The sequence below is a fragment of the Solanum dulcamara genome, chromosome 3 (assembly GCF_947179165.1).
Source record: "Solanum dulcamara chromosome 3, daSolDulc1.2, whole genome shotgun sequence".
Lineage (NCBI taxonomy): Eukaryota > Viridiplantae > Streptophyta > Magnoliopsida > Solanales > Solanaceae > Solanum > Solanum dulcamara.
The window spans coordinates 76,855,984-76,970,914 of record NC_077239.1 but is presented as its reverse complement, the minus strand read 5'-3'; the positions used below and the strand labels follow the sequence as shown (position 1 = coordinate 76,970,914).

The 114,931-nt window shown below is 32.1% G+C and overlaps 12 protein-coding genes and 1 non-coding gene across 14 annotated transcripts; 6 read left to right on the top strand and 7 right to left on the bottom strand.

Moving 5' to 3' along the window:
• Positions 1–20,394: 20,394 nt before the first annotated feature.
• On the top strand, positions 20,395–24,504 carry LOC129883049 (perakine reductase-like). Its single transcript, XM_055957595.1, has 7 exons — positions 20,395–20,579; positions 21,779–21,949; positions 22,124–22,327; positions 22,421–22,593; positions 22,798–22,894; positions 23,777–23,930; positions 24,165–24,504. Exons 1-7 carry the CDS (start codon positions 20,520–20,522, stop codon positions 24,341–24,343), a joined length of 1,038 nt encoding a protein of 345 aa, XP_055813570.1. The 5' UTR covers positions 20,395–20,519; the 3' UTR covers positions 24,344–24,504.
• A 7,643-nt stretch (positions 24,505–32,147) lies between these two features.
• LOC129883048 (perakine reductase-like) lies at positions 32,148–36,079 on the top strand. The gene is made up of 7 exons (XM_055957594.1): positions 32,148–32,297; positions 33,862–34,032; positions 34,183–34,386; positions 34,481–34,653; positions 34,866–34,962; positions 35,317–35,470; positions 35,667–36,079. The coding sequence occupies exons 1-7, from the start codon at positions 32,238–32,240 to the stop codon at positions 35,843–35,845; spliced, it is 1,038 nt and encodes a 345-aa protein (XP_055813569.1). The 5' UTR covers positions 32,148–32,237; the 3' UTR covers positions 35,846–36,079.
• Positions 36,080–36,835: 756 nt separating this feature from the next.
• Positions 36,836–37,788, top strand: LOC129883047 (probable histone H2AXb). The gene is made up of 2 exons (XM_055957593.1): positions 36,836–37,133; positions 37,446–37,788. Exons 1-2 carry the CDS (start codon positions 36,927–36,929, stop codon positions 37,665–37,667), a joined length of 429 nt encoding a protein of 142 aa, XP_055813568.1. The 5' UTR covers positions 36,836–36,926; the 3' UTR covers positions 37,668–37,788.
• Positions 37,789–38,342: 554 nt separating this feature from the next.
• LOC129883045 (F-box protein CPR1-like) lies at positions 38,343–41,256 on the bottom strand. 2 transcript variants are annotated; one of them, XR_008765869.1, is made up of 3 exons: positions 39,606–41,256; positions 39,282–39,364; positions 38,343–38,715 (listed from the first exon to the last, which is right to left on the bottom strand). XR_008765869.1 is itself a non-coding variant. In XM_055957592.1 (2 exons), the coding sequence occupies exon 1, from the start codon at positions 40,606–40,608 to the stop codon at positions 39,877–39,879; it is 732 nt and encodes a 243-aa protein (XP_055813567.1). In that variant the 5' UTR covers positions 40,609–41,256; the 3' UTR covers positions 38,343–38,715; positions 39,606–39,876. The 2 variants fall into 2 exon arrangements, 1 of the variants encoding a protein (XP_055813567.1); XM_055957592.1 differs by lacking the exon at positions 39,282–39,364.
• A 1,473-nt stretch (positions 41,257–42,729) lies between these two features.
• LOC129881835 (F-box/kelch-repeat protein At3g23880-like) lies at positions 42,730–46,501 on the bottom strand. The gene is made up of 2 exons (XM_055955942.1): positions 45,117–46,501; positions 42,730–43,187 (listed from the first exon to the last, which is right to left on the bottom strand). The coding sequence occupies exon 1, from the start codon at positions 46,326–46,328 to the stop codon at positions 45,174–45,176; it is 1,155 nt and encodes a 384-aa protein (XP_055811917.1). The 5' UTR covers positions 46,329–46,501; the 3' UTR covers positions 42,730–43,187; positions 45,117–45,173.
• Positions 46,502–51,521: 5,020 nt separating this feature from the next.
• LOC129883700 (F-box/kelch-repeat protein At3g23880-like) lies at positions 51,522–52,055 on the bottom strand. Its single transcript, XM_055958312.1, has one exon. The coding sequence runs from the start codon at positions 52,053–52,055 to the stop codon at positions 51,522–51,524; it is 534 nt and encodes a 177-aa protein (XP_055814287.1).
• Positions 52,056–52,649: 594 nt separating this feature from the next.
• TRNAG-CCC (transfer RNA glycine (anticodon CCC)) lies at positions 52,650–52,720 on the top strand. The gene has a single exon. It is a non-coding gene; the product is annotated as a tRNA-Gly (tRNA).
• Positions 52,721–53,438: 718 nt separating this feature from the next.
• On the top strand, positions 53,439–54,454 carry LOC129883044 (early light-induced protein 1, chloroplastic-like). The gene is made up of 3 exons (XM_055957591.1): positions 53,439–53,697; positions 53,845–53,898; positions 54,041–54,454. Exons 1-3 carry the CDS (start codon positions 53,539–53,541, stop codon positions 54,395–54,397), a joined length of 570 nt encoding a protein of 189 aa, XP_055813566.1. The 5' UTR covers positions 53,439–53,538; the 3' UTR covers positions 54,398–54,454.
• An 11,291-nt stretch (positions 54,455–65,745) lies between these two features.
• Positions 65,746–66,774, top strand: LOC129883043 (early light-induced protein 1, chloroplastic-like). The gene is made up of 3 exons (XM_055957590.1): positions 65,746–66,021; positions 66,166–66,252; positions 66,361–66,774. The coding sequence occupies exons 1-3, from the start codon at positions 65,863–65,865 to the stop codon at positions 66,715–66,717; spliced, it is 603 nt and encodes a 200-aa protein (XP_055813565.1). The 5' UTR covers positions 65,746–65,862; the 3' UTR covers positions 66,718–66,774.
• A 1,898-nt stretch (positions 66,775–68,672) lies between these two features.
• LOC129883042 (uncharacterized) lies at positions 68,673–79,390 on the bottom strand. Its single transcript, XM_055957589.1, has 18 exons — positions 78,963–79,390; positions 75,635–75,874; positions 74,685–74,748; positions 74,473–74,602; positions 74,203–74,347; positions 73,639–73,878; positions 73,465–73,549; positions 72,411–72,513; positions 71,762–71,887; positions 71,578–71,691; positions 71,018–71,136; positions 70,842–70,929; positions 70,643–70,735; positions 70,463–70,552; positions 70,203–70,322; positions 70,031–70,122; positions 69,735–69,792; positions 68,673–69,188 (listed from the first exon to the last, which is right to left on the bottom strand). Exons 1-18 carry the CDS (start codon positions 79,153–79,155, stop codon positions 69,108–69,110), a joined length of 2,181 nt encoding a protein of 726 aa, XP_055813564.1. The 5' UTR covers positions 79,156–79,390; the 3' UTR covers positions 68,673–69,107.
• Positions 79,391–85,368: 5,978 nt separating this feature from the next.
• Positions 85,369–87,791, bottom strand: LOC129883040 (heat stress transcription factor A-6b-like). Its single transcript, XM_055957587.1, has 2 exons — positions 87,185–87,791; positions 85,369–86,395 (listed from the first exon to the last, which is right to left on the bottom strand). Exons 1-2 carry the CDS (start codon positions 87,470–87,472, stop codon positions 85,598–85,600), a joined length of 1,086 nt encoding a protein of 361 aa, XP_055813562.1. The 5' UTR covers positions 87,473–87,791; the 3' UTR covers positions 85,369–85,597.
• A 14,087-nt stretch (positions 87,792–101,878) lies between these two features.
• On the bottom strand, positions 101,879–106,500 carry LOC129883041 (acireductone dioxygenase 2). The gene is made up of 7 exons (XM_055957588.1): positions 106,377–106,500; positions 103,456–103,567; positions 102,905–102,999; positions 102,680–102,794; positions 102,476–102,600; positions 102,273–102,343; positions 101,879–102,167 (listed from the first exon to the last, which is right to left on the bottom strand). The coding sequence occupies exons 1-7, from the start codon at positions 106,392–106,394 to the stop codon at positions 102,101–102,103; spliced, it is 603 nt and encodes a 200-aa protein (XP_055813563.1). The 5' UTR covers positions 106,395–106,500; the 3' UTR covers positions 101,879–102,100.
• Positions 106,501–107,914: 1,414 nt separating this feature from the next.
• LOC129883699 (acireductone dioxygenase 2-like) lies at positions 107,915–109,458 on the bottom strand. The gene is made up of 6 exons (XM_055958311.1): positions 109,282–109,458; positions 109,069–109,163; positions 108,871–108,985; positions 108,634–108,758; positions 108,268–108,341; positions 107,915–108,135 (listed from the first exon to the last, which is right to left on the bottom strand). Exons 1-6 carry the CDS (start codon positions 109,442–109,444, stop codon positions 108,048–108,050), a joined length of 660 nt encoding a protein of 219 aa, XP_055814286.1. The 5' UTR covers positions 109,445–109,458; the 3' UTR covers positions 107,915–108,047.
• Between the last annotated feature and the right edge of the window lie 5,473 nt (positions 109,459–114,931).

Here is a 114,931-nt window from a genome sequence, read left to right as displayed (position 1 = left end):
AATACAAGCATCTATAAGCTTAAACTGAGGTTTAGAAATTCACTTGCCTTAATTAATCAAGAAATCACTCCGAGACTTGGGCCTTCCCTTTTCGTTGAGCCTCCAAATCAATGTAATCTAGTCAAATAAATAATCACAATAAGATTTTGGAACTAAAAACACCCATATTACCATATATCTAGCCTAGACTCAAATCTGTAATCAAGTTCCTAATGTTGAAGTCAAATAACATCTCACTCTCATATTTTTTTCCAATTTCAAGTCTAGAGTTATATCTTAATCCCTCCAAATAGAATAAATCTAATGATATTCATATAATATAATACACCTAATATTCAATAGCTGCTAAAATCTTGACAGAAGCCAAAAGAAAATTTAAACCAAATAGTAAATCTTTCACAATTTTCGGTTTCTTTCCATATTGCATCATAATTTATAATGATGTGCCACTCATTACTGTATGATTGGTTCTCCTAACCAATCACTAACATATAATGCCCTCAAAAGTGCATGTTGCGGCAACCAAGAATTTCTAATAAATAATTTGATTTCTTTATTCTTTTCTAATCCAAAACCTACCCTACAAATCATTACTATTAATGGATTTTTTTTTCTTTTACCCGTGGTTTGGAAAACTTTGGTATTCACTGTGAATAATAAACTATTGTTAACTAATGCTTTCAACATCATGAAATAATAATTAAACTACACCCACTCTACAATCAATATGAAAGGAAATAAGATAATCTTGAAGCCATTACCTGAAGGTGTTGTCGCTTCGACGTGTAGGTAGGGTTTTTTTTTCTTCTTCTTTTTTTTCGCTGTGTTCCTTTTCTCTTTTTCTTCTCTTTTCTAATTAATTAATTACTAAAAGTGATATAAACCTACTAACTCTAATTTAATAAATATGGGATAAGTGGTACAGGATGTTAAATATATCATCACTTCAGTCCATTAATTACATGAGTTATCTGATTTCACCCCTCCATTAAATAACCATGGTTATCGAATAGTCCAAATTTCTAATTTAAATTTTGTAGAGAGAGTATTTTGTGGAACAGAGATACTCATTCTTAAAATGACCAAACGGGTCATTACATTATCCACCACTAAAAATCATGTTCGTCCTCGAACATAAAGAAGGAGAAAGGAGAATAACCAACGGTACCAAAAGCCTGAGTTATAATCTTCAAAAGCCAGTTTTCATTCCTTTAAGTGAGCTCCTCATCAAGTCTATTCCATCAAGATCAACTTCTACGAACTGAACTTTCGAATCAAACTTTGGCAAATCTATAAATTAGGGATAGTTTAGACGTCACAGATTAACCCATTAACCAAACCTTAACCGAAACCCTCTAAACCTCATCATAACCATCAGGACAATCTTTCATCACATCACCACGTGAAAATTCTAGACTAATACCGGCTACAACCAGTAGTCAACCTTAATCAATCACCACACTCATAATGCACAGACTACCACAGATCTTGTTAAGATTCCATTCTCACTACCAAAGCTTCCCACGATCTTAAGCTATACAAATCTGATCTTTAGGCATTAGGTACTTATTATTGGAGAATATGATTTATCTAACCCAAAGAATGAAATGATTGAATACCCTCCTAGCGATCGATACACCCAAGCATACAAAACTTCTAATAACACTATCGAAAATGGTAGATCAGTAGTTGTGATTGTAAACAACCCTTAAGAGCGGTAACACTAGACCCATTGGCCCCCTACATTCTACCATACCTAGCCAGAATGAGACCCCGATGAGAGTTGAATTTTAAGACTGTCAGACAACTGTAAGTATTCATGGTAGCTCTTCTACAAATTCTTATAAAAAGAATTGTGCATGTAAATTCACATTATTATACTTCAACAATACCTAACAACACCAAATTTATCACAACTGAAATAACCAAGTTTGTAAAAGCATCCTACCCTACCAAAAGGATATCGCAGGATCGGTACACCGATCAACCACTAGGGATCCATCCACCGAAGTAGAAACACGTGTGGGCATAGACAGCAAATCATACTTCAACTCATGTCCGAAATAAAATAGATAGTTACATAAGAATGTACGAAATCAAGATCGAATAACACAAGATACTTCTCTCATAGTGCTTATATCAAATATTTTCATTCATCCGACTCCATCACTTTGATTTTATTTTTTTGCTACCCACAATCGATCAATCTGTTCCCCATACCAAAACTTAGAGAAATTCTTGATCACCTGAATAATTTTATATACTATGAGCACATAGCCTCTATTTATCCTCTAGTGCCTATGTAACGCATCACAATAGTTCGTATAACCCATCAACAGAGTAGTATCAATCCAATTCGATATACTTGATAACCATGAAGAACTATATCCCATCTTGTAGTGCATCCATAAGTCACCTACCATAATTTGAGAGTCTAACCATACATAAAATACATAATCTTCGATACCTCACTATTTTTCATTCAAACCAAAACCAAACCTTCAGAAAAGTCATTGCTACATCCCTCATAAGTCTGTGTCGAACCAATCGACATTGTATAGTCATATCTGAAAACAAGAGCGAAAATTCGTATAATCTTCAATTTTGAACTAAGGATCTACACATGGTGTCTTATTTCTTATCATTTCTTAGATGTTTCCCATGAGGCAAATTCCAAATACCTTGAACTATTTAATATACCAGACTCTTATTCCTTTTGCTAACTCATTTACCAACCTTATTCTTTTGAATCAAAACTTTAAGTGAAGCCCTTTTTTAGGCCTTTTAATGATCAAAAGCAATAAACTCTACAATCCAAACCCTGCACAAGTTCTTTCAAATGCTCAATACCCCATGTGATCGATCAATTTTCATCTTGCCGATCTATACTTTGATGAAACCTACTGCTATAATGTAGACTTAAAATGAACAACTTGAATTTCGAATTTCATCCATGTAACTCAATCCCATTATCTATCAATATTAGCTCATACATTTAAGATCTTTATAAATTCACGCATCTTAGCTATCATTGATCACCTATCCATTAATCTTATTGTATCCTTCGTTAAAATTTAATTATATTAGTTACCAAACTCAAAACCACAAAAGAACTTATTACCACACTCGAGTCAAACCCCTATAGAGTTATTTCTCAAATCTTATCCAATAATTGTTAACCCATATGAATAACACATAACACTGCCATCATAAACAGAGCAAAATAAACAGAACCACGTCTCACTAAATTTAATTTTCCACTCTCTCTGAAGATACATTCGGCCCTTACAACCAGAGTAAATATAATTTTTCTCGCCTTGTTTCGAAGGCTAAACTACATTTTACTAATTATTTTCATTTATGATTCTAGATTCTTTCAATTCTATTCGAGCAGTGTCTCAACACATTCTACGACTTTTCATACAACCACGCCACTCATCAAATAGTAGAAAATTGCAATTTAGATACCTGCAAGTCATTATTATTATATTGAATCTATTTAACCCAAAATCCTTAAAGTATGGTTGTGTCCGGATCATAATTCATCATAAATTCTTATTACCGTTATGCTCAATAACCATTGCCATTATCTCGAAGTCAACCTTCTTAATCGACAAGACACCTTAAATCCAGTTATACCAACCAAATCTAATGGAATAACCCAATTTTATGCGCACTCTCACTAAAATTCTTAATTGCATTCACACAAGTATACTCACTACTACTTTCTTTATTCATAAGCTTATCATTCTGATATCGATCCACTCCCTTGGAGTTTACGGTTAAATTACAAGTTCACTTAGAATTCTAGGGGTACACTTCACAACCTAAACGCATTAATCATACCAAAATCCACTACTAAGATCTTTCTTATAAACAATGCTTAGCCCAAGTATCCGTAGTAACCAACTAGTTGGGTTTTTTTTCAAATGTGAATGCAACATCAAATCTCATCATATGGGAAGATGATACAACTGATAACTCCTTAAGTAGTTAGTAATCACACTTGATAATCGATGTATTTATTTTTGTATACCAATAGTACCACACCGTGAAAGTTTGATAGATCCACCACTAGAATACATCATACCCACTGTAAAGATCATACCTAGATAGTCTACACCTTCCTATCCATTGCGTAACTGTCATACATTATCAACGCATTTTAGTCTCCACTCAAAAGTGATATCACTCTTCAGTAGGTAAGGTCAATAGCAGAAGCAACACAACCCATAACCCTAACCAAATAATCACAAGTACCGCGGTAGTAGACTTATAATAACCCTACCTGATATACATCCACCCTATCAAATCACTATAGAGATTCTAATCTCGATTAGCGCAAAATCATCCTCATCCCATACTATGTAACTCATTCTTTCACGACAAACTTCACAGTCTGTAGTCTCCGAGGGCACATTACTCACAAAATAGTCATTTCCCTAACTATACCATTCTCAATTGTAGAACCACTTCAAATATCAGGTAGGCCAAACAAGCATCATTCTCAATTCTTAACCACTATCCAGAAATATAAGACTCATATAATCCTCCATACCATTGTTCCTCTTCCTATACCATATCCTCAAATTACATTATTGAACCATAACCTTACTTACTCTTTTAAAATCACCGTGCATTACAAGTTTCACCATACACCCTTTTCATAAGTTTATTACTTCCACTTCCAAATTAGATCTAGACCACGTGATGGTATTTAAACTACACGCACATAGAATCAAAAAGTGAAGATATTTCCTAAAAGTCTTCATAGCCTCTCAAAGATAAGTACAGACGTCTCCGTACCGATCCTCAAAACTCTACATAGACTCGGCTTGTATACACGTGAGACCTATGAACCCGGGGCTCTGATACCATCTTTGTCACGACCCGAATCTGGGTGTGATGGCACTCATCTCAACCCACCGAGATAAGTCAGCCTAATAACCAACGGAAATTAAATGCAGAAGTAATTGAGATAAAGCAAGGTTTAACTTAGTCAAAAATAAATAAATAATCTCAAAATCCCCCAAGACTGGTTGTTACGTATACAAGCCACTAATAAATTACCGAAGTACGAAAGAAAATACAGTCATAATGTCTTTGTCACTAGAGTAGGACTAAAACATAATAAAAGAGTAAGAGGTGTCCGCTAGATGGATGTAACAGCTACCTCAACACTCGAAATTATAGCCTCAGATGTGGTGGAAACATTAGGAGATCAAACAAGTCCGGCCTCACAACCTACACAAGTGTGGAAGCAAGGGGTGAGTACCAAACAACACGGTACTCAGCAAGTGGATAACTAAAACTAAGCAAAGCTTAATAGATACAAGTACTCCTGTCCTCCCAACCGAACCTCCTTAACTAACAACCTGCATAAAATCAGCCCAACTCTACACTTGTACAATAACAACAGTAATATAGTCCACAAATACTCATCAATAGTCTCGTCAATGAATCATATCAAGTCAAGTTCAGCACACAGAGCAATATGGGGGTAAGCACAAAGTCACAAATATCAGAAAGGTGCAATGCAGTGCAATAAAATAATGCATGTCTGTCCTATCGGTACACATCCGCTGAATCACAGTCCGGAACCCATGGGGGACATTTCTGTCCATGTAACCTGCCACGGAGCGTGTGGCCCGACCCCTCAATACATATATCCTGCCACGGAGCGTGTGGCCCGACCCCTTTATTTCATAATACCTGCCACGGAGCGTGTGGCCCGACCCCTTTGTTTCATAATACCTGCCACGGAGCGTGTGGCCCGACCCCTTTATTTCATAATACCTGCCACGGAGCGTGTGGCCCGACCCCTTTGTTTCATAATACCTGCCACGGAGCGTGTGGCCCGACCCCTTTGTTTCATATCATTTTCAATCTCAACACAATATGTCAGAACCAATGCAATCAATTCATGTTCATATAATTCACGATAATAATATGACAACAACCATAATTTTTCACAATCTCACATCAACATAGTCATTTCACATGTCCAAAATAAATCCACAATCATAACATATCAATTCCACCAATACATGTCATTAGATCACCATTTTTCTACCCCTCATCTCCATTTTTTTTTAGGTCAATCATATAGTCAATAATCCAGTCCAATTTTTATTACTCCCTAGTATATATGACACGGAAATACAAGCATCTATAAGCTTAAACTGAGGTTTAGAAATTCACTTGCCTTAATTAATCAAGAAATCACTCCGAGACTTGGGCCTTCCCTTTTCGTTGAGCCTCCAAATCAATGTAATCTAGTCAAATAAATAATCACAATAAGATTTTGGAACTAAAAACACCCATATTACCATATATCTAGCCTAGACTCAAATCTGTAATCAAGTTCCTAATGTTGAAGTCAAATAACATCTCACTCTCATATTTTTTTCCAATTTCAAGTCTAGAGTTATATCTTAATCCCTCCAAATAGAATAAATCTAATGATATTCATATAATATAATACACCTAATATTCAATAGCTGCTAAAATCTTGACAGAAGCCAAAAGAAAATTTAAACCAAATAGTAAATCTTTCACAATTTTCGGTTTCTTTCCATATTGCATCATAATTTATAATGATGTGCCACTCATTACTGTATGATTGGTTCTCCTAACCAATCACTAACATATAATGCCCTCAAAAGTGCATGTTGCGGCAACCAAGAATTTCTAATAAATAATTTGATTTCTTTATTCTTTTCTAATCCAAAACCTACCCTACAAATCATTACTATTAATGGATTTTTTTTTCTTTTACCCGTGGTTTGGAAAACTTTGGTATTCACTGTGAATAATAAACTATTGTTAACTAATGCTTTCAACATCATGAAATAATAATTAAACTACACCCACTCTACAATCAATATGAAAGGAAATAAGATAATCTTGAAGCCATTACCTGAAGGTGTTGCCGCTTCGACGTGTAGGTAGGGTTTTTTTTTTCTTCTTCTTTTTTTTCGCTGTGTTCCTTTTCTCTTTTTCTTCTCTTTTCTAATTAATTAATTACTAAAAGTGATATAAATCTACTAACTCTAATTTAATAAATATGGGATAAGTGGTACAGGATGTTAAATATATCATCACTTCAGTCCATTAATTACATGAGTTATCTGATTTCACCCCTCCATTAAATAACCATGGTTATCGAATAGTCCAAATTTCTAATTTAAATTTTGTAGAGAGAGTATTTTGTGGAACAGAGATACTCATTCTTAAAATGACCAAACGGGTCATTACAGAAACCTTGACAAATAGTTTACTGTCAACGCCTCTTGGCTCTTTTTTTAAAAAAAACGTGAGTGCTAATTTTTTGAAATATATTGGCCAACTTCATGGCCCAATATTATAGATTTGATGTGTTTTTTCTTCTAGCGTTGTATATAATTTGTTCATCTACAACTTCAAGTACCAACTTATGTAAATAAAATTGGTTCTTTCATATACTTCAAGTACCAACAAGCCACTGCTCACTCTTGATAGATAGGTCTACGTGTGTTCAAAGAATTACTTTTTTGTAGGATGCTTATCAGTTATGATAAACGCTTTGTATGTTCAAAAAAGAAATCTTTTTCCTTTTAAAGATGTAGTTCTGTCACATGAACGTTATCTCTCAATTATAAATACATTCCAAGTATAGCTCCAGTTCCACAGTGATCAAGAAAGGCGAGGCATTCACATTATTCTCATCATAACATATGTCTCTTTATATCTTCATTCTTATTTCTTCCAGGTTTTTAAATTGTGTATGTGCATAAACTTCATTTGAATTTTTTACCTATTTTTTTCGATCATATTTGCTTTTCTAACTTTGGCTTTTTGAAAATAAGTGCAGAATAATAGGGTAATTTAAGATAAAAAAAAAATTCACCAGGGAGATTGCAACTTACATTACATTTCTCTCCAAATTTATAATTGTTGTTGTGGATCTTTGGTTATGCTATTGGATAGTGAGATTGATTATTTTTGCCACAAGGGTGAGTGCTCATCTCTTTTTCTCTCGCCACATCTATTAGAATTTGTTCATCAAAATTGAAGAGAAATTGTCTTATCTGTTGTTATTTTGCTTTTTGTTCCATACTTTTTTCAGATTTTACTGGTCCAATTTGGAAAAAAAACCTATTCTGCTATGTAATGTGATGATTCCACAATTGGTATTATGTGATATATTTTTCCTTGCTGTCTACGTGAATCTTGTTACTCTCAAGACATACTTCAGGAGAAGCAAGGGCAACAAACAAAGAAGAATAACTTAGCTTTCTTGAAGAAAGTTTCTGTTCATCTTATGCTTTGCTAAAAAAATTAGTTACATTCTTTGTTACCTTAACCTACATTATGAAAGTTATTTCTTTATAGCATTCTTCGGTCTAAGTGAAGTAAACTATCTCCTTTATACTTCAAAGTTGCAAGATTTAAAGTAGAATACGTATGATCGATGATCTAAAATTCAAAATTTAAAGGACCTCTTGAATTCATAAGCTATGCAAAACAACTACTTTATTAGGTACCTGCTTGCTATTATGCTACGTTGTGTTTTGAGGATAGTAAGAGACCTTTTGATAATCCTCTTTATCCTTAAAAGCGAAACTGATTTAAAATGGGAACTTCATGAATCTACTTATGATGTTAGCTATTCTGCAACTATTAGCATATAAACCTTCTGTGAAGCTCTTGAAGAATTGATCGCTCCTCTGTTTATTCGTTCATCTTTCTTTTTAATAAGTAATCAACCAGAAGATATGTTTGCTTATAACCTATGTCGTTTGGACTCTCCAATATTGTTGCTGTACCGGTGTCAGATTCTTCAAAATACACTACTTTTGGAGTATCCGACACGCACCCATCGATATTTTTGAATAATTCAAGCAACATAGGTTCGTACACTCATTTCTTCCTTTTTTTTAGTTGTTCATGTGTATATGCTTCATTTGAATTTTCTACTTGTTCTCAAACTTTTTATTGAAAATTGTTACTTTATTGTACTATTTAAAATTTAACATTGTTTATTATTTTTTGTGCAGAACAATAGTACTTAGGTAGTGTACAGGTATTACAGGCAAACCAAAGAGTCAAAAGTTTTCTATATGTTCTCCGGTAAGATTGAACATATTCAGATTCGGCAATGTCAATAGTTTAAATTTTCTTCACCACTTCATGAGAGTTATATTTGAGTTTAATTTTATAAATGAGCTTTGGTGTAAAGCAAGGGAGATCTTGATCCTTTTTTGAATGTTCTAAAGAAAAGCTTAAAGAAGCAGAATGAAAAATGTGAAAGAAAAGCTTAAAGAAGATCTAGATCCTTCCTCGAACGTTCTTTAAAAAAATTTCGTCAGGGATATTCCTACCTAGAGTTTTGCACAGAAAAAAGAAGGTGCAACAAATTTGCTTCAACAAATCCATGAGAAATTTCTAAACAACTGGCTAGAAATACTGCTCCAACCCAAGTAAGTTAGGTACCTTTCTAATACTTGAAAAAAATTATTTGACGTATCTTTTTTTACTGATTGTGTGGAGTCATGAGAGAAGTTTTGAGGTGATTAGAATTATGAGTTAAAATATGTGTTATGTTGATAAGAATACCATATCGCTCTTTCATTCATGATTACAAAGTCAAAGAGAAGCTAATGGCCTATAGTTGGCAGTGTTCGTTGCTTCTTTTACAGTTTTTATGGCCTACCCTGCATTGTCTGATAGACCTACTAGCATTTTGACTATTAAATATCAAATGAATTAAAATAATGAAGTCAAATTTTTAAATATCTAAGGTTTTGTCTATCTTTAATTGAACTTTGGATAATGGTTTTTTCGCCCTCCACGAGGTAGTGGTAAGGCCTGTGTACATTCTACCCTTCTCACAACTCACTTGTGGGATTTCACTGGGTACGTTATTGTTGTTGTTGCTGCTGCTTCAGTTACAGCAAGGAAAGAATAATTGATACTAACAAGTTATGACACAACTAGAACTATTGTTGTATTGGCTATTAAGTAAAACTGCTCAGCGAAAATGACAATTTGTCGACTACTTGGAGATCAACAGAAGGTAAAATGGAAAAGCCTCGTGTTTTTGAACCACGCTAGACCAAAAGCAATGTTTACTATTTGGCTGCAACTGAAAGGAAGTTATTAACTGCTGATAGGTTAGTGAAATGGGGGATGATGATAGATACTAAATGTACTCTATGTCAAGTGCATGATGAAACTAGAGAATTGAGAACATTTATTTGTATAATGTTCTTTTTCTAAAGTCTTGTGGGATAGAATATTACAGTGGATGCGAAGGTCACAATATGGCCTGCTCAGTTGAGACCAACACTTGCAATGGGCATTCAAAAGGCTAAGGGCAAGACAATTCAAGCTCATGTTTACCATGGTATATTCTGAAGTTACACATGCTATATGGACTGAAAGGAAAGAATATTTGAGAAGAAGAGTCGCACAGAAAAAGCAATAGCAAAGGAGATTGTGTGTGTCTTATGTGTTAGAGCACCTCCCAAAATGCAGAATGAAGTACATAGTTATGTTTTTTAGATTATTTTTTTTGCATTTAGATAGCTCTTTGGTTCATATTTTGAGATATTGTTGTGATGTAACAAGCTACTGATATGTAAATCAGTACTTTGGTGATTAATATAAGAAAGTTAGTTACCAAAAATATGACAATTTGATACAGACCTTTTTATTACTGTGATACAGTCTACCGTATAATTGGTGAACATATTAACATGAATGTTTGATTTCCAGTCAATAGGATGTTATTTCACAACCGAACATGTGGAATTCGTTGTCTGGCACATTGGATTTGATGTTTTTTCATGAACACTAAGTTTTGTGAAGAATTTTTTATATTATAATATTATTTCAGTGTGTTATCAACAAAATTGCTATATAGGTTGCTCCTAGATAAATATTTCACTGAAAACTTTATAATATGTGATATTGAATAAAAATAGGATCGATTCTAAGATATTTTTTAGCAAGAAAGCGTTGATTTTAACCTGTTAAGAGTGAGATAAATTATTTTTCAATCAGGTTGGAGGTAGGGAGATGAATAGCCATGAAAATAAATCTTGAAGTCAAATTTTCCACCTGAAGTTCCATGCTTCCACTGTGCAACAAATGTTTCTTTGGAGGTAATTTGGTGGTTAACTACAACCATATATTTTTTGCATAGCGGGTTCACTTGACTGTTTGTCTTTCGTCTTGTATTTGGTTTGTGTAAGCTATCAAATTCAATCAAATACCAAGCAACTTTAATTATGTTGGTGGGACAGGTGGTGAACAGCAGAGGCAAACTAATCTGGAAGACTATTACCACGTGCATCATTTGAAATACACGACTTGAAAGCAACATGAGGTCAAGAGAAAGTTGAATTCTCTAAGTTAATAGTTATAAATTTTGCGGCTTTGTATTGTATGTCTCTTGATACTGACAATAATAGTTTAATTACTTTATCGAAAAAGGAAGTATAAAGCCTTTCAATCCCTAATGTTGGTTAGAAATGCTTTGAATCTCTTTGTTTACTCATATATCTTATGCCTCTGAGTCTCCGCACTTCAATTACTTAGAATTTTGATTGAAAGAAACAAAATTAAGATTTGGCATTACCCTTAAAAAAGAAACAGGTACTTTATATTTGAATATTGAAAAAGATCACTCATAAATTAAGAAATACATCTATCACCGTGTGAAGCACGGACAATTTACCTAGTAATTAATAAAATAGAGTGCAAACTATAAAAGAGTGAAAATAATTAATCATGTTTTTCATCTATGCAGTGATTCTCGTTTATTATGAGTGCATACTACATACCTTACAATTGAAAGCAGAAATGACAAATTAAAAAAGGAAATAAATTTAATTAAATGCATTTACTGACTAGATTTGTATTAACAAAATCTAATATGTATTTGATAAAAAAATATTCACTATAAATAGAATTATATCCATTTATTTGTTAACAAATAAAATAAAAACTGTAAATCTTTTCTTGTGTAGCCTGCAGTATCATCGTGTAAGTTTTTTCTTCCTTTTTTTCCAACAAAACATTCAATTATATAACTGATTAGAAATTTGAGTTCATCAATTAAAAGAGGGGATTTTGTTGGTAAAACTTGATTCTTTTTGTTGATTTTTTTCCTTTTGGAATTCTTCATTGATGAATGTATAATTAGGGTTGGTAATTTGCGTGATATGAAATTGGTTTCAATGTATAATTTTCTTTATTAACCATGTTCAATTTAATTTTGAAATTGAATATAAAGTTTTTGGGGAAACTCTTTTTTGCTCTTTTTTTTTTATATAAATTTAATTAAGAAACATGTCATGTCCATGAATTCAATATATCAATCAATTTTGTGGTCAATCTTTCCCAGTGATTTTTTTTATAGATAATCTTGACCTAGGTTTTAATATTAGGGTTGAACGAACTTGTAATTTTGAGACAATCATCTTTTTATATACCTAGATTATACAAATAGAAAAACAAGATACAAAATAGCTTAATTATTCATGTATGCTCCATAAAGTAGAATAGTCATGAATTTTGAACATGAATTTAGATACAATCAGAAATTTCTATAATGATATTCACTATAATATTTATGTTTTTTATTGAATTGATATTTTATATCACGATATATTATAACTATGTTCTAAATAACAATATTTCGCTATAGCAACCAAAAGATATCGAGACAGATGATATTGTTATAAAAAAATTTGACTTTATAAATATCATACCCATAGATAGATGCCCATTAGTCATTAATTTTCTAATTGTGTGCTATCTGACCCTTGACAATTTGTCGTTGTCGATTATTAAAAAGAAATGCAACTCATTCCTCTTTAAAAATGATGGTAATTGTTTTTGGGTTAGCTAGGAATACTACCAAAAGAACATAAATTGGGACAGATAGTTTTCATCCCTAAACAATGAATATTTGTTGTCAATCCTATTTAATGATGGATTAGCAATGAATTATTAAAACAATATGTTAGTCACGATCTATCTAACGACAAAATTCATAATCACTTCATTTTTTTTAAGAAAAAAAGGACGCATTGCCATTAAATTGTTATTTATATTTTAGTGATATGTCTGCTTAGAATAGATTGTCAGCATCACATTCCTTAGAATGTGCTTCTTTCTAAGATCCTGAATAAACACGAGATGCTTTGTAAACACGAGATGCTTTGTGCCCTTTTTGTGATATGTTTGCTTAATACTGTCAGCATCACACTCCTTAGAATGTGCTTCTTTCTAAGATCCTGAATAAACACGATATGCTTTGTAAACACGAGATGCTTTGTGCCCTTTTTGTGATATGTTTGCTTAATCTTCCACACTCCTTTCATAACTTTTGCAGAGAGATAATGGATGCCATTGTGGACTCATTGGAGAAGGCATATGAAGAATTTTTAACAGCACTAACCATTCTGCTAGAGACAAGAGAGGCTAATGGTGGAGAAAAACCAGAAGGTGTGGATCCATATCTTGAAAGTCTCGAAAAACATTTGGAATCCTTCAAAGCTACTTGTGATGAAGCAGAAGGGTTTGTTGAGTATTTGAAGCATAGTTTAGGATGTGAAAAGTCTCCAGAATATGTGTCTGATAGTGATCCTATTCCTGTGAAGACCGTTGATGAGAAAATGTCGAAGACAGATATGAGTACATCAAAATCTTAGAAGATCGTTGGAATATTCAGACAAATCGTTGCGAAGCGCCATTAGCCTAGCTAGATCATAATGGACCTTTTGAAGGGTCATTATGTTAGAGCAAAATGGTTTTTAGTTTATTGAACAATTCGCAATTTCACATGACTGGTTTGTTTTTGAGATTTTAGAAGTCAATAATGTCATATGATGTTTTTGAACATTTGACTAAAGATCGTTTATCATCTATGGTGTTATTTTAGCAGCATTTGTCTGCTAACATAAGGCTCTCCTTTTCTTTTCAAATGGAAAAAATATTACCTGTTGGATTATATTTTTTAGTTGTAACTTAGAGAAAATAGCCAAATATCCCTCAATGTATAGTTGGATTTTTAACTACATACTTTATCTTCACGGGAGTCCTATGACCCCCTGAACCTTTTATTTTCTTTATTTAGTGACTCTTATACGCTGATGTGTCCACATATATCAGATAAATAAAAATGTTTGTTTACATGCACTGGCCACGTATAACTAGGACCCCACGACTTTTGAAATCCCTTTTCTCCTAATTAATTCCTTTTTTCCTCTTCCATTCTCTCAAATCCTTTTCTTCTTCATTCAATTCCATTCTCTCAAACCCGTTTTTTTATCTGAGAAAGAATCTATACTTCTCCCTCTCCTCTATTTTGAAAGATTTGTGAGCATTTTTTTTTTAACTATGAAAATAATGTTAATAAAATTTTAAAATGAATTGTGTACATTCAATTTGCAATAGAGATAAATTAGTTAGCTGCATCACCAATCTAATAAAAAGAGGATGTTGTCTATCTTCTTAAGACTCCTTTTTCCTTGAATTTTTCATATACATTATATGATCAATGAAGTCTCAGATCAAGAGGTCGACTTTGATAGAAATTTTCTCAACTTATCATACCATGCATAATTTGAATCGTGGTAGGAGCTAGGAACAACAAGTATCAAGTGTTTCATGAAAGCGTTTGCTAATTTAAGTTGTGAAATTTGCTCATCCCCTATATACTCAAGTGTTAGTAAATTTGGAACATCAATCTCCTTAATGCTGCCTCACAATACCGAATAATGAAAAACTTTAAGGACTTACTCCCGCAAATGTTATACCTTCCCAACACGCTCTCTAGCATCAAACTCTCAAGGAATTGAGATATAGAAAGAAGGTACTCGAGAAATCCATGCTAAACATACTAGAGTTAAAGATTTCAAATTCTGACATTTAAAATTGTCCAACATATGAGATATTCGTATAATTCCGATATAAGTTAAAACATTCTAGAGTTGGTGCTATTTGGATGACAACACGCTCGGTTGACAGTATGCTAATGTAAACTGATTCGATATTTTGAAGATTCCGCAGCTCAATCTTTGTAAACCCAATACAATACTCCATCATGAAATTGACAATCAAGAGACAACTAGAAAGTAGAGTGTGAAGTATCTTGTCATCTAAAGTAACAAGAGTAACATGAAGTAGAGTAAGTTTTCTTAAAGAATGGCACTTGATGATATCATCATGACTATAACTAGTAGGTAAGGTCGGAAGATAACAATTACTGAGAACCAATATTCTTAAAGATTTTACTGGCATGACTATGAAAATAGAGAAAATGTATGGTGAACATTTAGAAAGTTACTCATGTTGGTCATACTCTACCTCTTTTACGTCATTATGAAGTGCAATGCCGAGCCATTTTTTATAATGTTCATTAAAATCAGAATAGGATAGAAACACTTTTATAAATTTAAATTTGTGTTTGTGGATTTTTGAGTGCCTATATCTTTTCATAATTTGATCCACTAATTTCACGTGATCTTTATCAATTGCGATTGTCACGTTGGGATAAGTGAACCAGGCCCGTTGCTATATGTTGGAGAGAATACTCATTTGGGGCGGCTTCTCTAAAACTAAGATTAGAGAGTATTTTGTGAATCACACATATTTTGTGAGCGTTTAATTTGTGGAAAGAAATCATATTTTCATTTTGTTGCAAAAGATGCTAAAATCATATTGCTTTAAAAAATAATTTAAATTGAATTGTAAAAACGCATTGGAAAGGAAATTTAGGGTGATTTGGTGTAATTTTTGAGGTGTTTTGGATGGATTTGGTCCTTTGATTCAAGGAAGAAGAAGAATTTATTTTTTTATATAATAGTATATAATATCGTATAGTATATGATAAACATTTCTTATAATTTAGTATAATATTGAATATCAAATTTTAGTCATTGTTAAACTTTTCTGAAAGTTTTGCATATTGTTGTATACCGATTATAGATATATTATTGTATACAGAATGTATAACGTTGTATATTAAAATTTTAAATATAGTTTAGAAAAATGGTGGCTATGTGACATAAATTAAAAAAAATCTGGCTACCTAAATAGCTGCCAAAACATTTTTCTTATCGAGAATAAGGTATTATGCTTTGGGCTAAAGATTACGATGTAAATTTTAAACTATATTTTTGTAATAGAAATTAAAAAATTATATTTTTCTGAAATTTTCCTAATGTTTTTCAACCAAAATGATCATGCAATGAAAAAATATTAATTATGCTAATTTTAATATATTAATAATTAGTGAAACTATCCGCGCTTCGAGCGGTTATAAGAAAAAATAATAAATTATTACATTTCACTATTTATATATATATATATATATATATATATCATGGCAGAGAATACAATATAGATCTTTGTCTTCATTCTGGTTATGATAGTTCATTCATTTTTCTTTAATATGTAAAATAGAATTTTTTTGATTTTTTTTAAGTACAAACCTTTCATATGTACATAATAAAATAAAAAATTAGAATATATGAGTAGTGAAGTAAATGAAATAATTAGAGGTCATATTTTGAAATAATAATCTACTTTATTAAGTTGAAAATATTATTTTTTGTTTTAATTTTTTTTTATCTTTTGTAGGAGTGCGATCCTTTATGCAAACACTGATTTCTGTAAAAAAAAATTGAACTTTTATATTGTGACTTTATTATTACATATGTTTACTATAGTCTTTTGCACATTAAATAAATATTTTTAAAATTTATGAAAATGCAACAAATAGGAGTTATGAATAATATTTAAGAGTAGAAGTTATAAAGAAGTTAAAGAGATATTAATTACTAACAATTTGAATGAATAATATTATTAAACATTAAACACATTAATTATTATGCATCAATTTTTTTTGTAAAAATAAATATGAACAACAAAAATAAGGGAGGAAATTAAATAAATAAATAAAAAGATAAACGATTTGGCTGCATAAGAGATGTGTTACATGGCTACAAAAATCACAATTAAATAATATATAGACAGAGATTTTATAGTTATGTAGTTAAGACATAAAAAAAACAATCTATACTATTACATTCATAATGTAATAAAAAGAAAACAAATAAAATTATAAATACATTTCAACCAAGAAGAGAATGGCTGCAAAATAAATTGTTACATACATAAAAGAATACACAATGATATTAGAATAAATTATTTCATCTTTAATTTTATTTGTTAGAAAAATAAATATAAAACTGATCATCATAATTCTTTTAGTTGAGATAAGATAATTATATAAATTATGATTCATAATAAAAATAGGATCGTTGAGAACTAAAAAAAATAGTGTTGTTCATATGTATAGCTATATTACTATTACAAGCCAAAGCAAAAAAATCTCTAGCAAGAATAATTTTTAATTATGCTTTAAAAAGCTTCCTTCTAGGCCTTCCTTTGCAACTTGCAAGTAGATACATCACCATGTTCCGCTCCCTAAATTTATACCAAAGTCCTTAAAGAATTTTTTAAAACATAATTATGAATAAATAAAATAAAATATTTAATTATAATAACATAAAACACAATAGAATATATACAATTATTAATATGATATTGCACTATGTATGATATTTATAATATTTATATTTCAATCATACCAATTCAAAAATAATTAAATCAAAAAGAGGAAAGAAATTTAAACTATCCAACACATATGCAAAATAAAAATAAAAATCGATTGTACGAACAATTCAAAATCATAATCTCTTGAAATCTAACAAATATTATAATCGTTACACTTTATAATTATTAAATTAGTGTTAGACGAAAATTGAATTTTCGACTAACCACACAAAAATGATGCATTAAAAATATCACCGCTATCAAAATTACCTTAGTATGATTATCGTGAAGATTTTTTTGATCATATATATATACTTGCTTGGAGGAGAATAACAAATATGTAAATAAATATATTCTAAAATTAAGAAAGCACAACTAAATACATAAAAATGAAAAGAAAGACTTGAGAATGAAATATTTTACTCCTTTGCTTTATTACAAATTAAAGTATATACTTGCTTGGAGGAGGATAACAAATATGTAAATAAATCTATTCTAAAATTAAGAAAGCACAACCAAATACATTAAAATGAAAAGAAAGACTTGAGAATGAATATTTTTTTGTTTTCATATACTCATTTCTCGCTACATGTTATAATTCAGAAGCAAATTGATGGAGAAGAGAAAGAGTAACTTTGAATGGGAGTCTTCATGAAACAAAATATGAGTTTATATAGGCATAATAAAGAAATACCATAAGATATTACAAATTAAATTTTAGGGGTTATGACTATGAAAGTTATGGGAGTTATGAATATAATTAAGAGTAGAAATTGAAAGCTATGAGTTATGAGTGGTTACTCCTTATAAAAAAAGGGCAGTTCGGTGCACTAAAGTTCTCGCTATGTGCAGGGTCCGGAGAAGGGCTCGACCACAATGGTCTATTGTACGCAGCCTTAATTACTCCTTATAAATACATTTAAATAAAAAATAATAATTAAAATATAAAAAATTGTCAATTTATAATTAGAAGAAGCCCAATAAAATAAAATAAATTTCTTGATCTAAAAAAATATCACATCACTTTTATTTTTTTTAATTTTAGTATATAGATCACAAAAATTAAAATAGAAAGTGGAAAATTAAAAAAGAGTTGAAAGAAATTAGGAAAGGACAAGACATGGAGTGGCCTTTTCAATTATTCAATAATTTATATAATAACTTATACACAATTAACTAATATGATTGTTAAAAAATTTAATGAAACTTCATAAATAGGATAGAATATGATTAATTCTTTAATTAAAAAATAATTAAAAATAGAGAAAAATATCGAAAAACAAAGAAGAAAAATAAATAAATATAAACAATGGTCTTAAAAAGGTGTCACATCACCTTATCTACATTTAGCTTTATATTATATATAGATTCACTTTCTAACTCCAACCAAATTAATTAATTGTGAATAGTAAGAGCAATAGTCCAACTGGAATCAATCACCACTTCACTGCCAAGAAAATGACTCCTCAACTCTAAATGGAATTCATGTCCTCACTTATCATCTCTTTACATAATCATGTCCAAGTATGACAAATTTTAAAAAATTCATATTTTTACCTTCCTATTTCCAAACCAGCCCCAGCACCAGCCCCCCTCACCCACATACAAAAATAATTTAAAATTTATTTTTTTAAAAAAATAATTCAAATCCCAATTTGAAAAATAAGTTTCAAGTCGGGTGTAATCAGATCCTAGTTCAAATCTTAGATTGAAAGTCAAGTTGAGTCGAGTCCCAATTTGAAAGTTGAATCCCACATCAATTGTTGATTGTTAGGCTATTTTGGTTGTTGGTCAACCATGTCCAAATTCAGATTTCGAGGTTAGGTCTTGGATCGAATATTCTATCCCGAATCTGGGTCGAGGTCCTAGTTTGAATGTCGATTTTCGAATCTAGGTGAATGTCAGGGTTGGATCTATAGTCAGAAGTCGGATCTCGTGTCAGGAGTTGGGTCGGATCTTGGTTTGGGAGTTGGGGTCAAATTCCGAGATCGGGTCTTGGTTCGAAAGTCGGATCTTAGTTCGAGTGTAGGATCTCAGATTCCGAGTTGGGTGTTCGGATCAAATCTTGATCGGATGTCAGTGTTGAGGTCAGAGTCGAGAGTCGGGGGTCAGGTCACTAGTGGAATGTCAAGATCGAATCTTGGATCGATCATCGGAGTTGTGTCCAGGTTTGAATGTTGAGGTCAGGTTCCAATTTGAATGTCCAGTCTTGGGTTGGAAGTCAGATCAGGTCCTCGGTCAAATCTCAGGGTCGGATTATAAATCGGTCTTGGGGTCGTGTCCTAGTTTGGGTATCAGGGTCGGGTCTTGAATCGATTATTAGGGTTGGTTTTTCAGAAAGAAATTATTTTTCTAAAAAGTATTATCTGCTCTCTAGCCAAAAATAAAATATATTTTCTGGAAAATGTTTTTCATTCACCAACCACACACTAAAAAATATTTTTTCAGAACATACTTTCTACTCACCAAAATATGAAAAAATAAGTTAGAAATCCACTTATTTTCATGGAAAATATTTTCCTTAGCACCAAACACACCCTAAATGCAATTTTTGTCCCCACTTATATCTTCTTAACATAATCATGTCCAAGTATAACAAATTATACTTTAATATGTAATGGATGACATATTCTTTAATGGGGCCCACTTAAAGTGGGCAACTTGCCCACTTGATTTTCTTCTTCATTGATGGCTATAAAATGCCATCATTTTGGCACAGATAGAATATACTGAAACTCACGGACAATACTCTTCATTTCTCTCTTTTCTCTTACTATATTTTCTTTCTTTAAGTTAATCTTATTTTCATAACATACTTAGCTTTTTCAACATTTTCCCCCCTCTTCTTTTCCTAAGTAGCTCTTTTTTAAGCATTTGGTACTGGAATTTAGTAGTCTGCACAAAAAATGGAGCACAACACACAAATCCAAATTCCAAGAGTCAAATTGGGTACCCAGGGCCTTGAGGTAATTACAAATATTTTAACTCTGATTTCAATTTCCATTTAGGTTTAGAATTTTTTTATACTAGTATTTTGGTAATTTATCTCCAATTACTGAATATTGAAGTGAGGGGACAAAGAAAAAAGTACTACTATTTTGTGACAATCAATTAATTTGTGTTGAATTTCTTTGCAGCAGTATCAGTTTTAGCTTTGTTGGCTACAATTTAAAGCTCAACCAACTTAATTGTAGATATATTTTTCATCTAACCTCAACAGGAGCCTTGTAGTCACGGTAAAGTTGTATATGTGAGACTGTGACATATAAGTCACGGGCCGGGCTGCCCTGCCCTGCCCTGTTTCCTGTTTTGAATTTAAAGCTGGAGTCTTGAAATTTGAGTGTAATCTTTCTGTGTAGCAATAGATGTTTAGGAGTTGAAAGAAGATTATGCTACTAAGATTTTAGCTAAAATTGATTGTACTGTCACACTTGAGTTTTATCTTTAGTCTTATCCTTCTGTAAATGCGTAGTATCTTTTACTTTGTTGTTACATGTTGCTTCATTCGTTGTGTTTATATCGCCACTTTGTTGCTGTTATTTTTTAAATTCTAGCCTATTTCTGTAATGCATCATTGTTCCGAGGTTCTTTCGGAAATAGTCTTTCTATCCAAAGGTAGGGATAAGGTGTGTGGACATCCTATCATCCCAGACTTCACTTGTAAGATTACATTGAGTATGTTGTTGTTGTTGTTGTTTTATCCTTATGTAAAAATGATGAATTCACTGTTTTCAGTAATTTCCTTGTATGAGTTAAGGGATTTGAACATGTATTTCTCATGTGTTAAGGGATTCAAAATTTTATATATGCTCAAAATTTTTTGAGCATATATAAAATTCTAACAAGGGGAATCCCCTTCTTTGCATATGGCTCCGCCTTTGCGCCTACGGTTATAGACTTAATAGTTATTTTGTGCAAGTCCAATTATCTCACTGTTATTTTCCTTGGTTATCCCTTATCACTCTCCAACAATTCACTTAATTGAGAGACTACAACCCATTGATCAGATGATGAACACTTTTGGACACCCTTAGTTCTGCTCTTGAAAATAAGGGCTTTAGGTTCGAGAGATATGGGACCTTTGAAAAACATTTATGCTAAAAGAAAAGGCAAAGTTTTATTTCTATGCTAGAAGCTTTTAAATCATTAGTTAATCTTTTGCCAGGTCTCGAAACTCGGCTTTGGTTGTGGAGGACTTTCTGGCTATTATAATGCTCCTCTGTCACATGAAGCTGGGTGTGCAATCTTAAAGGAGGCATTCAGCAAAGGCATCACCTTCTTTGACACAGCAAACGTATACGGGCATGAGGGTTACAATGAGATAATGGTGGGAAAGGTATGCTTAATTGATCAGTATTCAATATTTTTGTGTCGATCAATTCATCGCCTTTTGTTGAAGATTTAGAACCATATAATCACTCAGTGTTACTGAGCCATCCTGTACCTTTTTTAAAACTGTCATATAACTAATGATTTTGTTTTCTTTAAATGGTCATTTTGGGATAACCAGGTATTGAAGCAGCTCCCTCGTGAGCAAGTCCAACTGGCGACCAAATTTGGGTGTACATTTCCCGAGAACTTCCAGTGTCAAGTCAAAGGCACTCCACAATATGTGCGGCAATGCTGTGAAGAAAGTCTCAAGCGGCTTGATGTGGACTATATTGATTTATATTATCAGCACAGGACAGACACATCTGTGCCTATAGAGGAAACTGTAAGTATCAAATTTCATCCATGTTGTTGCCTATGATGATAAATATGTTGTACAGAAACTTGATTTTCTTGAATCAATTTCATGAGACAAAAGATGGGGGAACTCAAGAAGCTAGTGGAGGAGGGAAAGATTAGGTACATCGGCTTATCTGAAGCCAGTGTTGACACAATTAAGAGGGCGCATACTGTTCATCCCATCACTTGTGTGCAAATGGAGTATTCTCTTTGGACTCGTGAGATAGAAGAGGATGTAATTCCTCTTTGTAGGTATGCTCATATCTGATGAATGTTGTCACTCAAAGATTAAGTTCACTTTAATGACCTACATAGTTGCATTTGAAACCACAATTTTTTTTACTAAAGGACACTATTATTATATAGTATTTGAACAGGTTAGTCATTAAGCTATCTGTAGATAGCAGAAAGAACTTCAAGAATTGTCTAATGTTTTTTTCTGCCTCCTTAATACAGAGAATTGGGCATCGGGATTGTTGCATACAGCCCCCTTGGCCAGGGGTTCTTTGGTGGGAAGGCAATCACAGAAAGCTTGCCTGCGGAAAGTCTTGTGGTAAGTAATTGAAGTAGTTCCTAGTATATGTCAGGTATCACACAGTTCCTCTCAGAATTATTTCCTATGGATGAAATAATCATCACTCTTTCCCTTGTTTGATATAACTATAGAACGTAGTGTATAACACATCTGCAAGGGTTTGAAGAGATGACTCTAAGAGATTGCATGCCTAATGCTGTTGTGTCGCATTGTCTTCATTCTAGCTAACTTAGTCCAGGATGACTTAGTTCTCTGTACAGTTCTAGGAAATGAAGAAGCAATTACTCCTCAATCACAAACTAGCTAGTCGGGTCAGCTATATAAATCTTCTGTGCTCATTCTTCTTTATTCAGACTTATTTCATTTTCAATACTAACTAATTTGTTTCTTGAGAGAAAGTATGGGTCCTCTTTATACCATACATATGGAGGTATCTCGATAGACTTTCCTCAGTTTGACGTGATTATTTCTAATTTTAGTTAATTTTGTACGATCTCACATAACATTATCTTAACATCTGCATTTCAACGATATATGTTGCCATGTTGGACCTTAAAAGCCTAAGCATTTACTATCATATAACAATGTTGGTCTCATAACTATTTTATATGACTTGTTTTTCGCTATGTTAGGCATCTTCATATCGCATAGTACTTCCCTAGAACTCCTTCATTCTACCATCTATTGTAGTTTTGTGTGTTAAATATTCGTCTGTAATGTCATTCTTTGGGAAGATTATGTCTAGGTATCTGAATTGATTGCGTGTAGACACTGAAATCTCGCTAATCTCACTTCACTTTCTCTGTATGTAGAATTTATGTTATGTGTGTAAACATGAATCGAAATACTGGGAACTCAGTTTTTAAAAAAAAAATTCTCAAAATGTATGTTTTTTGTTAGGGTTATCATCCAAGATTTTCTGGAGAAAATTTTGAGAAGAACAAAGTTCTTTACACAGGATTTGCTAACTTAGCAGCAAAGCATGGTTGTACACCTCCTCAACTAGCTTTAGCGTGGCTTCTGCATCAGGGAGATGACGTGGTTCCGATACCTGGTAGGATATATATACCTTTTCCATTCACAAAAGTTTATGCAAATCAAATTACAATTATATTTCTTGTTAATTGAATTCCTCTCCTCGAGATGTTGTTATACTACTAGTTAGATTCTTGGTCATCGGACCAATTTTCTGCTTATGGTGTTCATTTATTGACTGCAATATGTCATTTAACCTTGGAGCTGTTCTAAAAAGGCGAGGTATTTCTAATCATATTTCCAATGTGTGTAGGAACAACAAAGATTAAGAACCTAAATGCCAATATTCAATCCCTAGCAGTGAAACTTACACCAGAAGAAGTGAAAGAAGTCGCGGATGTCATCCCCGTTAGTGAAGTCTGTGGAGAAAGAGAGCACGAAACGATGTTTAAGTACGAGTATCGGGTAGCTAATACACCATTAAAGCAGTAACATCACGTTGGTGAGAAATCATAATGGAACTAATCACCATTTCTTAGCTTCTTTATTAACTTAATCGCCTATTCTGTTTTTTGAATAAGTGGAGCTCATCTATTATTGCCCATGTATTGTTATCCCTTCTCCATGTATATATTATTGTCTATGTATTGTTATACCTTGTTGATGTATATATTGTCTTTTTTTTTGTTTACCCATGCATCCAGCGTTCGGTAGTCCGACTAATCTGGATTCGCGCTGCTTAGAGCCCCACTCGGGGAACCACTCCCTACTAAAAAAAAATCATACTCGAGACCTCTGGTTAAGGGAGGAGTAATCTTATCCACTACACCATATTCTTTGGTAGTGTGTGTGTATATATATATATTTATTTTATTTTTATTTTGATATGACACGAAGTTTACAAAAGTAAAAGAAGACATTTAAATCTTATGGTCTTAAATTAAAGATATGCCAAATTTATCAAAATATCCTTTAATTTTGTGTTCTTAAACATGTCCCGTGAAGAGTTGAAATTAAAAAATTGTTAAAAAGTGAAACATACATTTTTTTTTAAACAGACGACAGCAAAAACATATCCAGTATAGTTCCACAAAATGAGGTCTGAGAAGTAAGAAGGGTGGAGTGTACAATTGGCTATTACAACTCTTTTCTTTTTATCCCTTTTTAAAAGTACCTTTTTTATTCTCTGACTCAAATTTACATTTTTAAAATTAGAGATGGAGGGTACTTAACAAATGAACAATCCTCTCTCGTCAAAGAATGGAAACTAGAATTTTTCTGAAGATATATTAATTTTTATTATTTCTCACCTCACTCCATTAGGAAGATCAATAGTGTGCTCATTTAAATTTAAACGGAAAGATCAATAGCCACTTAAATTGCTGTGATAGTATAAATAAGTTACTCTTTATATCTATTTTTATTTATCCAGTATTGACTTAACATATTTATTAATGAATAATATATAGAATGACAATATTATCATATTATTATTTGAATATAATAAATTCAATATTTTAGAAAATGCATAGAGAAATGACTATAGTTAATAATAAAAATTATCTCTTATTTTTTAAATTGAAAAATATTAAATAATATCTCTATTTTTAATAGAGGACTAATAAAATAAATTAATAAATTATTTTTTAATTTTTAGACAATTAGGATAGTATAACGTGCTTTAATTAATGTGAAGAAGATTAACGAGTATGAAATAAAGTGCAATCAATCGGTAAAGGAATGGTCTCCATAAGGACTTTCAATAACTGGACGAGAATTGCAAATCTTTCGTTGATGGTTGAGTTTCATCCTCATCGTGTTCGGAGACGTTGGTTGATTCTCGAAATTGAAAAAAAAAATAGGGTCCAGACCCACAAATGAATAGGAAGCGAGTCTAGTGTCTGATTTGTTATTTTTGGAGTTAGATGGCTTTGCTGACATGATACCAATCTTGATTGTCTTGACTTCGAAACTTCTATGAATAAAATTATTCTTACCAATGTCACGTTCTTGAGATAGCATTCAATGTTATGAGCCTCAAGTATATCGTTTGACTTGTAAGTTGTTTTCTTGTCTTTTTATCAACAAACCATTTGTGTATATATAGGATTTGTAATTTGTGTGATATGAAATTGATTTTCGTGTATAAATCATGTTCAATTTAATTTTGAATTAGATTATGTAAAAAGTTTTGGGGCAAATCTTTTTTTCTTTTTCTTATTAATTTAAGAAACATGTCATGTCCATCGATTCAATATATCAATCAATTTTCTAGCTAGTCAATCATTCCCAGTAAAGAAAAATAGTGTTATAGATAATCTTGATCTAGGTTTTAATATTAGGGTTGAACCAACTTGTAATTTTTGAGCCAATCTTCTTTTTATATACCTGGATCATACAAATAGGAAAACAAGATTCAAAATAGCTTTGATTATTCTTGTATATGCTTGATAATCTAGAATAGTCATGAATTTTTAACATGAATTGAGATATACAATTAAAACTTTCTATAATAATATTTCACTATAAAAATCATGTTTTCTGTTGAACTAATCTTTCATGATACGTTATACTTATAGATATGCTCTATATAATAATATTTCGCAATCGGATTCAAAAGATATCGAGACAAATGATATTGTTATAAAAAAATTCGACTTTATAAATATCATATCCATAGAGAGATGGCCCATTAGTCATTAATTTTCTAATTGTGTGCTATCCGTCTCTTGATGATTTTTCGATTATTAAAAAAGGAATGCCGCTCATAATTACTCTTTAAAGATGATGGTAATTGTTTTGGTGTTAGCTAGAGGTCTCCTCGCCGAACTATTCGGCGAGTCGCCAAAAAAGTACTTTAGATCACCTAAAATAAAGTTTGTGGAGGTTTTCATGTCAATTCAACGAGCTAAGTCGGGATCTCGCCGAATTATTCGGCGAGTCGCCAAATTGGCTAGTGAGCTCGCCTAATTGTCCTGTCTGGACATGATTAAGTAAAACATCATAACTTTCCACTCCAAACTCGAAATGAGGTAAACTTGGTGGCGTTGGAAAGAGGACATGAACTTTAATTTGATAGGTCATGGGCCACATAATTCTTAATATTTTGAGAGATATGATTATTTGAAATTGATCCTTATATGAACTCATACTAAAATTTAACTGATTGAAAAGTTATAAACTCAACTTAGTGTTAGGGGTCTCTTATGACCCTAGACCACATCCGATATACTTCATACACTTGGTAAAGGACCTTAACACACATGATCAAGTAGGACATCACCCGGTCCAAGCTTGTATACTTACGACAAATGGTTCGGACTCTTAGAGTAGAACTTGTGGGTGTTACAAGTAAACTGAAAAGTTATTGACCTTGAGTCTACCCTCGTTCTTCAAATAAAGTCAGGCGCAACAAAGAGAAGATTCGAAAGATTTTTATAGGCAATATTCAAATGTAAGAGTGTAGTGCTTCTCGTGAGTGTGAAAACTTTTGGGTGATTTTCTTAGCCAGCCAAAACCCTTTTTTTTTTGTAGATATATGAAAGTATTTATAGCCGAGCCTTTGGGTAGAATTAAAGAACAAAAGAACTGTTTGAAATTTGAAATGCATCTTTAAGGTCAGTCCCAAAATGTGATGGAGGAGAGATCAACAAAATCGTTCTTTTAATTTATGTCAACAAAATATAATGTTTTTTGACTCTTTATAAAGGAACTTGAATCTGAAGAAGAGAGAGGAAAGACTTTGTTGAATAGGATAAAAGCAAATAGAAAGAACTAGTTCTTTTGTTTCATATTTGCACTAATTTTTGTCAACAAAACACAAAAGTTGTTTTTCATTTTTCATAAAGAAATTTGAATTTGAAGGAGAGAGAGAAGACTTTGTTGAAAATGGTGATATCATTTTAACTTAGAATGAAAACAAACTAAAAATTTGTCTAAGAGAGGAAAAGAGTAAAGTGCAATTGTTGAATAAAGAGTTTTGAACCCTAATATTTTCTCCAAGACAAATTGAAGTAGTTAGGCAAAAATTGGACCAAGTTATTTTGGGCTCATCTGGTAGGCTGATTTGGCCGAATTAATTAGTCTTCTCCCTTTTCTTAAATTAATGCTTTTGAGCTTCTAATTTAATAATTAGTGTAATATATATTATATAATAACAACCAAAAATTATGAAAAGAGTTAAAGTATGTATGAGTAATTTAACAAGTACGAAACATGAAATAAAGTAACGACAATTGATTTTAAGAAAGATGGTAGTAAAGTAATAATAGTATTGTTGATAATACATTATTAATTTTGAAGAATAGTGAAAATGATAATAATAATAATAATAACTAAATTGTTTTAGAGTAATAGTAACAATAATAGATAATAAATAGTCATATAGTGATAATGAAAAATAATAGTAAAATGTAAAGTATTCGACTTATTGGTTATTTTGAAGCTCAAGGAGATAAATTAGAAAAAATGAGAGACAAAATTGAGTATCAATATCTCACATCAGACTCTTATGGGATGATCAGTCTCTTTATATGAAAAATTCTAATCTATGACTTTTTTTTACCATTATACTATGGGTGGCAATTGGGTGGATTGTGTCAAGTTTGAACGGGTCATAATGGGTTAAGACAACAATTGAGTCAAGACCCAATCCAATCCAAATTAGTTTGGATCAAAATGGTTTAGGTAATGAGTTATATAACGGGTCAAGACCCAACCCAACCCAATTTTTACTAAGCTTAATTATTTTATTTGTTCTTTTAAATTATTTTAGTACCTAATAAAATTATTTTTCCCCCTTATTATGGCTATATATCAAATTGAAAAAAAAGTTTTTAAAAAATATTTTAACAAGATTGCTCATGAGTCAATTCAGGTTATATATCAACCCAATTTTTTATGGGTTGAAATGAGTTGGGTTGAAATGGATTGAACTAATAAATGAGCGGGTCAATAACCAACTCAAACGTAAACGAATTGGATTGAGTTGGACGGGTTGAGTTTGATTTTGCCACCCCTAATTATAGCTTCAAATTAAGTGTTTATAAGCACTTTTCAAATTAGTCAAACACTCCATAAATGCTTAAAATTATTTCGGCTTATAAAAGCACTTAAAATAAGCCAATTCACACTGCTCTAGATGAGAAAAAAAAGCTGCTCTAGATAATTTTTAATTCTTAAGCTAACTTTTAATATCTTAACATTAGACTTAAAATTCATTTCTTTATTATTTTTGCCTAAAATAACTTGAAAATTTTGACCTTTTTTGCAGGTCAAATATCTAAACAAAATTCCTTTTTCACAATGAAACAAACATTTTTACAAATGGATATTCTCTAATTCTTAAGTTTTCATTTTATATTTAATAATATAGCATGTTCTTAATGTTATAAAAATGTATACCAATTTTATTGTTTGACCCTTATACATTGCTAAAAATCCTCCTTTTATATTTTCAAAATTCACGTGGACACACAAAATAATAAAATGAACATGGTCCTTCAAGATAGCTCAGTTGATTTGAAGGGTGGTCATTCACTCAGATGATTCGGAATCGATTCCCTTCTGAGACTAGCATATTGCATATGGCTTGTCTAATACGATTTATATCTCTTATATAATTTACATACTATTATACAGGTGGAGGATTTATAAAAATTTTAGCGACTGCGAGTTATCTTCGATTTTAAAAAAAAAAAGAAAAAAAGAACACGTAACTCAAAAATTAAAGTCTCAGTGCATCGATAATCGGGTATATCTATAGAAGTCTTTTTTTCCCTCTCTCTTTAATACTACCCATTAAGAAACGTAAGAAAACAACTTTTCGATGAGAACATATAGAAATAAGAAAACAACTTTCGATGAGAACATATAGTAATAAATTTTTTATACCATTAATATAAGTTACGAGTTACGACAACTGTTTAGTTTAAATCTGTGATTCAGACTAATAATTGAATTTATTTATGTGATTTGCAGGTCATGCAGATTATAATAATAAAAATTATTAATATTAAATTACTTGTTAAATGTGATTAAAGTAACAAGTGAAAGCAATGAACAATAAAATAATTAACGAGTAAATATTCTTTCCACTTTAAAATAAGTGTTGTCTTAGTTTTTTTTAGAAATAAATAATTTTATTAAGAGGTGTGCCCAAATTAAAGTTGCATTTTAAAAAAAACGAAAGGAGTAAAGCTAGAAATAGGTGAAAAAATTATCAAAGAGAAGAATAATTTTGAAAAAAAAAAAACTAACTAGTATTATGTGTACATTTTTATTTGTCGACTTTGCACGCAATTGCACGCAAGTAATTTTAAAAATTCATTAAAAAACTAGAAATTTATTTATCTTTGAACCAGAAGGAGCAGATGTTTAGCACTATTGAGAAAATGGTTATTTCTTAATATAAGAATATAATTAAAAATAATTATTAAATATTATCTTGACTTTCTAAAGCAATAATGGTATAATATGTATATTTTACTATACTTTAAGAGGGAGTATATGAGTGCTCAAGCAGGCAGCACGTCAACATGCTTACTTAAGCAGCTTGTGGGTATTTATGTAGTTTTTTGATAGTTCTTTCGTTTTAATTTATTTGTTTTACTTTTCAGTTTTTTTATATAGTTAAAAATTGCGTAAAAATATTGTAAATTGTGATAACTGATAACTTAAAATATTTTTAAAACATTTAAAAAATTCGATTGATTCTTGAAATTAATCTATCGATGTTACATAAAATAAGACAAAAGAAGTAACATATATTATTTAATCTGAAAACTATGTAAAAAGTATTGTAATTCTCAATAATTAACAACATTTGATTGACTTTTGAAATTATGTCTGTGCTACATGCATTGGGACAAAGAAAGTAATATATATATATATTATTATTTGCATAAATAATACTATAAATCACAATAATTAACAATTAAGAATATTTAAAAGATATATAAAAAGTTTGATTGATTTCGAAATCAGTGCCACATAAATAGGAATAGATGAGTATAGTTTAAAATGACGTAAAAGTAATATAGATTACAATAATTAAAAAAAATAAAAATTTAAAAACATATAAAAAAATTAGGTTGATTCTCAAAAATTTATTCAGTGCCTCATAAATTAGAATAAGGAGAGTAATACATAAAAAGTAGTATAAATCAGAATGATTAAAAACTTAAATTATCTAAAAATCATGTTAAAACTTAATGAATGTTATAAAATAAACTAACCTAGCAAATTAAGAAAAAGAGAGTATGAGAAATTGAGTGAGGGGAGATTGAATATTATTTTGTATCTATTTTGTATTGTATCGAATGACTTTTATAGCAAAAAAAAATAAGTACAACTTGCCTACAAGTTGTCTACAAATTGTCAAGTGGATTCATTCAATGTCTACCAATTGCCAAGTGAATCCTACTTAAATGAACATCCACTTGCTTTTTAACAATAAACTCTTTAAATTCTGTCTATATTATATAAATTGAGAAAAACAATAGATATTGGGCATGGGCCCACCTGTGTCTAGTATTAGTTAGTACTATATAGAAGTGTGAAAGAAGCAGATCTTCCCATTCTAAATAATAATGAGAGTATTTCAACTAGACGTGCTCCTTTGACTGAATTTGAGAGAAAGCGCGTGAGATAGTTGGTCTACACATGTGTTTGTTGGTATAACATTGAAATTCAAGGACAATTTTGTCATACAAATGAAGCATTTATAAAAACGTGTCCCATTCTAAAGGCTTAACAGCCCACCATGACCACAATTATAGTTCATCTATTCTCATGTGTATAACCATAAAGCTCCATTTCTAATAAATAATAAAATATAAAATTATTTTCAGTGCTACGCGTTGTGTTAGCTTCCTACTTATTAATTTATTTATCTGATTTTAGTATATTATATATTTAAAATTTATTAGTGTCATATAAATTGACATAGAGAAACTAAAATATTTTATTTTAAAAACAACATAAAAATATTATAAATTATAATAATTAATAACTTAAAATATTTAAAAGACATATAAAATTTGATTGACTTTCGAAATTTTATCAATGCCAAATATATTAAGACAAAATGAGTAACATATATTATCTAAAATTACGTAAAAAGTAATGTAAATCACAATAATTTAACAAAAAATATTTACAAATCATAAAAGAAAATTTAATAAACTCTCAAAATTTAATTTACGTAAACTGAAATAAAATGAGCAATATATATTTGCACGGCCTCCAATGTCTATGTTAGAATCTCTTTACTTTAGTGGTGTATTTATTTTTTTTATATTTCAGTTATCATAAAAGCCACTGCTATAGTAGTTAATATGTCCATCCCCCGTGTAGCTTCTTCTCATCAAGCATTTGGTGTTTGAAAATGGAGCAAAACTCCCAAATCCAAATTCCAAAAGTAAAATTGGGTACACAAGGGCTTGAGGTAATACAATTTTTTTAGCTATGATTTCAATTTCAGTTTTTTTTTCTTTTTTCTTTTTTTAACTTTTTAAGTTTTGCATTCTGGTAAATTATTCACAATTACAGACCACACCACTGGAACTGTAAAAAATAATATTTAATTTCTGGTGGATCTTTTTGTTTGTTTGGTTCAGAATCCATTTTAGCTTTCTGGGTTATCATCTAAACAGCTTCGTTGTATACATATTATCTTGAAACTTTTGTATTAACCACTTTTTTTCTAAAAAAAGAAAAGTAAAGAGAAATTTTAATGTTAACTATTTGTTTTTGATTGTAAATGGTATTAGAGTTTGACAATTTTTATTTGAAAAAAGAGAGAAAGGATTATGCTACCAAGATTGTAGCTAAACTTCGAATGGACATCAATATCAATGAAAGTATAAGTCTTAGTAGCTCAGTTGATTGCCTTATTTCCCCTACCCCCAATTTTTTTAATTTTTTTTTGAAAAGGGACATCAATATGAATTTATCTTTACTTTTATATCTTTGTGCCCCACAATACACCATATTTTTCTGTAAACCACACTTGTGGGACTATATTGGGTATGTTGTTGTTTTGGATGGCTGTGTTGGCCTGAATCTCGGCCTCTCATACGATGAACTCGGAGTTATCAACGGTTGGACTTGCTGAGATTAGTGTTGGCCTTTGGATGAGATGTGATGGTTTTACTGAATCAGTGTCCAATGTTGCTGATCCTTGCCTATTATTTTTTTGCTTTAAATATGACGAATCACGACTCGCTTGAGTGTTTCATGGTTCAGTCATAATACTGTTTATCAAAAGCTAACTTGAGGTGAGGTTAAGCCCTGGCTAAGTGCAGCCAGTGGCAGATCTATGTATGGTGAAGGGGATTCAATTGAATTCTCTTTGACTGAAAATTGTGTGCAATAAGTAAAAGAAATTATACATCTATAACTTGTGTGAATGAGTGAATCCCCTTTATATATGTCAAAAAAAATAAAAAATAGTATGATGTTCTTTAATCTCCTTATTAGACTTTTTGGCTTCACCAGAGGGACTGCAGGTAGAGCTTTAGGACAGGCACTACATACTTGATTTTTGATATGTTTTACTTGAGCGGATATTCTATCGGAAACAGCCTCTCTATCTTCTCAAGGTAGAGGTACAACTGCATACACACCAGGCTTCCCAGACCCCACTTGTGGAATAACACTTGCTATGTTGTTCTTGTGTAATGTTGCTTGTGTTTATACCTATCCAGAAACTTGGCTTTTCTTTTTAGCTTTTTGCATTTAACAAAACTGAGTCACAAAGCTTATAGTTACTCTTGGTACATGCAATTATCCCACTTTTCATTCTCCTTGAGTATCTTATCATTCCAGTAATTCATTGAACTGAGAGATTAATGCATTTTGACTATTGGAAGAAAAAGGTTATTCAATCCAGATAATTCTGAAATTGTTGCGAGCGGTGATAGAATTTTTGCTAAAAGAAAAGACAACAGATTACTTCTATGCTATAACAGAAGCTTTAAATAATTAGATCAATCTTTTCTTGTTGCCAGGTCTCGAAACTAGGCTTTGGTTGTTTAGGACTTTCTGGAATATTAAATACTCCTCTGTCACATGAAGCCGGTTGCTCAATCTTAAAGCAAGCATTCAATAAAGGTATCACCTTCTTTGACACATCCGATTTATATGGGCATGAAGGCGACAATGAGATAATGGTTGGAAAGGTATGTTCCATTGATGAAGAAAAGAAGGATAAAATGTTCTGTTTGAAGATTTTTGATCAATAAAATTACTCAAAGTGTTGCTGAGACATGTTTTTCATTCTTTAAACTTATCCCATTTTCTCTTTGTTAACGATCATTTGCAATAACCAGGCACTGAAGCAGCTTCCTCGTGAGCAAGTCCAACTGGCAACCAAATTTGGGTTGATAATTTCTGAGGACTTCCAATTTCATGTGAAAGGCTCTCCAGAATATGTACGGAAATGCTGCATAGAAAGTCTGAAGCGGCTTGATGTAGACTACATCGATCTATATTATCCTCACAGAATAGACACAACTGTGCCTATAGAGGAAACTGTAAGTATCCGATCTTTATTCATTGTTCTTACCTATTGTGATGTATGTGGTTTAAGTGAAACTTGATTTTCTTGAATCAATTTAATGATTGAAGATGGCGGAACTCAAGAAATTAGTCGAGGAGGGAAAGATTAGGTACATTGGCTTATCGGAAGCCAGTGTGGACACAATTAAGAGGGCACATGCTGTTCATCCCATCACTGCTGTACAATTGGAGTATTCTCTTTGGACCCGTGAGATTGAAGAGGATGTAATTCCGCTTTGTAGGTTTGTTCGAAATTAATAACTTCTCTTCCTCTCTAATATTAAGACACATCTATGATTAACATTTTTGCATAATATGAAACCATAACTTTTTTCTTCTTAATTTCTCTATTTTTCCTCTGTAGTTTTGATTTCGTTAATGATTTAAGATTCGATAGGTAACAGAACAGAACTCCTTAATCTTTCTTAATATTTTCCTTGCCTTCTTTATACAGGGAACTGGGCATTGGGATTGTTGCATATAGCCCCCTTGGCCACGGGTTCTTTGGTGGGAAGGCAGTCACAGAAAGCTTGCCTACGGGAAGTATGATGGTAAGTAATTGCTAGAAAAAGCATTTGAAGATCATAGTCAGTACTGGTATCAGCTATGTTGCTTGGACTCTCCAAAAATGCAGCTGCACCCGTGTCGGATCCTCGAAAAATGCACTACCTTTAGACATGCACAGAGACATTTTTGAAGTGTCCAAGTAACATAGGGTATCAGTGAGGTAGTTAGTACATGTCATATATCATGGTTACTACCATCTAGTTATAAAGTATTCATCATTCATGGTGCTTGAAAACGAGACCTTGATAAAAAAATTGATTACGTGTTGGGGAGTTCGATAGAGATGAATGAAAAGACGTGGAGTTAGGTTTGTTAGTTCAATCTCTTTTTTACTTCAGGGCACGCACCCAAGGTTTAATGAACAGAATTTGGAGAAGAACAAAGTTCTATACTCACGATTTGCTAACTTAGCGGCAAAGCATGGTTGCACACCTCCTCAACTAGCTTTATCATGGCTTATGCATCAGGGAGACGATGTAATTCCAATACCTGGTACGTTACGATGCCTTCTTCATTACAAATGCTTATACATATCAAGTTACATTTTCTACTGCAATACTTTCATGTGTTCTAAGAGTACGCGTATTCAAGACTAGTTGTCCTCCCCTTCCATCCATGTGGCGAATAATCTAGTGGTGTCTTCTTTAACCTTTTATATGAATTGGAATACTCTGCTGCTGTATTGCAGGGACAACAAAGATCAAGAACCTCAATGACAATGTCCAATCTTTCGGAGTGAAACTTACACCGGACGATTTGAAGGAAATTACTGACTCAATTCCTATTAGTGAAGTCTGTGGAGAAAGAGACCATGAAGTTGTATCCAAGTACGATTATCGCTTCGCTAATACACCATTAAAGAACTAAATCACCAATTCTGTGTTTCAATTACTGAGCTGATCATCCTTTGATTGTGTACCCCTTGTCAATTTAACTTGGTTTTCAAGCCATCCTTTGCCAGGATATGGATTTTCCTAAGTTAAGCTTCCACAAGCAAATTAATGCTATAATGTCATGGAACTTCTCCTTTGTATCATTTAATCAATAGTTTTGTTGTTGTTTCCCACTAGTATTATTAAATATTATTCTACCATTATCTTATTTCTTACTTTCGTTTTTTTACATTCGTTATCTTTATTATTTTCGTTGTTAATAACTTTCTTCGTTTTTCGTTAATATCATGTACCTAGTAAATTTTAAGTACGAATATCTAAAAGAAAAAGAGATATTTAAATAATGTCAATCAATTATAATCATAATTTCACAAATAAAGGCTATTGATGTTTGCCTTTTTTGCATGCATACTCTTCTAATTTAGCATACTTTTGTTCATAACACTTAAATGAGATCTAAACGTCAAATGCTAGTATATATATATATATATAAACACCCACTATAGCGGTCATGAAACTTTTAGACAAATATTATTACTATAGAGATATTTGACTGTACTAGCTAAAATTTCTTGAAAAACAGAGAAAAAAGATTTTTCTTTCATTTCATTTTGTTTTTTTTGTTTTATATTTTTATTATTTTTTTGATAATTTTTTAATTTTAATTTTTTACATGAGATATTTATAATTATAAGATTACAAGACATTTTGATATATTTTACTTGCGTTCATTAAGACCACAGGATTCAAATTTTAATTTACTTGCCTAAGTCAAAATGAGACGAAAGGAAAGCAACTATTTGAAGTTTTGTGAACATTTAAACGAGTAGAGACGGAGGGAATTATTGGAGCGTATTCCAAAAATTAAAAGTACCGCCTGCCACGCTGGCGATCCTTGTACCTTTATTTCAACCAATCAGGATACACCATACGTTACTATATATATCCAACTCCACCTCCTCCATTTCCCCGTGTCACATTTTGCATCCACTTTTCTTTTCTCTGTCTGTGCAGCTTCGAATCTAGGGTTAGGGTTTTAGGCAAGAGAAAAGAAAATGAGTTCAGGTGCTGGAGCAGGCAAAGGCGGCGCCGGAAGAGGCAAACCGAAGGCATCGAAATCGGTTTCCCGATCTTCAAAAGCTGGTCTTCAGTTTCCCGTCGGAAGGATCGCCCGTTTCCTTAAGGCAGGAAAGTACGCGGAACGTGTCGGTGCTGGTGCTCCTGTGTATCTCTCTGCTGTCCTTGAGTATCTCGCTGCTGAGGTATTTTTTGAGTTTTTTTGCCGATTTGTTTTGCTAATTTCTGTCGATGATGTTCAAATCTTTCTGCATGTTAGGGAAATCGTGTTTATCCTAGTTTATTAGTGAAATTTGAACAATTAATTGATAGATTTCATATTTAAACTGTTCATTTCTCCCAAAAGAGCTGAATTAATGAAATTGTTTCAGTTTATTCAATGTTTCTATATAAAATTAAGTGGTTCTACACGAATTGTTGCACATGTTTTTGAAATGTTTTTCAAATATCGTTAATGTCAATGGAATTCTAAGTTTGTAATATTTGTGTCGATATAGGTGTTGGAGTTGGCTGGGAATGCTGCAAGGGACAACAAGAAGAATCGAATTGTGCCTAGGCACATTCAGTTGGCTGTGAGGAATGATGAGGAGCTGAGCAAGCTGTTGGGTCATGTTACCATTGCTAATGGAGGTGTTCTGCCCAACATTCATCAGAATCTGTTGCCTAAGAAGGCTGGCTCAGGAAAGGGTGACATTGGATCTGCATCTCAGGAGTTTTAGATGTAAATGGGGGTTTGTGTTTTGGGGAAGGATTAGGACAAAAGTTATGTAATATAAAAATACCCTTTTGTATTCTGTTATTCAATGGTATGAAATGAAAAAAGTTCTATGGCCACCTGCAGTTTTGGTTATAAATGTTAAGGTTCTTTCTTATTGCAATTCATTGATTTTCTTCTTTATGGATACCAACTCTTTTGTTTAGATTAATTGATCTTTTGCTGTGTGGTCTTTAGTTGACTGTTAATGATCATGTTGCAATAGTATTTTCATGGCAAATGGTATTAGATTGTGCTGTGTCCTCTTCTGCTAAAGAAGCGTAACACAATTCATTGTTGTACTCTGCAATCTTACCTGTATTTCTTGAATAGGTTTGTTTAAGCAGAAAACTTTGATCACCAATTGAATGATGTCTCTGGTATTCCTTTCATCCTTTCAAGGACACTGATATGGAGAAGACTTCAATCTACAAGAATATGCATCAAACGAAACTAATATTACTATCTTACATACATGGTTTTGGTCATCTGTGACCAAGTAAGAAAGTTACAAACAAACAAACTACTGGATAAACATTTCTGTAGTTTCCTTTCTTTCACCATGTATCACTGGAGACCTCTTTGTTTTCCCTTTCCTTTTGACAAATATAATTGCAATTGGAATAAATCATTTAATAAGTAGCTGAGGGAAGATTAAACTTGTATTTCCATTCAATCTCAAGATACTACATACAAAAAGAAAATATTAAAGCATAGGAGACGCTTTTCAATCTTTTGTCACGACAATCTCAAGATACTATATTCAACTGAAATACAACAGAATGAGGAGCTTGTTCCACCTTTTTCATGACATGTTCAAGCTACAACGATGACAATATGGGATAGGCAATTAGCAAAAGTAGGTAACATAGGTAAGTCTTCCTCTATGCACATGGCAATAACAGTACATTCAATGAACGTTGGGAGCAGGGGGAAAACCCCAGGCTTCACTATTTTGATTTCAAGCAGTCGACAGGTGGATGGATTGGTTGTTTACCAACAGCTTTCACTTCCTGAAATCTCAATAATACATAGCAGTTAATAAAGCACTTCACTGGTAAGTCACATGACAAATAAAAGTAGCATAGATGTAGCAAGCAGAGCGTGCAGTACCATCCCTGTGCACAGTCTACATGTAACATACAACAAAAATCACTTTCTTCTGAAACGGGCTGCCTCGTTAAGCAAAAAGATGAGTTTCATTCTCCTACCAACTATATCTGAATGTCAAAGAACGTCTAGATAACTAATCTGATGTCTATACCAAAGATTAGTTATCTATACCAAAAGGGTGAAACTTCAAGTGGTATATTTAGTCCACCATACATACCAAAAGAAAAAGAAAGATTTATACGAAGTCAAAGGTAGTATGGTACTCATATGATCCACATTCAACATATTATGTTGCCAAAGTTGGCATAGCAAGTTGATTTAGAGGTAGAAAATGGCAGTACAGTACTCTCAGTTGCTTTCTCCTTATTCAATCAATTCTTGCTAATGTCATTTACTGCTAAAGTGAAAGATGGTGAAGCCTTGATTAGCCAAAACAAGATATGAAGATAGTATATCAGGACTTAACTCTTAGCGATGATTCCTCCTTTTCCCTATTAAGTTTCACTTTGAAAGGGATTAGCAATGAAAGCTCCAGATCAAACAATGACCCTGGCAAAGACATTGTATCAAGGTTTTCATTACAGTGAAAAATATGAAACAAGAAAAGAAATGTCAATCGATAGAAACCAAAGCCTTGCAAGGCTAGTTACTTTAATTTCATGTAGTTTCTCATATCTACAAAATCTCCTAGCTATATGATTTAAAGATGTCCTCCACATATGCATGACATTGTTCTATTGAAATAGCAAACAGAATTTAATAGCACTTGAGGAAAGAACAGCACTCTTACAAGATTTTTGTAACTCGATTATCTTGATCTGAGGTTTTCAGCTTTTTGTTTTCCATTGCATCCTCACACTCTTCTGTTAAAAAAAGGAGAAACCAGGCTTTCAACGTATATTTCCGCCTCATAATCACGATCAAAGTTAATAACCTCTGAATATCTTATCGATTCATCCTTCGGATTGTATATCATGCTAATACATCCAAGCACAACCAAAATTTCACCCTTTTTTGACATAAAAAAGAGCGGATGAGATAGACTATCAATCTTCACTTCATTACCAGGACATTTGATGGCAAAACATTATTGTCCAAGATTCTTTAACCCCGTACTTCTCCATCACCCAAACATCTATATGAGTTCCCTCATAATCGCAAAAGATAGAAAGATCACTTGCCAACACTGTCAACCACGAAACGAAACCTCCTCCTTGATAGGAACGCTGCTCCACTGTCTTTCTCCATTTCTCGTCAGCCAAATCAAAAGAATAGACGTTACCGCCATTATACACATTTAGACCAGGAGCAGCAGTATCCCAACGCAATTTCCCAGTCAAAAAAATGCCAGAACCATTTAATAGTATCTCACTCGGACAATCATCAACACTTCTCCAAGAATCATCTTTTAGACATATATGTGTCTCATCTTGATCAGAAATGTAACAATTAGTAAAAACACCCACTACTTTATAATCGTCATGAAATTCATCATATCCAAAACTATATCTTGGCCAGCGAACAGACTTCATTAAAATAGATCTAGGATAAGGCAATTTCCTGTACTTTCTAATTGATGGGTTCCCTATAAACAAGTCATTCTCCCCAGCAGCAAAACAAATCAACCCATTGACGGAACCTGAAATCCAGTCAGGCCAAGGAAATTTCTCGTACAAATAATTGTATTTCATGGGACAATCCAAATCGAATGACTCAGTAACATTCTGATAAAACAAAGACCTAAGAGTACAAGATTTAAGAGGTAACGCAGGATGAGGCATATACAAAAGCATATGGTGGGTGTATTCCTTGTTATTAAAGGATAAACTGAGATAGGTCTTGATAAATTGAGGGCTAGATATTACACCAAGCCAGTATTTTGAAACACACCTGAATTGCAAGAGGATTTCACAGGAAGCCTGGACAAGATTTCAGTGATGAGTTCTGGTGGAAGAGTAGGAATTGACAAGGTTGAATCTTGCATTAAAGTTGATGGAAATGGTGAACGTTTACTGGGTTCTTGAAAAAATTGGATCTTGCTCCTTTTTGGATCATCTCTTTCAGATTCCATTTTTGGGTTCTTGAGAAATTTTAGTTCTTGAAAGTTTGGTATTAGCAAGTTTGAAGTGTAATTCTGAGAACAGTACTCGTTAGTCGTTACCTTTCTTTTTATCGACAACTAATAGGCCAAATTAGTCCCTCAAGTCTAACCATTGGATTAAAGTGGCCCTTTAAATATCATGTAGAGCGATAATAGTCCCTCAAGTATTTAAAAGCGTTGCACTTTTAGGGAATAGAGCTCATGTTTTGCACTGAATTTTGTGAATGGTCGAAAAATATAACAACTGAAGCTTCACCGGACAATCCTGAGGTATGTAAAAGGAGTAATTCCACTGAATTTTCAAAACTATGGAGATTCAAAGATTTTCTTTACCGGAATAACAGTGACGGAAAAGACATGTTTGTGTTCTTAAACCCAATAACTCCGGCAGCTAAAGTAAGAAAAATTCATTCGGAGTCGAAAAAGATAATCTCCGGCGAAGTTAAAGTCATCGGAAAAGTAACAAAGAAAAAAGGTGTAAAAAATAATGAAAGTGTGGTCTTTTAATAGGTGGAGTGGGTGTGCTTAGGTGGAGATCTATATAACATAATAATATATATATGAGATGCCATATTTCATTTGGAGAGGTAGAAGTGAATCAGTAGTAAGACGGAATAGAAGTGAATTAATAGTAAGACGGGAAGAAAATTTTTGAGCCAGAATATAATTTAAGGATATCTTTAGTCTATTTCAAATAGTTGAAGCGTAGTCTTGACCCTTTTCCGTTCTTTATTTAGTGGTGTATGAATATTTATTTGTATTTTATGTAATTGTGTTTTTAATTTAGGGGGAAAAGCAATATTAGTTCTTAAGTTATTGCTTAATTCCGCTTTTGGTCCTTATATTATTCGACTTAGCGTGATTGACCTTCAATTAAATCAACTATGCAATTTTAGTCCTTGAAGGTTACTAAAGCTAACAAAAAAAAAAAAAAACATAACAATCTTTGTTAAAAAAAATACTGGAAAACCTTCAATCTCACAAATATTATTAACCTGCAAACCATCGAGGATGGCGGCGGTACCGCTTTATTGGCACAAAAATGGCATGTATAGCTCGATCCCCTATTGTCAAGATATTCCCAAGCTCTTTTTGTTGAGGGATCCATGCTAAAGAGCATAGTTAATTAACTCTTGAACTCTATAGTAAAAAACCAGCAAAAATAGATGCTGAAAGTTTCAATGGCAAGGGACAGGGATATTGATATAACCTTATGAGAACTACACAGTAAAAGCTAATTATTAAGATAGGAGAGTTTAAGGATATATAAGCCCCGCATCAGTTTTCCATTTGACTGATGTAGGATTCATGTCTCATTCCTTACAATACTGGATACCTCTTTCTTTCCTCTTTCCTTTTGACAAATATAATAACAATTAGAATAAATCATATAGATATAAGTAGCTCAGGGAAGATTCAACTTGTATTTCCATTCAATCTCAATATACTACATACAAAAAGAAAATATTAAAGCATCGAGGACGCTTTTCAATCTTTTGTCACGACAATCTCAAAATACTACATTCAACAGAAATACAACGGACTGAGGAGCTTATTCAACCTTTTTCATGACATGTTCAAGCTAATGATGACAAAATGCGATATGCAATGAGCAAAAGTAGGTAACGTAGGTAAGTCTTCCTTTATGCATATGACAATAACAGTACATTCAATTCAATGAACGTTAGGAACAGAGTATCATAGGTAAGTCTTCCTCTTTGTCCACAAGGTTGCTTAATTCCAAGCGTGGGGTCTGAAAATGGTAGGATGTACGCAAATCTTACCCATTAATTTTCTAACTATGTTGCTGCTGTAATAGAGGATTAGTTAAAGCAGTGGCTCGAGCCTGGTGTAAGGCACTATCATAAATGTAAGTAGCAAATCAATCTCAATCTAATATCATCTACATACATTCAAGGGGAGCTGGAGAAGCTTGTTAAATGTTTTATCACAACCTTCAAGCCCCAAATTAGTCATACAATAAGCAATTAGCAAACGGAAATAAGATCATCATAAACATATGTCATGCTCTCTGGACATGGAAATAACATTAGCACATCATAATGAGCATTGTGAACAGTCTTTTATCTTTTACAAAAAGAGAGAGTCTACTATTTTTCCTTTTAGAAAATCTAAAATTCAATAAATAAAATAAATAAATAAATAAATAAACACGAAATTGGAAATGGAAGAAACACCATGCTTCATCATTTCAATCTGTGGTATCAGTATTCGGATGTATTAGTTGTTCAGAACATCAGCTTTCACCTCCTGAAAGATCAATGAGACACAGAAGTTAACAAAAACCACCTCGCTGATACTAATGACAGGTGAAAACAGTGCACGTTTACTTGTTCCAAAAAAGAAGAGAAGATTTAGAAAGCAGCATAAGCAGATTATCCCACACACATGATACGACTAACATGTAGCGAAAATTACTTCATTAGTGCTCCTTTCACAGGCGGACCACATGGAAGGGAGAGTGTCACTGACCCCGTTGACTTTTATATAAACCTTGAGAAACGACTATATATTTCATTAGGCACCTTGAAAACAAAAGCTGGGCGTTCAGCTAAAACCGGGAAAAATTGATATAAAAAAGCCAAGGCTCCTGCTAGGATTTTGGTGACCACAAAATATTACAAATCTAAGCAGCATTGGTAAGACCAATATGTAGTAAAGACCAGCATAGATAACCTTTGCTTTATACACATAAAAATAAAATTAATATATTGACATGAGCATAAATAAGGGGAATGCCATGCTCCATTATCAAGAAGCATGCAGTAAGCAGTAGATGGATTAATCGTTCTTAATAACAGTGTTTACTTCCTGAAAGTTCAACATAGAAATGAAAAACACCCTACTTATCTATCATGATTCGTGACTAGTAAAAGTGGGGTATATGGTAAGGTTCAACACATATGACTATCTTCAAGCACGGGTCATACACAAACACCAATTAAAACGAGAGTTACTTCCTTGTTATCGCAAAAAAAGGTACAGACACTTTTCCCAGCTCTGTTTTAAGATAAAATATAAAAGAACTTGGTAAGTGAATTGGATTCAGACCTCCTCTTAAATCAGAATTTATTTCTCTCCTTGATTCCCTTAATATCTCTAGTCCCACTTCACTCTTATAATCAATGCAGGTAGATTTTGTCATCTCAATCTGACATTTTCTATCACTTGTTCTTTGTTTTATTATTATTCTTCCAACAATTTTCTCTTTTTTTTGGGAACAAACTAAAAAGAAAGAGTGCCACATAAACTGAAACAATGGAATTACAATTTGCCGCTCCATTTAAAAGCAAGATAATGAATTGTATAGTATGACTAATTATTTTTCAAAAAAACAAAGATGACAAGAGTTTGCACCCCCTATTACAATTACCATTTAAAAAAAAAGAGGAGTTTGCACCTCTATCTACCTTAAATAAATACGGCCCTCTTTTTCCCCCGATAAAGTAAATTGTTTTATTGAAAAGTTTGGTATAACAAAGCCTGTATACAAGAAGTATACAAAAAAGTTGAAAACCTACAAAAAAGATATGAAACTCTATGAAAGATGCCCAATCTTCTATACATAAGGGGACCTCATTGGTGCACCTATAAGGGATAAGACACTACTCAATTGTCCAAAATTCACTTCTACCCTTCAGAAGCTCTCCTATTTCTTTTTCTCCAACGATCCACATTACAAGCCACCTGTCTTCTCTTCCATCTACGCAATTCCAACTGAATCTTAGTTCATCCAAATATCTCTTTCTTGTATATTCCACTCTCCTTTAAGTGACAAGAAAAACCACCAAAAGTAGATTCTAAATCAGACATTAACTCTTATTACATGGTACGTAGTTCGTTATTAAGTTTCACTTTAAAGAGGAATAGCAATGAAGGCCCTAGATTCCCGGCAAAGGCTATGCCTAGTGTTATTGACGCATTCACGTTGCATTATTTTCATGTCCCCGGCGCTCCTTATCTTACTCTATCTAAAGGGACATTACATTCCCTTAAAACACCAAAAACTACAATCAAATAACTGTCACAAAAAAGAAGTTATTTCATGAAAATATGCAAAAAGGGAAAGAACAAATAAGATCTCCAAGCAGATGTTCTGTGAGGATGTTCCTAAAATATGCAACGTCTTTCTCCATATTTGACAAAGAAACAGAAAAATGTATAGCGTGGAACTCTTACAAGTCATTAGCTACAGCATTGTCATTCATCTGAGCTTCTGCATCCTTCATTCTTGTTCTAAGCTTTGTTCATTCCGAAAAGGGGGGCACAAACTAGGCTTTCAATGTAGATGTTCACCGCAGTACAGAAACCAAACTTGGTAACCTTTGGATATCGGATAGGTTCATCCTCTGGATTGTGTACCATTAAAGTCGATCCAGGCACAAGCAATATATCACCTTTATTTGACATGCAAAGTCTTTGAGAAATAAAAGGAGACCAGTGATAAGTAGGATATTTGATGGTATACGTTTTTGTCCAAGACTCTTTAACCCCATACTCTCTCATAACCCACACATCAGCGTGACTTTCTATATAGTTACAAAATACAGAAAGATCACTTCCCAACACTTCAAGCTTCACAAAAAAATTTCCTTCTACATAGAGGGGCTGCTCCAACTTTCCCCATTTCTCATCAGTCAAATCAATAGAAACGATGTTTCTGTCCTTATGAAAACCAACATTAAGCTCCCCAGCCAAATGAAGCTTCCCGTTTAAAAACATACATGGTCTAATCAATTGCACCCCATCCGGAATACCATCTTTACTTCTCCAAGAATTGCTCTTTAGACTATATATTTTAACCTCAAGATGATGGAAAGTGCAACGTCTTTCCATACAAAGCACACCTACAACCTTATAATCATCACTAGACTCATCATATCCAAAACCATATATGACACTAGTAGCTCTATCGATATGGGAACCACCACTTACTTTAAGTCTAGAATCAGGCAATTTCTTATACAATCTAAGTGATGGATTCCATAAAACCAAGTCATTCTCCTCAATGTCAAGACAAATCAATCCATTAACCGAACCCACAACGCAAACATTTAGTTGCGGGTTTTTCATGGGATAATTCAAGTCTAATGGCTCAATCACAGAATCATTACGTAATGAGCTAAGAGAACAGTCCTTAAGAATGTATTGGACGTCATGAGAAGTGAAAAAATTTCTAACCTCTGTCAACACAAGCCTGTGGTGTGTGTAATCTTTGTTTTTAGCAGATACACTAACATGGGTTTTGACAAATTGAGGACTACGTATTAAAGCAAGCCATGATTTCGAAACACACCTGAACTTCAAGAGGGATTTAACAGAAACCCTTGAGAGGATTTCAATGATGAGTTCTGTTGGCAGGGTAGGCATTGTAAAGATTGAATCTTGCATTGAATTTGATGATAATTTAGCAAAATAATTTGTGGGTTTGCTCTGTTTTGTGAGTTGAAGCTGAAGGGAGGCAAAAAAAATTGAGAGTTTTAATGTTGCAAGGAGAGACGCCTGCGCATTGCAAAACCCACAAAGTTGTCTTATAATTGATCTTGAGAATCCTTCTACTGGAGTGTTTCTAATATTGTTCGAAGGAGTAATTTCTCAAAAGGCTATATTTACCCAAGGGTAATCCCATAAGGCCTATAATTTGGACAAATAAAGTTATCTGATCTTAGTACAATTTTGTATATGTTTGGTTTAGTTTATTGGTTTTTAACTTATAACCACACTAAAATAGTCAAAATCAATAAGATATTCATTATCGATTAATCAATTTTGATTTTGATTTTCAATTTTACCTATAAAAAAATGTTCTTCTATATTTTTCTTGTTTTTCTTGTTTTCATTTATCTATATTATTATAAAAACACGAATATAAATATTGATTGACATAAATATTCATTGAAAATTGATTTACTTATTTGCTTTTTCAAGTTAAAATTTTCCCCATCTAAAAAATTATTAATGGGTATAAATATAATTTTGTATTAGGACTAAACAAAACATATTTCTATTAGAACTAAGTTTATTTTATGATACATATTGTCCTATTAATACTAGGACCTTACCATAAATCTATTTCAAGTAATTATGAGTAGGAAATTTCTACACATTAAATAATATTGATCGATCAAAATATTCATTAAATATTGAACGACTTTTATATCCTTAAGGAGTAAATATTTGATAATAGATACAACCACCCATCAGATTTAATCAGCCAGCGTAATAACTTCAATCGATTCTTAAAATTCAAGATGATTCGAGATCCAGGGTCAGATCTCAATTTGAGTGTCGGATCTCGAGTCAAAAATCTAGGTAAGATTCTGGGGTGTCAAGGTTGGGATTTTTTTTTGAAATATTGGATATTTTGATAGCAAAGGAGTTCTTTCGTCTCAAAATCTGAACCGAGTTAGGTGCCAGGATGGAATTTCGTGTTGGGTGTCAGTATCAGGTTTCAGATCAAGAGTCGAGGTCGGATCCCAGGTCAAATATCAGAGTGGGTTCTTAATTGATTGTCAGGATCGAGTATCGGGATCAAATCCCGATTCAAAAATCGAATCTTGTAGTCGGGTCCTGAATCAAAAGTTGTAGTCGGGTCCTATGTAGGAAGTCGAGATTAAGTCCTGGTTCAAATTCGAGGTCAGATCCCGATTCACAAGTTAGATCTAGGGTCTGATGTCGGAGTCTGATCTTGAGTAAGAAGTTGGGTCGGGTCAGGAGTCCGAAGTCGGGGTAAGTCTCTGTCGGATGTTAGGGTTGGGTGGGGTCAGATCTCGATTCAAAAGTCGGGTGCAGGGTCAATCTCAAGTCGACAGTAGGAAGTCTGGTCTCGATTCGAGATTCGATTTGGGTCCTAGATCGAAAGTGCAGTTCCGAATCAGTGTTCGATGTCAGGTGTCGAGGTCGGATGTCGGAGTTAAGTTTTGAGTCATGTCTAGAATCGAATATCGAGATCGAATCTCAATTCAGAAGTCAGGTCTCAGGTCGAGTCTTGGAACAAGTGTTGGATCAGGAAATGAATCGAGAGTCAAGGTCAACTCTTGATTCGAAAGTAGAGTCCTAATTCAGATGTTGGATGTCAAGATCGAATGTCGGAATTGAGTTTTGAATCGAATGTGGGGATGAGACTCCCAATTAGTCATCAATTTTTTTTATATGATAATTAATAGATAGTAACGTGCAAAGCACATTAATAGACACTAGTTCATATATAAATATGATCTTCATGCATAAAATTCTACAAATAAGTTATTGCTAAAACAAAATTTGGATGAGTTAAAACCCCACCAAGCCAACAACTTCAGAAAGAAAACACCATCATCATGACAATAATTCAATAACTATAAATTACAAAAGAAAATAGAATTTAAATTTAAAATCTAAAGTCAGCCGAAATATATTATTAGTAATAAAAAAGTAATTTTAATATAATCTAATAGGATTATCTGTTTAATCCATTAACTAAAATCTCAAAACAAAAAATAAACCGATAGTTCAATAAAACAATTTACAAAATCATTTATAAACCATTAAAACACAATATTACAATAACCCAATACCGATAAATCAATAACATTTTGTTCGATTCGATTTATTAGCTAATCCGGTTTTTGCACACCACTAGATGAAGTAGCTTGGATGTTAGTTCATAAGAATGGCAAAAGTACCCAAGCTCAAGTATTTTGAATTGTTGTTGGAAGTGTGTTATTGGAAGCAAGAGAGGAACAACAGGATCTTTCAAGCAAAAGTAGAAGCCCTAATCTCCTTAATAAACTCACCAGTCATCATCATACAGTAAGTTGTGACTAGAGGAAGCATGAAGCCTACATTAGCTAAATGTGTAGAAGCTCTTAATTTCTATCCCTAGTATACTAGCTTGTCTAGTTTAGTTTGGCTTAAGCACACTGGTAACTTGAGGCTATGTCCAAATACTAGAAACAGTTTTGTTGAGCACTATACAGAACTTTCAATTTTGGTTAATATAATATTTATTACAACAACAACAACCCAGTGAAATCCCACAACGTGGGATTAATATAATATTTATTACCACAAAAAAGAAGAAGTTTCAATATGGTTCTTCAAGGCAAAATCAAAGAAGAAAAAAGTGGTGCACATGATATAATTCTTCAAGACAATGGTTCAAGCCTTTAAAAGATGTATAATAATGAGGAATCGCAACATGTGCATAATTTAGAACTTCATAGTCCATAATCAACAAATTGGTTTAGCTAAATGAGTTTCCATCTTAGCAAAGCTGAAATAGGATTATGTTGCTCTCTGGAAATGGAAATAGCATTAGCACATCACAATGAATATTGAGAACATGCTTCATCATTTTGATCCATGGCATCAGTAGGGGTGGATAAGTGGTTCATAACATCAGCTTTCACCTCCTGAAAGGTCAATAATAGGATAAATTAAGACAACAATGACGGGATTCAACATTGATGACAAATAAATACAGTATATGTTTAGAAAACAGCACAAGCAGATTATTCCCACACAAAACATAAATAAGGGGAGTGCCATGCTTCATCATCAAAATGCATGTCGTAAGCAGTAGATGGACTAATTCTTCTTAATTACAGCTTTTACTTCCTGAAAGTTCAACTATAGAAATGAAAACACCCTACTGATCTGTCACAATTCCTGACGAGTAAAAGTGAGGTATATGGTAAGATGCAACATACACGACTGTCCTTGAGCACAGTCATACACAAACACCAATTAAAATGAGAGTTACTTTCCTTGTTATCGCAAAAGAACAACTTTCATTGCATGAAAATGTGCATTGAGCTCCTGTCATCTAGTATGCCTATAACATGGACACAAATATGGTAGTTACATTATCTAAAAGATAAGACTACATGAAGCATTAACTTCATGTTTCTTCTAGCTCCACTAACACTAACAGTTTTTTCAGACAAAAGCTTTCTTCCTTCCACTAATAACTCTAGCACTTATAATTTAGTTACATCAATATCCATCTTTACGAGTTCTTGTTCTATTGTCTTGATAAGTCTCATGAAAGACATACCTAATATCATAATGCAAACAAAACAAACAGAACCATGCCATCAAGTGCATCCAGAGACCAAGATTTTATTTTTACAGGGATTAGCCATTATCCTCCCCAGTATCTTTTTCCGTTGCTTGATCTAGAAAACATTTCAGATTGTCAAATAAACAGTTGCGTGAATGACCAAATATTACTTGAGATGAATTAAAGTCACACATTAGTTTCTCAACTTTGACACAAACCATGAAATTTGAAAACTCAGAATGTTAATATTTTGGTACATAGTTTATGAGACAAAAGATTACAACATCATCAGTTATGAGTGACGACAATAGCAATTCTGTTAAAAAAAGGTATAAACACTGTTTCCAGCTCAATTTAGGATAAAATATAAAAGAAACTGGAAAGTCAAAACTTGCACCTTTAACTAACCATAAAATAGGGCTCTCATTTTTTTCCTGATAAAGTAATATTTTTCTTTTTGGAATGTTGGGCATAAAACAAAGCCTGTATACCAGAGTTGTGTACCAAAAAAGTAGAAAACCTACAAAAAGATATGATTCTCCATGAAAGACACCCAATCTTTTGTACATAAGGGGACCTCGTGCAACTATATATAGGGATAAGAGACTACTTCTAAATTGTCCAACATTCATCTCTACCCCTTCAAAAGCTCTCCTATTTCTCTCTTCAAATGTTCACATAAGAGCTAATGGAGCCACATACCAACCCACGTGCCTTCTCTTCCATATACCACAATTCCAACTAAAATTAAGTTCATAAAAAATCTGACTTAAATTCCCTTGTCGTTTGGTGACAAGTAAAGACAGATTACATGTAAGTGACGAGGAAAACCATCAAAAGTAGATACTAAAACTCTTATTACATGGTTCGTAGTTCCTTATTAAGTTTCACTTTAAAGAGGATTAACGGTGAAGGCCCTAGAATCCTCGAAAAGGCTATGCCTAGTGTTATTGGCGCATTCACGTTGCATTATTTTCATGTCCCTGATGCTCCTTATCTTACTCTATCTAGAGGGACATCACATTCCCTTAAAACACCAAAAACTACAACCAAATAACTGTCACAAAAGGAAGTTATTTCATGAATATATGCAAAAAGGAAAGAACAAATAAGATCTGCAAGCAGATGTGCTGTGAGGATGTCCGTAAAATATGCAACGTATTTCTCTATATTTGACAAAGAAACAGAAAAATTTATAGCGTGGAACTCTTACAAGTCATTAGCCACAATATTGTCATTCATCTGAGCTGTTGTGGCCTTCATTCTTGTTCTGTGCTTTGTTCGTTCTGTAAAGGGGGACAAACTAGGCTTTTAATGTAGAAGTTCACCGCAACAAAGTCACCAAAGTTGGTAACATTTGGATATTTGATAGGTTTATCCTCTGGATTGTGCGCCATTACAGTCGATCCACGCACAAGCAACATTTCACCTTTATTTGACATGCAAAGTGTTCGAGAAATAAAAGGAGAATACACATTTTTAGGATATTTGACGGTATACGATTTTATCCAAGATTCTTTAACCCCATATTCTCTCATAATCTACACATCCACGTGACTTTTCATATAGTTACAAAATATAGAAAGATCACTTCCCACCACGTCAAGCTTCACAAAAACGTTTCCTCCTGTATAGAGGGGCTGCTCCAATGTTCCACATTTCTCATCAGCCAAATCCATAGACATGATGTTCCTGTTCTCAGAAAAACCACCATTAAGCTCTACAGCGCAATGAAGCTTCCCGTTTAAAAACATACATTGTCTCATTAATTGCACCCCATCCGGAATATATTTCATACTTCTCCAAGAATCACTCTTTAGACTATATATTTTGACCTCAAGATGATGGAAAGTGTAACGTCTTTCCCTACAAAGTACACCTACAACCTTATAATCATCATTGGACTCATCATATCCAAAACCGTATTTGGCACCAGCAGGGCAATCGTAACCATCGGTTAGTTTAAGTTTAAGTCTAGAATCAGGCAAATTCTTGAACTTTCTAATTGATGGATTCCATATAAATAAGCCATCATCCTTAATAGCAAGACAAATCAATCCATTAACCGAACCCATAATGTAAACAGATTGTCGCGGGTTATTCAAGGGATAATACGAGAATGAATTTTTTCCTTTATTTTCTTAAAATTCATACGATGTCAAATTAGGTCCATTTCTTAAAAGTTATTACAAATATCTTAGGAAAACTTGTCCTATCGAAGTATTGAAAATACCCCTTAATATAGTGTGAATTATTAATTTCTCCCTCAAATTATTAAATGCCTTAAAAACATTTTCAATTTGGCTAGTAGAACTTAAATACATTTTCCTCATGAAATAGTAAATAGTCTCAAACTCTTATAGGAGCGTGGGATTCTTAATAAAAAGTTGAAAACACTCCTAAACTTACCGATAATTTAAGGGTGTATTTAATCCATGTGGCAAGATCAGGAATGTATTTAAGTTCGGTTAGTCAAATAGAGATATATTTTTAAGACTATCAATAATTCAAAAACAAAATCCATAAGTCACGTCAAATTTAAAGGCGTTTTCAATACTTCTTTCATCGGTTAATTATAGAAGGTTTCTTTCATCTACAAGGCTCTTTTGAGGTGTGAAGCAATGTATCACCTTTGTCTTTATCAAACACATGGGGAATTTGTTGACAAGGCGCATCTGGTGTAGTGGTATCATAGTACCCTCCCACGGTACTGACCGGGGTTCGATTCCCCGGATGCGCATCTGACTTTTTATTTGATTGTAATCTTGCAATGTTTGTTTTTTGATTCATTTACTTGCCTTTTACTTGTACTTGTATAGTATTTTAAAAACAAATTTTTATTTTTAACTATCATCTTAACATATCAAGAAAATATATTTTTTAAAATATTGTTCTTAATATTAATTACCTACTTTCAAATTATTTTATAATGACCTTAGATTATAAATAATCAATTAATACGAGTATGGTATTAAAATTTGGCCACCCCCTTCATTTAATTATCCAAATCATGTAATACACAAGTTGTAATTCTAGGACCAACAAGGTTGTGGTGTAATTGTGAGACTGTTTCATCCTTAATTAAGAATATTGAATTTTCCTTGAATATAAAAAAATTCTATTGGAAGCCCAACTTCTGAATAGACTTTATAATGCGCGATTCAAATTTAATCTAATCTCTACCAAACTCTGAACGTCGACAAAAAAACAAAAAGAAAGTTATAATTCTAGGAAGTTCTTGACATATGTAGGGTGAATTGGCAGGCCACATCACCTTGTTACTTTTTGCGAAAAGCTCAATGAGTCCACGTGACTTGTATCTTTAGAGGCCCAAAATTGAATTACGTGGCTCCAAAAATATCCACCCTTTTTTTGTCTTCTCCCTTTCTTACCCTTCCATCATGCACACTATAAATCCCCACCAACTCTTGCAATGAAATTACATCAAAGTGAGTTAATTAATTTGGTAACCAAATTGTAGTCTTCCTGCACTTTTTTCTCAACTCTTGAAGATTAAAGCACTTTCTCTGTACTTTTGAGTGTTAAATAGTGAAAAATATGACAACTACTTCATTTGCCATGCAATCCATGATTTTGGGAAGTCCAGTTAGGTCAAGTTTCTCACAAAGTAAAAATGTCTTGAATCAGTTTGTTCCTAGTTGTTACTTGCCACGCCTTCACAGGAATTTGCCTCTTCGCGTTAAGTGTATGTCTAAGGTCGGAGCATAAAATTTAAACTCTTTTTATATTAATTTGTTCAAATTAGCTTTATCTTAAATAAAAAAAATTAATTCTCGCAATTTACGTGATATTTTTATTTTTCGAGATTCAAACTAAACTATATGTGAATTTTGATAATTGCAGGATGGTGATAAACTAGAGCAATCTTCAACCCCATCACCTGCTCCTCCCGCAAAGGTGGTGGTTATCTTTTTTCTTTACAAGTTCACATTTCTTATAACTTTTAACGATATTTTTGTTCAATTTTACATATCTTATGGTGGTCATCTCAAATACATAAATTTAATGTTATTTTCTACCTGTGTTATTTATGTAACAGCCAAAGGTAAGCACCAATTTCATGGACGTATTCTCATTCAGTGGTCCAGCACCTGAGAGGATCAACGGTAGGCTAGCGATGATTGGATTTGTAGCAGCTATGGGTGTGGAGTTAGCCAACGGTGCAGATTTATCTGCACAATTATCAAGCGGTGGATTTTCATGGTTCCTGGGATCAAGTGCTTTGCTAACTTTGGCTTCACTAATCCCATTGTTCCAAGGAGTTACTGCTGAGTCTAAATCTGGTGGGATAATGAGTGCTGATGCTGAGATTTGGAATGGAAGATTTGCTATGTTGGGATTAGTTGCTTTAGCTTTTACTGAATATGTTAAAGGAGCTGCCCTCTTCCAAGTCTGAATGTATATAAATTCACTAATATCAAGTTAATTTTATTTCCTTAAAAGCTTATTTCAATTCAGGAGATGTCAGTATATCTCTTTGTTACCTAATTATCATGAATATAAATATACAATGAGCTTTAACAAAATATCAATGATAACTTGGATCTTGACATATTAGTAGTACTCTCTCCAAAGAAGATTTTATTTTGTGGTTTTAAATTAAAATTATGTCAAATTATAAAAATATATTTTAATTTTATAATCTAAAATATATCATGCGAAAAGTTAAAATTAAAATTTTATTAAAAAAAGATTATTTTTTTGAAACATATTAAAAAGAAAATGAAGCTACTCTTTTTTGAAACGGAGGAAGTAATATTTTAAAGAGATAATCACAGTAGTTGCCATTCGTCGACAGTAATTATAAAAAATGACTATCTACTGTATATGCATGTTTAGTTATTGTATATTTTGTAAAGTCAATTCTATATTTTATATCTGAGTGTATTATAATATGTACATTAAAAGTAGTATAACTAATTTATATTGTATAGTCAGTGTATTTTTTATGATTTTTAGCAAGTTGTATTAAATAGTCATTGCATATTTTCTATGATTTTTGATAAACTTTTTTATGTAAATAAAATATATATAATTATATTTATTGTAAACTAATTAGTTTATTATATATTTAAAATTATCCCTATTCTAAATGCTAAATCAAAATAATCATTTTAAGCGTAAATACAGTCCAAAATACCAGAGTAATCCAAGTGTAGGCAACATATGAAGTGACAAAGTTGCTGTGCAAACATGAATTAAAAGTTAGGTATTTTGATATATTTGACATAATTTTAATTTGTCAAAAAATTAATTTTTTAAATTATTTTCTTGATCGATGGACTAAGCGTTATTAAAATATCTAAAAGAATCTCGCAATTTCTTTCATATTTTCCCCTCTCTTCTCCTCTCTAAAATATAGGGGTGTGTATCAGTCGGTTCGGTTCGATTTAAGTATTATCGATTTGATTTATCAGTTTTTGATTTTTAAATATGCTAAATTAATAACCAAATCGATAAGATATTTGTTATCGATTTTCGATTTATCGATTTTTTATCTTTAACGATTCGGTTTTCGGTTTAACCAATAAGAAAATCCTTTCATAACAAATATACAACTTCTCCAATAATTTTCAAAAATCTTGAATATTATTGAAAAAGGAAAAAGAATTTTTTAATTAAGGAAAATATTCAAATGCTCATCATATATAACCCTAATTAGGATAAAATAATCTCCGATTTTTTTACTAGCGAAGTCGAATTTTTTGAGAAAGTAGGTATGGAGAAGAGGAGAAATCTGAAAAGGGAGAAGAAGAGAAGTAAAAAAAGAGAGAAATCGAACTTACAATGCACAACTCTAGCCGTCGCCTAATCCTTGTTGTCGTCGTTGCAACTTGCAAACCGTAGCCACTGCCATTCTTAGTTATTTAGGTTTTGAGTTTTGACATTGTGAACCTAAAGGGCAAAGCCTAAAGGGTAAATACAGTGTGAATTGTGAAATAGTGTGCAGTATGAATTGTATAAAGCAATGATAGTATGATATAATGATAATATATTTATTTTAATATTTTTGTTTGATATTTGTATATGAGTAAATATTAAAGTAGTAAATTATTATTATAATCTTAATGGGTTATTGGTTTACCCAACAACCCAATAATAAAAAATCAATACCGAATCAATAATTCAATAATTTTTTTAATAAAATCATTAAATAATCGTTAACCCAATAACCCAATAGCAATAAATCAATAACACTTTTTTCGATTCGGTTTATCGATCATTATGATTTCTGCACACCCCTACTAAAAACCCTCCAACCACCATTGCCTCCCCCGATGCTAGCTCCGCTTCCACCATCGCCGCTGTTAGTTAATTTACTCTATTTAGTTTATTGAATTTATATTATTAACATGTTAGTTTGTATATTTGATTGTGAATTAGTGAATGAAGTTATAATTTTGATTTTAGGGTTTTAGTTTGAATTGGATTTTTTTTTGAATTACATGTGAATTAGGTATTTTTATGGTGGAATTGAAGTGATTTTGAAGTTAGAAGTAAGAACTTATAAGAAGTAATTTGAAGTTAGAGCTAGTTAAACTTTTGAACTTAGATACTTGAATATAGGACGTTTGAAAGTTGAACTTAGAAAAATATTGCATTGTATGATTTTTGAAGTTTAGAGCTTATTAGAAATTAAATATTCAATGTCAACTTAAATCTTAGAATTTTAAAGTTGAAACTTTAATTATACTTGAAATTTGAATTTTGTACTTTAACTTAGAAAAATTCAACTTGAATGGGATAAATTGACATTCCTTATTTCTATTCAACAACGTATGAATAGTTCCTTGAGGTTGGTTAAGAGATTGTTGAATTTTTGCCTTGGAATAAAAATAAATGACAGAAAAAGGGTTGATATTGGTACAATCGATCCATTATCAGAGAGCAATTCTGACCCCGACGAATCATTCCTTTATCCAATATACGAAATAGGGAATTTCACTAAGTTGATTCTTAGGAAATGTCGAATCAAACCATTTGTCCTTATTTCAACAAAAGAAGCTTGAATTAGAACTTGTAATTATAACTTAGAACTTAATCATAATTTGAATTTATAAGAACTTGGACTTACAAATTTAAACTTGAAATGCTGTTGACTTTAGAAATCTTGACGAATTGCATTATTTATGAACTAATTAAGCTAATTAGATTTTAAAAATCTTGAATTGTAGGATTTATTTGAACTTTAGATGGTAAATTTTAGAATTGTTCATGAATTTATGAACTTAGATTTGAACTTTAGAAATCTTGATGTATTGTAGTTTTTATGAACTAATTAAAATTAAACTTTAGAAATCTTGAGTTATTTTAGAATTTATGAACTTTAGGTTGTAAACTTTAGACATGTTGAATCGTAGAATTTATGAAGTTAGATTGTGAACTTTAGGAATCTTGATGAATTTTAGTTTTTATGAACTAATTAAACTTAAACTTTAGAAATCTTGAATTATTGTAGGATTTATGAACTTTAGGTTGTGAACTTTAGAAATTTTGAATTTTGAATTTATGAACTTAGGTTGTGAACTTTAGAAATCTTGATGAATTATAAACATTATGAACTAATTAACCTTGAATATCTATAATTTTGTAGATGTGACATTTTTTGTGGATGTATAACATGCATTATGAAATTGATGGTGGTTTGAAACCTGAGTTTATTGATGATGTAAGAGATTTTATTGATCATGCATTGACACTTGATATTTTGAAAAAAAAATGAATTGGTTAGATAATGTCCTTGTCCTAAATGTAGGTGCTTAAAATTTTTTAATGCAGACACAGTTATAATTCATTTGTATGGTAATGATTTAAGTTGAGATATTTTGTATTAGTTGATAATGAAGAAATAAATGAATTGAATGGTATATTTTATAATTTTCTGTCCATGGATGATATAGTATGCTTGAACCATATAATAATATGATATGGTGCCACATGATAGGGTTCAACATAATACATTTCAACATGATAGATTTCATGAAATCATTAGTGATGTTTTTGGGGTTCAAGATGGGATGAAACTTGAACAATATTTGTTACACCCCAGAAATTTTTCGTCTTACTATGGCTATAGATGGCTTAATCGTGAGCTGAGATGGAGCCCACTTAATGGATTTTTATAAAAAGGACATATGATAATTTATATGGATAATGTATGTGAAGTTAAACACAACTCAAGGAGGACCCTTGAGCCAAATCCAAGTGTGAGCTCTCCAAAAAGATGTTTTTAAGTTATGTTTTTGGGCAATCTGACTTGGGGAGACCATAACACCATCATGGCTCAGGAATTTGGGAAAACTTATAAAATAAAAGTTGTAGATAATTGGATTATCTTTCCAACCATAGTTTGTGGAAATTTATTCGATATCGAAATCAAAAGATATGACTATTTTATTGAACATCGGCGTTGGCCGCAAGTAGAGAGCTACCACGTGGTGGATACGTGGCGGGACCAATCCACCGCCTTTTATCATTATACGTAGGCTCAAAAATATGTCATAAAAAATATGAAAATTGTTATATTCCGTATTTTCATACGTTGAGTCATACGCAAGAGAATTGACTCAAGTTAAAGACGCGATCATTTTCGGACACGAAGTGGAAATCCTTAATTTCCAATTTTAATTAGAACATAAATTGTTCATCAACTTTAATTAGTGTAACTAACTTATATCATTGGAGATTAGGAATAAATTCATTAATTGAAATTAGATGATTAAGTAGGAACTAGTGGTTCATTAAATTAATTAATCTAATCACTTGTATGGTCCCCACCTACACTAGTTAATCAATAAGATAGATAGATGATACATAGAGGGGCACGTGGGAAGCATCATATAGAGCATATAAAGTCTATGTATTAATGCCTAATGCTGAAAATACATTTCATTATCTTCTTGACCAAAACAAATTAGAGAGAGAAGTGAGAGGGGTAGAGAGAAGGGCTCTTAGCCAAGGCATCAATTGAGGAAGAAATTAAAGGGTGAAGTGTGGTTATTTCTCATGTAGATGGCAGCAAGATTTAATCCTAAGGTAAGATTTAATCTCCTTTTTCGTTTTTCCCTCATCTTGAAGGTAATTGAAGCTTGTGTGAGTTGATAAATGAGTGATGAATGTATGAAGTTATGGGTGTTGATGTTGAGGCATGGTAGGAGACGTTTGGGGCTGTTTTGGTGTGGAAAATAATGAATTAATTTTGCTTAGTATTTGATTGTTATTGTTATAGATTTTGGGATGAGAATGAAGGGATTAAATGGTTAAAGTTGAGGTTGAAATTCGTTTGTGGGATATGGTAGGACTTGTGGTGATATTAACATGCCTTTTTTGTATATGAATGAATGATGTTGTGGTTGTGTGTGGCTGCTGCAATAGGTCACGAAAATTGTTGAAAAATAGTATGAAATAAGGTATAAAAATTATAGGTGGTTTACTTGGCTTGTGGTATGTGTTCATGAGATTTTTGAGCATCTTTATGTTGTTAGTTAAGGGCTATTTTGATAGGTTGTTATTGTTCTTGTTGAGATTGGAATATTAATGATAATTAAGGTTATAATGAAGATATTAACTTGTATTAAATGGACTTGGAAGCAAGAAAATCCCATGAATAGTATTGGTATTAAAATGGACAGATTTGGAGTATTTTTGAATATCGTCTTGGCTTGTCTTGACATGGCATTTGAAGGTGTGATTATTGATGTTGCTTGGGGATTTTATGACTGATTTGAAAGGGGGGAAAAAGTGAGCAATATAAGGGAGTTGCTGCCCAGAATTTTGTGTTTTGCAAACCCGTTTTTGGATGGGACTGCTGTTAGTAAATTTAGCATAACTCCTTGTGTAAAGCTCCGTTTTGGTTGATTAAAGATGTTTTGGAAAGATATTTGATAGAGATAAAACTTTCATTTAGACTCTAAAATCCAGTTTTACTTTTATATACTCGAAAAAGGGTGATGAAGTTAAGGGGAGGTGCTGTCCAGTTTTTTTGTTTTTGTTCGAAATAATCTACTAACGATAAAAACGTTTTATGCCTTTCTATATCTTAACCATAACGCTTAACGTATTAATATAGGTATGAGGCAGCATATACATGTTGTGTGTGGATAAACACTAAAGGTATGTAAAGCTAACCTTCTTTCTTTTGACATGATTTATATGAAACAAACGGACGAAGGTATCAATTCCAAAGAACCTCTTATTTTTAGAGACACTAGGATGGCTAATCTTCGTAAATTCCTAGAAATTATATCATTATATTTTGATACATGAGTTTGATTCCAGCCATCCTATTCTGATATAATTCATGCTTTAGTATAATTCATAATGGCAATCGAAGGTTACTTGAAATAACTATTATCTTGATTTTTAAATGATAGTTATTTCAATTATTTAATTGATCCTCATATTATGTTTCGAAATATGGAAAATGATTTCTGAAAGACTGTTTTGACCTAGACCATTGTGACATCGGAAAGAAGTACACTATGATTATAGCTCAGTTTCTTTTATATGACTTGTCATCAGGATTAAGCTATTGAGTCTCTATAAATGTTTTTATATTTTAAATTGCATTTAGTTTCTCACTACTCTACTCGTGCATACTGTAACCATTCTTTCACTGAGCCTGGTCCAGGATATGTTATCAAGCGTACTTCTCTGCATTTTTCGCCATGCCCCGACGTGAGGGGGCAGGTATGACATGTACATGGGTTGTGGTGTATATTATGCCACGGAGTTATGCTGTGCCATGTACACATATGCTTATGATATGGTATGATATGATTTGATATGATTTGATATGGCCATCTGATATGATATGATCTGTTACGGAGATATTCCCTACTCTGATGTTATGATGTGCTGTGGCGCCAATGACGGGAGGGCGACCATGTTTTGTTCACCGAGTCCCATGACATGGGGCCGGATATGGCATATGTCTTTGCATATATGATTTGTGATTATGATAAGCATTTTGAAATTTTGAACATTTATTTTGTTTTCTGCACCTACTATTCAGATTATGATTTTAATTTATTACAATTCATGCTTTACATATTCGGTACATTTTTCGTACTGACCCCCTTTCTTCGGGGGATGCGTTACATGCCCGCAGGTACCGAAGTTCGATTTGCTGATCCACCTGTTTAGGATATTTGCTGCGTCGTTGACAGTGCTTCCTTGTTCGGAGCTTGTATTTTGGTACTAATTTTATCTCTGTATATTTAGATATTTTGGTCAGGGGTACGACGGGGCCCTGTCTCGTCATATGACTATGCTATCATCTGTAGAGGTCTGTAGACAGAGTTATGTTGTGGGTTTTGTATATATGGTTTGGGTTTTGTGTGTTTTGTGACGCCCTATCAGCCCTCGTGCCTACATCTATTTTTGCGATCTATTTAGCAATCTTTTCTAATCACTATCTTTGTTTTTTTTTCCGATTAAAAGGCTAATTTAGGATAAGGGTACGTTTGGGTGCTCAATTCGGGCACCAATCACGGCCTACGGGGTTGGATCGTGACAATGATGAAGCTCCTAATGAAGAAGCAAAACACTTCTATCAACAATTAGAAGAGACTAGCCGTCCACTATGTGAAGGGAGTTCGCACTCTGTTTTGTCAATTGCAATTAAATTAATGAATATTAATCTAACTATAGTTAAATCAAATTGGAGTATTTCTCATATGGCTATAGATTCAGTGGTTGATCTTTTGGGTGAACTGGTTAATCTAGAGTTTAACATACCTAAAAACTTCTATCAGGTAAATAGATCGATTTCCAAGTTAGGTTTGTTGTATGATAAAATTCATTCTTGTGTTAATGGTTGCATGTTGTTTTACAAGAATGATAGTGAATTAGAAAATTGTAAGTTTTGTGGATACGCTTATTATAAAAGGACTCATGCTGGAAAGATAATCTCAATTAAGAATTAAGATGATGCGTTATTTATCTCTTATTTTTAGATTAAAGAGGTTATATTCATCGATGAGGTCTGCCCCGCATATGAGATGATATTATGAATATAGAAGGCGGCCATGTGCCTTATCTCATCCATCTGATGAAGAAGCATGAAAGCATTTTAATAACATATATCCTGATTTTGCTAGTGAACCAACAAATGTTAGATTGTGGTTGTATTCAGATAACTTCACCCATTCTCTAATTTTGTGTTCAGAAAAATTATTAGAGAGTAGTTTAGATAATTCATGTTATTACTACTAAGTTGGAGAAGATATTTCCATGTGATTTTTTTGATGTGATGTAGTATCTTTCAATTCATCGTGTACAAAAGGCCCGCATTAGATGTCCTGTTCAAACAAAATAGATGTATCTATCTGACAGGTAACGTTTTTCTTTATATTCATTAAGTTATTTTTTATTATACACTCTAATTAGTAGCTAACATGTATAGATATATACATACAGAAAAATTGACAATTGCTAACAAACAATTAATCAAAGGGGAAAGATCGAAGGATTAGTTGTTCAAGATCATATTGCGAGAGAAACTGATGACTCTTATTCTTATTACTTTGAGAATGAAGTACCATGTATGAGAAATATGCTCACTCGCAATGATAAAGGTGATAGTGATCCTATATTTTCAGCTATATCAAATTTCAATCAAAGTGATCGAGGATATAAAAGCGTGGAAGGCAAGACTTCACTAGTATGAAAAAATAATCAGTTGTGACAGATATTTTACTTAATTTTTCAGAGATTCAACCATGTCTTAAGTAAGTGTTAAATTATATTATCAAATTAAATATTAATAAGTGTTTATTAACTAACAACAAATCTCAATGTACGATTATTAGCTTGTTCGTAAACACACGAGATAATGAAGCTATATATATGAGATTTTTCAAATGGTTGAAAGAATATGAAAGTGTAAGCTTATATATTGAATCAATACGTATAATGTATTCATTATACTAAATTGTATAATTTTTGAGTAACAATATATAGGTTACGATGAATACTCTAATGTGGAACACTTACCACTAGTGAGAGATGTTGCACTTGAACTTGAATTTCAAATTCAAATAATTAGTAAGTGTTGTGTGAATGATTTTAAGCTTCATACTAAAGAAGTTTCTAGATATAAGAAAATCAATAATAGTAGTGTACGCGTTCAAGGTGATGTCGACGATAGTGGCTAAACTATTGAATATTATTATGTGATTTAGAAGATTATTGAAGTAAGATATTCAGGGTGATCTAAACAAATAGTATTATTCGTTGTAAGTGGTTTGATCCATCACATAGAGACACAAAGATGGACCAACAACATAATATAATTGAAGTTAAGAACACCAAACAATACGGAAGTTACAATTCTTTTATCATTGACTAAATTCTAAAAAAATGTATTATGCTCTATATTCGTTGCGTAGACATAAGGCTGACTGGCGGGTTGTTATAAAGACTAAGTTTGTGAGAAGGATTGAAATTGAGAATTTCTTAAATGTGGCGTATCAAAATAATGTCGGAGTTGTTCAACAACAAATTGATGTTGAATTGGAAATCACACCAAAACATTCTCAACACATATTAAAAGAAGTTTTTGATGATAAGCTAATGTCAAATATTGAAGAAGAAATAAATGAGAAAAATGAATCATTCGAGGAGGATGAATGGGAGGACAATGAATATGAACAATTAGGGAGAAGAAATAGAAAGATGATGAAAATGAAACAAACGAGGAGGGAGAGTAGGAGAATGATATACTACAGCTAGTATGTAAGTTAATTTATTTTGCTAATACTAAATTTCTTTAAATTAAATTTATATATATATATATATATATATATATATATATATATATATATATATATATATTATAACGTAAATTTGCATACAAATGTCATTAAGTGGTGATAGTGATAAATCTCGTGAGCATATTGAGATTAGTCATGCTGGACGTAAGACTAAAAAGAAGAAAGCTAGTAGGCCTATCGATCTTGAGAATATGTTAGGACATATTTCTTCTGCGCCGGATTGACAACTTTCTAATCCTAAACATATTCATGTTGCTCCATTTGAAATTGTGGATCCCTTAGTGTATCATAATCAACTCAGCTCCATCTCCCACGTGGTGCTTCTTCTACTTCCCAGTCCAGACTTTCGCCACACTTACCTACCTACAGCGGTTTATCTTTGACCACAACCCTTATTATCTTGTACTCTATTTTTCATAGTTCTATCACTCACAACTGCATCTGCTCACCTATGACTTAGAGATATCAGCATTGAGTCAAATGTTATGGTTGGTACTCTTCAATTGACACAACGCTATGTACTGGAGTATCACATTTACCTTCTCATGCTGCAACATTCGATGGGGAGCAAAATACGTTTAAGTTAGCACCTGGGTAGAAGGACAGAATTGGTAGAGTCATGATTGAGCCCGATGGATCATCTAAGTTTATTTTGTTAACTATTAATTTCTTTATTTTATTTATTTCTTCTACATTAATATTAAATTTATAAAATAACATGTTTATTATATGTCTTGCAGGTGGCATCCTTCGAAGGATGCTGTTAGGGCTTTCCGAAAAGCGTTAAGGAAAAACATGATGGGCATAATTGTGTCATATTTCCGTCGATTTTGACAAAAAAGTGACGCAGTCCGTCGTTTTTAGCTTTCGTTTTTCGACAGTTTTTTTAATAGTGATATCTTAATAATTCTACAACGATTTAGCATATGTACAAATCGATAATCGATAAGTTAAATCGATAAACTTCAAAATTAAACTAATTGATACACAGTCCTAGTGTGAAGCAATGTCTAACCAAAATAGCAATCACATGAGTTCTCTTTCTTTTCATTTGACAGATACATAAATGGAACATGGGGCATGGTAAACACATAGCGCATCTGGTGTAGCGGTATCATAGTACCCTCCCACGGTACTGAGCGGGGTTCAATTTCCCGGATGAGCATCATTAGTTTTATATTTATATTAATCATTATTTTTAGGGGTGCGAAAAGTTTAAAACGGACAAATAAAAGTGAATGGAGGAAGTATTCGATAATGCGGTCAATATAAAGAATTTTATATCATCAAGTAACTTTTACTTGGGACATTTGAAGTTTTGTTTGTACAATTTAAATTTTTTAAGTTGTATTTTTTCATAAATCTTACGAAGTTATGAAAATGTCAGAATTTTTTCCAATTCTTACATAATCCACCAAATAAACAAATTATAGTTCACAAAATATTAGAATATCCTATAGCACTACATTGATAAATAACATATCTCCTTATTTCTTATATAAATAAATATTTGTAACTATAAATTTTTAAATACACATAAATTTATAAAGATTCACTAATCAACAATATTAATAACAAATTATAATTTTTTCATATGGTACAAACAATCACTTCACATTGAATATATATTTTTAAAAAATTTTAAAATAATAAATACAATTTATGGTCAGATTTACACTTAAAAAATAAAAATCGTGATTTGGAATCCCCTTCATTTCATTAACCTAAATCATGCAATACAAGTTGTAGTTACTTCTAGGAGGTTCTTAACATATATGGGGTGAATTGGCTGGCCACATCCCTTGTTACTTTTTGCAAAAAACTCAATGAGTCCACGTGACTTATGTATCTTTAGCGGCCCAAAATTGAATTACGTGGCTCCAAAAATATCCACCCTTTTTTGTCTCCTCCCTTTTTTACCCTTCCATCATGCACACTATAAATCCCCACCAACTCTTACAACGCAATTATATCAAAGTGAGTTAATTAGTTTGATAACTTAGGAATAATCTTTCTCAACTTTCTTTTAACTCTTGAAGATTAAAGCATTTTCTCTATTCTTTTGAGTCTTATTAGAGGTAAAAATATGACAACTACTTCATTTGCCATGCAATCCATGATTTTGGGAAGCCCAGTTATGTCAAGTTTTTCACAAAGTAAAAATGTCTTGAATCAGTTTGTTCCTAGTTGTTACTTGCCACGCCTTCACAGGAGCTCGCCTCTTCGTGTTAAGTGTATGTCTGAGGTAGGTGCATAAAATTTAAACTCTTGTTATATTTAATTTGTTCATATGTACTAGTAACTTTTTCTTAAATCAAAAAATAGTACTTTCAGTTTATTAGATTTTTTATTTTTCTACATTCAAATTATGTAAATTTGATTAATGCAGAAGGGTGAGAAATTAGAGCAATCTTCAACCCCTTTGACTGATTCTGATGCTACAGTACCCAAGTCAATACCTGCTCCTCCTGCAAAGGTTGGTATCTTTTTTCTTGAAAAGTTCACATATCTTATATTAAGTAGGTGTTTGAATTAGCTTATTTAATTTAACATTTCTTTTCTACCTGTGTTATTTATGTAACAGCCAAAGGTAAGCACCAATTTCATGGACGTATTCTCATTCAGTGGTCCAGCACCTGAGAGGATCAACGGTAGGCTAGCGATGATTGGATTTGTAGCAGCTATGGGTGTGGAGTTAGCCAACGGTGCAGATTTATCTGCACAATTATCAAGCGGTGGATTTTCATGGTTCCTGGGATCAAGTGCTTTGCTAACTTTGGCTTCACTAATCCCATTGTTCCAAGGAGTTACTGCTGAGTCTAAATCTGGTGGGATAATGAGTGCTGATGCTGAGATTTGGAATGGAAGATTTGCTATGTTGGGATTAGTTGCTTTAGCTTTTACTGAATATGTTAAAGGAGCTGCCCTCTTCCAAGTCTGAATGTATATAAATTCACTAATATCAAGTTAATTTTATTTCCTTAAAAGCTTATTTCAATTCAGGAGATGTCAGTATATCTCTTTGTTACCTAATTATCATGAATATAAATATACAATGAGCTTTAACAAAATATCAATGATAACTTGGATCTTGACATATTAGTAGTATTCTCTCCGTGGCGTAGTTAGATTTGGCATGGATTTAAGAAAATAAAAGAAGATTTTTTATTTTGTGGTTTTAAATTAAAATTATGTCAAATTATAAAAATATTCTTTAATTTTATGTTTTAAAATATATTATATGAAAAGTTGAAATTAAAATATTATCAAAAAAAAAGATTGTTTTTTTAAAACATATTAAAAAAAAATGAAGCTATGAAACGGAGGGAGTAATATTTTAAAGAGATAATTACAATAGTTGCCATTCGTCGACAGTAATTATAAAAAAATGACTGTATATGCCAGTATAGTTATTGTATATTTTGTAAAGTCAATTCTATATTTTATATCTGAGTGTATTATAATATGTACATTTAAAGTAGTATAATTAATTTATATTATATAGTCAGTGTATTTTTTATGATTTTTAGCAAGTTGTATTAAATAGTCATTACATATTTTTTATGATTTTTGATAAAAAAATTTATATAAATAAAATATATATAACTATATTTATTGTAAACTAATTAGTTTATTATATATTTAAAATTATCCCTATTCTAAATGCTAAATCAAAATAATCATTTTAAGCGTAAATACAGTCCAAAATACCAGAGTAATCCAAGTGTAGGCAACATATGAAGTGACAAAGTTGATGTGCAAACATGAATTAAAAGTTATGAATTAAAAGTTAGGTATTTTGATGCATTTGACATAATTTTATTTTGTCATAAAATTAATTTTTAAATTATTTTCTTGATTGATGGACTAAGCGTTACTAAAATATCTAAAAGAATCTCGCAATTTCTTCCATATTTTCCCCCCTCTTTTCCTCTCTAAAATATAGGGGTTAAAATTAATTTTTTAAATTATTTCCTTGATTGATGGACTAAGCGTTATTAAAATATCTAAAAGAATCTCACAATTTCTTCCATATTTTTCCCTCTCTCCTCTCTAAAATATAGGGGTTAAAATTAATTTTTTAAATTATTTTCTTGATTGATGGACTAAGCGTTATTAAAATATTTAAAAGAATCTAATGATTATACAGTGTGAACTGCGAAGTAGTGTACAGTGTGAATTATATATGGCACTGATAGTATGATATAATGATTATATATTTATATTAATATTTTTGTTTGATATTTGTATATGAGTAAATATTTAAATAGTAAATTATTATTATTATAATCTTAATGGGTTATCAGTTTACCCAACAACCCAATATTAAAAAATCAATACCGAACCATAATTATTTAGTGAATATGTTTAAGGAGCTGCCCTCTTCCAAGTCTGAATGTATATAAATTCACTAATATCAAGTTAATTTTATTTCCTTATACTGATATCTCCTGAATTCAAATATGCTTTTATCTCTTTGTTACCTATTTATCATGAATATAAATATACAATGAGCTTTAACAAAGTATCAATGATAACTTGGATCTTGACAAGATTATAGTAATATTCTTTAAATGATAAACAACGCAAATATACTCCAGAATACATGAGTAATTCAATTATAAGTAACATATGTAGTGACAATGAATTAAAAGTTCTGGTATATTTGACAAAACGGAGGAATGCAAGACCCTTTTTTTGTCCCGGTCGAGCTGAAAGAGAACCATTTTAAGGAAACACTACAATACATATGATTTTATGAGAACATCATCTCCTCAGTACCAGCTGCTGCATCGTGATGAAACATAACTTAGAGTAGCGAACCACACAAGTCATACCTTCGTGATGGAATGATCTTTTCACCATCGTGTAAAATGTTCCGACTAACGACAAATGGAAAAGGTAAAATGCATGCTTCATTTTTAACACGCTCATCTTCATCGTATTACATGCTTACATTTTTCACACTGCCATCTCTCATACATTGTTGAAGGGAAAAATATACTGGCTACAATGTACTATTGACAACCACCAATTTGTGCAGTCTGGAAACACTGTTTACTTCAACAGACTTCATATTCTATACTTGACCAAAAGAGTAGTTGCTTCTTCAAAATTGATATAATGGGAGTTGTTTACCATGTAGAACTATATTATAAGCCTAACCTTGACCAATACCTTTATTTATTATACTAGTGATATTTCAATTCACTCAGCTGTAAGTAAAATCCTCTACTCTTTTAAGTTATGAACAGAAAAGAATGACAAGAATACATATCTATAGATACATGTATGTATATACACAGCGTAGTCTTCTGGGATCACAATCCGTCAAACTGGTACCTCTATCTTTAGCTCATTTCCTTTCATGTCACCTTTCTGAGGCTTTTCAGCCTCCTCGCCTACATTATCCTGTTTTCAGACATGGAAAGATTCAGAGAATGATTACTCAAAAATACGATAATCAGAAAACTTGGTATTTTACCAGTAAAAACACTTCAACCCTTCCAGAACACACACATCATACTCGACATTATGAATGAAACTGAAGAGAGACAACAACTAATTTCAAAATGCAATGTTGAACAAACTCCCAAGATGACATAGAAGGATCCTGAAGAAACATAAAAAAATAATTTTGTGGACATGGAATTCTAATCATGCTGTTTGACAGTTTCTAAGAGCATGAAAGCATACAAGAGTTGGCTTTGGACAGGTAGATAACAACCACAAACAGAAAGAGTGAGAGCGACACACTTGGAAATACAAAAGAGAAGGCAAAAAACAGAGAAAGCCAGTGCACATAAATCCAGGCTCAACAAACCATATTAATTCAGTCAAAAAACAACCTTCTAACATGGTCAAGAAAATATCCTGGCATCCATCTAAATCCCCCAACCCAACCATACACCATACATAAGATGGGTCGGATCAAGTACAGAAAGTAAGAATACTTACTTGGAGAGGAAGGTCAGCCGGGAAAAGATTTATGCTGCTAGGAGAAAAGTTGAGACCACTGCGGAAAACAAAGAAAACAAATGAGTTACAGATTGGGAAAATCTACATCCACCACCACATATGAAATAGGTATAAGAGGATAAATCCACTTGTACGGTATATGATTCAATCAATAAATGGTAGATTACATGTTTCAAAACAAAACATTGAGAAACACAAAGATATAAAACTTGGAAAAGCACATGGAATTAAAGGATACTCTAACAAAGAGCATGTGTTTTACTATAAAAACCAACCTCCGAGACAACACCAGCTGCCACACATATGGAATGAAGAACTCTTCAGGATGACTCTCTTGTTCATATGTGAAACGCAATTGGGTAAACATCTGGTGCCAACAAATATGATAATCAGATACAATCAACTCATCATAAGTTGGCATAACTACTAAATGAATTAGCATTCTACCTTTAGTCCGTCAACCCTCCAAGATCGGCAATTAACAATAATCACTTGCAGTACTTTCTCTACAGACCATTCCCCGTCCATCTTTTGGGCATCCATGCGACTGTTGAAGAAGTCCAAAACCTTGCAATAACATCACAAAATCATAATGCCTTCCAGACTACACTATCGAACTGTTACAGTGAGTACAAAGTAAGTTCCACTTTCAAGGAACCCCTTTTCAAAAACATAGGAACTGCAAACGCACAAATGAATAAGCACACCATAAATATGTTGTCAAGAAGCTCATTGAATCGTGGATGACTTTTGAATGGCTGAAAGACTTCCTGCCTGTGCATAATTGCATAAACAACCTGCCAGTTTTGGAATGCAATTAATAAAAGCTGCAACAAGCAAATAATCCTCATGAACAAACAACTATAGAAGATCAAAAGTACTAATACCTCAGGATTCCGCGGCAAGGAATAGGTCAGAATTGCATTTAATATCTCAAGAACAATTCTTAAGAAGTCCGTATAAATATGCAGCTCCGCTGCCTGCAAAAATATTTGAAGAACTTTAATGCTATCAACTACCAATTATGCTAGATGAGAGCAATTAATAAAGAAAAGGTCAATGAGCTAAAGGCCAAGTGTGAAGTACCATGTCTTCTTGGAGATTATTTCCTTCCTTTGATTCACCATTGGGCACATGCATCTTATCATTTTTCATCTCTGCCAATTTGTTGTACCTAAATTGTAGATCAAGCTCAAAATACCAATCAAACAACCAAAACACTTTATAAAGTCACTAGTAGACACAAGGAACAAGAAACTTACTTGCGTGCAAGCATGTCAAATAGGCTTACTAAACGTTGTGATGCATAACCACTTAGGCGATGGACATGAGGTGCCATATTAGCTAAAGTTGCAAGGCAATTTGTATGAAGGTAAACATCCTGTTAAATAAATCAGAAAACATACGCTTGAAGTCGGCTTTCATGGTTTGATCAATTTCATCATGTAACACATCAACAAATTACCAATGACAAGAGAAAATTTTTTTGTAAAGAGGAACTTTAATTATGCACCCCATGCTCAACAGAAGTCAAGGATCCATTCCATGTAGTTGTATTGCTCTACCCAAATTGCTCATTACAACAATTCAAGTAGATGTATCAGTAGATCACTAAAAATACTGCCTCATGACAGTACATTCTGATGAGGACATACGTAACAGCTCAGAGTGTAAAATAAATATCTATTGGAACTGCCAGAAATATTAAGAAACTGTTTACCTTCCCGTCCAAGGAAAGAAAAAAGAGATACAGAACAGCAGAGAGAGAGAACATGAAATAAAGAGAGTCCAATTATGAACTCCCAGAAATTTCAAATCATACCCGCAACTTAGATAGGTTGTATTTCACCGTCCTTGTCAAAATTATGACCATAAGAGAACCAAGAGAGGTCTGATGAAGAACACGCTCTTGGTACCATGGAACACTGGGAAGGACCTGCAGAAAGATGTGGAATCAAGATAGTCCACGTTTATGTATCAAAAAGACAGAGAGATTCTTTACTTACCAGTTTGTGAATGCTGGCATTGAATGAGGAATCTTGGCTAAGTATAAGAAGGATAATCAGCACCATATATATTTGATTGGATGTCCTCCTAGGTGCATTATACAGTGTTTCGAGCAAAGGCATCAACTGTTGATTTATTCAAACAGACAGTAAGATTCTCAGATCTAACTGAAGGGGCAAGAAATTATATTTAGCCATGCGAGAACAGTCGAAAAGTGAGATTCTCAAAAATAACATTTGGAAAGTGAGATTACCAAAAATAACAGTCGGAAACTGGATAAGAAAGATAAGTGGAAAAAGTTCAGTATCTGCTGCTAATGGATAACCAACTATCTGTTCTTCATCAAAACAAAAAAAATAACCAAATATCTGCTAATGGATAACCAAGGGTCATAGTCCCAATTATTATTGTTAAGACCTCAAATCCAAAAATACAGCAACTTGTTGCGCAAGCAGTTGCAAGAAATCAAACTACGCCTAGCTACACCCTTTTATTGCTTGTTAATACTCTCCTTATCCATTCTCCTTATCCATCATGTATTCTCTAGAATATTGATTTCCTTACACAGTGATTGGTGGGAGTGATATCCACAAGCAACAGCCATTATTCAGTCAGAAATAAAATACAACATAAGCCATCAAATTTTACCAGTGTATCCAGATCAGTCCGCACCAACACATACTCAAGAAAATCTGAATTCCCATGAACTAGTGAATAAAGCAGAAGTGCAGAAGTCTCATCAGCCAAGCACCTGAAAACATAGTTACAAGCCCACCCACTCATTACCAAAGGCAAATAATGTATGTGAACAATTGTATCATCAGACATACAAATAAACTATATCATCAGACATACAAATAAACTATGTTGTGCTATCAGATCATAATGAGGAAGTAGGCAACACATATTTAACAGAGACAAATTTGCAATGAAGAGGGCTGATCATTTGTAGTAGACGCCCCCTTCTGTGAAGAGAAGCCAGAAGACACAAATCTTCTTTTTGCATTGCAAAATTATTGCACAGCTTCGGAACATGCTTTTTGACATTTTGGGTTTAAAGAGGACCACGACAAGAGCCACATTGGAGCTTCTACAAGGTTGGCAAAGAGAGGTATACATTCAAGAGTTCAGAATGCAATACCAGCGACAATTTGGTGGATAATATGAGAAGAGAGCAACTCAAGAATTTTTTAGGATAAGGACAATGTATCTAGTCTTATGTTCAATTGTATTTCTTAACTTCACCTTTTGGACCAGCATGGAAGATGTATATGATTGTCACAATGTAGAGGCATGCTCAACTTTATTAGTTCTCTACATATTTTTTTTTGATAAAGTACTGTTCAGCCTATTTCACAGAACAAGTAATTAGTTCTCTAAATAGTCCGTGAGAACTATTTTTGTGCTACTCAATTGTCCATACCAGCATACCCTTTATGCTGATGAATTTATAAAATTTCCCCTTACTTATCAGGGGGAAAAAAGATCATAACGTGGAAGTAGTTTTAAGGGTATTTCACTATGAACAGACCAAAAGGATTGACTAAAAGCCAAATGATAAAACATCTCCGCCACGGGGATGTAAAAGGTCACAAATAAACTCCTCGAGCATAGCCAGTTTTCATAACAAAATAGGAGCTACTATTGTACACAACTTTTAGTTGTCACCTTAGATCAACAAGTGAGATAGATTCACACTTACATTCCAAGGGTATCGAAAAGAGAAGCAAAGGGTAATCTCACAACTGGACCACCAGGTGCATTCCCCTCGACATCAACACGATCATCTGCTTGAGATAACACAAAGAAGCTTAGAATCAACAAAATTCATGAAGTAGCAAAAGCGACAGCAGAACGAAAAAAGAATCGTTCTAACATTCAATATCCCGAGCATTCTCAAGGGCCTTGCAGTAAGGATTCTCAAAGAAGGATTCTTCCTTTGGCAGCGAATCTGGACCGCTGTAGTCAATTTTATCTTTGAAATTGTCCACACCAAGACTCTTGCGGTAATGAACAAGGATGAGTAAAATATTAAGACTGTTGTCTGCCAATGGGCTTCTGGAAGCTTCATTACTTGAACTTGCGAAGAAATTCAACGGCAGTAGCACGAGATTTGCTGCAAGTCAATGGATAAGGCAGAAGTTCAACGAGAATGATAGGACAGCACAACGACTAAACAAGAGGCATAATAAGTGAATGAATTGGGGATGGAGGGATTCAACAATTCTAGGATAATCTTTTGACTACGTAATGCTGCAAATATGAGCAAAGGAACAAGAATGATTTTATAGAATGGAGATTTTGGAGATGTGGCAATAGCCGAATTGGAGCCAAACTTGTGCTAAGCAAGTAAATATACAGATCATATAAATGCAGATTTCAACACTTCCATAATATCCCAAATGCTATAAGAGGAACACAATAAATCACTTCATCCTACCCGCAACAGAGCCAACTCTCTGTAAAACTCCAGGCTGATATCCTTCAGAAAATATGTAATATGATGAAGCCTTCAGAGGGAAACGTGGCCATGTGATGTAGTTAAGAAGCAGCTTACGAATAGCCAGATTGACCAAAGAAGTTGGCTGAAGACAAAAATACATTCAGAAGCGGCTCATAACTTGCCAAGAAACTTACAGCAAATACAAAAGCAAATTGATAAGATTTCAATAGTTTTTAGAAATATCTACTGAGAGAAACCAATGATGACCTGAGACATCGCTGCATCAAAGAAAGGATGAATATCATCGACTCCAAGTGATGGCCCAGAAAGAAGCTGAGTTGATAACGCAACAAGCATGAAATTAAGCAACTCATAGTGTAGAAGATATGTATCAGAGCTGTCAGAAAAACCACAGAGTATTAGGAAAACAACTGGCAAGCCAAGTGAGAAGATATTTATTGCACAAAAGCTCTACATACCTTACATCTACTTTGCCAAGAAAATTAAGCACACTATTCACAACAAGATGCTCAATACTCTGTTCTGTAAAAGAAAATGAAGAGGAATGGTGGTAAGAGTAAGGAAGTAAAGAACTTGGATTCCCAGACATCTGAGCATAAAGATAAAAAATAAGTGAGAAGGTCAAACAACATAGATTCCCAAATGTTGTGGACTCGACCAGATCAAAATCAGCAAAGAACAGCTTATGAAAGCTACCCCTAGTGAAATAAGCTCTATAAGAGATACGAGTTAGAATCTGGAAGAATTTGTCGGTCACTACAAAGGTATGGCTCAACTTCAACAACTTGTGAAAGCTAACTCACTCAAATCAGCACTACAAGAGATATGAGTTAGAATCTCAAAGAATCATTTGGTCATTACAAACGTATTGCTCAATTTCATCCATAAATAAGTAAAAAGAAATTTCTTAATTTACCCTAATGTGAGTCCAAAAAAAAATGTAGTATACTTGGAGACGATCATTCAACACAACATACCCAGTGAAATCCCACAAGTGGGGTCTGTGGAGGGTTAGATGTATGCAGACTTTATCACTACCTCGTGGAGATAGAGACGATCATTCAAGTTCTTCATAAATTAGAATACACAGTACACATTGTTTTGAACAGCGAAAATGATGTTGAGAAGAAAAGACACAATTAGATCTACCTTATAAAATAAAAAGGGAATCCACGATTAGATATTTGAACAAATAGCATCCACATTCACTTTGTTTAAGTCATAATGGTTGAAAAATAGTGTAGTGATCACTTAAGTTGCTACATACTCCGATTGCCCTCCCCCACACAAAAGGAAAAAGAAGATACATTCGGAAGAGAGAACAAAATTGTAAAATGAAATAGGAATATAGATAAGAAAATCAGAGAAGTCCCACTAACCAAAAATGACCAGGTTGTGAATGCATTACCTTTAGGGACTTTACTTGGAATTTCCTCACTTTCATTCAGAAACATGTATAGATCTTCAAAGTTGTCAGTTTTGGCATTCTCAATGAGGTGCTTCAGAAAAACAGATGAGACGTACACTGCATTGAGGGCTTTCACATAAGCTGATGAAGAAGCATCGGACGTAGAAACACACTCTTGCAAGCACCAGGACAGGTGAATTAAAATTTTGGCAAGATGCCTTGTGTAACAGTTGTTCTGAGCTGCAAGAAACAACAGATGGTCTTAGAAGATCATACCAGTGAGGTCATCATCCGCACCCCAACCCCAAGACATAAGGCAAATGAGATGGAAAAAACATCAAAATAAATTATTCCCACTCATGAGCAAGAATTGGTTCTAGAAAAATTAAACAGGGAAGTTATAGAAAGAATACACAATAAGAGGGTCAGATAAAGAGTTTATATGGTTAGTGCCAATAGACTGCTAATAAGTCATAAAAGATGTAAGAGGGACATCTTACAACCACTGCAGCTATGTCATTATAATAATAACTATATATCAGCAAGAAAATAGTAGTACAACCCAATATACATAGCATGAGGCTCAAAACATGAAAAGTAGAACGACTACCATGTTTCACCCTCTGCTTTACCAAATTATTTCATGCTTACATCACTTTATCAAAAAATAAATAAAAATCTAAGCTTTAAATAATGTTATATGGAAATTAGTACCAACTACTAAGTTCATTTTCCTTAAAGCAGCCCTCCGCATAATAAGGAACCACAAGAATGCAGAAAAGAGAGTACAATTTTTACTTGCACAACATTGGCAGGAAGTCAACACTCTCCATAACTTGAGGCCCAAGTAGAATTACCTGATTTTTGCACTACTCTTCAATAAGAAAAAGATTTATCAACTTAATAGTTGAGCAATTGCATGAATCTGCTCAAAATTTCCGGAATAGAAGTTCTTCTTGTTTCAAAATAACTCCAGGGGGAAATTTATGTGTTCCATAGTAACTTCACCTAGGCGCTTGAACTATAGCTGATCTTCAATTTTGTGTCTACTCTCGATAGGAGAACTTCTCCTAATTTGTACTCCTATCCAATAACAATTCTCATTTTTTTTACCTCCCTTGTTCTATAAATTATTACACAAGAATTCCAGATATACTTTTTGACAAAGAGAATTCCAGGTATACTATCAGTTTAAATGTAACAGAAATCAAGTGTATTTCTAGGCAGTACATGCTCTAGCTACATCTTCACATAAATGGTCTTAGCATGTAGCTGAGGCACCGCACAAGCTTGATACAAGACCTTTTTGTGCTTTTTTTCCTAATAAAGGTAAATTTTTATTAAAAAGATGGATTATCTAAAAAATATTATTATAAACACGGGGTAAACTCCACAAAAAGATGCAGACTAAATAGAGAACCTTTCAAAAAGACATGGTTTTCTACAAAAAGCACCCAATCATCTGTACTAACTAGATATAGAGCCCGTTTGGATTGGCTTTAAGTTGGTCAAAACCAACTTAAAGCCCCTTTTTAGCTTTTGGATGTGTTTGCCTAATGCTGACTTTAAGCCATAAAGTTCTTAAACTCAGTCAAAAATGAAAAGTTAGGATTCCTAACTTTTTTTTCCAAAGTGCTTAAAGTCATTTTCTTTGACCATGGAAATTACTTTTATATCCCTTATATTTTAACTAAATTCTCAAACTACCTTTTTTTATTTTTTTAACCCTAAAATTCACATCATAAGCACTTTTATCCAAACACTCAACTGCTTATTTATAAAAATAACTTCAGCACTTCAAAGTTCTAAAAGCACTTCATACATAAAAGCTACTTTTTTTAAGCCCATCCAAACGGGCTCATAGTAGTGCTCCAAAAACATGATAAAAGAACAAAGTTCCTTTAATATGTTCAAAAGAGCTCTCCATTCCATCAAGTGCCCTCTGGTTCCTCTCTTCATATTGTCCACATGACCGCCTCGGGATGCTACTTCCCATATCTCCTTCTATTTCTCTTTCATATTTCCTCCGTAGCTCCACGTCTGTTACTCCGTGCTATTAGTTATTGTATTCCAAACAGATCCACAACACACACCAAAGTTTGTGTGACACCAGCGAGTAAGTCATCTTTACTTTGAAAATAGTTCGAGTAAATGTCGAAAGAAGGTACGGTTCTAGGAACCAGTGAGTACATCCAATAACATATTTGTCCCCTTAAAAATTTAATGTTGATCTACTTGTAGCTTATAGAAAACATTTATCGTTTTAAGATCTATAAGTATATGTAAGATGGATGTCTAAGACGCCATATTATACTCCACATTCAAATTAAACTGCACAGTGCTCCTCCAAATTCGAACAATAATTAACCAAACTTAAAATTATTCTATCTCTCCTAAACTTTCAGTCCATTAAAATATTACAAGAGTCAATTTGGAAAATTTTGCTCTTTAATTGGAGATAATGATCCACTTTTTGAAGGAAATTTAGACTTGGAAATTACTATTGCAATTTATTCCATTTCAAATTGACACCATAATCCAATTTGTAAATCTTCGTCAGAGAATTCTTTCTGTGGCTCTTGGGAAGCGCAAATGGACCAAAATTTCGGAACCGAAAGACAATTGCATTTAAAAAGTTCTACAAGATCACTTGAGGGGATCAATGGTATAGAACATTTTTCTGTTATGTCTAACATTGTGACCAGTTCTAGTTTTAAGATTGGGAGACAACTAGGCTAGTTTCCACATTAAATAGAGAATGTAGGAGCACAAGAATACTCTGTGTAGAGCTCCACAAGTGGCAAATTTGATGGGTGGCTTCAGACTAACTACTTAAACAACTAGTGTAGACACTAAGCCTTTGACAAATCCTTAAAAGGGGCCAACTACAGAGTTGTGCAAACTTAAAAAAACAGTGGTAAAAATCACATGTACATTATGATTTTTTTTTCCTTTTCCATTTCTATTAGTTTAGGCACTTCCAACCTATGTTAGTCGGACTCTACAACTATGTTTCCGCGGAGTATCCTACACACACCCATCCATCCATATTTATCGAGTCCGAGTATCATAGCTTCCAACCTGATACAGTACCTCAACAACTGTGACAGTCACAATTCACTCACTCAACGCCCCAATTTACATACAATGAACCTTATTTGACTATATCAGACCACCACGGAAAGCTGCATCGGCAACTAAACCTAACATGTGAATATTCTAGTATCTTCCAATCGTCAACTAAAATAACTACATAACTTTTTCTTTTCTTCAACAAAACTCAATAAATAATCAAGGAAATAACTTAAAATTACAGATAGTTAGGTACCAAAGAGTAGGCAGGCTTGCTGAACACGATCCGGCGACCAATGGAGATTAAGAGGAAGCTCTAGAAGCTTCTGCCAGTAATCAGAAGCAAGAGGAAACGATTTCTCACAGATAAATGCTCCAATTAGATACTCCGCCGCTTCATGAGGCCTCGAACCACCTCCGAATCTCGGCGTTGACGGTACTCCCCCCATTCACACTACTCCGTCCGGCCGGCCGACACAGGAAATTAAACGGTGTGTATATATATATACCGACTCTTCTAGAATGCTCTAGTATCTTTGATAGTGCGAATTCACGAGATCGTAAAGAGGTTTCAATGGCATTTTGCGATGAAAAATTTGTTGGAGCTGTGGATCTGAGGAAAGAGAGTGGCTTAGGAACGAAGAGAGAGAGAGAGAGGACTTTTCATAGAAATCTCTTTGGTGTTGGATTGTAAGTGAGATAAAGAAAAAACTTGAAATTTTAAGTCATTTACAAAATTGCCCTTGACGTTTCTTTAATTTGGATATTTTTCATTCAATGAATTTGTGTTTGAAGAGACTTTTCTTTCATAATGGTTTTAGAATATTTAATTTTGGTCTATATTAATTGAACTAGTTAAATGATAAAATGTTTCATGTGAATTTAAATTCTTTTTCTTATTTACCGAGTTAATTTTTTAAAAAAAAACATGATAATACGAGGAGGATTAATGGATTAAAAATTAGTTGTAAAGCTTGTAATTTTAAAATTTAATTGTAATCCATTGTATTTAAGTCTTAAGTCATGACATGTGTATTCTCAAAATTAACATGGTAACATAATGATAATTTTATTTAATTTCCATTATGAAAGTAAATTGATTGGTATTTAATAACTAGTTGCAATAAGTCATGTAGCATGAGATTTTAATTTTTACTATTAGTAATAAATATATTCATGTTGATTTGAATATATTTTTATTTGGATTTATAAAAATAAAAAAAATTATAATTAAATTTTCAAATAATCTAAAATAAATATGAAATTACTTTCAGATTATAACTTTTTTTTCCAGATAATCTCATTATTTTTGTGCATTCATAGAGGAAAAAATCTAGTAATTATATATTTATAAGTTAATTTCAAACTCAAATTGAAGTCATTCATATAAATCTTCATTACTTATATTACTTCTATTCATATGTTGTTCAGAGCATTTCTAATGTATTCTCCTATTCAAACATTCAAACTAGCAAATTTGTTTAATCTACCTTTGTTTCTCACTTAATTGTTTTTACCGTTCTCTTATTATCTTAAAAATAATTGATATTTATTTTCTAAATAACAAACACCATTTTATGCCTTTTCCTTTCAAAAATGAAACATGTTAAGCAATTTGATAATTGCTTGATTATGACTTTTATGTGAAGACTCATTTTTAGTTTTAAAGTCAATAGAAGAAAGCATTTTTTTTCTAACCTAATTATGTTATTACATTTTAGCACTACCTAATTAAAACCAATAGTACTATAATACATTTTCCCCCTATATATGGTTCTATGAAGTGAGTTTGATTTTGATGGTTTTTGACTAATTAAAAAGGCTTCATATAGAAGAAAAAAATTAAAGGACAAATTGGTCAATGCACTTAAGTTGGTGGAGTTTCACTATGAGTTCTTATTTGTAGGTTTGTAGCTGGTTTTGAATTTCGTCGGCGAAGCAATCCACGTGGCAATATATAAGCTGATTCATCATATTCATACAAAGACTTTGATGAAATCAATTGGTGATTATTAAAATAATAAAAATTTAAAAGAGTATTTTAGAAATTTATTAATCTTGAAACGTGTCAGTACACTTTACCATTTCATTAGGGTTTTCAATATCCTCATATGAAAATAAATAAAAATGCACTGTGGACTTTGTCATATTTTAGTTAGCTAAAAAATTGTACATATTTAGATTAATTAATCATATATATCAACTAATTATGATTAAATAATTTTTAAAAATATGTAGAATACAGTTATTATGTTTTATTGATTAGTGTAAAGTTCAAGTGAGAATAACTAATATTAATCTAAAGATCACATCAATTAAATTTATATATTAAATTCACTTTCACGTAAAAGTGTGTTCATTCTTTTGAAATCTTGGATACATTTCTGCTGTCATCTTCAAACTCCACTGTTCATTCTTATAGTGTTTTGTTAGATTATATATAAATATTTTTTCAATAATAATATTTTTCTTACTTACCAAATAAAAAAGAAACACCCTTAACTGATACTCAAGCTTTATCCTTTCACCAATCGGTCAAATTGAATCACTTCCTATTTGTCTCTGCACCGTTGGGGAAGGATAAGACATTTTATTTTTAAAGTTGATTTTCTTTCTATTTTGATACATTAGTAATGTAGATCAATAACTCGTAATAGTGATTGAGTTGATGTAATTGGTATGGTATTTCTTATTCGTGTTCGTTGCATCAGATTTGTCTATTGTAGATTGTATATTCTAGTGGTTCACAACTTATTGTATAAGAGCAAATTTACTCAATGTGCACTTGAAGAATAGCGACTGCGAATTTATTAGAATTTGAAAAGAAAAAATTGTATACCCATGCCAGCTGATTCGTTATATTAATATTATATATATTTAAAGTTAATTTTGTGATATTATTTCATAATGCAATAGGTGAAATTTAATATGCTTCTCGATTGAAATTTATAAAACAATAAGTGAGGTAACAAAAATCAAATGACGAATGAATAATTCATAAATTTCATGTCAAATTTCAAAGTATCGATCATTCATATAAGATAATTTACTTTATTTTTCCACAAAGGTTAGCTTGTCATCCTAATTAAGTTTACCGAAAGCTACACTATAAAAACAAATATTGACGCATCTAATTAATCGTAATGCACTTGGTCGTTGCTACCAATAAAGTTAATTATTTGATATCAAATTAACCCAAGTGAAACATGAAATATATTCGATGACATTTTTTGAAATTTAACAAGTCTCTATCAGAAATTCAGAATAGACCATCATATAATTTAAAAGTCCTTGTGGAACGGAAAAGAAAATGAAATTGCTCAATATTTGTTAAGTATATAATTAAAAAAGTTAATTATATTAAAATAAAGAGAGAGGGTTGTCAGTGATAAAACGATATCCAAACTCCAAAGGCAAATTATTCAGTATTACTAAAAAACTTTAGAAAACTTTTTTTTCCCTTTTTGAGTTTGACCGTTACACAGTATCTGACCTCTTTTTATGCTTTTAATGAGCAGAGGGTCCCTCGGAAACAACCGTCTTACCTTGATAGGAGTAAGGTCTGCGTACACTTTACCCTCTCCAGACCCCACGTTGTGGAATTTCACTGGATTGTTGTTGTTGTTGAGTTTGACCGTTATCAATTTAAACTCTATGAATAATTATTAGGGTTTAAATTTTATGAATATTCGTTCATGGCGTTTGAAATTTTAACAATTTTTTCATTAAATTGTGAGAAATTTGAACTTCATAAATCGTTTTTGAAATTTAAATTAATAGAGTATTAAACTTCACGAATCGATCAAAAAGTTTTACTTGTCAAGTTTTGAACTTTAACATCGCCTGCTAGAATTATTCCTGATTTAAGTAGAGATTATTTGTTCAAATTTAATTTTCTCATTAAATATAATAGCTACTTTTTAAGTACATTTAAAACGATGGCTAAACTTTGAATAACATGTCAACTCTCATATTTCCAAAATTTAAACCTAGGGTTAGGTTCTAATGTCCCCAATATCATAAATTTAATGGAATTCATAAAATATAATATACCTAATATTTAATTATCTATCTCAATATATCAAAATTCGGAAACTAACTCATTCTATGTCATTGAAGTCAAATCTTAAATTTTCTTTCCGATTATGTTCACTCATGATAAAATAAACTCACATGTCAAATTTCAGCTAAAACGGATCGTTATTCGACCCCCAAATCAAGATTTTATATGAAGAACCCTAGGGTCATATTCTCTTATTTCAGCGTTATTTCTCCACCGATATACCCTAAAAATATATTCATAATCACATGAAAATTTAATGGAAAAGATGAGAATAATTACCTTGACGCTTTGGAATGAAAATTCCTATTTTTCTCTTCTCCTTTATTTTTCTTTTCCCCTTTCTTTTCTTTCTTCCTCCGTAATTTTTTCAGTTTCTGCGTTGTTTTTTTTTGTTTTACGCCGCCGCTCATATGATGGCTTAATGCCATATATATATATATATATATATATATATATATATATATTTATTTACTCTTTTATTATTATTTATTTTCTTCTTTTTCTTTTCTAAATTAATCATGTACTAACAGTGACAAACCCTACTAACCTATTTTATTAAATATAAGAAAAGTGGTATAGGGTATTAAATAAATTCACACTTTAGCCCATCAATTAAATTAATTCTCTAAAATTATCCCTCAACTAATTAACCAAAGTTATCGAATAATCCATATAACCCATTAAAATTTTACGGAAAGAGTCTCGTATGAAAGGAGGATGACTCGTTCTCAAAATTACCTAACGGGTCATTATATTAATATCCTTTTTGATTTATTACTCCTCTACTTGTATAAAAGGATTTGTATATGATTCAAATAACTTATTCATGTCCATTGTTTTTTATCATTAATTTATATAATTTCAATAACTTATTTATCTTTGTAGCTTTTTGTCGTCAATTGACATCTTCTTCTCAATTTTGTCACATCGTTCAGCATTCTATTGACGTTTTGTTCTCAATTTTATCGCAATTTTGATTCAATTTTTAGGTTTTCTTTATCTTAAAATCTCTCTTTTTCCTTTTTGTTTCATATATATTATCGTAATTTTGTAAAGTAATCTTCTCATCTCATAAAATTACTTTTGTTATAAAATTATATATTAATATTACTAAAAAAGTTGTGAACGATTTATTTTAGATAATCTTACAATGGATTCTGAAAAGAATTTGATTAGTGAAATTGTGCCAATTAACATCTTAAGAAGATCCTATTCTTATTCAATAATAAAATCTTAGTCATTGAAAGTAGAGCAATAAAAGAGGAACAAATGAACGTACATTAGTTGATCAAGAGGTAACAATTATTTTTTATTCGAATTATATTTTAAATTTTTACCTATTGTTGTAAAGTGGGAAAAATCTTTACAACAAGCCAAGATTTGTTACATCATAAACAGACGAATTAATGGTTCTAATCCTAATTTTCTATTGATAAATAAGGAGATTGAAGTTGGATTTCATTTAAATAGATATAGCATTTATTTTAACGTCAATTGTTATGTTTTAATAATTTTATTCTTCATATGTGTAATTTAATTGATTGACGTGATACATACGCGCAAAACACGTACACTAAATTAGTACCTTGATAAAGATGTAGCTCTTTAATAGTTATGTAAAACTCCCTTAATTTAATTAAGGATGAAATTAGAAAAATGTCATTATTGTCTTCTGGATTACGTGTAATATCACCTTCTTTTTTTTACACAGAATTAAAAAAAATACACTTATTTCAAAACGAAAAAAAGTACTAAGTAGCGGACATTTGATTTTGTGCATAAAAAGAATTAAGAGTTAGGAATTAGGTCATATTTACTGATGGGTCGTGTGAAAAAGTTAGGAAGAAATAAGAAAGGTCGGTCCGTCTCTGACGAGACACCAAAATAAATAGTAAAAATATACTAATCTGTCGAGGGAAATTGAGACATGCTTGCCAACAATCAAACAAAATCTAAGCTTTTACTCTAATTTTATAATTCCTCAATATTTAAAAGTATCAAAGATTTTTGAGATTCATTAGGTACAAAACAGATATTTAGTGATATATATTTTTTTAGCGATAGTAATTATTATTGTAAAAAAATTTAGCATTAATTGAGTTAATATCATTGCATTCAAAGTCACTAAAGTCTTTAACGACATTTGTATAGAGTGTTAGTTATAAATACTCATATTTATTATTGCAACTAAATACAATATAACGGTAATTATATTATTGCAACTAAATAATTATCGCAAAATCCTTTTGTTGTTATAATAATGTATATGACCATTTAAGATATTTCATAACCACAAAAACTAATGAGCTATCAAATTAGTCCCTTTTTAAAAAAAAGTATGGTGTTTGGACTAGCTTATCATCTCGATTAATTTTATACGTAGCTACTACCTTCCACCGGCACATATATATATATATATATATATATATATATATACCGGCCAACTATGTCCTTACAAGTGTTTAAACAGGAAAATAAGGTAGCAAATAACAATGGACGAAGTACATTCAACAATGAAGAAAGGAAGTTGACCTTCCAAGATGTGAAAGGTGTACCAAACAAATCCATGAGTTAAAAAGAACATAAAACACTTGAGCATCTTAAAATTAAACTAAACTTGTAGAGTATGTTGCTTTCTTTTGCAAAAGAATTGGCATCCTCCCAATTAATTAGCATCTAATAACTTGTACGTAGTTCAATATTAGGTAAATTCTAGATCCTGCATGAACGCGCGATGATTTGTGAGTGAACTTTCCTCCTCGTAGAGCTAAAATAATCCAAATCATAAAAAAGACAAGAATGGAAAACTAATAGTAAAGTCATCTTTTTTACTTTGGTGTAGAACCCAAAAATCCAAGCTGATGAGCCAAAACATCCACATGATCTTCTTCATTGTCTTCAAGTAAATTGATCTCATCTTCAACATTTTCATCCAACAAACCCTCCCAAAATCCTTCATGATCAATATTTTTATTCTCACTTACTAATTTTTGCATATATTCATTCTCAATATTATAGTCTTCTTCAAGATAGATTGTGTTCCCACATGGTGCTCCTTGTATGCTCATACCAAGTCCTTTCATTTCACCATAATAATATTCATGAGATTCCATCTTTACATTAAAATTTCCATCACAATTATTAACACTATGGCCTAATTCTCCAATAATATTACTTGGACCTTGATGATCAATTTGCCGCCGTCTCTTATTCCTAATTTCTTCCTCAAGTTCCTTCCTTCTTTCCTTTTGTTGCATCATTTGCTCCAAAAATCTTGGATTTTGTATTGCTTTAGCCAAGAAATTCATCATTTGTTGTTGCTTTGTTTCTGTCCTCTTAAGCTTTTCTTCCATTAATTTGATGTGTGATCTTGTAGTCTGTTGATGTTGTTTAAGCTCCAACAATTCCATCATCAAATCCTGCTTCTCACGCCTTAATCGATCAATTTCTCCATCTATCTCAAGCTTTCCCAATTCAATATAAGAGTCTATACCTTGATTTGAAGCTTGTCCAGGATGGAAATTACTTGTTTTTCTCCTCCTAATTGTTTTCAAGAGATGCCTTTGTCCCCTCAAGAAACCTTCATGAGCAAACTCCCATTGGTCTGGATTAACCTTCCTAAATCCCTACATAATAATTCTCATTGCTAGTAATATTCATCCATTTGGGAGAGAAAAAAAGGATCATGAAAAAACAATTATAATATGATTGAACTTATATATACTATAGTATAATATGCTATTTGCCTTATTTTTTAGTTTACTAATTCCACTTTCTATGAATAGTTTATCTGTCGTTATCTTTTAAGTAACCTGATAGTACAGAAAAGTCTTTTACATAAATTATTGGGGTATAATAGTTAAACTCATAATAAAATTGTCTTGTGCATTCATACAAGAATTATTGATAGGAGAAACTACTTACACTAATGAAATGTTGTTGATGGACAGAAGATAATTGGAATTGGCTCATGAGTTGTGGTAATGTTATATTACACATAGGAAACTGTACATTTTTTTTGTTTTATAAGTGAATATTTCACTTCCCTTTATTAGTAATTTAACACTATAGATGCATATGTATAGTTCTCTAAACTACTATTTCTCTCCATTTCAAAGTCAATTTGATTTAAACAAAAGAAACAAATCTAGTACAACTTGCCAATAAAGGGGAGGGGGGGGGGGGGGGGGGGAATCTAGTGCAAGTTGCAAATTCAAATTCAAAATATTCACTAGAAACTTCACAAACATGAGAAAATTCTAGAGCACTATATATATCAACAATAATATATATCATTATGTAGAACAACAAGTCTTTCTCTTTCTTGTTCCCTCTATATGTATATAAGTATTTTGTGTGCTAGCTTAGCTCATATATACTATTTTGAGTTGGTTAGAGAATAAAATAATGCTTACATAAGTATTGAGCTGCCTGACAAAGCTTGAGAAATTGCTATGCTTGAAGTACCTCGGAAGAAGATTCATGGCAAAAGTTTGAGGATCCCAAACAATGAAACTATTATTACCTATACTCCAAGAAACAACATTATTGGTGTTTTGATCATCCACAAATTCATAAGTCTTTGTTAGAAATGGTGGAGGTCCATTCTCATGGATCCCCTCCATTGGTTGAGGAATCCACATCCTAGGTTCATTAGATCTAGGAAAGTCTTCTTTTATTGGGGCACTAAAATTAGGATCCATATAAATCTTGATCTAACAAGGGGTACTAGAAAGTTAATTAAATCTTGAAAGGAGAATATGTGTTTTGAAGTTCAAAGGTAGTGATGCTATCTAACTACAACATCTTTGGGAAATTTTCTTCAAAGGGTATACTGATTTAGAGTAGTTTAAGGAGTTAGGGTTTGAGAGTGAGGAGAATCAAGATTTAGATGAAAAAATGAAGAAAAAAGAATTAATTTTCAAGAAAATGGAGGATATAGAGAGGTAAAAAGAGTTTGTAAAATTAATAAGATTTGGATTTGGATTTAGATTTAGATTTGGAGAAGGAGATGGAAAATTAATATGTTTTATTAATGGAGGTCAAGAGTGAGAGAGGAGAGAGAGATATGGAAAAAGGAGTTGTTAGGTCATAGTTTAATTTGATGAATATAGGTTTTGAAAATAATAATAATAATAGTTTATGGTATGGTCCTTGGATATTTTCAGTCCCTTTTTGTTTTTTTAATATGGAGTAACCCTTTTGGGAAGGTCTAGGCAGGAGGACAGTTTTATTTGTTCATTGAACCTAATGGTAGATAAAACTTTGTACTAATCCAAATTCTTTATAATTAGTTTGCATCCTTCTCTTTCTGGTCAAAAGTAGTAAAAAAAATTCTAACATTTTGAAATGCCTCAAATTCTTTCTAATAGTTGCTTGCTTGGATTCAAAATAAGACCTAGAATGAAGAGGGAGACTCTAATCTTGTACATTTTCTTTGCTAACTTATTGAATCGAGGAGAGAGAAAAATAGGCGTGGAGGTTTTTGGGAAGGGCGGAGTAATGAACTAAGTATTTCATTCCATTCCATTAATTAGGTCGAGATTAAATGAGCAGACAGATATAGGTCTAAGTGGTCTGGTGTTAAGTTTAATTAGTCAAACAACAATTGCTTTACTTATTATTTGAGTATTACTTAGTCACTAAATTTAAATAGTTAAGTGATTCTAATTCAAATTTTTTATTTTTGTAAAAAAGTTTTACATGAAACAAGTTGGAGGGAAATGATCCAGTTAGAGAAGTCATGTCACTTTTAATTCTATTATACTCAACATCCTGTTAACAAACAAAAAAAACATCCAAAAACTGCTTAAAAGTCTAGCATTTGACAAGAGGAAATTTTAACTTAATATGATTTCTTCTTTGTGAAGCACTTTGCATACAAAAATTATTTTTCCAAAGCCCATGTCTTCCTAACCTTGCTTCATACAAAATTGATTATTAATAGTATATGGCAAATTCCTTGTGTGAAAATTAGTTTCCCCCTCACCAATTCTTCCTTATTTTGCTTCTTCTCCACCCCTAGGCTACATATCAATGAAAATATTTTCTTTAAAATAATTAAGTGCTTTTTTAATTTCATTTATGGTGCTTAATAGATAAACAAAAATTATTGTCCCAAAAACATCTATGTTATAATCTCAGAAAATATTATGGGAGTGGGGGATCAGGGGTGGTCAAGAGGCGGCAGGGGGAGAGGATTGACTAGGACGTGGAGAGGAGATGATGAGGAATTGAAATTTCATTTATAGAACTTGTTTTTGTATTTATATAAAAAAAATTATTTTTCTAATTTTTAAAAATTATATTTTTCTAAAAACAATTATTTTTTGAGCAATCATACAGAGATAATCGACATTAACTTATTTTAAAATTGAGGTGTAATTGTTGTTGGTACATGATCCAAGCGTGTTTTGAGTTTAGGTAACTTACTTCATTTTAACCCCAAAATAAATTAATGAGGAAAAAAAACTCTCACCTTTATTTTCCATAAAAAAGCAATATTGGAGGACAAAAACCTTTATAAATGCAGCTAATTAAAACATTTATTTATTCCTTTATCGTATTTCTTTTTAGCCAAAGAGTGAATAACATTCCAGAGATTTCTAAAGCTAGTGATTCATCTGGACCCAAAAAAAAAAAAAACATTAACTGGAAATTTTGTTCTCTTCTGATATTATTACATATATCTTTTCACAACATGGACCACTGGCAGATTTTAAGGTAGTGGATATGGGCAATTTGATCTTGGAAATCAAAATTTCAGATCCTGTAATTTTGAAAAAATTGATGTTTATAGTAACTCAAGGCATATATATTATTTCAATTAACCATTTAATCATTGTAAATTATATAATTTGGTGTAAATGGAGTGCAACTTAAGTGTGTTTACATAGGATATTATATACGTGTAAGATACTATCCATATTGAAATTTTTGGAGATAACGCACCTAAACTATTTACTTTTTTGAGTTTCATTTATGAACTATTCAGAGTGAGTTTCATATCTAAACTATCATTTATTAGTTTGATAAATATATTTTTCTTTTTTATTATGCTATTATCATGGTGTGTACGCTACACTCTCTCTTTCATTTAAAAAAATTGTCACATTACACTTCACATGGACAAAACATTTCACCTTAACAAAAATTAAGTAAATTATTAGAAATTAAAATTAAATATTAAATACTATCCCTCCCCCCCCCCCAAAAAAAAAAATTATAAAATAAAATATAAAATATTTTTCTTATCCTACTCCATCACTTTCTCTCACCATACCCCCCTCCCCTAATTTTTTAGTTTTATTTTTAATTTTTTGATTTCTTTTTATAAAAGTTTTTAAAAATTCTTCATCCCACGGCCCCTTCAAATAATAATTTATATATTATTTTGAATTTTTTTAGAAAAAAATTCTACCCCGCCCCACCTAATCCTCCGATTCCAATTTTTTTTTTCATTTTGTGTTAGACATATACATATGATTTTAGAAAAATATTTTTTACTTACCGCAAGACTTTTCTTAAAATATAATTTTTATTTCTGTTATATTTGGTACGTAAGTAGAAAAAAATATGTGTACATATCTAACTCAAAATTGGAAAAATATAAAATAAAAAAAATTAAGAGTGCAGGGTTAGATGGGGTGGGTATAATTTTTTTTAAAAAAATAAAAATAATAACATTTTTTTAGGAAAGAGTGGGGGGAGGGGGTGAAGTATGAATTTTTTTAAAAAAAGATTTTATATAAGAAAGTTTAAAAAATTAAAGGACGGGGATTTGGGGGGGGGGGGAGATGGTGGAGTGGGTGAGAAAAATATTTTAAATTTATTCTTTTTTGGAAAATAAAAATACTTTAGTCTTTAACTTTTAATTAATATTAATAGTTTATTTAATTTTTGTCAAGGTGAAATATTTTATCCATGTGGAATGTCACGTGGAAAGATTTTTGCAAAAAATAGTGAGAGTAGAGAGAGTGCATTTCACACACCATATATGTGTGTTTCTCAAACTAATAAGTAATAGTTTAGGTATTAAACTTAAAAAAAAAAGGATAGTTTAGATGTGTTTTTGACACTTATCTCAAAATTTTGACTACTTACTCAAAATTATCAAGTCGAATAAAAATGCAGATTGGGTGTTAACGGTTTGGATGAAAATTGATTCAAATCGAAAAACTAAATCAAATTGATTAAATAAATTGATTTTATTTGGATTTGATTTGGTTTTGTATTTTGAAAAATCAATAATATTTTGATTTGATTTTAATTTTTATTATTAATAATAAAAAATAACTGAATCGAACTGACAAATTATATACAAATGCCCAAGACGAGATCATTTATCTTATTGATTTCGTGTATATGACTGTGTATGACATTCTTGGTAGGATTAGGAATGTCACTGTCTTTTCCTTGTCTAAGCTAAAGTGGTGAATTTTGAAGCTTTATTTACAAGAAATTCAATGATCGAAACATCTATAATGTAAGTCATTCTAACTATTTTTCTTTTTGAATGGACTGTTGTTTATTTTTTCTTTTGAATGAATCATTTCTTTTATTTTTACGCATGGTTACTAACTGAATAACCGAATCGAAATTGATGACTGAATATTATATTTAATTTGATTTTAATAATTTAAAATAAAAATTAATTTTATTTTAATTTTGATCAATAATCAATTCAAATCGACACGTGATCACCCGCAACGAGAATGTATGGAAAGAGACGACGAAAATATGAAGTTTTTATTCTCCATAGATTTAATAATATACCTTATGAAAATATTGTAGTAAAATGTTGGTTAAAAAATCTTGCCTATGTCCCAAAAGTAAGGGAAATATATATCTTGGCCACTGTACATTACTTTACTATATTATATATGTCTTAAATTAAATTAAAGTTTGTGTTGACAGGTGGTACTTTACGTTATTTTATAATTAAAAGGGTCCACTATATTGATTGCAATAAAGCCTCTAGAACATGCATTTAGCAAATGATTATTTTTGCCTACTTTATTATAATATAATGTAATATAAAATATAGTATATAATATACACTATTGGAAGAAGCAGATTACTCAATCGAGTATTGTTTAGGTTACAACAAAATTTTCATAAATTTATAACTAAACTTAATTAATGATGACGTGGTTCTTTTCTTCCCATTAATAACTCTTGAACAATTGACATTACAATTTATAGTAGTACTCGTTTTACTAAAAAATGGAAATTAAATAATAAGAGGGTTTAGGTAATATCGCGGCAAATAATTTTAAGAATGTTTAGATGGATTGTTCGGTGCATTTACATTTTTCTTCTTTCCTCTTATTCACTCAAATTTGAATCTTGGTTGGGCCACATTTGTTTATACCGTTAAAGTTATAAAATTTAATTATTCAGATCTCAATCATTAAGTTTATTTATTTTTTTGATTTATATTTAAATTATCCAAATTTTAAATAGTAGGTATATAAGTTTTTTTATATTACCACCATTTGATGTTTTGTATAGATCCAAAGGCTTATGATCTTAAACAAAATTTTGGTATTATTAAACTATCTTTTTAAAGCTTTCAATAAAGATCATCAATTCCATATATTCATTGCTATCTCGTCACACCATTATTATTAACTACTATCATATTATATCCACCACGCATAATCATTATCGTTGTTGATTACTACAATTAATTGTCATTATTACTGACCACAATTTACAATCATCATAATCAACCGCCATTATAACAAGGATCACCAATCACTAGCGATAATCAAGGCAAGATCTAGGGGCGGGAGGATGTTCACCCCCTTGACAAAAGATTATATTATTTATATAAGGTAGATTTTCTATGTTTATATATATTTATACATTTCGAATCCCTTGAACAACATGCAAAATGTTAGTTTAATGGGCAAGAGCATTCAAAATGCACCCTAACATCTGAGGCTCACCTTCATCTGCCACAGTAGACAATCAGCATTATCATTCATCATCCATCAGTCATTACCACTATAAATCGGTATATACCTTTTTAAAAATATTTTTGATATATAATTAGATTAAAATAGTATTTTATATTTATTAACTATAAAGACAAATTTTATACGTTTTATATATTAAAAAAATATGCAATATTTTTTTATCTTAAAATATTATTTTAATAGCTAAATTTTAATACATATTTTAATATTCAAATTTGAGCAGTTGTAGTTTGAAATTATAAGCTGATGTGCTTATGTCCTTTTATACACAAACTTCCACATGGTTGTGCTTTGAAGGCAAATGATTTATTAGTGAATTGAATGTTAGCTAAAGGAAATTTTTTTACGCTAAAGTAAATTTTACAAGAAATTAACAATGTCTTACATAATAAAGATTACGCGAGTGATTTTATTTTTTTGTGAGTTTCAATTCTTATTTATTAATCATTTTATTTTTTTATCTAGCTATCACCATCTATATATAAAAGACATATAAAGCTAATTAATTAGGCTAACTATTAGTTATTTCTTTTTCCTACGTCAATTGTCACCACCTATGAATTAAACATACCTCGAATCTAATTACTTAAGTCAACTATCAATTATTTTCTTTTAATACATAAACTGTCACTATATACTCAGCTAAATATATTATAATAATAAATAATTATAATTCAGACTTAAAAAAGCATTCCAAATACAGGAAATTCTAAGGAGTGCGTAACCCATGCCGCATCACGAATATGAATAGCAACAATTATGAACCTATCCACAATTTCTTGCTTTCTACAAACATTATGTTTGGTAACAAAAAGAAACCAAATAAATTAAGAGGTCTACTTACAATCCAGAAAGAACAAAAGGTGAGGACAGCAAAAGCAAAGACAAATAATGATCAAAAGTGTAACAATAATCATTAGTTGTTAGAAAGCAGGAATAGCAAGTGGTTGTCCATTGCTTTTTTTTATACATGAGTGGATAAGTTGCTCATTAATTTTAATTTTATTTTGGCTATAAATTATCAAAGTTTGGCAATTGAAATATGAACATAGATACTATAATATCTCTCAATTCTCTCTTTATCTCACTCTTTTTTTCTTATTTTGCTAAGTTTAGTTTATTTTATAACACGTTATCAGCATGAGGCTCTAATTTTTTTCCAAAAAATTAACTTCTATATATGGTATATCTACTAAAGAAATTTAATTTTAGTTGTCTCTGTTATTTCTAAATTAATTTCTATCCCAATTTTTCATCATGTCAAACTTGTCAAAATTGGAGTTTGTGGCACTTGATATTTCTGGCAAAAATTATTTGTCATGGGTACTTGATGCTGAAATCCACCTTACCACTAAGAGTTTTGGTGATGCTATAATCGAAGGAAATAAAGCATCAAGTCAGGATAAAGCGAAGACTATGATTTTTCTTCGTCATCATCTAGATGAAAGCTTGAAGGTTGAAACTTGGCAGTGAAAGATCAACTTGAATTGTGGAAAGATTTAAAAGGGAGGTATGACCACCACAGGGCAAAGGTATTGCCAAGGGATCGTTATGAGTGGATGCACTTACGGTTTCAAGATTTTAAAACTGTAATTGAGTATAATTTTATTGTATTTAGAATAACTTCCCAATTAAAATTATGTGGGGAAACTATAAATGATGAAGACATGTTCGAAAAGACACTAACTACTTTTTATGCCTCTAATGTGATGTTACAGTAACAATACCGTGGAAAACATTTTCAGAAATACTCTAAATTGATCTCATGCCTTCTAGTGGCTGAGCAAAATAATGCTCTTTTAATAAAAAATCATGAAGTCCGTCCCACTGGAACTACTCCTCTACCGGAAATAAATGTGGTAGAAGCACATGGCCAGTCTGAAAGAAGACAAAATAAAAATCAAGGCCACAATAATGTGCGTGGACATGACAATGACAGAAGACGATAAAATAATCGTCGTGATGGTGGTCAACAAAAAAGGGAAAACAATATGAGTTCTCAAAGTGGCTCTTCAAGAAGTAACTGTCATCGTTGTGGCATGAAAGGCCACTGAAAAAATGAATATCGGACGCCTGAGCATTTTGTAAGGCTTTATCAAAATTCCTTCAAAAGAAAGGCAAATAGAGGTGGTGCTTCTTCTTCTTCTAATGCTCGGATACAGTCACACTTGGCGTTTGAAAATAATGTTGAGGCAAGACCTTCGCATAATGATAATATTGAAGCAAATCTGGCTTTGAAGGATAACGATTTTAATGACCTTAATGATATTGCTCGTTTGGAGGTTGAAGACTTCTTTAAGGATTATAATTGATGTTTAATTTCATTATATGATTTACAATATGTTGTCGTTTTTATGTACTTTTGATTATCATGTTTTTACGTTTATCTATTTAAAAGAAAAGAAGAAAAAAGGATGTTTTTTTAGCAATATTGTTATTTATTTTATCTCTTATAATGTATTTTTATTTTATGAAGATAAGTAAATTTCCCAGTCTTCAATTGGATCCAAGATGAGTAATGGAGATATGTGCATTTTGAATAGTGCCACAACTCATACGATATTAAAAGAAAAGAAATATTTCTGTCATTTGATTATGAAAAAGGCCTATGTCAATACAATATCCGATAGTACAAAATTAATTGAAGGCTCTGAAAAAGCGGCCTTATTACTACCTGGAAGAACGATATTGGTAATTAATAATGCATTGTATTGTAGTAAGTCTCAAAGAAACTTGTTAAGTTTCAAGGTTATTCGCCAAAATGACTATCATATTGAGACTGCGAATGAAGAAAATGTTAAATACATTTATATTACTATAATAAATACAGAGAAGAAAATTGTGTACAAAAAATTACCTGCACTTTCTTCTGGATTGTATCATACAAATATTGGTACTGTTAAATCACATGTCATAGTAAATAAAAGGTTTACTGATTCTAATGATTTTATCATTTGACATGACCGGTTGGGCCATCCCGGTTATAATATGATGCACAGAATTATTGAGAATTCACATGGACACACTTTTAAGAATCAGAAAATTCTTCAATCTAAGGAATTCTTTTGTGTTGCTTGTTCTCAAGAAAAACTGATTATTAAACCATCAACAACTAAGGTTGGGATTGAATCCCGAACGTTTCTGAAACATATAAAGGGTGATATATGTGGGCCAATTCACTCTTCATGTAGACCATTTAAATATTATATGGTCTTGATAGATACATCTACAAGATGATCACATGTGTGCTTATTATCAGCTCGCAACATTATTTTTGCGAGATTGTTAGCTCAAATTATAAGGTTAAGAGCACAATTTTCAGATTATGCAATAAAGATAATTCGTCTTGATAATGCTGGTGAATTTATATCTCAATCCTTTAATGATTATTGTATGTCTGTTGGAATTAAAGTTGAGCATCCGATCGCTCATTTCATACTCAAAGTGGTCTAGCAGAATCATTGATTAAATGCCTCCAATTGATAGCTAGACCATTACTAATGTGGACAAAACTTCCTCTTTCGGTATGGGGGCATGCTATTTTGCATGCAGCAGCACTTTTGTGCATAAAGCCAATAAATTTTCATGAATTTTCCCCATTACATTTGATTTTTGGAAAGGAGCCAAATATATCCTATCTTAGAATATTTGGGTGTGCGGTATATGTCCCAATTGCTCTACTGCACCGTATAAAAATGGATCTCCAAAGATGGTTGGGAATATATGTTGGGTATGAATCTTCTTCTATTATAAAACATTTGGAACCTATGACTAGAGATTTATTTACGGCAAAATTCGCTGATTGTCATTTTGATGAATCAGTATACCCAATATTATGGGAAGAACATAAGCAATTGAAAAATGAGATAGATTGGAATTCATTATCACTATCTTATTTAAATCCTTAAACAAATTAATGTGAGCAAGAAGTTCAAAAGATGATTTATTTGCAGAATATTGCAAATCAACTGTCGGATGCATTTACTAACCTTCCACGAGTTACTAAATCGCATATCTCAGCTGCTAAGGCTCAATTTTGAGTTGATATCCCGGTAGGACAACTTGTTCAGGCAAATGAGTCTAGGCCACGCTTAAAACGTAAAAGACCAATTGGTTCCAAAGATAAAAATCCTCGAAAAAGAAAATAAATAAATGATCAAGATGATCATAATTTGGAGGCAATTGCTCCAGAACAGCCCAGAAATACAAAAAATGATGATACCACCGAGGAGGTTCAAGTATCTGAAAATAATGAGAATGAAGAAATCTCAATAAGTTATGTCTCGATAGGAAAACAGTGGAATCGAAATGATATTGTGGTCGATAATATTTTTGCCTATAATATTGCCGTTGAAATAATGCAATAAGATAAGGATCTTGAACCAAAATCTGTCGATGAATGTAGACAGAGAAATTATTGGCCAAAATGGAAGGATGAAATTCAAGTAGAGTTAACTTCACTTGAAAAAAGTGAAGTTTTCGGATCAATAATCCGAACATCTGAAGGTGTCAAGCTAGTAGGGTACAAATGGGTTTTTGTGCGTAAACTAAATGAAAAAGGTGAAGTCGTAAAATATAAAACACGACTTGTAGCCCAAGGTTTTTCGCAAAGGACTAGCATTGACTATATGAAAACATATTCTCCTGTGGTGGATGCAATTACTTTCACTTATCCAATGAATTTGGCAGCTCATGAAAAGCTTGAAATGCACCTAAGGGACGTGGTCACTGCCTATTTATATGGCTCATTGGACCATGACATTTTTATGAAAATTCCTGAAGGGATCAAATTGCCTGAAGCATATAAGGATTCTCGAGAAACTTGCTCAATAAAGCTTCAGAAATCCTTATACGGGTTGAAACAATCAGGGCGCATGTGGTACAATCGTTTTAGCGAATATTTGCTAAAATAAGGATATAAAAATGATCTAATTTGCCCTTGTGTCTTTATGAAAAGGTCTGGATCTGAATTTGTCATAATAGAAGTATATGTTGATGATTTGAATATTATTGGAACTCCGGAAAAACTTCCAAAGGCAGCAAAATATCTGAAAAAGGAGTTTGAAATAAAAGACCTTGGAAAGACAAAATTTTGTCTTGATCTACAAATTGAACATTTTACAAATGGGATATTTGTACATCTGTCAACATATACTGAAAATTTTTTATAGAGGTTTTATATGGATAAAGCACATCCATTGAGTACCCCAATGGTTGTGAGATCTCTTGATATTAATAAAGATCTGTTTCGACCTCATGAAAATGATGAAGTGCTTATTGGTGTTGAAATACCATATCTTAGTGGAATTGGTGCATTAATGTATCTTGCTAAGAATTCTAGACTAGATATAGCTTTCTCGATAATCTTGTTATCAAGATTTAGTTCTTCTTCAACACGAAGACACTGGAATAAAATTAAGCATATATTCAGATACCTCCGAAGGACCACTGATATAGGATTGTTTTACTCAAATGAATCCACGTCACAATTGATTGGTTATGCAGATGCGAAATATTTGTCTGATCCCCATAAAGATCGATCGCAGACAGGCTATTTATTTACATGTGGTGGTACAGCTATATCATGGCGTTCAACAAAGAAAACTATGGTTGACATTTCCTTAAATCATAAAGAGATAATAGTCATTCATGAAGCAAGTCGGGAATGGATTTGGTTAAGATCAATAATTCAACACATTCAAGAAACATGTGGTCTTTCTTTAAAAAGAGACATTCCAACAATATTGTATGAAGACAATGTTGCATGTATACCTCAACTGAAGGGAGAATACATCAAAGGAGACAGAACAAAACGTATTTCACCAAAATTCTTCTTTACCCATGATCTTTAAAAGAAGGGTGAAATAGATGTCCAACAATCGTTCAAGTGACAATTCAGAAGATATGTTTATCAAGGCATTGTCGACTTCAACCTTTGAGAAAATGAGATACAAAATTGGAATGCGACATCTTCGAGATATCAAATGAAGTTTTCATCAGGGGGAGTAAAATACGCGTTGCACTCTTTTTCCCTTAACCATGGTTTTGTCCCACTGGATTTTCCTGGTAAGGTTTTTAATGAAGCAGCACTTAAGACGTATTACCAGATGTGTGTACTCTTTTTTCTTCACTAGGCTTTTTTCCACTGGGTTGTTCCTAATAAGATTTTAACGAGGCACAACATCAATCGATGTTCAGAATAACTATGTATATTGTTTCTTGTAAAAATTTTATTGAGGCACATTACACGTGGACATCCAAGGGAGGGTGTTAGAAAGCAAGTAGGAAGAATAAGTGACTGTCCACTTGTTGCTCCTTTTTCTTGACATGAGTGGGCAAGTTGTCCACTAATTTTAATCTTGTTTTGGCTATAAATTACCAAAGTTTGGCAATTGAAATATGAACATAGATACTATAATATCACTCAATTCTCTCTTTATCTCGCTCTCTTCTCCTTATTTTGTTAAGTTTAGTTTATTTTATAACATTAGTCAAATTAATGTAGAAAGTGCTAGTACTACTAGTTTTTTATGGGCACGACCCAAGTTGGTCTTAGGTCATATGAATTTATCTTTCTAGCTATGTTATATCGAATTTTAAAATATGTCTATTATATAAATTTAAATTATAAATTAAATTTTTTTACTTTTTTAATTTAAATTTGAAAGTTTGTCAGACCTTCGCCCATTATTTTTCGTGATAACTAAGCCAAGAAAACCTTGACAGGTGTTACAACATTACAACATCCAAAGATTTGCTGCAAAGTGGCACACACCTAATTGACTGCAAAATATAAATTTATATGAAACTTTATCCAGGTGTAATATTTTAATCGAGTTGCCTTTGAACTTGAATTTCACTTTTCAAGACATTACAATAGAAATCGAAATACAAACGCATAATATAGCTCATCTACTAGACAAAACCATGCCCATTTTTTTTGGCTGATGGACGAAACAATAATAACAACTTCTCGTCTACTAGACAAAATCATGCCTCATTTTTAGCTAATGGATGAAATAATAACAATGACAACAACAAAATAATTATGCCTCGTCTCAAATTAGTAGAGACTGTCGGTCAAGGGTAAGTCCATCACTAATTGAAAGATGAGCTAATTCAATTCGAGGTTTATTAGCTAAAAAGGTGTTAATGTCCCTAACAACTTCCCTCAATGCCTTTTAGCCTGGTTGTCACGATTCAAATTCACAAGTCGTAATGGCATCTATGTTTCTGACCAATAGATAAGCCAACTAAATATTTTTATCAATTCAATAAAATAAATAAAGTAAGAAGACAAGCGACAAGTGGAATATCCAACACACTAAATGTGTCATAAGTATGAAATGCGGAAAGCTAAAATACCATTCAAGATTTGGTGTCATAAGTACAAGAGCTTCTAAAATAGGATTCAAATATGGAACTAAAATGACTAGTTTAAACGTAATAAATAGCCTGCCTGAGTATTTAAATAACAGAATAAATAAAAGATAGAGGGAGGTGTGGGCCGCGGAACAACCAAGCAGCTCACCACAACTCCAAGATAACTCAAGCTCCGACTAACAAAGCTCCACAAGATGCGCTCGTATTCGGAATCGAATCTACACCACAAAAGAGTGCAACAAGTGTAGAATGAGTACGAAACCATGTGTACCTAGTATGTCTTATTGATCGACAACAAAGAAGTAGTGATAGGAGTATATAAAATTCATTCTCAAATTTTATAATTCTACATTATACTTATGAATCAAGTCTAATCAAAATAGGGATAATCAAATGTCACAAAATATTTAACACATAATCAAATAAAAATGAAGAAGATAATGAGATGCAATGCAACACCATGAGATGATATGCCTCAAATACCAAGTAACCTCACAACTATATATACACAATACTTCTCGGAATATACTTCGAGAATTTGTGACCCTTGGGGGACTCGCGAGGTCCATATACTGACACGGACGATCTCCACGTGTCTGTGTGGACGATCTCAACGCACTATCATAAAATCAAACCATCTCCAGCATGGACGACCTCCACGTGCCCAATAAAATGATCTTTCACGAACGATCTCCACGTGTCAGATCTTTATTCATACTCAATCTTATGTCAATGCATGTGCACAATATAATATCAACAATATAGGGGATGATGATGCACCTCAATAAATCAAATATAAGTATGACATATAATCACCTCAACTATCACAATTATACGGGTTCAAATAAGAAGCACACTCACACAAAAGAAACTAAATCAACAATACGTCAGCTAATGCCCATATGCTAAAGCATAGGATCAAGTGCCACAGTCCCAAAACCCATAAGGTATTTTCGCGAGTTTCACACTCCAATTATTAGTTGTTCTTTTTTCCTACCGAAATTATCACCTTCTATATAAAAAATATATTTCAGCTATCAATTGTTTTCTTTTAGTACTTTTTGAACGTTAGTGATAGTTCATGAAGTTCAAAAAGGGAACAACTAGTAGTTGAGATGTGTTTTAATATATAAATGGTGATAGTTTAGATAAGAAAAAGGAAAAACTAATAATTAGAGTATGAAACTCGTGAAAAAACGATAAATCAAATGTGTTTTTATCATTCACTCTTAATTTGGAGATGATATGATTATGATAATTAATTATTATACTCACTTGGCAAAGCAAGAGCAGTAGCTAGAAGGGCAGATCCAATGAGAAATCAAAAAGAAGTTACATTAGATTTTGAAAGTTGATGCTGCCTAACATATAAAAATGTCTGGCAATTCACATCTTTTGCTATTTTAATGTCTAAAATGCAGTTTTCCCATTGTGAGTGGACAAATATATTCTTATATTATAAAGAGTTAGTGATCAAAGATTCAGATTCTGTATCTAAAAAGATTACAGATTATAAATAACTTGTTTAATCACACTTAAAGAATTGGAGATTGGGTTAAAAACATACTTGCATGGTTAAAACATCTGACCAACCAAATGTGAAAAAATCATTTTCCTTCGTACCGAACACACCCCTAATTATTGTACCTGCACCTTCTTGCATATAGCCCATTGAGAGAGGATTCTGCAAAAGGAACAAATACAACCAACAAAAAGGAAATTGCAACTAAACAACAAACAGAATTAGGAAATATTGGACCACTTGACAAGAACAAAGTACATAAAGTCACATGATAGATTCCACTTGCATATAAGCAATCAATCTCCCATAGAGGGGGATTTATTTAGTGCCAGGATACAACATTCAACAACCTGATGAAGGCACACATCAAGAACAGCAAAACCACCATATGGCAATACTTATTACAGCATAGTAATATTTCAAGTTCATCGACTCTAGTAGATTTAAGCAGCAGCATTAACAGCACAACCAGAGCCATCCGCGTGGACAAACGTCTCAACATATTCTTTCCTGCATGTAAAAACACGTTCATTAGCTTCCACGCCCAAAGATAGTTTCTGGTTATCCAACTAAAACAAATGACCAGATAGCATAGCGAGGGTCTAGAGATAAGACCTTGCAGGCAGATGATCATGTGGACGATTGTATGGAGTCCATACTGGGTCACCAACAAAGAGCCTCATTGCCTACACAAACCATTCCTCTAATCAAATATACCGTGCAAGAAGTGCAATCAAGCACAAGTGCCAAAAATGAGTAAAATGGCAATGCCATTACAGCATTAAATATGTATGTTCATGTATGCTCTTACAAAGTACCTTAATGTAATTGCTTGAATCAAGCGTGAAGCGGTGATAGATTCCAGCAGGCAGAACAATCATTCCACCTTTCTTTACCCAGACGCGAATCCAGCTCTCATTCACATCCCGGACATCAAAATAACCTACACCCATAAGTATATATTTAGCAACAGTAGTTGGAAGGAGGAATAGCAAAATCCAATCAATAAACTGCAATCGTACCACTTCCTGCAACACAGTAACGGATCTCCTCATCGGTGTGCAAGTGTTCTTCAAAAAAGTTCTTGATTTTCTCCTCGTAATTCGGTAGTTTCTCAGGGCAAACCTCACAGAAATCCTGAAGCAAATTATGAACCCATAAAGCTTCAGTACTCATAAAAAATAAAAAAGGGACCAACCTGTAATATAAACTGATGAAAGGTCTTAGTTTTTGTAACTTTAACATACAATGTATGAATATCCACGATCTTCTCGAATTTTCTTCAACTCCTCATCAGTTTCATAATTGTCAGCATCAAGTCTCCAGCTGAGCACTCCAAGTTCTGAAATTTTCACATGGTAATTAAGAAGGGAATACGAAGGCAGGACAAAGCCAGAAATCAACTAGTAACCACACTTAGGGTTGGTTCATTATTATATTCCTTGTTCATCATATGATTAAGGACACAATTAGAATTTGGAGAATTGATAATACATCCTGTCAATGTGGGATTCTCATCTACCAATGGCAACATAAAAAAGATTTTTCATCTATTCAATTTCTAACCCCAAAATACCAAGAGAGTTAACAACAAATTAGATTAGAAATTTATCCACTTAACCAGAAATTACAAATGTGAGATCCTTGTTCAAAGAACCCAAAAACTTATCATAAGTATTGGAGGGAAGACATAAACTGCCCTGAAACCTAGCGATTTCTTTTTGAGTGGGAGGTGAAGGGGGATTTTCTATTCCTCAGAGATAATTTATATAGATATAATTCTTAGCCTGATCTTTACCAGCAAGCTTGTCAAGAGACACAAATTCCTTTGGCTCACGATGATGAGGAAGCCTCTGGTCCTCATCACTGTCATCCATGTACCATGCTTGTATGACATCCTCTCTTGGATCCTGCAGGAATTGAAAAAACAAAAAGAGCCAGTGAATAATTCTCTATTTCCTTCTCCAACTTACCAATTTTATGGTAATCTATATTTCTATGCTTTATTTTTATGTGTAAGGATTCCTTCAAAAACAGCATTATGATCATTCTTCTCTTTGAAATGTCGGGGGCCAAGTAACTCCAACAAAGTAACCAAATCATATACAGCTAACATGTTAAACAAAAAGCCCAAAAGGTAGAACCATATGTATTGATAGTAACATCGTAATATAAAAGTATACAATTCAGCTCCCCGACCCTGAACCCTAACCCTGAACCAAAAAAGGAGGTAACAAAAACAAAATTTGCTGAGCATATAGCCAACTAGCCTTTGTTCTCCATTTTAAAATAAGATTGCCTAAGAATGCTTTGATGCATTTTGTTTTCCTGTTTTGGTGTCTATTGTAAAAAACAATAACAAGTTCTTCATCTAGGAGAAACTCGAGAGGAGCCAACTCTATTAGGATATATGCAGAACCATAACTAGTTACTTCTACTCAGCAAAGTAATTATCATGTCCTTTAGACTGTGCGTCGGTGATCTATTCAAGCTCACAGTCAGTTTTCATATGAGACAGATTTCAGGTTCTTCGAGGTTTCTCATCTAAAAAGACGCCTCAAAATTACACTCCTTGTATGCTTCTTTGACAAATCCAAAGAACATCTAGCGGAGAAAAAATAGCATCAAATAAAAGCCGAAGTAATTAACAATCAGAAAGTTCATTAGAAGTTATTAATCATAATAGTGTTGCCAGGGCTTGTACTCTGAAAGGCCATCTGATTGTAGACTGAGTCTCTAGTTGGTATGAGACCTCATATTCATGCCTCAAAGAGAGGGCAGGGTAGTGGCGTTATGGGGCCAACCCTTAGGACCAACTGCAGCCTTCGAAAGCCGGGGATAATGGGCATGTCCCTCTACTCTTCTCCACTTACATACCAGGCTTAGTTTGCATGGCATAAGGCTCGAACTTGTGACATAAGCCACAAGTCCCTCATCAACCTTTGCCACATGAACTAAGCCCTGGGGACTTATTTAGTACTTTCTCCCCGGTTAGAGTCCAATAAGTTCACATTCCACTCTATTTTATGGACAGGGAAGCTCATCATTTAAAAAACCATAGCTTCACCAAAGGCAACGATCAAATGATCAAGTAATAGGACAATACAAACATCAATAGGACCATGACAAGCCAATATTGGTCCGCCAACCCTCCTACAACCATAAAATTCCGAACCCCTTTTGTCCAGAACTTATCATTTTATTTGTGTCTATTGCGACAGTTTACTTGGATGATTCACCTTTAAGCAAGGCAGTTTTCACTGCAAAAGTTGTCTATATTCTGTAAAGAGGTTTGCAATAAACACAATAAAAGTCAATCCAAAAATAGATAATGTTTTAAAATTTAATAGTCAATATCCCCATGATGCACTAATGTGATTTCATGGACATTACAGATATTTGCTAAAAACCACTACATTTTGAAAAAGAACAAATTAGTTTGGGATTAATTTTCCAATTACTCACATCTTATCACAAGATCCAGCTTGTTCATAAGTTGATCTAATTCCATTTACTTCTGTATGGAAGTACATCTAATTTTGCTTTGTTCATCCATCTCCTTTTACCAGAATTCCATTGTTGATCCATAATGACTTCCATCTAGTACAATAAGACAGAAAATAGAATAGTTTTCAACTTCCTATGGTCAAAGTTTTTAGTTTTTGCAGTAAAATAGCTGATAGAATAGTTTTCAACTTTCCTATAGTCAATATTGTTTATCTTTATAATAAAATAGATAATAGAGTAGTTTTCAACTTTCCTATAGCCACACTGTTTATTTATAGCAATTAAACACAACTCCTTGAGTCGTGTCAACTCCAGATTTGATCCATGGAAGGCACGACACCCCCTTCCCCAACAGCAACATTGTCTACGTCTGTCCATAAGCAAAATATATGTCCTAGCAAACTATAAGCTTTTTTCCACAGAATAAACAATTGCAAGTCATACAGCTTGAGTACCATAAAGATTTCATAAAATGGAAAAATGAAGCTTTTCCTTGAGTCAAAAGTCTATCCGAACCTCTACCTCTGAGGTAGGGGTAAAGTTGCGTACACTCTATCCTCCCCAAACCCCACTTTGTGGTACTACAATGGGTGTGTTGTTGTAAAATGGAAAAAGGGAAAACATTCAACATTTGTCCCAAAAAAAAAAACCAGAGCAAAATCCCTATCTTAATATGTACGCACAGACAAAAACAATTAGTCACTAAGGGTAATTTGGGTGTTGCAAACAAGCTAGAAAATCCAAATATAAAGCAGAACTGATCAAACCCTTTGCAGAATCAAAAATCAAAATTAAGCAAAGAAAAGACAACCCCACTTGCAAAATCCTTATCTTTATTGTGTATGCACAAACAAAAACGAATATGGGTGATGTATGCGTATCAAATAAGCTAAAAATTCAAAACAGTACACAATCAAACCCTTTACACAATCCAAAAATCAACCTACCAATCAATCATATAATTCCATAAGAAATTTCCCAGAAAAGATCGGAACTTTAATACACATCATTAAAAAAAAAAACACCCAAAATCTTAAAATTGCCATGGAATACGAAAATTCAATTCAGAAGCAGTTCAAACTACTTCCCAGGAAAAAACAAATAGCATCAAAAACCCAATTAAATTCAAGAAAATTAATACCCACAAAAAAAAAATGAATAAAAATTCCCTAAATTCATAAAACAAGATTGTAAGCTAGTAAAATTACATACCTTTGCAATGGAACCCATTTTTTTGTTTTTGCTTTTTCTTCTGAATTTCAGAGCGCTAAGAGATATTAAAATGTGATTTGTAAGGCAACAGAAAATAATAGAACCCTCCTTAAATCTGCGTCTCACGTTTTTCTCACGTAAAGTTTGTTAAAAGACTAAATTAACCTTTCAGTTAATACATTGAAAATCTGTGATGTGTCCAGGTTAAATGAATTCACCCTTTTGTGGTTGAAAGTAAGGGTGTTTCCGTCATTTGGGATGTGAAATGGTAGGTAGGAAAAAAATAAACTGATAATCTTATTGTTGAGTAATTTATTTGGACAACATCACCATATACACGTTCAATGCCAAATATCTAATTTTATATTAGTACTAAGATCTTCATTGAATATTTTTATAAATAAAAAAAAATGAAATAAAGCTTATCACAAAAAAATAATTAAAATTTGAATCGATAATGTCTAATAGAAACATGTGTTCAGATGCTTAATTAAAATAAGTCGTAGTTTGAGGATTGTAGTGTATTATTATGTCAAGAACATTAATGAAATGTATTCAAGATCTATACTAATTTTAATTAAAAATCTTACATATTCAATTAGTTTTTTCTTCCCTTTTTGGTCCAAGTTCCATGAAATTTTACAAATATCACACAAGTTTATTTTTGAAAAATTGTATTGCAATTGATCCAACTTAGCCGAATGTTTTTTTCACAATGTCATTACTACTATATTACATATGAGATTATGTTGTCCTAATATTTATTAAACAATGAGTTTATTACTTTTCATGCTTGTAACTTACTCATTTTGACTTTTGACTTCAAATCTCCAACCTAATAATAAGCTCATTCGTTACGCAACACATACAATAACAATCAAGAAACATGCCTCTAAGTCAAACAACACATGGAATTTTTATTATCAAACATAAATTTAATTGGTGCTACTACTATGTGGTAGATGGGCCAAATTTAATTTTAGTTGAATGTAATGATAGCTAGTGTTCTTGTCAATATGCGAAAATAAAAATTTAAACGACCTTTTTAAATTTCTTTTAATGGAAAGTCCCAACAATTTCAACTATTAATTAAATTCAACTCGAACCTTCAAAAATCAATAAATCCACTTAATTTCTCATACAAACAAACTCAATAAAACCCAAACATGATATTATTCAAGTTTTTCCAACCCAAAAAAGGCTTCAAGCCATGAACTCTTAGAGGCCATAAACCCAAGAACTAGCTAGCCTTGGCCCATTATATTATCGTGTTATATGGCCCATTCAAAATTAATTCTCCACTTGCACAAGATTCGAAAAAAGGTCATACCTGCTCAGGGGTGTTATGCATAGATTCGGTGACGGAATCAAAATTTTCAATTAAGGGGTCAAAATTTAAAGAAGTAGACACACGAACAAGTCGAAAAATGTTCGAAATCTATTATTTATATATAAAAAAAATTAATCATGTATATATAATATAATTTTTCGCCTAAAGAGGTTGATGAACCCCCTAGCCACAATGTGGCTGTGCCCCGGCATACAACCTATCATGAATACACTCAACATGTAAACAACTTTAATATACTGTTACTCAAAATTTTAAGCTATTATTTACATGTTAAATTCAAATATTCAGTGCAAGCTGAGGTAAATACGGCCCAATAAAGTTTAAAATTCGTCAACTCTATAAATAACATCATCATTAATTGCATTAACAGTGCTTTCCCTCAACCCAAAAGTTTCAAGATATTGTTTCCTGAAAACAAAAAAATATATTTTTTTAGTGTCCATGTGCAAGACCATTTTTTAATTATTAACCAAAAAAACTACCAGCAGAAAAAAGGTTTAAAAAAAAAAGGTGGGGGTGTAGGGTGTTTTAAAAATTGACCTTGCAGGCAGATAATCTGCATGTGGACGATAGTACGCTGTCCAAACAGGATCACCAGCAAATAGACGTATTGCCTACAAATCAGCAGCGGAATCAGAAATTTATATAACAGAATTAAAAAAAAAAAAAGATAATACTAGAATACAGCACGTAAATCTTTGTGGTCTATCTTCGTTTACCAAACTATTTTTTTTAGGTAAAGTTATTACGGATAGAATTTGATCAAATATAACTTAAGACAAATTTTTGAACCCTCTTTACGACTACACTAGAATCTTCTGTAAGGAATATGGAAATCAAGTATAAGGTTGAATTTCATCATTTTACCTTATGTAATTATGAATAGCTGTGTTCTCTAATAAGTACCTTAATGTAATTGCTTGAATCAAGTGTAAATCGATGGTAAATTCCAGCAGGCACAACAATCAATCCCCCTTTTTTCACCCAAATGCGAATCCAAACATCGTTATAATCTCGAACATCAAAATAACCTATGACAAAAAAAATTACATATTTTAATTTCTTTAGCAAGAGTATATTATATTATATATTTCACATTTAATTTGCAAATAATGTCCAATATTCAATGAAATCTAACAGTACCACTTCCTTCAAGACAATAACGGACTTCCTCGTCAATGTATAAGTGTTCTTCAAAGAATTTCTTTATCATATCCTCGTAATTCGATAATTTTTGGGGGCAAACCTCAATAACGTCCTAAAAAAAATTACATAAGTGTACTTGAAAATATTTGAGTTGAAAGTTAATTATATGTAAAAATTCTCTCTCTATATATATACCATGAAAAGATAACTACTTGATTTTTGAATTTTATTCAACTCCTCGTCAGTCTCATATTTATCAGCATCAAGTCTCCAGCTAAGCACTCCGAGTTCTGAAATATCATGTACGTAGTAAATTTTTAAAAGCTGTCATTTTTTTATTACTATAATAGACTAAAAAATAATAATATTATCATATAAATCAAAACAGAGGAAATAATATATATTTACCAGCGAGCTTGTCAAGAGACACAAATTTCTTAGGTTCTCCATGATGAGGAAGCCTTTGATTGTTATCACTATCATCCATGTACCATGCTTCTATGACTTCTTCTCTAGGACTCTTATTATCATATTCTTCTTCTTCTTCACATAGATGACCAATGACACCCATTCCCAAAAAGAAGGCAATGGAAATAAGAATCTGTTTAAAGAGCATTTATCATTAGCGAGTTCATTTTAAAAATAAAAATGTGAAGAAGTCCCACAACAATAATTAATGGGATGGATGGTCTCATTATATAGCTTGGACAAGTAATTGAATTAGGTTCAATATCTAACAAACAGACAAATTGGAAAGAATAAAGAAAAGAAAATAAATGAGCAAAAAAAAGGGAGGAAGGTGGGAACTTAGGAGAAAAAATAGAATTATTATACTTATTTCAAATTTTAGCTTATAACAAAAAATATGCATTTTATTTTAAAAATTAAGGATAAAGAAGAGTAATTAAAAAATCTTTCATTAAAAAATTGATATAATAATTGAATTTAAATTTAAATGAAATTTGAGTTAGAATAGAGTTCTAGCTTCTTAACCTTTTTTATACATACTTCTACAATTATATATAATATTAAGTTTCCTTCTCTGTTATTGATCATTAACTTTATTGATTAATATATTTACTACATTCTTCAGTTTTTAGAAACTTTGTATGTTTTAATATTTTAATTTTTGTATGCAAATGAGCGATATTCGTATTACAGGTTAATGTTTTTGCTATTATTTACAGGTTTGAATTGAAGTAATTTGTTTTGTTCTTATTTTGTTTGTTTTTTGTTTTTTGATAACCTTTTATCAAAAATTTTAGTCAAGCAATTTAGCTTTTTAAATGCTAACTTTCGTTATTATTTTTATATTTTTATATTATTATTTTATTAAAATAAGTGTTCATATATTTTTTGTATGTGTGTGATAATCTATTTATTTAATCAGATGTTGCGGGAGATTTTGAATGAAAACAAGAAGATTGAAAAATTGGTAATTCAATAACTTTCGTTCACGTGAAAAGTTTTCTTTTTTATTACCTTTTGACCTATTTAAGGTCTTTTTTTATAATATTTACATAACCGATTTTCTATCTATTTTATTGATTAACACTGAATTTTTTTATAGCCTATTCCACCCACACATTGCATATGTAAGTAGTTTTTTTAAGCTGAATTAATATGAGTGATGTGTTTTAAAAAAATAGATTTAATAGTACATAATTTGAAACTATATAATAAGTCTCTATTTAATTCAGAATCTTTGAATTTTGATAATCTTATCACATATAAGGATCATTTTGAAACTTACCACTAATTTCAATTTATATTTGAGTTATATATTTGTAATAGATATTTAAGTTGGTTAGAATTCTCCTAAATTATAAAGAAAAAAAAGTAAGATCCTCAATTTATCATAAAAATAGCATAGTTATCTCCAAAATAATGAATTCAATGAGCATTTAAATATAAAAATTTAAGTAACTTAAATTTAAACTCAACATTTTATATACTGAAATAAAAAAATAAGAAAACTCAACTATTTATTACGTATAACACACACAAAAAAAAATAATCAAAGTCAAACTAGCAAAAAGTAATTAAAATATAATAGAAAAATATACTTAAAGATGGGGGAGGGGGGGGAGAGATAATACTTTAAAAATATAATGAAGTAATTAGATAATAGACATACTATTGTCCATAAATTTTTAAATTGAAAAATATGAATAACAAATAAAAATTCAAACAATTTAGAAAGTCAAGAGTAAGCAAAATAACTAGATTTGATTTATATTAATAAGAAAAGCACTTGATAATTATATATTAACAATTTAAAACATGATTCATTTCTATTCATATAAATTTATTATGGGGCATAGGGGTGGGGAAGGAGGTGGGACATGGAGAGAGAGGGAGTATTTAACATGTCTGAACAAGTCATCACAATCAAAAAAAATTAGAAATAATATTTTTATATTATCTGTGCATCACACGGGTACTAATATATATATATATATAAATGAGAATAGTTTGCAATAAAAAGTTAATAAAAAATAAATGTGGCTAAGCTAAGTGACAAGTTTTAGAACAAAGTTAATATACTTTGTAATAAAAAGTTTTAATTGTTAATTTTGAATTAAAATATTTAAACAATAAATATTAGAGATAGAAATTATCACACTTAAGTGTTCTAATTAGACTTTTGTTCTTATTATAGAGATGCTACACTTCAGACTCTTAATTTGTCGAAGGAGTTGTTATAATTGAACATTTTTTCGAATTATTTATCATGTATATATTTAACCAATAAACTTTGACTTTTATTAGAAATATTCTAAAATTAGAAAATAATTTCAAATAATAAATGAGTATAGAAAAGAGGGAAAGGAAATATAATAAATGAGAAAAAGAGCTAAAAAGCATAGGAAAAAAATATTATATTTTATTAATTTTAAATATTTCTCTCAATTTCAATATATAGCTTATAAGAAAAATATGCATTGTATTTAAAATATTAAGGATAAAGATGAGTAATAAAAAGATCTTCCTTTAAAAGATTGATATGATATTTGAATTCGAATTTAAATGAAATTTGAATTAGAATATGATTCTTGCTTCTTAACCTCTCTTATATATATGGCTTATCTATGTCATTGCCATTTGATAAAAAACCTTATTCATGCCATTATTTTTTAACTCCAATTTTTGTAAAACTGTCATGACTCAATTCTTTAGGTCATGATGACACCTACTATAACCCTCTAGTAGGTAAGCCAACCCGTTAATTCGGAACTTCAAGTAATGGGTTTAAGGGCAGAAACTAAACAAGAGTGGCGAATTATAAAGATAGACAGAAAGAATAAGCGGAAGTAAACCAAAACATGATGTAAACAACTAAAGATCCCTCCCAAAACCTGGAAGTCACAAGTACAGAGTTTCTACAAAATAAAAATGAGTACAAGTTCCGAAAGTGAACCAAAAATATATATAATAACTGACTAGTCTTAAAAGGCAAAAGACGGCCATCCATACTGAAAAAGACAGGAATGATCCAAAAATGTCAAGTACTCACCCTAGTCTCCGAAGCTGACTACAACAGGCTCGATCTATCCACGACGGTAGTTGGTGCTCGGTCCTGCATCACGAAAGTAGATGCAGAGTGTAGTATGAGTACCAAGACAACAGGTACCCAGTAAGCATCATAGGCCGACTGAGCAGAAAAGGTAAAAACAATATGAAAAAGAGGAATAGCCTAAATAGGAGTCAACATAAGCATCAAAAGGGGGAAAGAGTACTACCTATGAGAACTACAGCTAACTATACTCAACTGGCCCCCCATAAGCCCAGCCGGGACACTCGTGCGCAAGTTAAGTAAAAACCCGGATGAACCCCCATAAGTCCGCCGAGTACACAGAATAGCTAAAACTACCAAGGCTAGGAACCAAGAATCAGCGATGTTAGGGACCGAAGTACTATATCATTTCCAAAATCAGAATCTCCAAGAGTCAATCGATCTAGGGGTGACTTAGGGATCGAGGCCGGGACTGGGACCCATATGCTCACCCGAATGTTTAAAGTGGCTAAGGCCGGGAGTGGGTACCCGTATGCTTGCCATAATACATAAGTGTGGTCGAGGTCGGGACTGGGTACCCGGATGCTCGCCGTTATACATCGGTATGATCGAGGCCGAGACTGGGTACCCGGATGCTCGTCATACTAGCAAGTCGGTAGAGGCCGGGACTTAGTACCCGAATGCTCCCCGATAATTCAGAACGGAGGCCGGTACTTGATACCCTGATGCTCACAGATAATTTATTCCATGATGCCAAACATTCTACTCCCCAACTAGAATACAACAGTACCAAAAAAATCTTTTTCCCAAATGAGTCAATCGATATGCCGTTAAAACTGGAACCGGAGCCAAAGTCAACGATCACGAAATTTAATATTACCGACGCATCACAAAAGTCACGATTATATCGATTTATGGATGAAGATATTTTTAAGGGTAACGCCTAACTAAGGCCAAATTACCAGGCACTAGCCCGCTACACCATTCTACAAGGATCTAAGTCCATCGGAATGACACTGGGACATCTAAAGTAAGTTTACATCCTATATTAAGGCCAACATACCCCACTGTATCAACAACATGCTCATTCAACTCTCCTTATAATACTAACAAATAACGACAAGATACACATGCTTCTAAATATCCGAAAACCCGATAATAAGCATAAAGCATGATTTCTAACACCTAAGATATACAATCAAACTACCTAACCCAAATTCCAACTATTTCAACATGCTTTCACATATTCCAGCTCAATCTAAAGAGGGGTAAAACCGTAGCCTACCTGTATGCTAAACATGCGGGCTCCAAATCACTGTATTAGAGCTTTTCTTTTCTGAACTACCTCGAAATGTTGTCACGCTGTCAAAAATAGAACCACGACGTCAATATGGTCGATTAGACACTAATTTCATAATTTTTGGAGACGGATCAATTTCGGGGTCTAAAACGGGAATTGTGGGACCCGCATAAGGAATTTTGGATTTGACCCCCAAAATAGGTTTTAAACGTCACTCCAAGCTCACAAATTAGATTTATAACACAATTTGGGTGAAAAAATAATGCAAGACAATCAAACAATCAATTTCCACATTTTCAACTAAGAAAACAAACAAGGCAACCGCTTTACACGTCGATTTCTCAAAAACGAAAATCTCTCAATCAAAACAAATTATACCATGATATTTCTTGCGAAAAACCCACAATCTAGCCACAAGAATCACTCAAAACGGAGTTATATTGACCAAGTTATACTCTTCCAAAATTCAACAAAATTTGATTCCGAAAAATACTAAATTTGCAGCTAAAAATCAATTTATTACCTCGAACGATGTGCCAAAAACAGATTCTAAAACTTTCACGATGTTCTTCTCAAAATTCCACGCAAGATAGCCTCTGGAATCACCCAAATCAGATTTATATAGGTCAAAAAATAAATTGTCAAAGTTTTTCAAAAATTCATTCCGAAAATAGACACTGCTGAGAATAAAATCATGATTTTACCTAAATCGAACGCTCCAAATCATTTTCAATCTCTCCAATGCATTCTCCACGAAAAATCTCACAAGTTTGCCTTTGAATCACCCAATTTGGATATATATAACTCAAGTTATGGAGTTTTAAAGTTGGAGAAAATATCCAAAATAAAGGTTGTTGCTGCTGCTGCAATATCAGATTTTGGAAAATCCAAAATCTCCGATGAGTGCTCGAAATTCGTTCGGAATTCGATAAAAATAAACCAGATATGCTACCCCACTAAATTCGATATTCCGGACTCAATGGCACATTCATAATTCTCATACGAAATCATTTTAATAAAAAGTGGTCCCACACTGAGTCATTTTAAGCCACATTCCACAATGGGCCTCGATATTAGTCTGAAATCCTCGGAAAGTGAACAAAGGGTCGTTCTAGATGAAAATCAATATTTCAGAACTAACCGCGCTGTCAGAATTTTCATTCAAGCGTGTTTTCCAAGAATGTTGACCAAAGTCAATCATAGGCTAACTTTCAAGGTCAAAAGCATCAAATGGTCCCAAA

Excerpts from the sequence above, each read along its gene's own strand:
- LOC129883049 (XM_055957595.1), top strand. The coding sequence starts at position 20,520 with ATGGAGCACAACACACAAATCCAAATTCCAAGAGTCAAATTGGGTACC. Across the intron at positions 20,580-21,778 it reads TGGGTACCCAGGGCCTTGAG|GTCTCGAAACTCGGCTTTGG; the intron begins GTAATTACAAAT and ends ATCTTTTGCCAG. Across the intron at positions 22,594-22,797 it reads GATGTAATTCCTCTTTGTAG|AGAATTGGGCATCGGGATTG; the intron begins GTATGCTCATAT and ends TCCTTAATACAG.
- LOC129883048 (XM_055957594.1), top strand. The coding sequence starts at position 32,238 with ATGGAGCAAAACTCCCAAATCCAAATTCCAAAAGTAAAATTGGGTACA. Across the intron at positions 34,654-34,865 it reads GATGTAATTCCGCTTTGTAG|GGAACTGGGCATTGGGATTG; the intron begins GTTTGTTCGAAA and ends TTCTTTATACAG. Across the intron at positions 35,471-35,666 it reads CGATGTAATTCCAATACCTG|GGACAACAAAGATCAAGAAC; the intron begins GTACGTTACGAT and ends GCTGTATTGCAG.
- LOC129883047 (XM_055957593.1), top strand. The coding sequence starts at position 36,927 with ATGAGTTCAGGTGCTGGAGCAGGCAAAGGCGGCGCCGGAAGAGGCAAA. Across the intron at positions 37,134-37,445 it reads TTGAGTATCTCGCTGCTGAG|GTGTTGGAGTTGGCTGGGAA; the intron begins GTATTTTTTGAG and ends GTGTCGATATAG.
- LOC129883045 (XM_055957592.1), bottom strand. The coding sequence starts at position 40,608 with ATGCTTTTGTATATGCCTCATCCTGCGTTACCTCTTAAATCTTGTACT.
- LOC129881835 (XM_055955942.1), bottom strand. The coding sequence starts at position 46,328 with ATGCAAGATTCAATCTTTACAATGCCTACCCTGCCAACAGAACTCATC.
- LOC129883700 (XM_055958312.1), bottom strand. The coding sequence starts at position 52,055 with ATGGGTTCGGTTAATGGATTGATTTGTCTTGCTATTAAGGATGATGGC.
- LOC129883044 (XM_055957591.1), top strand. The coding sequence starts at position 53,539 with ATGACAACTACTTCATTTGCCATGCAATCCATGATTTTGGGAAGTCCA. Across the intron at positions 53,698-53,844 it reads GCGTTAAGTGTATGTCTAAG|GATGGTGATAAACTAGAGCA; the intron begins GTCGGAGCATAA and ends TGATAATTGCAG. Across the intron at positions 53,899-54,040 it reads CACCTGCTCCTCCCGCAAAG|CCAAAGGTAAGCACCAATTT; the intron begins GTGGTGGTTATC and ends TTTATGTAACAG.
- LOC129883043 (XM_055957590.1), top strand. The coding sequence starts at position 65,863 with ATGACAACTACTTCATTTGCCATGCAATCCATGATTTTGGGAAGCCCA. Across the intron at positions 66,022-66,165 it reads GTGTTAAGTGTATGTCTGAG|AAGGGTGAGAAATTAGAGCA; the intron begins GTAGGTGCATAA and ends TGATTAATGCAG. Across the intron at positions 66,253-66,360 it reads TACCTGCTCCTCCTGCAAAG|CCAAAGGTAAGCACCAATTT; the intron begins GTTGGTATCTTT and ends TTTATGTAACAG.
- LOC129883042 (XM_055957589.1), bottom strand. The coding sequence starts at position 79,155 with ATGGGGGGAGTACCGTCAACGCCGAGATTCGGAGGTGGTTCGAGGCCT. Across the intron at positions 73,550-73,638 it reads GAATGCTCGGGATATTGAAT|ATGATCGTGTTGATGTCGAG; the intron begins GTTAGAACGATT and ends TATCTCAAGCAG. Across the intron at positions 70,123-70,202 it reads GGAGGGTTGACGGACTAAAG|ATGTTTACCCAATTGCGTTT; the intron begins GTAGAATGCTAA and ends TGTTGGCACCAG.
- LOC129883040 (XM_055957587.1), bottom strand. The coding sequence starts at position 87,472 with ATGGATCCTAATTTTAGTGCCCCAATAAAAGAAGACTTTCCTAGATCT. Across the intron at positions 86,396-87,184 it reads TCAGGCAGCTCAATACTTAT|GGATTTAGGAAGGTTAATCC; the intron begins GTAAGCATTATT and ends ATTATTATGTAG.
- LOC129883041 (XM_055957588.1), bottom strand. Across the intron at positions 102,601-102,679 it reads TTACTGTGTTGCAGGAAGTG|GTTATTTTGATGTCCGGGAT; the intron begins GTACGATTGCAG and ends TTATGGGTGTAG. Across the intron at positions 102,344-102,475 it reads ATTCAAGCAATTACATTAAG|GCAATGAGGCTCTTTGTTGG; the intron begins GTACTTTGTAAG and ends TGGTTTGTGTAG.
- LOC129883699 (XM_055958311.1), bottom strand. The coding sequence starts at position 109,444 with ATGGGTGTCATTGGTCATCTATGTGAAGAAGAAGAAGAATATGATAAT. Across the intron at positions 108,986-109,068 it reads CAAGTAGTTATCTTTTCATG|GACGTTATTGAGGTTTGCCC; the intron begins GTATATATATAG and ends AATTTTTTTTAG. Across the intron at positions 108,759-108,870 it reads TTATTGTCTTGAAGGAAGTG|GTTATTTTGATGTTCGAGAT; the intron begins GTACTGTTAGAT and ends TTTTTGTCATAG.